This window comes from Epinephelus lanceolatus, chromosome 5 (assembly GCF_041903045.1).
Source record: "Epinephelus lanceolatus isolate andai-2023 chromosome 5, ASM4190304v1, whole genome shotgun sequence".
NCBI lineage: Eukaryota > Metazoa > Chordata > Actinopteri > Perciformes > Serranidae > Epinephelus > Epinephelus lanceolatus.
In genome coordinates this window covers 44409378-44553556 of record NC_135738.1, presented here as the reverse complement: position 1 = coordinate 44553556, position 144179 = coordinate 44409378, and the positions used below count along the sequence as shown (strand labels likewise).

At 40.7% G+C, this 144179-nt stretch overlaps 1 protein-coding gene and 1 non-coding gene across 2 annotated transcripts; one reads left to right on the top strand and one right to left on the bottom strand.

Moving 5' to 3' along the window:
* Positions 1 to 29754: 29754 nt before the first annotated feature.
* Positions 29755 to 135415, top strand: lrp5 (low density lipoprotein receptor-related protein 5). The gene is made up of 29 exons (XM_033635281.2): positions 29755 to 29988; positions 51648 to 51848; positions 52020 to 52236; positions 55705 to 55773; positions 55920 to 56048; positions 63609 to 63805; positions 64208 to 64339; positions 73690 to 73778; positions 73888 to 74106; positions 75307 to 75395; positions 76731 to 76902; positions 107868 to 108084; positions 108217 to 108370; positions 112088 to 112223; positions 112481 to 112725; positions 114785 to 114969; positions 117556 to 117704; positions 118022 to 118199; positions 122349 to 122545; positions 122901 to 123106; positions 123238 to 123428; positions 125681 to 125890; positions 126043 to 126168; positions 126695 to 126931; positions 130659 to 130769; positions 130863 to 131102; positions 131199 to 131341; positions 131450 to 131547; positions 134952 to 135415. The coding sequence occupies exons 1-29, from the start codon at positions 29901 to 29903 to the stop codon at positions 135274 to 135276; spliced, it is 4950 nt and encodes a 1649-aa protein (XP_033491172.1). The 5' UTR covers positions 29755 to 29900; the 3' UTR covers positions 135277 to 135415.
* A 5788-nt stretch (positions 135416 to 141203) lies between these two features.
* Positions 141204 to 141275, bottom strand: trnap-ugg (transfer RNA proline (anticodon UGG)). The gene has a single exon. It is a non-coding gene; the product is annotated as a tRNA-Pro (tRNA).
* Positions 141276 to 144179: the final 2904 nt, after the last annotated feature.

Sequence of the window (144179 nt, the reverse complement as noted above, 5' to 3'; positions counted from 1 at the left end):
CAGCCAACTGTGTCACGGCACACAGGGAAGCGTGCATCTACTTATGGACAAGATGCTTGTGCTCATGACAGAACAAGATGTAAACATTAACAGCATCCTCTTTGACTGAGGTCTAATATGGTTGATGGGTGTAGTTCAGTGGAAAGAAAATAGTTCCTACATGAAACTGCTCACAAAAAGGTCTGTGGGTTATCTTGAGTTACTGGGTCACAATTTCTGGAAAAAGACATTTCTATTGAGTGTTTCAAATGTATCTGTTTGGCACTTTGAGCACCACAAGCCAAGTGCAACGTAGTTACATAAAATTGGAGAGAAGGCAGACAACTCTACAGCTGAAATCTCAGACACTGGACAACTCACACCAAAACTGTCTGGACTGAAAAATAGAACTACAGCTAAGGGAGGAATATGTATTTTTGAATTTGGGGTGAACTGTCCCTTTAACATTGTCTCCACCTTCAACCATATCCACCTCCATAAAGAAAACATAAGCAGCCAAATGAACATTTGAATATACATCAGTGTCAAGTCAAGTCAAGTACAACTTTATTGTCATTTCCACATACACACATACAGAGTACATGGGAATGGAATTGTGCTTTCTCCCTGCCCCAAGGTGCCATCATACACTTACAAAATGTAAAAATCTAAACATAAAAAATAAATACATATCACACATTGTAAGTATACAAATCTAAAGATAAAAAGTTACAAAAAAATATATACACATACACATCACATCAAGTTATAAAAGAAATATACACATCACACATATATGCATATACACATACATGTGTATGGGGTGCCGTCTGTAAAGTGTCTCACGCTGAAAGTAACATCAACATTTTGCCACATTTAGCTTCAAACAATGTTTAAAAAAGTGTTGTGAATTTTTTAACGTCACCTTTTACCACATTTACAGCAATATTTGTTAACTTAGAAATATATTAAATAGTTAAATCTAAATATTAAATGTGGCACCTAAATGTTAAATGTTAAATCTAAATATTAAATCTAAATCTAAATCTAAATGTTAAATTGAAATGCTAAATCTAAATCTAAATATTAAATCTAAATCTAAATGCTAAATGTTAAATCTAAATGCTAAATCTAAATGTTAAATCTAAATGCTAAATATAAATATAAATATAAATGTTAAATCTAAATATTAAATCTAAATCTAAATGTTAAATCTAAATGCTAAATCTAAATCTAAATGTTAAATGTTAAATCTAAATGTTCTGGGTGAAACTAAATATTTAGCTAATATGCAAATTCACACTGCCGGTCACCGGAAGTACCAAATTAAAAGTTTGAGATGGTCAGACTGTGTTTATAGAATCAAATAACGAATTAAAACCAACTTATCGGGGGAAATGGAAACTTGAACATACATTAGCGTGATAATAACTACCTAAAATAACAAGAAACGTGTTTGGAGAAATTTTATTTGATGTGTACTTTGAGTTGTTGGTGTCCCTTCGGAGGGAATCACCTTGTTGTTTACAAATACTTCCGGGTAGAAAACCAGCGGAGTTTAGCTACATATATATATATGCATATCTCACATTTTTCACGTCACTATATCACCATTTAGACTAATCTGGTGTTTGTAAAGTCTATAAACACAATGATTGAACAAACATTACTATCACGTTCTGAAATTAATAACATGGTTATCGTAGATTAGCGGGGCCTAACGTTAGCTGTTAGCCCCGTTAGCAGTGTCTGTAATGACTCATTAACTCTAAACAGTCCGCGGAAAAAAAAAAAAAAATTCGAGCAGATGTCTTAGTTACAACATGATTGAGCTAACTGGAGTAGTTTCATATCGTATCCGACAATGGGAGGCTTTTAACAGATGACGTCCTGATGTTAGCTTTGCTGCTGCTGCAGCCACTGATGCTTTCTAGACATTGTGATTTCCCAAAACTGAATAAATACCTCACATCGCAACACAAAGCTGCTTTGCTAGCTCAATCATGTTGTAACTAAGAAAAAAAAAAAAAAAGAAAAAAATATTTTTTTCACTGACCGTTTAAGAGTTAATGAGTCCTTACAGACACCGCTAATGGGACTAAGAGCTAACGGTTGTTAGCTTAGCTTAGGTTGTTAGTCCCTCCGAAAGGACACTAACAAGTCAAAGTACACGTCAAATAAAATTTCTCCAAACATGTTTCTTGTTATTTTAGGTAGTTATTATCACACTAATGTATGTTCAAGTGTTCATTTCCCCCAATAAGTTGGTTTTAATTCGTTATTTGATTCTATAAACACAGTCTGACCATCTCGAGCTTTTATTTTGGTACTTCCGGTGAGCGACAGTGTGAATTTGCATATTAGCTAAATATTTAGTTTCACCCAGAACATTTAGATTTAACATTTAACATTTAGATTTAGATTTAGCATTTAGATTTAACATTTAGATTTAGATTTAATATTTAGATTTAACATTTATATTTATATTTATATTTAGCATTTAGATTTAACATTTAGATTTATATTTAGCATTTAGATTTAACATTTATATTTAGATTTAGCATTTAGATTTAACATTTAGATTTAGATTTAATATTTAGATTTAACATTTAACATTTAGGTGCCACATTTAATATTTAGACTTAACTATTTAATATATTTCTAAGTTAACAAATATTGCTGTAAATGTGGTAAAAGGTGACGTTAAAAAATTCACAACACTTTTTTAAACATTGTTTGAAGCTAAATGTGGCAAAATGTTGATGTTACTTTCAGCGTGAGACACTTTACAAACGGCACCCCATACATGTGTACATATATACATATACAGATAAATAACAGCACACGCAGAATAATTAACTAGAGTCTGGTGGGTGTGACGCTAGCAATTTCAGAGCTGTTTCCGGCTAAACGAAAAGGATCTTTCCCTTTAAATTAAAGGGTCTGTCTCTGTGGGGATCTTTTCCATAATATTGTCACACACTTCTAATAACCATCTGATCCTGTCAGTGACAAAAATAAGCACTGTTAGTGGACGTACATTGACAGTGCTCAATTGACTGCAGGGATTACATTGCAGCTTGCTTTACTGCTTCCGGCTACAGCACTCTCTCTCAGTACTGGATCAGTTTCAAAAATTGTTGTTCTCATTGTCACTTTGACCCAAAAAAATTAGGAAAACAGGGTTCAGGCTGAAAAAAATACCAAAGTTAGATATTAACTTTGACTGACTGTAGGCCTACTTCTATGCATTCAGGTGCCCGTTAAACTGTTCTCATTTGACCATGCTTCTTGACCTGTCTTATCTTTTTGCTGCTGTGCCTATGTGTTCCTAGATTGCAGAAGTAGGGTTTTACCCTAACTGCTAAAAATGATGTGACAAACTGTTCATATTCTCTTTAAAAGCACTAGGACCATCTCTCACATACCAGCCTAACATGCCCATGTGTCGCTCCTTCTGTGGGCTGAGAAAACTCTAACTCCCTTGCTGTTTGTTTTTTTTTAGAATAAATGCAATTGATAATTCTAATCTCTAATGGTTTGGGGACAAGACTTCTTGTCTGTGTTCCTGAAAATTTTTCCATTTGGATGAATACTCTCTGCATGCACACATACATGCACCCAAAAACATGACCAGCACACCCACAATGACAGCTTAACTTCACAAACCTTCACACAGCAGGTGGGCTTTTCAAGTTCAGGGAAAACAAAAGTTTTAAGAGGAAAACATGGGAGCCATTAAGTGTGAAAACTGTGAGAACACAACATTTTTGGCTTCAAAGGCCTGTTTCAGGTTGCCTCGTCTCCGGGCCAGGTTGTGAAACAGATGACACCTCAGTAATGTGATTACTGCACTGTCAGCCTGATGCTTTTCCACAGCACCACAGGGCATTTTTTTCCCCACTTGTTTTCAATGGTTTGGTCGCAGCAGGTGCGTATCTCCAATCAACCATTCTGGCACCTCAGTGGGTGCCAAGTTGAACTTGTCTCAACTTTTCAATGTGAAAATATCTCTTCAAACAGGTGCCGCTCTTCACCATTACAACTCTGCTGTATGACATACCTGCAGGCCGTGGTGAAGAAAGTAGTTAGATTCTTTCCTTAGGTAAAAGTAACAATACCACAGTTTTAAAAAAATCCTGTTACAGGTAGAAGTCCTGCTTTCAAAGTTTTACTGATGTCAAAGTACTCATTGTGCAAAGCAGCCCGTTTTGGAATTTTAAATAAATGAGGCCCCAAGGTCCTAGAATATGATAATCCTTTCATCTTTTTGCACACAAGTAGTTAGTTTTGTTGTGGGACAAGTTGCAACTTTATCCCTAGTACAGGGTGATTTCATGTACATCCCAGCATACCTAAATTGATACAGTAGGCTGCTTTGACAAATGCTCATAGTTCCACTGCCTATGGGGAGTTGGGGTACTAAGGGAGGTTCCTCACCTCTGGATGGCTGAGGATGGATATATTTGTGTTATTTCTAGATTGAGCTGCGCCCTATCATCTGTCATATCTTTTTTTAATTACTGTGAGCATCACCAGTGTGATTGTGTCCGCTTCAGTAGCATCAAAGGGAATTTCAAAGGTTCTGATCTTTTTGTAGACATAACTTGTCAAGTGTGAACAACAGAGTTCACCGCTATAAATGTCTTCCAGGAGAGAGTGAGTACTTCTGCAACTATATCTATGGCTAGATCTGTAGCTGCCCTATACAAGTATCAATCAATCAATCAATCAATCAATTTTTTTTATAAAGCCCAATATCACAAATCACAATTTGCCTCACAGGGGCTTTACAGCATACGACATCCCTCTGTCCTTATGACCCTCACAGCGGATAAGGAAAAACTCCCTCAAAAAAACCCTTTAACGGGGAAAAATATGGTAGAAACCTCAGGAAGAGCAACTGAGGAGGGATCCCTCTTCCAGGACAGACAGATGTGCAATAGATGTCATACAGAACAACAAGTATGTATAGTGATAGTGAATATGTATAGTTTTGCATTGTTTTAGTGGAATGACTTAAGTTTAATTTTGTGGAATTTCTTCCAGCAAAACAGGCAAACAGATACATTTCATTAAAGCATATCACAGCATCTCTGATTCATTTCTGTCAAGCAGCACAATCCATGCAATAAAGAGCTGGCCTTCTTTAAGCGTCTTTATGCTAAATAAAAAGAAAAGTTACTTAAAAATGGGATGCCTGTCAACTTGAGTCTTAATTTTCTAGTTTGTCACATCATTTATATATCTTCATATCTTCTATTTATATATATTCATATATATCAGTTAGGGTAAAACCTTACTTCTGTAATCTAGGAACACATGGGCACTGCAGCAAAACGGTGTTATGAGAATAGTCAAACCGGAAAACTGTGCACACAAGTATAGTCAGTCAAAGTTAATAGGTAACTTTGGTATTTTTCAGCCTACACCCTGTTTTCCTATTTTTTAGTGACTAATGAGAACAACATTTTTGGAAACTGATCCAGTATTGAGAAAGAGCGCTGCAGCTAGAAGCAGTAAAGCAGGCTGCAAAGTAATCCCTGCAGTTAATTGAGTACTGTAAATGTACGTCAACTAAAAGTGCTTGTTTCTGCCACTAACAGGACCAGATGGTTATTAGAAGTGTCTGACAACATTATGGAAAGGATCCCTACAGAGGTGGACCTTTTTGTTAAAGAGAAAGATCCTTTATGTTCATCCGGAAACAGCTCCAAAATTGCTATCGTCAAACCCACCAGACTCTACTTCTTATCACACTGATGTATGTTCAAATGTTCATTTGGCTGCTTATGTTTTTAATGGTTGATGGTGGAGTCAATGTTATGAGCGATTATAATCCTGATAGAGTCATATCGGCTCGGACATCGCCCGGGTCAACAAGGTCCTTGTCGGTTGCTAGGGAATCAGGGCAATCTAATGGCAAATAGGTTACTAGAACAAGACATACATGGACAAGCACGGAGAATACGGAATTGATGAAATGCTACTATACAAGCAATACCAGAGAGAGGGGATATATGCAGAGAATGTGGGACTTATGGATACTTCAAAACTCACAATCAAGACTAAAAAAGAAACATCTGCAACCACCAATTACTATCACAACTAGAGATTGATGAAATACTTCAACAATGCTACGGCAAGGGGAGCCAGGATGACAGGTCAGTGGGGGGATGTCATTATCACCCCCACAGTCCAAGACTGGGTACCAAGCCCCAGTAAGGGGCAGTAAGGCATTTTAAGTAAACTTCAAAAATGCCTTAAAGACATAAGAACCTGGATAAGCTCCAATTTCCTTATGTTTTAGCTTCTCTGCACTGGCTCCCTGTAAAATCCAGAATTGAATTTAAAATCCTACTGTTAACTTATAAAGCTCTAAATGTTCAGGCTCCATCATATCTTACAGAGCTCATAGTGCCCTATTATCCCACCAGAACACTGCGCTCTGAGAACGCAGGGTTACTCGTGGTCCCTAAAGTCTCCAAAAGTAGATCAGGAGCTAGAGCCTTCAGCTATCAGGCTCCTCTCCTGTGGAATCATCTTCCTGTTGCGGTCCGGGAGGCAGACACCGTCTCCACATTTAAGAGTAGACTTAAGACTTTCCTTTTTGATAAAGCTCACAGTTAGGGCTGGCTCAGGCTTGCCTCAGACCAGCCCCTAGTTAGGCTGACATAGGCCTAGTCTGCCGAAGGACCCCCTATAATACACCGGGCCCCTTCTCTCCTTCTTTTATTCTCCTCAGTTTCTGAAAAGTTGGCTCTTCTTCACTTGCTAACATTCACATCCTGCATACAGTATCGCTGAACTCGGCTTCACTGCATGTCACTAACTCGGCTTCTTCTCCGCAGCCTTTGTGCTCCACTGTCTCGCAGGTTCCCTCTTATCACAGCGGTGCCTGTATGGTGTGCTGTGGTTGGGCTGTTGCTGTGGTCCTGCCTAATACCTCCTACTACTGCTGCTATTACTAGTCATACTTTTACTGTTATTATACACATATGATTATCATTGTCACATACACATACTATCATATATTAATATATACTTACAACGTATTGTACCACAATTACCACTATTATTATTACAATATTCTGACTAAAATTAATGTGACTGTAGCTGTTGTCATTACTGTCTGCCCTACATCTCTCTATGTCTCAATTTCTCTCTCTCTTTCTCTTTATGTATCATTTTGTCATATGGATTACTGTAAATTTATTATGTTGATCTGTTCTGTACGACATCTATTGCATGTCTGACCTGGAAGAGGGATCCCTCCTCAGTTGCTCTTCTTGAGGTTTCTACCATTTTTTTCCCGTTACAGGGTTTTTTTGGGGAGTTTTTCCTTATCTACTGTGAGGGTCCAAAGGACAGAGGGATGTCGTATGCTGTAAAGCCCTGTGAGGCAAATTGTGATTTGTGATATTGGGCCTTATAAATAAAATTGAATTGATATTGAATAGATACAAACAGCCTCAATGTAAGAGCAGCTGACCTGAGAAGGAAGATCGTGAGCAAACTGGAAACCTGGAGCCCCAAAGCTGAGTTGCCAAGTACCTTCAGATGATCTGCTAGAAGATGTGAATGCTGCCCTTAATACCATCCCTACAAGGACCACCATTGAGACCAACAAGCTGATTCACAGGATAGCAACAGTAATCCTGGAGATGTTTCGATACAAGATGGACATGGTACATAAGAACCAGTACCCTCCATGGAAGAGACAGCTGCAGGCCAAGATAAGGGCAACACGGAGATAAGTTAGCCAACTAGCGGAGCTACAAAGAGGGAACATGGTGAATAAAGTGGTACCAGGGAAATACTCTCCAATCTCCAATCCTGAGGCACTCAAAACTGCCAAACAAAGACTAACAGCTCTGGCCACCCAGCTGAAGAGATACACCAAAGAAGTAGATAAGGTGTTCTCTCAGTGGCAGGGAAATAACAGCAGGTCAGACCTACCAAGAGCTGAGATGGAAACATACTGGACGGGCATATGGGAAAGAGAAGCATCCCACAACTCCCAATGCAACCAAAGCAACCTCCTTTAACAAGAACCAGTAACCATCTCAATGGCAGACATCCAGGAAAGAGTGTCAAAGATGAAGAGCCAGACAGCACCGGACCCTGATATGATCCATATATACTGGCTGAAGAAGCTAACTGCACTCCATGAACGCCTAGCAGCACAGATGACCCAGCTGCTAAGGGAAAGAACCCACCCAGAATGGCTGACACAGGCAGGACAGTCCTGATCATGAAAGACCCCCAGAAGGGAACCATCCCATCCAACTACGGACCGATATCCTGTCTCTCCACAACATGAAAGCTCCTGTCAGGCATGATAGCGGCTAAGATAACTAGGCATATGGGCCAATACATGAGCGAGGCACAGAAACGAATTGGCAGTAACACCAGAGGAGCATAGCACCAGCTACTGGTCGACAGAGCAATTGCCCAGGACTGCAAAAGAAGGAAGACCAACCTGCGCACTGCCTGGATTGACTACAAGAAAGCCTATGACTCAGTGCCACACACATAAAACTGAAATGTCTTTAACTATACAAGATCAACAGGACACTGACAGCCTTCCTAAAGAACTCCATGGGAATGTGGCAGACAACCCTAGAGGCCAACTCAAAGCCGACTGCCCAAGTTAACATCAAATGCAGCATATACCAAGGGGATGCACTGTCACCACTGCTGTTCTGCACAGGCCTGAATTCCCTCAGTCAGATCATCAAAAAGACTGGCTACAGATACAAATTCCAAAGTGAGGTAACAATCAGCCACCTGCTCTACATGGATGACAACAAACTGTACACCAAGAATAAGCGAGAGATTGACTCACTGATCCACACCACCAGGATCTACAGCAAGGACATAGGGATGTCATTCGGATTAGACAAGTGTGGCCAGATGGTATCAAAGAGAGGCAAAATGATCAGAACTGAGGGAGTCGAACAACCAGAGGGCGACATAGGAGATATTCAGGACAGCTACAAGTACCTTGGGATCCCACAGGCTAATGGAAATCATGAAGAGGCTGCAAGGAAGTCGACCACAACCAAATACCTCCAGAGTAAGGCAAGTCCTGAGAAGTCAGCTGAATGGTCAGACCAAGGACCGAGCCATAAATATGCACGCACATCAGGCGGATTTCACTGGGAGCTGATTTATCAGCAGAGGTCTCTTCTTCTCCAAAACAAACAGACCCGGTGATTTAAAACCGGTAAAAACATTGAATAAAGCATTTTCATTTTACACAGCAGTATTTCTCTTCAGCTCATCACAGGCAGTCCACTAGGCCAGCACCTGCAAGTCTGTGCTGATCCAGAGGTTCAGGAGGTTTTTAGCAGAAGCTGAATTATCCACAGTGGTCTCCTCCTCTCCAAAACAAACTGACCAGATTTAAATCAGTAAAAACACTGAACAGCCCATTCTAAGGTAACGAAAACACAATAATTCTTATTTTCAGTTGATTATACACTTAAGAAAACAAGAAACAAATGATTAGATTATATTCATATGCATATATCTCAGTGTATCCTCCTAATCCTTCACACTGGACCTTTATGTAAATTCATTAAAGCAGCACTTTTTCTTGCGACACATTTTGTTGCAAAGTAATTGATTACAATAATTTTATGCAACCTCTTCCCAACATACAACACAATACATAAATGTTGGAGATACAGGAGGGCAAAAGTGAATAAACTTTGGATGGTGGTGTGACAGCTGCAGGGACAGCTCAGCAAAATAACAACAAAGGGAGAATAAACACACAATAATTAGGTGTGTGAATCACCAGAGATTCCATGATAAGATATTATCAAGATACTTAAGTTACAATACAATATTAGTGCAATTTTAAACAATATGTTTAACTATGTATGTTGTGTATTATGATAACTCATATTGCAATATAGTTTGATTTATTACCTTTTTTAATCAGCATTTATTTTATCTAATCAGATGAAGTTTTAAAGATTAAATACCTCACTTCAATCATTTTTATGGCAGCAAAATGTATCTAGTGGAATGACAAGCAGTTTTTTTTACTATTATAGTAGGCTATCAAAAGTTTAATTTGTATTTGCAGTATTAGTAATTTATATAATAAAAATATTGATCCTTTTTTCCAAATATAGATTCAATATTGCCATACAAAACACTGTGAAACAATGCTGTATTGATTTCCATCCCCAATCCTAACAGTAATAAACCTATAAATGAAATAAGAATATGTTTTAGCCCTTTTTGAAATTTTGATTTGAAACTTAGCAGTGGTTCCATCAAGTCCATCAGCATACACTATAATAATTTACTAAAACTATAAAGTACATTCATTTTTTGTACACACCAAACTGCCAAAATTGCTGCACACTGTCACAACAACATTTAACCATGCACACACAGGAGCCTGTCTTACCTCTGTTCAGAGAACAGGGGTGATTTAAGACCAGCTGACAGATGACAGATTGACCCAGTGCTCACAGAGACCATCCTATAACTAGAAAGCCACACACTTCATCCAAGTTTTCATTAGTAGGTTTGCTCCAAAGTAGCCCAGATGGTTCAGGCTGACTGATTATTGTTCCTAAATTTAGATTTAGATTTGAAAACAACACGTAACCCTGCCAGCACCCTGTGAAAATGGCCCAGTACCAGATATGCTTGTTTGTTCCCTTTATTCTCATTCCTATCATAGCCATAATCCAACCAAGCTGTTGACAAAAACACAAGGGGAAACAATACAGTTAGAGAGTAGCTGGTGAACATAGTGGAGCATTTAGCAACTAAAGAGACAGATATTCTTCTCAAAACAAAGCTAAAAGAGAGTGAATATTGGACTTACTTTGCACTGGGAGGTTCAAACCACTGTGCCACCCTCATTTTCATCAGGTGGACACAAACACAACTCCAAATGCATGCTAATGCTGCTGCTGCTGTGTAAGTCAGTGGTTTCCTAACATGTTTTTCATATCGAGAGGTGAGAACAAGAGGAGTGTCGTTGCCATTTTGGGCAAAAAAACAACAAAAAAAAAACAATTCATGCTCCCAGTCACACCTATGGCCAACTTGGAGGCACCGATTGGCCTAACCTACATGCACCCAGAGAAAACCCATGCTGACACTGGGAGAACATGCTCTTTATCAAAAAACAAAAGACTGAACACTGAACACACTTAACTATTTGGGGCCCAAAAGACCAAAGTGCACTTACTCATGTATTTAAGGTAAGGTTACTAATATATAATAATGAAGTCCTTCCCTGCCTGCTGGGTTTCAAACATGTTTACCTGCCTGCTGAAAGAGATCCTGACACGGCTGGATATATAAGACCATATCCTCTCCACTTTTACCTTGTTGAATACTGCTCTGTGTCCACTCAAGTCAGCACTGTAATCTAGGAAGATGAGGACCAGCTTTCACTGGAACTCTGCAACCGTCCCTTCTGCCTGACCAGACATTGGATCCTGCTCTTTCTCCTGGTAGTAGTGGTAGTGAACTCGAATGACTGCAGCAGATGGTCCCCCTCCTGAGGCATCTGTGCAGTAGCACAATGTGCCCTGTCCAGGATCTGGGCCCCTCCAAGCCATTAGGACCCCCAGAAGTGTCTTATAGAGGGCCAGTGACGAACTGAGAAGGATTTCCCTTTTTCAAACCTTCAGGTACACCTATAATACGTCAGTTGTACTGTCTTCCCGTGTTTACCAGATCATCAGTTTTCACCTGTAGTTTTTGTGAACATCAAACTTATTCACTCCGTCATGGTCGCGCAGTTTGTCACTACATTCATCAGGGGTGATTTTAATCTGAGACATGGCTCAATTGATCTCTTCTCCTAGGCACTTGCTCTCTTCTTGAATAACTTCTCTGACTAGCTATCTTTCGAGCATCTGTAGCATGTTTTTGTCCAAATGGTCTTACTAATAGCATTAGCCTTAGCTACTAACCTAGCTTGTACAGTTTTAAAAGGTTTGAGAGATATTTTGTCCAAAAATGTTTCCCAAAAACTGAAATACATTGTTTACTTTCAAAATATCAAAATGAAAAGTCACTTATTCAGATAATTTACACAGATTATAACTTATTTATGCATAAAAAGTTGGGAACTTGCAGTTCATACGTCTACTTCATGACATGACCCCTCAAACCATTCCTTTGAAACTACCTGGCTTGTGGCGTCGGTACGTAGTGGATAGTACCGGTGCCCCATGTACATAGGCATTGCCTTGCTGCAGCGGCCGCGGGTTGGAATCCAGCTTGCAGCCCTTTGCTGCATGTCAGTCCCCACTCGCTCTGTCTCCCCATTTCACTCTCTGTCCTGTCATTCAAGGCAAAAAGCCCACAAAAATAATCTTAAAAAAAAAAAAAAAAAAAATACCTGGCTTCATATGGTAGGTATGGTTTATGCAAAAATGTGCTCATTTGAATCAACTTTAACTTGAATATTTGTAAAAGTGTGTTGTCAGCAGCAGCTTTGTCACCCTTGTTATTTTAAGCTGCAAAAACTGATTAAAGTGTTAAGAAGTGGACAAGCTTCAGTCAGCAGGTTACAAATTACACACACCAGCTTGTATGTTTTTACAGTATGGCAGGCTCTGACTTTGTGGATGTATGGATCAGTTGAAAGCGCCACTGATGAGACAAACACTCATATACACATAAAAGACATATCAGGACCAAAACAGTTGAAAGCCCTTATTGCACTCTGCTGACAAAGAGAGAGAATCTCTAATGTTGTAGTCATATATTCAGCAGTTCATAAAGAGATGTAGATGCTGGTAATCTGATCCATATCTATATCTTGAAATATTTTATTCAATGTCATATTGTCATACATGTAATGCAGGGGTTTGTGAAAGCAGTCTGATTATGTGACTGTCTGCCACATGTAAAACAGTTGTGTTTCATAAAGAGCTCTCCTTAGTGCGGCCTCAGACAGCTGGGAGCCTCACCTGTTCCTTGTTACCCACGGAGAAAGAGAAAGGTATTTGTTACACTCAGCTATATTACTCCTAAGCCTCCGTCTTTATAGAGCGAAGAACGCAGACCAATGCAGAGATCGTTTTGATATTTGTACAGAGCAGTGAGTGGATCAAAGTGGGGCCGGCGGCTGTGGGTTGCAGGTGACTGGGGAAAAAAATATGTTTTATTACAGAATTCCAGCACCAGGCTGAGAGCATAGAAACAGAATGAGTAGAAGGTATATTGTTTGGCTTGTTACGGTTAACAGTAGATAAAATAAGTAACTTACTGGAACATAACTTTATTGATAAAATGAGACATCCTCAGTGGAAAAATAGCAGCAAACAGCTGTCCAACGTGTTGGAACTTATCACATCCCTATTACTCATTACAATAATTACTTTTCAAAAAAGCCTCACAACCCCATGTCCCTAAAAAGCCCACAATTAATACCTTATACATCAGCGATTCTTATCCAGTGGGACTGTGGCCCACTGGTGGGCCAATGCGAGCCATGTAGTGGGCTGTAGAGGTTCTGCCAGTTAAAGTAACGATTACTTTTTGTTAGATATACAAAGCTTATTTCTGATAACTAAAACCCGTTTTAAACAGAGATCACGTTATAGGGCCGCTACAAAGTCCCCTCTTTATTCCACCTTTGCATTTTTACGTCAGACCAAACAATGGCAGCATCATGCTGCTCCTGTATGTGATTTTAGATAGCAGGCTGACATCGCGGAAGCAAAAGCTTTATAAACAATACTGATGGTATTAACATGGAAATAACTATAATGTATTCTCTCTGTTATATGGCAGCTGATCTTGTCCTCTGCTGGGAGGGTAAAGAGCTCCTGGACCTCATTGTTTTCCAAATTTGTGGACATTTTTAGCCACTGTTCTTCTCCTTTGAATTAGCTGCTAACTGCTACAAGTTACTTTTTAAAGTTCCTGCAGTGGATCGCATGCATAATACTTTGTCAAAATCAATCAATCAATCAATTTTATTTATAAAGCCCAATATCACAAATCACAATTTGCCTCACAGGGCTTTACAGCATACGAATGTCACACCCATGCCGCCCATGAGCCCGTCCTGCCAGCTATCTTACCAGCTTTTTTATCAGCTGTCTTGCAGGCTGTCCCAACTCTGTCCCCCATTCCACAATTGTACCTTTTACAAAGTATGGCAATGTGAAATAACAGCATGAAATTTCCACTTTGAAGAGGCAGTGTAAAAGGAATGTAAATGCGCTCAAGAATTCACATAAATATAAAACATCAAATAAAAATGTTAAATTCCAGTGGCCAGTTATGTTTGAATATCCCCACTGCAATCACGACACAAAGTGTTTTGCCACTGTTAGCTTGCCAAGGTTACCCTGGATGACACAAAACTGATCTGTTTTTGAAACAAAAAAGTGATGTAGGAGATGACCCTGTGCCAGAAAAAGCTCCAAAGCATGTGGTGAGGAAACATGACCCTGAATACATTAAATCTGGATTGAATTGGCAGGCAGTGATGCTGAGCAAATAAACACAGTGTGTTGATTGTAAAGGATCCTGTCAGATGAGACGCTAAAACCATCAAAGCTCCAGAGACACTTAAACACAGAGCAGCAGGGATGTGTTGGGAAGCCAAAAGAATATTTACTGAGGAAAAGGGACAGGCTTCAGGTACAACAGAAAGTTATCACATTAACAGCTGACAGTGGCATAGCACATATTTATAGCAACGTTTGTTTTTTTCTCCTTTTGTTGTCATGTTTTTTTTGTTTCTTTTAAAATTTGTTTGTTTCTCTGTCTATAATTTTTGATCTGCATGTTTTGCAATTAATTTTTTGTTGACCACCCATAGTTTTTTGTACGCAAAAAAAAAAAAAAAAAAAATTATGTGGTATCACTTTTTCCAACTGGCGCTCAGAAATGTAGCGTTAGTTCCTCATGATTCTCACTTGTAACTTGACTGGATGCTGTCGGATTGGCTCAAACAAAGTAGATCTGGAGAACGAAGTGTTGATTCACTGGGAATGAATAATGCAACACATTCTCACCCCGTCACATATCGACGTTTGGTCATGGACTTTCCACATCGACATTTGACGTGGTACCCTGGGTGCATTGGTTGTGGAGTTTACTCAATTCGCCATGGCAGAAGAGAGCAGCAGCGTCAGACGGCCAAACTTCTCCCAGGAGGAAACTGATGTTTTGGTCCAGGAGGTCCAAGCTCGCAGTGTCTGAATATACGGAACTGTGAGCAGACCTCCACGGGCTGATGATGCAAAGGTAGACTGGGAGGAGGTCACCACAATTGTAAATCAATGTCGTGTTTCTCTCATGCGCGCGCGCTCTCTCTTTCTCTCTCGCAGTCTCACTCTGTTTCTTTTCTTCTGACTTTTCTAAGATGACAGATGCTGAATATATACTCCCTATCTGATGCTGTGGCTGTTTGTGGTTGGCTGAGAGGGATGTGAACTCATTAGTTTGTAGCTGTGTTAATCAAATCAGGTTGGGTTTCCATTACGCGTGCCAAATGTGCCAAACAGTGCCAATACCCTTTGATCTGACACCAGATGTGACGGGACAGTCGATATAGAGATACATTTATGTGCTGATTGCAGACAGTTGCATTGAATAGTGGTTTTGTGGCTATTTATTGCATCGTTAATGTGCCTGATATTCTGGAAACCTGCCTGTGAGGTTTTGGTGACGTGTGCGCACTGTCCGCCGGTCAGCCAAACTTCGGCTTACACCGGCTGCGCTCCGCCTGCGCTGACAGTAGACCTGGTTTCAGCTGGCGAGCTTTTAGCGCACCTTCAACGAAGCCTTTTGGCACGAAACTGTCACTGCGCCAAGCTGGATCTGTCGACACCTCCCCCTGCTGCGCCGCCACACCCATCTCAGTGCACCTGGGTCTGCCAAACTACCAAACTGAGCACGCCTCGGGTTGTGCTGCTCGAAACTAGCTCTGTGCGGGGTTCCCCACCCTGCGCCACCCAGAGCTGTGCCGGGAAACTAGAGCCCATTGTATTTTTTGCCTTCTTCTTTCCTGTTTACATGAATATAACTGTGGAATCTTCATATAAGTTTGTCAATGCAGGAGAACAAAATTCAAGAAGATCAAGGACTGTGGATTTTGTTCGCTGTCCGATTTGGAGCAGCAGGAGGTAGAGTGGGTCACTCACTGATCGGAAGCTCAATGGTTCAATCCCTAGCCCACCCCACAAACAGAGTTTGTGTAAATGTTTACCTGAGTAGCAGGTAGCAGACACCTTGTATAGTAGCCTTGGCCACCAGTGCATAAATGTGTGTGTAAGCAGGTGAATGAGTGTGATTACATGGACAGTTTAATTCCCTTTTTCATTCGGAATGAAAGTTCATTCCTATTAAAAGTGATCTTGTAAACACCTAATTCGGAATGAAAATGGCCAATGCGATTGAACATTCAATTCAATTTCTAATTCCGAATGAAAGAATTTCTCGCACTTGTATACACTCATTCCTCTTTAAATTCATTCCAGTCTTTATGTGCATGCTCATTTCCTTGCCCTTATGGCGCGATGACGTATATAGCGCGTAGCAGTGGTCTGAGATAGAGCAGTTGGACTCATTGCACTAACCGGTTTCCATTCACCAAAGCACAGTCTTCTAACTCCCTTCTTCGACCTTCTACCTTCTACCTCCCTTCTCCTCCTCAACAGATGAAGCATTAGCAGTACAAGGTTGTTGTCGTACTGCTGCTTCAAGAATATAAGCAAAACAAGCCAGAAAAAGGCACTAAGAACGGTGTTGTCAACCATCTTGTTATCTGGAATGAGGATTGTGTTTTCTTCTGGTAAAGGTAAATGCGCAACATCCGCCCCACCCCCTATCCAATCAGAAACCTTCCCTGCCCCAAACCTTGCACGGACCTGAATACAGGCGATTAAACTGATCTCCCGTGTAAACCCTTATTCGGAATGAATCTGCATAAACTACCTGGAAAGACAAATGATTTCATTCAGATTTATTTCATTCTGAATGAGAAGCCATCATGTAACCGCACCCAATGTGACATGAGGTAGTCAGAAGAATAGAAAGACACTAAACAAATGCAAGTCCATTTAACAACAAGTGTGAATGATATTAGGTCTTCTCTTTTGCCGTCTCTATCAGATCCTGCTGTCTCTCCCATCTGTCCTGCTGTTTTTGAGAGTTTTGAGCAAGTGTCTCTCTCGACAATGGTATTGTTCAGCACCTCAGACCTTCCTACTGTTCCCTTGACAGCATCCCACCTCATCTTTTCAAGGATGTTTTCCATATCATTGGGCCCTGTGTTATGGATCTGATAAATTCACCTTTGTTGACTGGCTGTGTTCCAGCTGCATTTAAGCATGCTGTGGTCCAGCCCCTCATAAAAAAACACAATCTTGACCCCACAGTCTTCTCCAACTTTAGGCCCATCTCCAAGTTTCCTTTTCTTTCTAAGGTCTTGGAGAAGGTGGTATATGAAAAGCTGCAGTCTTTTATTGATCTAAATGGCATTTCTGAGAAGTTCCAGTCTGGTTTTAAGCTACACCATAGCACAGCGCTTTTAAGAATTTTAAATGACCCTCTTTTAACAGCTGACTCTGGTAACTCTGCTATCCTGGTCCTTCTGGATCTGACAGCTGCTTTTGATACAGTCGATTACAATATTCTCCTGTCACACTTAAATACTTGTGTGGGCATTAGGGGTACTGTTCTGAAGTGGTTTCGATCCTACCTCTCAGATAGAAGCTTTTCTGTCCAGCTAGGCCAGTATTCTTCGGCCACTTCCCCCATGAGCTGTGGGGTACCTCAGGGTTCCATTTTGGGCCCTCTCCTTTTTTTAATATACATCCTACCTTTGGGATCTAAGTTTAGAAAGCACAATGTCTCGTTTCATTGCTTTGCAGATGATGTTCAAATCTATCTGCCGTTAAAAACAAATGATCGAGCCTCTGTCCAGGTTTTATTAGACTACCTCAATGACATCCGATCCTGGATGGAAGTAAACTTTCTCTCCTTGAACAGAAATAAAACTGAGATAATTTTATTTGGCCAACAAAACCTCTTGGATGGCTATGACAATGCCATTGGGACCCTTAAGTCTCACTGTCATCCTTTTGCAAGGAACCTTGGATTTATTTTAGACAGTGATTTTAGATTTGACAAACAAATAAGCTCTATAGTCAAAACAAGTTTTTTTCAGAACTTGTCTCCCAAGAAATGATTTTGAGAGAGTTATCCATACCTTTGTTACATCATGCTTAGACTATTGTAATTCTTGTTTGTTGGTCTTGACCAGTCAGCACTGCGCCGTTTACAGATAGTCCAAAATGCAGCCGCCCACCTGCTGACTGGAAAGAAAAAGCTTGATCACATTAGTCCTGTCCTTGCATCGTTGCACTGGCTGCCCGTTAGTTTTAGGATCTAGTTCAAAGTTTCATTAATTGTTTTTAAATGTTTAAATGATTTGGTACCATCTTATTTATCAGAGCTTGTTCAGCCTCACACTACTACAAGTACCTCGGGGACCTAGTCTTTTCAGTGGCGGCCCCAAAGCTGTGGAACAGCCTGCCTTTCCAGGTTAGATCTGCACAGTTTGTTGAGCACTTTAAAACTCTGTTGAAAACCCATCTTTTCTCCTTGGCGTTCAATCCATGCTAGGCGAGTATTCTCGGCTCTTTCTTTCTTACTTTCTCTTTTATTCTAACTTTGTTCTAAATTGATTTCTTATTACTGTTTTATTTATTACTATATTTGTGCTTGATTATTTATATTGTATCTAACTGTACAGCATAACTGTACAGCACTTCGGTCAACTGTTTTTTAAATGTGCTTTATAAATAAACTTTGACTTGACTTGACTTGAACAGGAGAAATAATCACAGTAAGTAATTTGAATATACATAATTTGTAGACGAAGTATGGGAACCTTACTATGGTTAAAGACAGACTTGAAAAATTATGAACCTATCCTTGAATTTATCACTCTGATCAATCAATCAATCAATTTTATTTATAAAGCCCAATATCACAAATCACAATTTGCCTCACAGGGCTTTACAGCATACGACATCCCTCTGTCCTTATGACCCTCGCAGCGGATAAGGAAAAACTCCCCAAAAAAACCCCTTTAACGGGGAAAAAAAACGGTAGAAACCTCAGGAAGAGCAACTGAGGAGGGATCCCTCTTCCAGGACGGACAGACGTGCAATAGATGTCATACAGAACAGATCAGCATAATAAATTAACAGTAATCCGTATGACACAATGAGACAGAGAGAGAGACAGAGAGAGAGATGCAGGTAATAACAGTAGCTTACAACAACATTATTGAAAGTAATAATATTATAGTTATAGTTCTGGCTACTGTGGTACAGTATGTTGAAAGTATGTATTAATATCTGGCAGTGACAATAGTCATATGTGTATAATAACAGTAGAAGTATGACTAATGACTAATGATGGCAGCAGCAGCAGGAGGCATCTGGCAGGACCACGGCAGCAGCACAACCACACACGTCACGCTGTCCAGGCACCGCTGCGATATGAGTTAATCTGAGAGACAGTGGAGCACAAAGACTCCGGAGAAGAAGCCGAGTTAGTGACATCCAGAATGGCAGAGTTAGCAAGATGCAGTAATAGAATACGAGAGAGAGAGAGAGAAGGAGAGAAGGAGAGAAGGTGCCCGGTGTATTATAGGGGGGTCCTCCGGCAGACTAGGCCTAAGTCAGCCTAACTAGGGGCTGGTACAGGGCAAGCCTGAGCCAGCCCTAACTATAAGCTCTATCAAAGAGGAAAGTCTTAAGTCTAGTCTTAAATGTGGAGACGGTGTCTGCCTCCTGGACCGTAACAGGAAGATGATTCCACGGTAGAGGAGCCTGATAGCTGAAGGCTCTAGCTCCTGATCTACTTTTGGAGACTTTAGGGACCACGAGTAACCCTGCGTTCTCAGAGCGCAGTGTTCTGGTGGGATAATATGGCACTATGAGCTCTCAAAGATATGATGGAGCTTGACCATTTAGAGCTTTATAAGTTAACAGTAGGATTTTAAATTCAATTCTGGATTTTACAGGGAGCCAGTGCAGAGAAGCTAAAACAGGAGAAATATGATCTTGTTTCTTAGTTCCTGTTAGTACACGTTCTACTGCATTCTGAATTAGCTGGAGAGTTTTTAAGGACTTACTAGAGCTACCTGATAATAGAGAGTTACAGTAATGCAGCCTAGAGGTAACAAAAGCGTGGACCAATTTTTCTGCATCTTTTCGGGTCAGGATAGGCCTAATTTTCGCAATATTACGCAGATGAAAAAATGCAGTCCGTGAGGTTTGTTTTAAATGAGAATTAAAAGACAAATCTTGATCAAATATTACTCCAAGGTTTCTTACGGTAGTGCTAGAGGCCAGAGCAATGCCATCTAGAGAAACTATGTCATCAGATAAAGAGTCTCTGAGTTGTTTGGGGCCAAGAACAATAACTTCAGTTTTGTCTGAATTTAACATCAGGAAATTGGTGCTCATCCAAGTTTTTATGTCTTTAAGACAGTTATAGTTGAGTTTGAGTTTAGTTAATTGATTACTTTCTTCTGGCTTCATTGATAAATACAACTGAGTATCATCCGCATAACAATGGAAATTTATAGAGTGATTTCTAATGATGTTACCTAAAAGAAGCATATATAGAGTAAATAGGATTGGTCCGAGCACAGAACCTTGCGGAACTCCAAAATAAACTTTGGTACGTAAGGATGATTCATTATGAACGTCAACAAACTGAAAACGATCAGATAAATAAGATTTAAACCAGCTTAGTGCAGAACCTTTTAGGCCAATTAAGTGATCCAGTCTCTGCAGTAGAATTTGATGGTCAATTGTGTCAAACGCCACACTAAGATCTAATAAAACAAGTACAGAGACAAGTCCTTTGTCTGAAGCAATCAGAAGGTCATTTGTAATTTTAACTAGTGCTGTCTCAGCGCTATGATGCACTCTAAATCCTGACTGAAATTCCTCAAATAAATTATTATCATGGAGAAAATCACACAGCTGGTCTGCGACTACTTTCTCAAGGATCTTTGACATAAAGGGAAGATTAGATATTGGTCTATAGTTGGCTAACACCTCTGGATCCAGGGTGGGCTTATTTAGTAGAGGTTTAATTACAGCTACCTTAAAAGACTGTGGTACATAGCCTGTTAATAAGGATATATTGATCATATCTAATATATGAGTGTTAACTAAAGGAAAGACCTCCTTAAGTAGCCTAGTTGGGATGGGGTCTAAGAGACATGTTGATGATTTAGATGAAGAAATCACTGCGGTCAATTCTTGAAGAGAAATTGGGGAGAAGCAATCTAAATATATATTAGGTCTTACAGCTGTGTTTGAGGTTAGATAGGTACTATCTGAGGACAGGAGGTCATGAATTTTGCCTCTAATAGTTAGAATTTTGTCATTAAAAAAGCTCATAAAATCATTACTGCTGAGGGCTAAAGGAATACAAGGCTCAATAGAGCTTTGACTCTCAGTCAGCCTGGCTACAGTGCTGAAAAGAAACCTGGGGTTGTTCTTGTTTTCTTCTATTAATGCTGAGTAATAGTTTGCTCTGGCATTGCGGAGGCCCCTCTTATAAGTTTTGAGACTGTCTGTCCAGATTAAACGAGATTCTTCCAGTTTGGTCAATCGCCAATTCCTTTCAAATTTTCACGATATTTGTTTTAACTTACGGGTTTGAGAGTTATACCAAGGAGCGAACTTTCTTTGCTTTTTTAACTTCTTTTTAAGAGGAGCTACAGAGTCAAGTGTTGTTCGCAGCGAGCCTACGGCGCTATCGACAAAATTATCAAAGTCGGTACAGGAAACCTCTGTTACTGAGGGACTTGGTATTGAATTTAACGACGGAGTAATCTTTTCCTTAAATTTTGCGACAGCACTATCTGATAAACATCTAGTATAGTAACTGGGAGGCATCACTTCATAATGTGTACTTACCTTTATAGCTGTATGCTGCTGATAATACCTCTGTACTTGTGCTTCATTAAAATATAAAAGGTAGGACTTTATACTAGTGGTGGGAATCACCAGAGGTCCCATGATACCATATAATCACGATACTAAAATCACGATACGATATAATTGCCATTTTAAATGTGTTGTGTTATGCTGAGTATTGTGATAATATATATTGAGTTATATTGCAATTCATTGTGCTATTTAACTGCAAATTATGCCGAAAAAGAAAACTTCTGTATTATCTAATAAGAATACATTTTCAGTCTTTTCATCTCACTTTAATCATTTTTATTGCAGCAAAATGTATCTAGTTCACTGAAAAGGCAATTGATTTTTTTCAGTCTAACAGATTACCAAAAGTCTCATTTCTATTTGCAATATTAATATTCTAAATATATTAAAAAACTGACCCTTGGCATCTATGTATTGATATGATTTTGCCAATAAAAAAATCATGTTAAATATCAATGCTATGTCGATCTTTTCCCACTCTTACTTTATAATATTTTTATGCTGTGGTTTTGCTACTTTGAAAGAATCAGAATGCTCCTAACAATGAAAAGGGCTGCTATTAGCTGTGCCACTACAGCCACAGCTTCTACTTCCACAGTTGCCAAAACAATGATACCTGGTCTGTAGTGCATATTCTATGGTGTGGAATAACTGCCTGCCTGTCTCACATGTAAATGGAGAGCCAGAGGAGGAGAACATGTGCTTTGAGTTTACAGAGCCTTTAGAGTGGAGGCCAGTTGGAGCAGAGAAACAAGGCATTCAGAAAGGAGAGGAGAAATGCCAGCGCTGGCTTGGCTTTAGGTGTATGTGAAGACAAAGATCTGGGACGTTTCACCTCACTTTCCATCAGTGCGCAAGGGGTGGTGTTTGTCTCTATGCCACAAAGCCCCTTCACTTGTCTTACTGCTGTGGAGTGCAGTGTTAAACACTGACCAAGTAATTCATCCTCATTATTCGGGATGTTCTGCTGTTGTACTGTGTATTCTTGGAAAATGTTATAGAAGATCTATTGTTACATAGCGCAGTGAAGAGCATTGCTGCCCAGATGTGTAGTCAAGCAATCAAAATGTTTTTCTGTTGAGACATGGAAAGCTCAGTCCCTATTATCTAAGCTACAAAGAGTCATTAAAAATGCTTACCTCACACACACACACACACACACACACACACACGCACGCACACGCGCGCGCACACACACACACGCGCGCACACACACACACACACACACACACACACGGTTTGTACAAGTTTTTAGTGTACATTATGTGGACACCTCAACAATTCCCCCATTACTAATGAGCCTTAATATGCCACTGAAACAGCCTCCACTCTGCTGGTTTTGGTCTTTCCACCACATGTTCAACCTGCTGCAGAGATTTTCTCTCATTCAGACACAAAAGCATCAGTGAGGTCCAACACTGATGTTGGTGATTAGGTCTGGTGCACAGTTGGCATTCCAGTTCATCCCAGAGGTGTCATATGGGGTTGAGTTCAGGGCACTGTGCAGGCCAGTTATAAGTTCTTTCACACCCTACTGGGAAATAAAGTAACGATAGTAAACTTAAACTCAGCGAAAAACTAATTCTAGGTGTGGAGAAACATTTTAGTTAACTGAAAGAAAAACTACTTTTAAAAAAAAAGCTCTGAAAATTAACTGAAATTATATTATATACTTAAAATACTGATTAAGGTACGATAAAAATATACAGGATATGTCTTTAATTTTAGTCTGTGTCAATTTGGTGAAATCTGTTGACACATCAAGCAGGAGGAGGAGTCAATGCTTATGTTTATTGAGACTGGGATGTATACGTAACTGAGTTACTTGCCTTCACATCTCGCCCTTGACAAATATCCTCCATATTTCAATAAAAAAATAAATGAAACTAATACTGAAACTAATAAAACTTAACTAAAACAACACTTCAACAATAAAAACTAAACTGAAAAGAGGAAACCCACTTAAAACAAAATTACAGTAAAAGTAAAAACCAATAAAAATTACAAAACTTTAATAACTCTGCTGGGAAAAACATTTCTTTATGGAGCTGGTCTTGTGCATGGGGTCATGTTGAAACAGGAAAGGGACAAACACAAACTGTTGGCACATAGCGGGGAGAACACTGTCAGTAAGATTTGCTTTAAAGGAACGGGCCAACATTTGGGGAAATCCACCTATTTGCTTTCTTTGTGAGAATGAAATCAGAGGGTCATAAATCAATACATGTCTGTATATGAAGTACAGATCAGAGTTATATTTATCTAAGAGATGGAATGATATGCAACAGAGATCATGATCAGCATCTAAACTCCTCAGCCACAAGACATGAAACTGATATTTGTCTTCTCATATAAGTCAAAGGGAGAAAAAGAAGACTAGTTTCCAATCCTTTAAATGGAACTAAAGGGCCAAGATAACCTTGTTTATGTATTACTACTTTGCACAATTACACAATTTATGTTCATTTTTCAACATACACAACTGCCAAGTTTCAAAATATTCATGCAGAACATATTTCCACTGACAGTGTATTTCATTAGTTCAAACAATTCAGTCTTAGAGTCGGCTTGTAGCAACTAAAGCATGATATTGTTTTCAATGGTTCTGTTTTAGCTCTGACAGCACTTGGTTAAAATTTGGAAATGATCATGGTGTTATGATCCTGGTTAAATATTGAGTTTGTATTTAATATTTTATTTGCATTTTATTATTAAAAATCACCAAAATCACAGTCTTTTCCTAACCTTTAACCAAAGCTCTGTGTGCACAACAGAAGTTCCAGGCTTGCCACATAACAAGGCCACAGATTTGCAAGGCACACCACACAACATGTTATGGTTGGTTTATCTTATCTTATATAAGTTAACAAAAGTGAATTAGGATTTTCAGCAACCTTACACCATAACAGTTTGAACTGGTTGCTGTGTGATGCCAGTTAATACTCAACACACACAAAACAAGACGACCTTCCAAAATCTACAGGTGGTTCGAATAAACACAAGCTGCATAATCAAAGCTCTGATCTTTTCTCTGGCTTTATCTAACAGATTAATATTACGCTGTTTGGCAGTGTGTGTTCTAACATCTGAATTTACTGGAATAAATGTGTCCAAAAAAGAGAAATGCCACGCATCATGAGTAGGGAGGGCGTCTGTTTCCATTGAGTAGCAACAATTGTTCTGTCAGCTGAGGCTGCAACATGATGGTTAGCTATAGGAAGGTATAGATCTGTGTCACTTAGAGACCCTCTGTCCCAAACTGAACCTTCCCAGTGAACACCAACCAGGATTTCATGTTGATTTCTAGTTGAAACCAGAGAGACATTTGGTCCTAGGACTGATTTTCACCCTATTTTCAACCAGCTAAAATGCGGTTACAGCATCTATGTGCCAAACTCATTGCATTGGTGTTGGAAATGTGGTTTACACGAAGACGTCATTTCAACATATTCAATGTTTAATATAACATGTCACAAATATGTAACTGTATAGTCTGTGTATTGCCAGCAAGAAGCTTTCAGGACATTTTCAGTTTCAGATCTGTACATTCTACATCATTCATGTAAAATAAAAGAACTTGAGTTTACAGCATTAATGCACATGCGCAAATACTTGGCCGTTAAAGCTTCGGGCCGAGGTGAAGAAGCTGACGAATAAACGTGATTCCTCATGCTACCTACATACTTTGAAAGTACCTGTGCTACTGTATTAATAAAGCAAACCAGAAATCAGCATGATTAGTTTTAGTTTCTTACGTTCACAGTGCAGCCTAGGCTGCCGCTGTGGCAAGCTAGCTTGGTGTTAGCATGCTAGCCTGTAGCGTGCTGTGGTGTGGACCAACAGTAAACATAAACATGCTGCCAGTCTATCATCACCCCATGTGTGTGTAATGTTGGCTTGCTCATGTGATTGGTGTTATGGACTGTCGCTGTAGCATGTAAATTGAATTTTTAGGCAGTTTAACTAAAAAATACTCAAAAATACATAAAGTGAGAGGGTACATACAGATTGGATGGGGAAGGGAGTTGATTGATTGATTGATACTTTATTGTCAGAACAGGTCTGAAATTTGTCTTGCATCTCAGTAGCTCCATTTGCAACATCATAAAAACAAACACACATCAGGACAAAAGACAAAAAACAAAAACAAAGCAAAAAACAAACATACATCCTACATGACATAACAACTATGAAAGTTAGGACAGGAGACGACAACATTACATTTAACAATATAAACACAGAAGATGCCATTCAAAGCTATTTAACATACACACATAATATACACAACAACATCCAAACATTGTGTAATATAATTTGTTTTATCCTTGACATGTATTACATACTGCAATTACAGAAATTACAGTTATGCTCAAAAATATATATCAAACCCTTGATGGACAATGACCCTTATCTCAGTGAAAATAGATTTCTTTGTAATACTATTGTTTTATTTACAGGTTTTCACCACATCAAACTTCTTTCTACAACTAGAAGGATCCTGCAACAATTATGCATTTTCTATTTCATTGTAATTATATTTAAAGAGCATTTTCATGCTGTATTTAAATTGTTGCATAATAAATACAAATGTATTGTAGCATGTGTCACATGGTCTTCTTTGTCCTTTAAGTGGAGGCTTTAAATGTGTTAGTATGGCTAAGTTTGTAACTTGTTTGCTGCTATAGTTGTCATCCTAAAGCCAGAACCACTTTTACAGTAAAATATTACAGTGAGCATATTGATATTTAAAAGGCGTTTAAACAGTGATGGTGAAAAGACATTAAGAATGGGTTCAAAAGTTAAAGTTTTTTCACGACTATTTGAAAAAGTTTGAACAGTTACAGTTAGACCATATTTCACTGGGATTTGCAATATTGACTTTCAACATAGAAATTTGGATGTGAATTCTTAGTTAGGCTCCAAAATGATGATAGGGTATAATTTGCACACTGTAGAGGACAAAAAAACCTCACTATTGCAAATCCCGGTGACATATAGTCTAGATGTGAACGCTCAATCACCGTCTGGTCTGGTTTTCTGGATATGTTTTCACAATTACCTTTTTTTCCCACCAGGAACCACAGACGTTTTTAAAACATTTTTTCAATAGAAAAATGTTCACTGGGTTTGTGAAAGCTTAACAACTTTATCCTGCCTGCTGTTTAGGCAGTAGAAATTAAAAAAAAAAAAAGTATACAACACTTACACCACAAAAAGTGATGTGGGCAGTCTAGACTTCACAAAAGCACACATGAGCTACTGCACAATCCTCTAGTGGTTCACACACTATGTTGTTCTGACCTTGGTCACAACAATTCCTGGTGTTATGTGTTTGCACATACTGGGTTCAACTTTAAACAGGTGTGCAGAATTATTCATTTAGGTTCATTGTGTGTGAACAGCCTGAGGAAGGCAAACATGCAAATACATGTTGGGTTATTTTTGTCATGTATTTGAAGAAAATTTCTGATATGCTTTTTACTGTTAACCATGCACTTGGAACTGGACTTGGGTATGTAACACTCCAGTATGCATTTAGTTGAACTGTACCTGTTGAAAATGACACATTTACTGTATGCTGTTCTATTTATCTTTTAAAGATACCTGTTTTAGTAACTGGGACTAAAATACAGACTGCATTCACTCAGTGCAATTAATGAAAACTTATGGAGGAAGTATATTAAATAATGACTTTGGAACAAATGATATGAACCTGATCAGCCTGCTTCTATAAGTCTGTTGCTTTGATACTAAACAAGCTATTTTTGACTGAATGTAGGCCTATTTGTTTGTGCTTTTATTCTGACTTTTGTTTAATATTGTTACTCACAGATGGATTCCCCTTGACATGGTTGGGTTAACCCTTAGTAATATGCCCCAAATAAGAAAGATATTTAACGAAAGTAATAAAACTTTTAAACTCAGGATCCCCCTGCAAGCCAAAGCTTTATGATTAGGTAATAATGCAGATGTTGCCTTAAGGCAGGAGTGTCCAAACTTTTTGAATGAGGGCCAGTTTGTGAAAATACCTAGGGGCCAACTGCTTCTCACATCATATGGGTTATTAAAAAAAGTTACAAACAAATGAGACTAACACAACTGTTTTTAGTGAAAAAGTATTCAACTTCACATTGCTCCTAAAAGTGGCAAACCTCACTGCTGACTCTACGCTTCTTTGCCGTGGGCTTGTCTTCTCCCTATATGAATTGTCTGCTGCTAGGTCTGTTAGTTTGCTTGTTTATTGTCTGTTTATAAAAACACATTAGTTTCACCTGTGCAGTTCCTACTTGGTGCACCTCTACAAACTGTATGGTAGTCTAGACATCTTGAGATAAACGGAAAAAATGTAAGTGGATCTTGCTTGATTAACCAATATTGTGTGCAGGCTAAAAGACAAGCCGGGCCCATTTAGAATTGGTCCACGGACCACAAGCCTGCCTTAAGGCCTTTATTGTTTCAGTTTATAGAGTGCTTGTGGTGCATATTGCATTAACAAACAAATTTGAATTATCAAAAACTAAATAAATTACCACAAACTAATTGCCACACAGTGCTCACTTTGCCCTGTTGGTAAGCCCGTCAAGTCAGGGATTTTCACTTCCCTTTATACTGCATATTCTCCATTTCAGTGTTAATTAATAAAGCTATTTTAGATTTAGTCTAAGTCTTGGGAAGAAAATGCTTATTAGTCACATTTTAGTAATTTTTATTCTTCAAAACATAAAATTAAAAAAATATATTTTGTCAAAAAATATTCATGATATTTTGGTCAACTTTTAGTCATTATGTTTTCTATATGTTTTTTATTTATTTTTACAAACTAATTCAGTGAGGCTTATTCATGTATCAGAAATTAGAATCAAGGTGACAGGTTGTATGAAAATTTCACTGAGACAATATTTTTCAACAACTACAAATAAGTTTTGCACGCTGAGAAACCTGCATTTCTCCAGCAGTGTTTGACAGGTTTAAGGGGTGATTTACAAGCACACACTTACTGCTCAACATTTGGAAAGCTCAACATTTCTCTATTTATGCTCTGAAAAACTTGACTCTGACACCACAAATAACTAATCTGAGATAACTAGGATTTGTACCCAGGTTCATTGTAAAGTCTAAAAAGAGCTGAATAAGTGTCACTGTGGTAGCATATGTGTATGTATATATATATATATATATAAAACTGGAATACAAAGAGAGAGAGGAGAGGCTGATTTGTTGAGTTGGGAGCAAGGTTGTTTTGCATTGTCAATAACAGTATTAGAATATGTTAAAATAGGTGAATACACTAGTTTAACAGCCTTTAAAATATATTTCTATATTGTCACATAATACATCATTTTATTCATTGGTTCATGTTTCTTCAATTGAAAACTTAAACACATGCTGTGTGTGGACATGTGAAAAATCTTTTGAAAAATGCACATTTAAAAAAACGAACTTCATTTTTTTAATGCTAAAGAAGATTTAAAACACTTAAAACTGACTGAAATAGCCATAACTCGTCAATGACAGGGTTAAAGCAACATCTCAACTATTACTCAAAAGACTATGCTACATTTGTGTATATCAATACACAGACATGTCTTTGTATTTGTGGTTTTTTTATTTCACTAATTAGTAGTGAAATAAAAAAATCTTGATGCCTCGTGTCGGATGACGTCACACCACGTCCGCCTGCCCTTTCTATCCGTGCGCGAGCTCGACAGTCCAAAGTATAAAGTAGCACGAGCGCCTTAACAGGGGGAAAAAAAAAGTATAGTCGACAGAGGGGGACACACAGAGAAACGCACATAGACGCATGCAGACGCACATCTAGCTGTCCAACGGAACATTGGCCCATGTGTGTTTATGCACACACAGAAAAGTGGACAATTTTACAACTTAATCAAGGAGTAGCTATCTGAAAATGGAGCGGGAGTTATGGATTTAACGCGGAGAGGACTTGAAATGGGCGGTCTGCTGGTGGTGGTGTTGCTGCTGTGGAGTTGCTTGCTGTCGGCGGTTGACGGTACGTTGACTTTTTGTTCACAACATGGATCCTTAGGGAACAAGGGCTGAGGAGCCACCGGGAGGAGAAATGATAAGAACACAGTAGTTAACACGCTGCACTCCTGTTGTATCTGTTGCTTCATTTTCCTCTAATGGTCCTCGCAGTGGGACCAACTACAACGCTAGCTGTGATTCCTTCTCTGAAAGTTGAGGTTTTTATGTCCCAAGGGGAGCATATAATAACACAGTAGTTGCAATGAAACTCTCGGAACTTTGCATTGTTGTGTGCAACTCACTGGAGGATAAAGCCGGTGTGACTGAACAGTCCCTCATGCTTTGTACAGCCGGTGTAGTTGATGAGTTTATGTGTCGGAGTAGAAATGAAGTTTGAAGCCAGCCTGGGCTATTTTTCTCGGCCTCGGCAGCTCCAGCCATTCCTGCTCGGTGTCGGGTGTCACGCAGACTTTCTGCTTTGATAGTGATAAAGAAGCCGGAATGTCTAACTTAATAGAAAGATAAATACTGTTGTACACGTTTAACACTTTTTCCTTTTGGGTCAGTCTCTTTATACAGCTTTACTTGCTCCATTGGCTGATTTGCGGTCTTACTATTTAATGTGAAAGTGGCCAGTCAGAGGCGGAGCTTAGCTTTCTCTCATATGGATGCAAAGCATTACATCAGGTCTTAAAGGCTAGCTGCATCTTAAAACTAAAATTACATATTTTATGCTCTATAATAACTCATGTCCAACCCAACCAGACTACCTCTCTAACTCCCTGTTCGATCACTCAGTGGTTCAGTAAAAGATGCAGGTACTAACCTCAAATCCAGAGCTGATGGTGATGATCGTAACATTTCCATTAAAACATAATCTTTGCTTTGCCTGTCAGCACCCAAAAACTATAAAGGTACACATCACCCTTGAGTTTACCCATCATAGGCTGAAATACCGTTTAGTGAAGGTTATACAATGTTTCTCTGAAGAAGTGAAACATCACTGCAAAGAGTTCCAAAGGTCAGAACTCAAATAGGACTGAAGTTTCACTGTGTATGGGTTAAATTCTGAAGTAACCTCAGATTGATTTAAGGGTAGAAATAATGTTACATAAAATTTCCAACATGCAGCAAACCCCCCTGTAAATTATGTCCCTACGGGAAAACTTTGTCAACATCTGTCTTATCCAATAAGTTTAAGTTTTCAGTCTCTTTATCTCACTTTAGCCATTTTTTTGTAGCAATTTAATTTGTATTTGTGATTTTAATCATTTACATAATCAAAAAATTGATACTTGGCACTGTGAGATGACAAGATGTTGCCACACAAAAATATCACAGTACGATGCTGCATCAATTTTCCCCCCCCCATCCCTAAAATCTACCAGCCACTCAGTAGACTACCATTGTTTTTTTGGCTGGTGAGTGAAGCAAATCTAGCAGCTACATGCATATTTTACTAGCATTTGGGTGGTGGCTGGTGCTGATTTCTAACTCTGATCATATAGCAGTGAACAAACAAACATGATGTATCACATAAAAAATGTAAGCTTCACATCAACCAATCTTGGTCATACTCTGTTCACAGAAGCAACACAGACACAAGCACCCAAGTATGTTTAACAAGACACTTGGGAAACTCTGGAGGGTAGAGACAGGAACATGCACTTATACACAATCACAATCACATCTGTATATATGGCTGTAATTATATGTGGACAGAATTGGTCAAACTCAGCAGCTGCAGTATTACTGGTGTCCACCTAATGTTGAAAACATCAGTCCTTAGTTGGAGTTTGGCCTTTATACTTTACATCAAATATACACTCTTCAATCTTTCCCTCCATTGTTGGACAGTTGGTGGCTTTACATTTCTCCACAATACTGTGATCATCTTCTTTGCGATCATCAGCAACACCCCAAACAAATATATGTTTTTTGGTGTCCTCTGGAGTCTCTCCCAGTATAAAGAATGCTGGCTCTAGAGGTAAGTCTGCCCCATGATTTGCTTAATCTTCGCCTGAATGTCTCTGCAATATTTATCTAATGTGGGGCAATCCCAAAAAATGTGGGTATGGTTGCCAGGTTTTTTATATTGTCTCCAGCATAATTCAGATGTGCTGCTGTATCTCGCTAACGTAAGAGGAGTCTTAAATACTCTCATTTAGGTTTTCCATTCAAACTCCCTTCAGGTAGGGCTACTTGTTAGCTTGTGATCCTCCTGGCACGCCTTTTCCCACATTTAATCTGTAATAGTAATATTAGGCTAATTTCCCATTTCATTTTTATAGTGTTTCCTGTTATATTCTCTTGAAGTCCTCTGGATAAGTAGGCTTTGAGAGTGTTTTTTTATCGCTCTCTCCATGGTCAGCAGGAAGATCCTTTCAAAATTAAAATGTAGTTTACATATTTGCCCCCAATCTCTGTATGTCGATTAGTAGTGTCATATTTGATGAAATCTAAAGGAATCCATCCCAGACAAGCCAAATTCTTTCTGTAGATGTTCATATGATTCTAAATGCTCCCTGCAGAAAAGCTGATTCACGATAATTAGCCCTTTATCTGCCCATTTTCTGAAGCCATTATCTATTTTACAAGGTATGATTTCAGGAATAGTTGCTATCTTTAACACTCTGTATGTGGAATCTGAAAGCCATACTTGAATAAAAGTACAGATATCTTACCAGAAAAAAAGACTTAGGTAGAAGACACCTATTAGAATATTACTCGAATAAAAGTCTTAAAGTATCTGATATTTACCGTACTTAAGTATCAAAATTAATTTATAATATTAAATATAATTAAGTATTTTTAAGTAAAAGTGCAAGTAAATGCTGCTAATAAAAAAAACAATTATGAAGTTTATTTCTTCTTTACATGTACACCACTGTAAAAATTACACTTGAAGAAAAACAAGGTCTTTTCACAACTTAAAGCATTTAAAGAACAAAATCCAGTTTTTCCTTTCCTCCCACTTTTTTATTCATCTGTCCATCCCTTCCTCCCTCCTTCCTTCCCATATCTTATAGTAAGTAAAATTTTTAGGGGAATTCTTTGAAGTAAAAGTATATATTTTGTTTTGGAAATTTTGTGGATTAAAAGTGAAGGTTGGCAGAAATGTAAAAAACTCAAGGAAAGTACAGATACTCCAAAAACTACGCAAGCACTCTAACAAAGTATAATTACTTTGAAACATTACACCACTGAAATCATGTGGGTAAAAGGACAAAGGGAACATAGTCCCTGTTTCTATGAAGTGAGATGCTGTAAGTGCTCAAACACATATCAAGACCTTTTCATGACTTTCACACGTTATCAATACACACATCACTTCCTGGTGTGTAAAAACGTAGGAACACTCATGCCTGGATGATTGGTTCACATTTTAAAATAAAATATTAGACAAGTCAGTTGTCTTTGTGCTAACATTTACTAACAGGTGGGGAATCTCAACATTTTATGTTTTTGTCTTTTATTGATTCTCTGACAGAAAGAACAGTGCAATTCAACAAGTAAACAAAAAACTTACAAGATGTCTGTAGTGAAACACCCCAGTTCCTTCCACCATCACATCCCCATCCATACATCAACAGTCAATTCTTTCCAGCCTCTTCCTGTCTTCAGAATGCTACATCACTGAAGAACTCTAAGTCAAGTCAGTTTTATTTATATAGCCCAATATCACAGATCACAAGTTTGCCTCAGGCAACTTTACAGTTTGTGTAGCATACAACACCCACTGTCCTCAGACCCTCACTTCAGATAAGGGGAAAAAAACCTTCAACAGGAAAAAAAATGGAGTAAGCCTCAGGGAGAGCAAGAGATGGCCAGTCATGTAATGGATGTCGTGTGTACAGAATAGACCAACTAGTGAAATTACAATATAGACAGTCTGGTTAACAAAATTATAGATAGACTGTAAACACATATGAAGAGTGATTCTGGGAGGATGTCAAGCAACTACTATGTGTCTCTGAACACACATGCAAACATTACTCATATCGCCACAGCAACAGGCAGCTAAGCATTACAGCTCATTTTGCTCACAAGGATCATGACTATTTCTATGTTTATTGACAGTAAAATACACCAGTGAACGCATTAGTCTGACTAAACTGTGCAAAGGAAACTGGCCTTCCGCTGGGAGCCATAGGACTGAATACCGATGTGGTTGAAGTGATTGGCTCTTGCTGGTCCCGAAAGAAGAAGAAGAATGATGTTTGGCACTGAGGTGAACACTTGCAGCCACACTTCACACCCACTGGCCAAAAACACCAAAGTACTGTCAGTACACTGCAAGGCAAACATCACAGCTGTGTGTGTGTGTATGCATGCGTGTGTGAGACTACCAGATCACTCAGTAAAATGATGTTTTTTTTCACAAATGACACTCACTCTACACAACAGTGTCTAATCTTTCAAACACTGTTTTTGTGTGACACTAGTGTTTAGAGGTTGTTTCAGTTGAGACTTCTGTCCATAGTCAAAACCTAAGCAACAGGAAAACAGCTGAGTCTCTTCTACATCGTCTATTCAGTTGGCAAACAACAAAACTGCAGCACAGCCAACATGCGAGGATTGGGACAGAAAGAAAGCCACCCAACAATTATGTTATAATTGTACAGATTAATGACTACAGCTGTGTATTGGGCTACATTGCCATTTAACATTGTTGATCACAGAGAAAGTTAGAGATGACAGATAGTTACCTTAGCTTCATTGCCATACACTTACCAAATGACAGCTTTACTCTGATAATCTTTCAGTCTCTGGTGATAAAAAATAAGACTTAAGTATCAAACTTGACTTTAAGGCTTGGTATCAGACCTTAATACTTACAAAAAAGACTACAAAATTTGGCTGCTTTATGGCATACGTCATATCCCCCACCTCTCTTTAGAGTAGCGTAGCCGAACGAAGGTGAACGGAGTTAGACGTGGTTGTCATGGCTGAAGCGACAAATAAAAGGAAGAAGGTGAAGGTGTTGTCTGAGGAGACAAAGAAAAGAAAACGGGAGAGCGATAAAACGAGCTCGAACAAGGATTATTATTGGCCCGGGTTTCACATGCTGACGAGAGCTGAAAGAGGAGTAGGGATGCCCGACTGATGGTGACCTGGCGCTGTTACTGCTGTTACCCTCTACTTAGGAGACTCATTGTCTGCAGGTCGGCTGCCTCAGGTACATTTTAAGATGAAGGGCTCTAGTTTCCCGGTGCAGCGCAGGGTGGCGAACCCCGCGCAGAGCTAGTTTCGAGCAGCGCAACCCGAGGCGCGCTCAGTTTGGTAGTTTGGCAGACCGAGGTGCGCTGAGATGGGTGTGGCGGCGCAGCAGGGGGAGGTGCCGACAGATCCAGCTTGGCGTAGTGACAGTTTCGTGCCAAAAGACTTCGCCGAAGGTGCGCTAAAAGCTCGCCAGCTGAAACCAGGTCTACTGTCAGCGCAGGGGGAGTGCAGCCAGTGTTAGCCGAAGTTTTGCTGACTGGCGGATAGTGCGCACACGTCACCAAAACCTCACTGGCAGGTTTCCAGAATATCAGGCACATTAACGATGCAATAAATACCCAAAAAACCACTATTCAATGCAACTGTCTGCAATCAGCACATAAATGTATCTCTATATTGACTGTCCCGTCACATCTGATGTCAGATCAAAGGGGATTGGCACTGTTTGGCATGTTTGGCACGTTTGGCACGCGTAATGGAAACCCAACCTGATTTGATTAACACAGCTGCTCTCAGCCAACCACAAACAGCCACAGCATCAGATAGGGAGTATATATTCAGCATCTGTCATCTTAGAAAAGTCAAAAGAAAAGAAACAGAGTGAGACTGCGAGAGAGAAAGAGAGAGCGCGCGTGCACGAGAGAAACGCAACATTGATTTACAATTGTGGTGACCTCCTCCCAGGCTACCTTTGCATCATCAGCCCGTGGAGGTCTGCTCGCAGTTCCGTATATTCGGACACTGCGAGCTTGGACCTCCCGGACCAAAACATCAGTTTCCTCCTGGGAGAAGTTTGGCCGTCTGACGCTGCTGCTCTCTTCTGCCATGGCGAATTGAGTAAACTCTCATTACGCCTTCGCGTGGCGCATGTAAGGGCGAGGAGAGGGGCTCATTTGATTGGTGTGATGTGTGTAAAACCCACTCCACGCCTTCTCTCCTCCCTCTTTCCGACTTGAGCAGGTAGGAGGGATGGAGATGGGAAAGACGAGTAGCTGCGCGAGGCGCATGGTGTGCCAAACTTGCAGAATCCGCCTGGCCACACCCAGTTGGCGAAGCGCAGGTGCGCTGCGCCTCTGCCTCACCCGGTCTGCGAAACTAGAGCCCTAAGTGTTTAGTCTACATACAGATAGCTTTCATTTTAGTTTGTCTTTAACAGTTTGCTTTTAGTACTGCGAGCGCGATGTGCTTGTGTCAACTGCGATTGTAAATCATAATAGCGGTGAATGAGAGACTGCGGACAGAGCGGGTTGAAATATGGCTGTCTACATGCTGATCACATGTATTGATAAAGTATTGGCTTAGCTGGTAGAAGTTTTATCGCACTTACAGTAACAAGCATAGCTGTTGTCAACTAGAATAATCTTGAAGTTATATTCCCTTCATCTGCACTGCGGCCTCTCTGCTGTTGTCTGACTTCACTCTGTTGAGTTTGTGTATATGTGTGTGCGCACGTGCTGTGAGGAGGAGGTCAGCCCTGACATACAGAGAGCAACTCATTTCTGAGTTTCGAAAATGAATAAACAAATAAAGCAATCGGCCTAATCATGTATGTACAAAATGCTATAAGGCTACTTTACCTGTTCTGAAGACATGATGATCGTGCATTACACGGCCAGCTTCAGGAAGTTCACCGGTATTGTTGGCTTGTCAACAAATGCACCAGCAGAAAGATTTTTGCGGCATTTGTAACAGACAATACCATTTTTCGTCTGTAGGGGGACCCCGTGAGGTTAAAAGCACAGTCCTCCATTGTGTTGCTTTAAATGTGTAACAGAAGAAGTAGCCAGTAAAATGTGGTGAAATCTACATCCAGGGTGGTGCATTTTTGGACAAACGAAATGTACAGTGCTGTTAAGTTGCCCACCATGGTTCCAGTTTGCTGTTAGCGAACCGTAGCTAACTTGTTTGTTTGATTGTTTGGTCTATGACGTAATAAGTCAACTCAAAAAAGGTCCAATACTAACAAGCTGAAAAGGGCCATTATTACCACCTTTTGTTGCGGAGCCGGACATACTTCTGTCAATAAATCACAAAAAAAGCTGTTTGGCATTGGCAGAGAAGATTTGGCAAATGTTTCATGGGCGCAAACCCACATACTCAGCTTTGCTGCTTATCCCACAGATGCATGTTCCTTACAAATGTGGCACCATTTAAAAGGGAAATAAACAGGCTTTCCAACGGTATAAGATTTATTGCCAAGAAGCATTGTTACAACAAAGAAAGACCTAAAGACAAATTTCCTTACTTTTTTGCGCCTAGTTTATGTTGAATGAAGATATCAGGGGTGGAGTCCTGCACGGGTCCATTTTTGAAAACTCACACCCGCCACCCATTGCTTGTCGTAGGAAAACATAGGAAAACTTTGTGAGACTAGCCTGAAAACAATGCAGGTTCTTAAACTTAACTGCCTCATTGCAGTGGACAGCAGAAATACACAAGGCACGGGCGCAGAGCGTACACAGAGTCCGTCTTTGTAATGTGTGATGTTGCCAGCTTCACTGTGTGTGTATTGACTTTTGCCAAGTGATAATGCAGTTGGTTATGCAGGGTTTGGATGCGTATGTAATGACTGGTACTAAATTAATTAACTGGGTCGTTTTAACAACAGGATGCATTGTTTTCATAGGTTTTTTTTTTTTTTGTGAAATTTAAAAACACATAAGGTTTCTCTGCTGCATTGTATTGCCTCTGTTGCAGTGAAGTGATCATTTTAATCATTAAACAGATTGTACTAATTTTTACACAGTTCTGTTTAGTTTTTACCTGTTTTACACACCTCGAGAAGAGTGTTCTGCCACTAGGAGAACCCGATGGATATGCATTTGATCATACACTTGACTGAAATAATTTTCGTTGCAATTAATTCCTGCAGTTTTCTGTTTTCAGGGATTCAATTTTTATTTGTAGATTGTGTTTTCTATGATTGTATTCTTCCAGAAGTGTAGTCTTTTCCTCCTCTGACCAATATGGTTAGCTTATCTTCTTTTCGTCTGACATTTTTTCACTATCTAACTGTAAGCCCACTTTGTGAGACAAAAGCAGGCATCGCAAGCGTGAGTCCAAGTAAACAAACGGTCTCCATGGAAACTTGTACCACTGTAAAATCTCTTTCAAGGCAGTAAATTAGTTAATATTTTTCCTTAACTAAGGAAACCTTTTAAGGAATTCTGTGTAATTGGGATAAGTCCCTCAGCTAAGGAGAAATTATGCCTTAAGTGTCATGCTTAAGGAGAAAACCGAAGGTATTTTGTGCAACCAGTCCCAGTTTCTGTCCAGAATTCTCATTCAGTTAAATGTCTAAACACAAGCAGCCATACGGACCTGTTTTGGTCAGTACTAAAAAAGGTGTTGGGGTTTGATTGCCAGATCTACTGACTTGTGAATAGAAAAATTAATCTTTTTGTTTGGAGACTAGTCTATTTGGGTGGGCCACCCAAAGAAAAACTCTTAGCCCAGCGAACCTGGATATTTTCTCTTTCCACTGCTGAGGCCAACCAATCGGTGATTTCCACACTGCTCTCCATTAGCCTGCACTGTATGGGCCATTGCATTCACTGCATTCAGGCCTCATACACTGAGTCTGTTCTTTTGTTTGGATGGAGGCACACTCGACACACAACACAACGGGGCAAGACCTGACGGAGGTCGACTGAGAACAGAGCAGTTCCTAATACTTTTCTTTACCTCAATGTTTTTTTGAATTTTATACATTCTTTAGGAAATGTAATACTTTTTTTATGAAATGGAACAATCAGAATGACTTACACACACACACACACACACACACACAAAAAAATACTTTTTATTTTTTTGAAACAGCCCTGTTTTCTCAGCTGTTACAATTTTCAACCACTTATAGAATGTTGCATATATTATATACAGTCTAAAACTGGCACACTTGTGATTGAGTGAGAAAATATCTGTTTGGTCACCATCAAGTATTGAGGTTTGATGCAGAGGCCTGCAGATAGCCAGTGAAGGAGATGCACAAGAATATGAGTTTGTAAGCTCCTGGCAGCAGGAAAAGGAATAAGAGTTAGGGGCTGTAGGGGGGAAATCGGAGGGGCTGAAGGTCAGGAGAAGAGATTTGGTAACCGTACTTAGGAGAAACGTAAGGAAGAGATTGATGTCTTTTCCTGTTTGTGTTTCTCTGGTGTGAAACTCAAAGACATTCTTTGCTGTTTGGATTTCATACAAACCTGATGGAGGGAGAAAAGAGAGAAATGAAAAAGACAGGAATGAGAGAAAATTTGCTTTAAGAAGAGAGGGGAGGAGAAAAGAGGAGAGGTGGGGAGGAGACAGGCGGGACAAAGGGAGGAGGGAAGGAGCAGAGAAGGAGAAATGGGACAGAGGGAGCAGAGGTGGAGAGAGAGGGGAAGTCTGTGGCAGTCTACCTTGATTTCTCTAGGGTCCCCTCACACACAGACACACACACACACACACACACACACACACACACACACACACAGGCTGCATAAATATGCTCCCTGCGCTCGTCACACACATATTTCTTGTCCCAACTGGGGAGGTGTGAAGAAAATCTCTTCCTTCCTTGCAACCCCTTTACACACACACACACACACACACACAGGGTTCTGATAAGATGGGCTCTGATAAGATGTAAAGCGAGGGAGCCTGTTAGCTTTCTCTAAGCAGAACAAAGCAGGAGAACTGAGAAGTTGTGTGTGTACGTGTGTGTGTGTGTGTGTGTGCACGTGTATGCGTGTGCACAAAAAGGGGTGCAGCAGTGCATTGCCTACGCTTTAGAAACTTCTTTTTGGACCCTTCTTTCTTTTCAAGCTGCCACCTCAGAATGACCTCCTCCCCCCAAACACACACACACACACACACACACACACACCAAGGGTGCGTCTCCCCCCTCCGACTTTGATTGTTAATTCCATTGACAAACTCAAATGTAGTTTTTTGGTCTGTTCTTTTGTGTTGTGTTGCACGCATGCACACACACACACACACACACACACACACACACACACACACACACACATGCATCTATTCATCCATACAATGCCAGGTGCAGTGATGTCATTTGCTTTCACACATTTAAATTTTATCTCAAAATCAGTATCTGTAGCATTTCATAGTATGAAATGTTGGTTAGTTCAATTATAATATTGAATTTAGGGTTTTTGTTGCATAGACAATTAAGATGCGGCGGTGTCTGTCAAACTCTGTCATAATAGCAAACACTATTTTCTTCAAACATGCACGGTTCCATTTTTGAAAAGCCACACCCACCCATACCCATAAAGCTCAGTACCAGAACCGAACTATAATCGTCATTATGTCTAAGTCAAAGCTGCACCTGCTCCCACCCAATAATAAAAGTCCCGTGACCGGACCCACACCTTTGATTTAACACACACAGGCACACACATTCTGCACTGCCAGGTTAGAAAACATTTTAGCATTCCCCTCCACCACCATAAAACCCCAAATGGATCCATCACAACAAATGTGTGAGGGGATTACCTGGCCTCTGCGCCAGTGATAGCTGTGGCCGGAGGCATTATGTTTTTGGGTTACGTTTATATGTCCATCTGTTCATCCTTTTTTCAAGAATGCCTTGAGGGAATTTCTTCAAATTTGGCAGAAATAGACTCAAGGATGAACTTATTAGATTTTGGTGGTCAAAAGTCACCATGACTTTGCATTGATCTCATTCTTGGGAACGTGATATCTAACAGAACATTGCGAGGGGACTTCTGGCAAAAACATTTACTTGGACTCGCTAAAAACTGATTAGATTTTGGTGGTAATAGGCTAAAGGTCTTGGTCACTGTAACCTTCTCTCTTATTCTCATGAATGTGGTATTTCAGGAACGCTTCAAGGGAATTTCTTCAAATTTGGCACAAACGTCCACTTAAACTGAAGAAAAAACTGATTAGAATTTGATGGTCAAAGGTAGACTTGCACCGATTTATTGGCAGTGCTTGGAATCGGGACGGTTTTCATGTGATTGGCCGATTTAAAACGCCGGTCAAATTTCCGCTGTGTCGCATGATTGACATCGTATAACATCAGCAGCACACACACACGCACATGTGCAACTCACGGCTTGGGCGATGTGAGGAAGTGAAACATGGGCGGCCTCTCACCTTAATCATTCACGCACACACATTAAAAGAGAGAAGGAGAAAGTTGTTAATTGTCCGTGTTAAACTGAACTGCGGAGCTCTCACTGCTGCACTGTGCCGCTTGAAACTGATGAGGTGAATTTTCCACAGGAGATATTTTAACTTTTTTGTCTATTAAAGAAATTACCCACAAATGCTATACACCAAGAATTATTATTTTATTTATCTATGTTTTTATTTATGTATGCCTTTTTTTACTTATTTATTTTAATACTGTACCTGAAGTTATATTTGAGCAAAAAGGATTTTTTTTTTCTTAACCTGTGTCACTGTTTTTGTTTGTTTGTTTGTTTGAGATGATTATTCAAAAGCTGGTTGTATCTTGGTTAAAATGGTCTATTAAAGCAAAGATAGAAAATATTGCAATATCTTGTGTCTTGTAAAGTGGTTTGGCTGGAATCGGCCAAAATTGGAATCAGCTGTCCAAACACTCTGCAAATCGAAATTGGTATTGGCCCAAAAAATTGTAATCGGTGCAAGTCTAGTCAAAGGTCAAGGTCAGTGTGATCTCACAAAACATGTTTTTGGCCATAACTGAAGAATTTGTTTGGTAATTATGACAAAACATATGACACAAATCTCAAATAGGATGAAATACCAAAGTGCTGACATTGTATATGCAAAAAGTCAAAGGTAACTTCTTCGTGACAACATAATGTTCTGCATAAAACACTATTCTGGCCATTACTCAACTTCATATCTCAAGAACAGAAGAGGAAACATTTGATCAAATAGTGAAATGGTGACACCAATCATGGGTGTGCACCATCAAACTAATTGCTAATTGCTTAGATCTTTTGTGCTGTCGGGGGGAAAATATATGTGAAGCATCCATGTTTTCACAGACGTGGATGTAAACTGTAAGAGAAACTTGACTGGTGTGCAGAGGCAAACCACTGTGGGGCAGTAATTCTACTTCTAAATTATTCTGTACATGGTTCACAAATGTGAGATCCACCTCCATGTAAATAATACTTTGATTCTGCCCACTCAAACTGTTTTATAAGATATTCAGTGTATCAGCATCTGTGGTCATGTTCTCAGTCTCACACAAAGCTTAAAGGGATAGTTCGACATTTTGGCAAATTCGCCTATTGCCGTAATCCCTATAGTCATATGAGTAGGTACATTACCTTTAATTGTCAGTGCGTGCTGTTCTGAGATCGGTGGGGCAGAGCTGCCTGCTGAAATGGAGGTGAACGGTACAGGTCCCTCTCTCCCTCAAAACTAATCAAATACACCATCAAATGACTCCAAAACGCTCTTGTGGACAACTTGTAGCTTACACATTCACCACGCTATGAAATAATAATGTAATATTACGAGACAGAGTTGTTTTGAAGCCAAATGCAGAGCTGGAACTACATTCCAGTAGGGCTGTCAAAATTGCTCAAAAATGACGTTCGAATATTCCTTATAAAAATAACTCATAGGTTCGAACCATTCGAATATTTTTTTTTCCACATTATGTCCACAAGAGGGCCAACTAATACAAGGAAACATACTTGTATATGAAACATAACTACTTGTAGGTATTTTTATTTCAACATAAACGTCTTTGAAAACATTTACATACCTACACATTAAAACACATAAAACAGTTATCTATAACATTACGTTATAAACGACTGCGGACCTCTCGCTCGCCCCCGTCTGATGCCAACGCCCACTTGCAAAGAGGACAGCTGCGGTGGTGTTTTTTTTCTCTCTCCACAATCGAATATCAATTTTCACATTCGAAGGTCCATTTTTTTTCAAATTCGAATTTAAATTCGAATTTAAATTCGAATTTAGAATATTCGTTGACAGCCCTACATTCCAGACATACAGTACTTGCTGGGCGGAGTGATTTCAAACAGCGTATGTTTAGTGCAGTTACTCCCATCATCAAAACAATAAGTTTGTTGAGAAGAAGCCAGAATATACAGAGGAAGAGTTACAGGTTTTGGAAGAAGAGAGAGCAAGAAGAGAGGCTGAGGCTGCCGAACAACCAGGGGCTGAGGGGAGACCCAGAGCCGGTGGTGTAAATGTGGGCCTTACTGGCCACTTTATTAGGTACACCTGTGCAATATAAATATAGTGCACGCCTCAAAATAATCACCGGAACACGGGGAGAACATGCTAACTCCACACTCATAAATCACCACAACTCCTGAAGGAACAACAACATAAAATGTTCCCTAGTAGTCTGTTTATTCCCAACAATGAGAAGTAATGCCAGTCACTTCACTATATGCTCTGGGCAAGCACTTATCCATAACATAACCACAACAACATTTGCATTTCAGCCTTATTTACCATGCTTGGGTTGTAGGCTAATGTTACTCAACATGGAGGTAACGTTACAGCAGAGAGATTGCTGAGCAAAATACATAACGATCACTTACCACGTCTGCTCCTTTTGTGATGCTGACAGATGGTATGATAGTATCTTTCAAGAAAAGTGTTTGAACCATTCCTGAGCTTCTGCGCTCCATCCTTTCACTGTAGTCTTCCAGTAAAAATGTCAGGAGCACACAAACATTTTCCGGACCGTTTCCACAGGTGTGTTGGGGTCGATGTCCAGCACAAATAACGTTAGCCATTGTTTCATCCTGTCCATATTACTGGTTGGAACTACGTGAAACTTCACTCTGCTCCATGTCTTCGGCTTGTTACTGCAGCCTTTTACAATACATGTGTAAACCATGATTTACAAAAACACTTGTAAACTTTCCTCAAACCTTCTGGTGTGTCCAGCTGATGATACCGCGAATGGCTACAAGCAATAACAACGGCACTGTCTCAGCTGTGCACTGTGTCACTCTGCCCAGTGGTTTACTCAAGAATGTAGTTCTGAGTATTTGCTTCATGTGTCGTAATGATACTTAATTATACATTATTATTTCATAGCGTGGGGAATGCGCAAGTCATGTGTTTTCCACTAGAGCGTTTTGGAGTCATTTGATGGTGTATTTGATTAGTTTTGAGGGACAGAGGGACCTATACCATTCACCTCCATTTCAGTGGGCAGCTCTGCCACACCGATCTCAGAACAGCACGTACTGACAATTAAAGGTAATGTATCTACTCATATGACTATAGGGATTACGGCAATAGGCGAATTTGCCAAAATGTCGAACTATCCCTTTAACCAGGTCATGTGTCATATGTGTCAGCAGTATACAAACAAATGTTATTGTGACTACTACAGAAAATTGCAGATGTACATTTAGTATCAGGAAACACACTACTATCCATTTGGCCACAATTTATTAATTACTGTATCTTTTTTTTTTTTTTCAAAATATATGTAGTTATTAGAACTCCTAACATACACTTGTAGAAGTGTTTCCTTGAGCCAGGTGAAGTCATGGTACGCATGCATGTGTGTGCACATGATCAGGATGGTACCACCTCCACCTCATTTTAAGCAGGCAAATCCCTGTAAATGAGCATCATCTGTGTTCGGATGTTGAATGATATAAAAATAATTTCCTGGAATTATTACTGTAATAATGAGTACTAAGGAGGAGTGGATGACAGTGTCAGCTAGTTGTCTAAATGAAAAGTCTTTTTTCAGACAGAATACACACAATAACTGGCTTCATCTGTCTGCTAAACTCATGCCTTTTTGTCACTCAGACTTACCGTAGGTATGTGTTACTAAAGTGTTTCATAATGTTTTTTTTTTCTTCTAGTGGTGAGTTGAAAAGTAATTATATGAAGGAAGAAGATGAAGTTTGAGTTTTAAACTCTGATGGAGTTTAAAACCACTGCCATGACGCATTTGTTAAGTGTTTTGCCTGTGTTTTGTAGTGTTTTTATCCATGCACTTGGCATGGCATGTGTGTTTCATCTCTCTCTATGTATTTAATTTAGTGCTGCTGTCTTTATATAGTAGTGACAGCATTTTGACCAGACTTATGCTGGTTTGGAGGTGTCATGGAAATGCTACCATTGTGACTCATACAGAAATGCGGGTGTAAATTTGCCTGCACAAGGTGAATCTACGTTATAAGGTGCATGTCTGAAAGGGTATGAGATACATCCCTCTCTGTTTGTGTTAACAAGCCAGACCTTAAACACGCAAGTATTCCATGTGTGAGTGTTTGGATACAGCAGTCTGGGCTTGTCCTCTCAGCTGGCCCAAGGAGGTTAGCCAGCACTAATCCTCACTGGAGCATCTCTGTTAGGGCCCTCAGTGTGTGGTCTGACCTTCTCTCTCATTTTCTGTCAATTAGTTTTTTATAGCTGCAGGCTTGTGCAGTCATATTGCTGCTGTTGTGTTAGCTTAGTAGATGGAAGCTTACCCCTATAGTCCCTGTAAAAGTAAAAGAATTGTACTTCTTGTTTAATGGTAACATTTTTAATGGTGATTTATCTGATTAATATGGTGTTTTTTTGTTTGGTTTATAAAACATCAGAAAACTGAAAAATGCCCATCACAGTATCTTGGAGCACAAGGATAAATGACGTCACAAGACGTCATTAAATGTCTTGTTTTGTCTGACCCAAATGCAAAGATATTCAATTTACACCACTGTAAGACCAAGAGAAGCACCATATTTTCACATTTGAGTGCCTGGAACCATCAAATTTCCTATATTTTTGCTTGGAACTTACATTTTAAACAATTAATGGCTTACTAAAACAGACTTAAGATTAAATATGTGTTGATTGACTAACTGATCAATTGATTAGATAAACTCAGTTTCAGTTAGTGTCAGTGCTTCATGTCATAGAGTCTCTGAGCGTGAGGATTTGGAACTCCAAAACATATTCCCTCATATGTTTAAACCCTCAGTTGGTGTTTAGATGATGGTGGTGGAGAGAGCATCAGTTCAAAATCTAACAGAGGTGTTAAACTGGATTGAGTTCTGGTGACCGTGAAGGCCATAGCACGATTTACACCATTTGTATTAAACCACTCAGGAAGCCCTGTGACCTGTATATCCAGGCGTTTTCTTGAATATGTCACCTGCAGTATGCCAATAAGACATGTGCTTGATGAAGTGGAGTGAGTGCTCTGCATGAAAATATCACAGCACAGTTGATTCTGGTAACATTTATTTTCAGGACTGATGGTAGGATTAGGCAATTGGATAAACATGTTGCTTATCAGCAACAGGTCAGTGGACCTTTTTTTAACGGATTTCAAAATGCCTGAGAAAGATCTCTGTTTGATTGAAATGTTGCACAATTAAAACTCCTGAGAGCTTTTATTAGAGTGTGCGGTCTAGTTCTTCCTAGTTCTACCTTTTTTAAGTGCCATATTATTTCTGCATCAGCAGCATTTGAAAAAAAGAACAAATGAACAATGAACTGTAGAACAGCAGGCCCAGCTGAATATTAATATCTAGGACTGGGTATCAATTAAAAAATTAAGATACAAGTACCAATACCAGTACCTTTATAGTGATAACATTACCTATAGAGTAGGGATGTCAATGGTTAACTATTAATCGAATCTGCTAGCTAGCATGAGCAGTGAGTAAGTGGCTCAGTTTTAAAAGCCGTAGTTGTATTGTTGACAAGCAGTGTCAGCATGGCTCCCTCCCGACCTGTGTGGTGCAGAGTGCAGAGCGGCTAAGATATCAGTGGACACCAGAGGTTGTGGGCATGTTTCCATATGTTAACACGGCTGGCCGGCTATGCCAGCAAAGCTGACAGAAAATAGAATAAAAGGCAAATAAAAGGTGAAACATTTTCTAGGGATAATGTCATCAGTATTGGCTGATATTGGCTTTAAAATGAACTTTTAAAATCTATCAGAAGCAAATTGAACTGAAACTGACATCCCTACAATAGATTACTTCATTCCATACCCATAGTGCGAATGGAGTGGCGTGTAGTATAGCCATACTTTCAAACATTTTGATGGCAAATCCGCACGCTGAATTGCCAGCTCTGTCATATACAATGCGTTCCACCTAGTGCTGCACGATTTGATAAAAATGGTGGACAATATTGCGATTTGCGATTGCGATTACAATATAATTACAATAAACTATAATAAATAAATGGTATCATGAGTCTTTTTGCTTGATTCAGTGTTTCCCCTACATTATATTAGGGGGGCACTGACCTGACATAGTTATTGTTATGGACAGACAGTGTGTCAATGACCATCAACAGACTGAGCACAGTCAAACACGCTACTCACACAGCAGCGCAGCACGGAACTGTACACACAGTGGAGTGAGCCTGTGTTGCGTTCAGGCGTGTCACGTAAATGACAAATTCCAGCACGCCATGGCACAACACAGCAGCATGTCATGTGGGCCGAACCCGAGCAAAATTGCCCAATTTTTCATTTGTTATGGAGTCCATGATTTCCCTGTGACACTCGCTTAACTGTGCTTGGATGTTGTTTTTTGAGGCTCTGGCGGCTTTCAGTTGTCTCTTTGTCTTTCACGTTACACAGCTCGGCTTTCTCTCGCATGCACTCTTCTTACTTTTCCCTGTGCTGTACTGTCTCAAGTGTTGATATAGATTGGTTGTGTTGCCGCGGGACGTGGCGACTTTAACTTTTAAACTTTAACACAGCACGTCTTTCTTAAAGACGTGCTGTGTTAAAGTTTAAAAGTTAAAGTCGCCACGTCCCGTCTCAAGTGCTGATATAGATTGGTCGTGTTGCTGCGGGACGTGGCGACTTTAACTTTTACACTTAAACAGCACGTCTTTCTGTTCAACGTTGCTGTACCTGAATCCAAAGTATCGCCATGTAACAAATGTTTTTTTCGCCACCAACTCCGCCTGTTCATCGTCGTGCTCATGCTCTTCTTCAGCGTCTGTGTTGGTCACTGCTGCACGCCGGCTGCACGCACCAGGATAGCTTGTGGGTGTGATGTCGACAAACTCCACACACTACAGGAGAGGCAGTCACGTTCACAGGCACACATGTTAACATTTATTTAGCCTACATTAAATCGCAAATCGCAGCCTTTTATGCGGTTATGTAATCGCACAGCCTGACATCGATTGCGATTAGATTAATCGTGCAGCACTAGTTCCACCTCACCACCCCACAGACTGAACGGGTTGCTACTGCTGGGGGAATGTGAGCTCTGTCCAGGGGACACTGTATGAGTTCACTCACCTACACACACACATTGAAAGGGCTAACTGTTTGCATCACATGGCTTACATTACTTTATGGTTATTAACTGCTGCCATGTTAGTTTGTGCTAACTGGGCAGACATTGAACTGACCGGAAAGCTGCTCCGGAGACTTAAGTAACAGAAAGTTTGCTGATTTGGTGGCGAGTCTGGACTGTCTGGATCACACTCCTGGCGCAGAAAGGATTGAGTGCAGGTATCATTTGACTGGAAACATTTTGATACTAGTCCGTACTGGGTTATTTCGGTTGATACCTTAAAGATATCAAGCTTCACCCCCTTACCTCACTGATACCTCACTGATAACTTAAAGTTATCAAGCACTGATACCCAGCCCTGTTAATATATGAAAAATAAATACAAACCATACTGATCTCCAGTAAGTTACAGTATTGTAACAAATCAGTCTTCAGTGTTCACTGATTACTTCCCCTCTGCTGCAGTCGCCAACAGCTGTCTGCTCTGAGCGCATCCACCATCACTCTGTCCCTCTTGCTTGACCAACACTCTGCACGCACACACACACACACACACACACACACACACACACACACTACACTATACTCTTACAATAATGTATTATGTAAATCTGTGAATTGTTGTTAAACCTGGCCATTTTTTCGGGTTTGACACTGTGAGCATCAAAGCTTGGCATTTTACAAGTTATTTTCTCCATCTACTCTCATTTGCATATGTCACATGGAAGGCAGGACCGCCAAAATATTATAGAAACTAACTGTAAAACAATAGAATACACTTGTCATGATAGGTCTGAGGGGAAAGCACGAAACTTAGTTGCGGTCATATAAACATGCTTGTTTAGACCATAAAGATGAGTTCAAAGTTCAAATCCGCATTGATGTCAGTCACAAAGTCCTTTTGATTATTCAGTTAATGAATGAAATTCACCGGAATGTTGTGTCTCTTTTAAGGACTGGGTATTGTTTTGGGACAGTGTCCACACGGACAGAGACAGTGTGTCTTAATGCTGTGGGATTACAGTGAGCATGTTGTGCCAAACCACAGCGTAGCTGCTCTGCCACCCTGCCAGGCCAAAACCACAAGCTTCCCCAGAGGCACTGTGGCAGCTGCTGTGACAGCTACCGCCTCCAACAGTGGGAGGTCAACATCCCTGAGTCACTAAGCTGCACACACACACACACACACACACACACAGGCAGAGTTATGGAATCTGGACCCTGACATGCACATACTTTAAAGGCAGACTCTCAGGGTTTAAAACCTTTATTTTCCTGGCATATTGATTAGGAAATGTAAATATCTTCGTTCTATAAATCATCCAATTAGTTTCTTTTTCTTTTTCATCTGATATTGTTTGATGCATTTAAGAACACAAATATTAACAGAAAACTTGTTTGTCCATACAGTAGATCTTCTTGGCCTTGTTCCTTGTCTTTTTTCTTTTCAACGGCCTCTGCAGATTGTTGCCACATGGCAATAATGCTTGAGATTTTATGTTTTTGACAATGCATACTTGAGCTTTGTACCAATCAGCAGCAGTCCCGTGTGGTGCCAAAGCTTGTTTGGTATTTTGGTGTATTGTTGAGAATTTGACTGTGGCATGTGGCATTGTGGGGTTGTTGAAGTAATAATCTGGGTACACCAGGTCTTCAAACATTCAGCATAAAGTCCCTTTGATGCTTTTCAGACTTAATGATGGTATTTCAAAAGTTCACAATCATCTTGATGTGTCAGCAAATGTGTATTTCAATCTGATATAAGAACAAATTATGGTTGCCGGGTGTCTAAGAGTGAACCTTTTTTTTTAACGTTTTTTTTTCGTCAACACTGCGTATAAGTGATATGAAAATGACAAAATCACTCTGTATACTTACACAGTAAATGTGTGGCACTTTGTACAGAGCATTACACACACACGCACACACACACACACACACACACGCGCACGGTACTGTGATGCATGAGTGTGCACACACATATGTCAAGACACACATATAAGGAAGAGAGAGAGGGAGAGCTGTTGATCAGAGCCACTGATCTTGTTTGCCAGTCTTAACTCCTCCCATTTTTTCAGGGTCGCCTTATAAGTTTGACCCTTAAGTATATCTGGTGCCGACTAGCAAGGATAGCAGTGTTTAATCAACTATTCCAGTAATTGTGCACATCCTTTGCAGAGGCTGAGATGTTCTGACTTCTACTTTAGTAAGGGTCAAGCTCCAAATAGGGCTGGGCAGTATATTGATGATATAATGATATTATATCTAGATCATGATAAATATTGTCTTAGATTCTGGATATTGAAATATTGTAAGTGTTGTCTTTGTCTGGTTTTAAAGGCTGTATTACTGTAAAGTAAAATCATTTTCTGAACTTTTCAGACTATTACTTGCCTTTACCCACTTATTATAGCCATATAGTCATTATAGCCACTGTGTAAATTTTTTTTGAAAGCACCAATAGTCAACCCTATAAGATAATGTCAATATTGATATCAATCGAGGATTAGGTAAAAAATATCATGATATTCAATTTTTTCCATATTGCCTTGCCCTAGATCTTAAACACTTGATCCTACATATCCCATAATGCAACTCAATGGTTAGGCTAAATATCTTTCTAAAAATCTTTTAGACTCCACACCCCCAGTATGTAAAGCAGGGTTTCAGTTATACATTTGTAGTCTCCTAGAGCCAGTCCACATAAATACACACAAAAATAAGCATTAATCAACCACCAGAACCCTACCCAGAAAGCACCACCTTTTTGCATTACTGTGGCACAGTTATCAGGACTGAGACAAATTATAATGTTGGGCTGAGAAGAACTTGTTTAAGTTTAAGTTTAAGTTTGAGACAATTTATTAGCTCCTATGAGAGCTGCAATTAGATGAGTTTAAATGAGCAGTTTGATTCAGCTGTTTGTCGTAGCAGATGCAGCGCAACTGGTATGATTTATTGAATATCATTGCAACCCTAAATCAAATAACTAGTATAAGAACTGCAGCACCTTAGCTATAAGCCAGTGTCAGGTCATTGCTGTGCTTATCATATGGACAGGCTGGGCAAGTAGTCAGCTTACTTAAGATGGGTTTAACGTTTTATGCCGTCAGCGAATAACAGCATTCAAAACATGTGATACAATGATTTTTTTAAGCTTACAAAACAGAGTAGACTTGATTCTTGAATAAAAAAGGTTTAAATGTAATTTTCTCTTTTCCAGGCTCACCTCTCCTCCTGTTTGCCAACCGGCGCGATGTTCGATTGGTAGATGCAGAGGGTGTGCGGGGTGAGTCGGCTATCGTTGTTAGTGACCTAGAGGATGCAGCAGCTGTGGACTTCCTGTATTCTGAGGGCCTGATATTTTGGACAGATGTCAGCGAGGAGGCCATCAAACAGACGCACTGGAATCAGTCCTCCAACTGTAAGACTGCACACTGTTTCCTGTGTTTATTCTATTGCTTAGTGAAGGTTTCCTCATGAAGATCAACTTTAACTGTGGCTTTAGAAGCTACATATGCTAAGTGTTTGGATGAAGAGTGCACCCTCTCTCTTTTCATCATCATTTCACACTGTGTATGTTTTCTGGTTGCAGCCCTTAAAGAGGCGTTGGGAACTGGCCAGACTGTGGTAGTATCAGGGCTGGACAGTCCTGACGGGTTGGCCTGTGACTGGTTGGGTAGAAAGCTCTACTGGACTGACTCAGAGACCAATCGGATTGAAGTGGCCAATCTGGACGGCACCTCCAGGAAGGTCCTGTTTTGGATGGACTTGGACCAGCCCAGGGCAATCGCTCTCAACCCTGCTCAACGGTAACAAAGACACACTCCTCAGAGTACTTAAATACCATGGTGTTTTTGTCAGTCTGTTACCAATATTAATGGGAGTTATCAGTGACATCATTTGTAAAGATATATTCAGATAGGAAACAAAGTTTCAGCAGCAGCATGTGAATTATTCAGAGTTCATATCAGAGGGCAGATGTTTAGTTTCAGACGGTTCAGTTTGCTATACGTTTTTTTCCGTTTCCACTGTGAAAAGTTGTGGATGGTACCAATTGAACCGTTCTGTGCTGTCCCCATTTTTGGTACTCCCTCTGTTGGGGTACTTAGCGCACAGATCTGGTACTAAAAGGTGAAGGTGACAACACTGTAGTCTGTTGATTCGTCAATTCCAGATGGTCACTCTGCTCAGGGCTGAGTTGTGGCTGGTTTTGAGGCAGAAACCACTGTTCATATTGTGTAGAGTTTTATACATGAGTAAACTGAAATGATAAAATGAAAGGATGTTTTGCTGCCTCTTGCAGGAGCTGTAGACTGAGAAATACATAATTTAATTCACTGGGCCGACTGCCAGCAACTTTTAAGGTGGAACGCTAACTTGTAATACTCAATGCAAGAGTTGACGACGATCAACACACATTAAATTTCACTGTGACAACTTTGACCATTCCATTAGTTTTTATGTGACATACACTTTTAGTAATGAGTGGATCTTCAAGCGTTTATATATTTTAATTTCGACCGGATTATGTGAACTGCATATATCCTAAGCGCTGCGGAGCGCCGTTCCTGTGGGCTCCGGCAACATTAAACTCTTGAGTTTGCTTGAGAAGGACTAGCTGCACAAACCTGCTATTTTTAAATATCTCATCAAGAGACTCTCATTGCAGCCTGTTTTGTTTTGTTCTGTTCATAAAATGTTGGCGTGCAGCCTTGTTCTGTGGACAGTAAACAAAGTGCAGACTTCCATCTGTGTCACCAGTAATGAGTAAATACAGTGAGTGCTGAACAAAGCATTAAGTGACAAAACTCTTGCCTCATTTAAGGGTACTGTTTGCAGTGGAAACGCTAGGGCCTAGGTACCATGTCTGAAGGGTTACTTTTGGTTCCAAAGGTACCATACCGAAGGTGTTTGGTGGAAACGGGGCTTAACTGTACTAATGGATTGTAGGTGTTCTTTATTCTTCGCTCTTTATTTGGATCCCCATTAGCTTCCACAAAGTGGTTGCTAGTCTTCCTGGGGTCTACAGGTAGGGGTCTGTTAACAGGATTTGCCGACAGTAAGACACATATCTAAAACACCAAGTCAAATAAAGTCAAGTCAACTTTATTATCCCACCAGAGGACATTTGGTTGCAGCCAGGTATATAAACACATTCATCATAAGAACAAACACAGTCAGCAACATGCAACAATGTAGATGGATAACAAGGATAAAACAGTGCAAATGCATTTAAATCTAGATCACTTTAAATGAAGAAACAGCCAAATGCTGGATATGTAAGGGGCTCAGGTGCTGAGATCACATCACATCCGGCTTATCCTTTGAACTAATTCACCACTTGTCCATATGTGCTCATGTCAAGTCAGTTTCATTCAGGCTATTTGGTTTTGAGTTTTGTCTTGCCTAAATCTAAATAAATTGGCCTCAGAGCACATCTACGTTCATTTTTTAAGCCAGGCCAATTTACTTTGCATCTTCTGATTTAAGTCAAGGTAGTCAAATTCATATTAGTTCAAGACAAGTTAAGTGTTCAAACCCAATGCAGACACAACAGCTGAAGATGATTTTTTACAGTTTACTTTTGTGCATTATAGTTCACTCTTGCATTGTAAACATTGCAGAAATGTATACATGCACAGGAATAAATCACACAAATGAAATTACACCACTTGATCTCCCTTCTTTTTTCCTCTTTTCTCTCTCTCTGGTTTCTGCTCTGTAATTGTCGTGTCTACATTGTCAGCCAAAGGAATGCAGATCACATTCATTCATTCTGAAACTGTAGGTGTACACGCACGCACACACAGACACACACACACACACACACACACACACACACACACACACACACAGTGCTACAGCATTTAATAAGTAGCATTCAAGCCAATAACTATTGGTTGTGTGACAAGCTGATTTATTGGGCTTCACTTTATTTTACTGTGAACTCAACCAGAGCAGAGCCAGTCATATCACTGTAGATTTAATTTATAATATAGAAAAAACATATTCCTAGTACTGCACCAATGTACCAGTATATCCACTTTCTTTACATTTTTACTTCGTTTTTTTCCCATTAAATGCACAATACCTTGTTTGTTGAAAAGCATTATTATAGTGATCACAGATATACAAAAACATACTCTAGAAAAAAAGTCCTAGAAATGGATGGATAGTAAAATAGAGACAATTAATGACAAATGACAAGAAAATTAAATGATATATGCAACAGAAACAGAGAGAGAAACATGGGGATGGGGTGATAACTAACAATAAAATAACTAAAATAAGTAAGGCAAAATAGAGTTTTGGTTCGGCCCAACCTGACTCGACAGAATATTCTCTCAGGCCTCAGGTCGGGCTTGCATCAATTTTGCGGTGTTTTTTGTGTTGTTTTGCTCTTAATGCAGATCTTACTGTCTTATATATGTCTTATATGTCTGTGTAGTTTCATGAATAGTGTATGATTTACATTATTATCATATTACCATTTACTGTACACACAGTAACAGGAGACACATGACAGTGGCAGTACTCATGCATAAATGCAAAAAAAAATTGCATTGGACTGGAGAGAAAACAATAGAAAGAGAGAGGGGGGCAGCCAGGGGACTTAGCTGGCAGTGTTTGCCTCTGCTTCCCCAGCAGTGGGAGAGATGTGCGCAATGTGCTGTGAAGAGTGGTAATCATCATCTGCGCGCTGCATCCATGTGGACAGTCCTCTCGAAGATCGAAAAGCAACAAGGGGCCCGTTCTGCCAAACCTGTTGTACCTGAGACACTGAGCAGACAAGACTTTTAAAACAGATGAAAGAGAAGGAAAATAAGTGGTGCAAGTAATGATGACAGCCCTTAGCTTGTATAAATGTTTTAATATCTATTTATTTATCGTGGAAATTTAGGTTTTTTTTTATCAGGCCCAAAACTGCTGCTGTTTCAGGCTCAGGTCAGACTTCATGTAGGGTTGAGTCTGTTTTTTTTGGACCCAATCAAAGCTCTCAGGGAAAACAAAAAAAAATATTGAAAGTTAAAAAACAGTTGTAAAATGTTGGTATTGCCCATGCTCAGTGGGCTGAAATTAGCAGAAGCATTAGCACAGAAAGGCATCAGATAGCAAAGAGGAGCAGAGGGAAGCAATGTATTTGTTTATAAAGGCAGCAGAGTGAGGAGCTGTCCAAGTAACTGACTCAAAAGTAGTGACCAGCAATCTGGTAAACTCATTCTTACCTTTAAATGATTGGTTTCACTGACACATGTCTTTTGTATTTTTCCCTCCAGCTACATGTACTGGACAGACTGGGGAGAGGAGCCCAGGATAGAGCGTGCTGGTATGGATGGTAGCAACAGGTAACGCAAACCAAACTTATATATTTACAGTCCTTTTATAGTACAGTATTCTCAGTGCAGCCTGATGTACAGATGCAGTAACAGTTCTACAAGAATAACAAAAGCAGTAGCTGTAGGATCATTTTGTGTGTCTCTGTCTCTAACAGGAAAGTTATAGTGGTCGTGGACATATACTGGCCCAATGGTCTTACCATAGACCTGGTGGAACAGAAGCTGTACTGGGCAGACGCCAAACTCAGCTTCATTCACAGAGCTAACCTGGATGGATCAGCACGGTATGGCCGTTTGTGTGTGTGTGTGTGTGTGTGTGTGTTGGAGTGAATATAGTTTATTGACAAAAAGTTCTTTGCACTTATTTTAAGAAGTTCAATTTAATCCTAAATAGCTGTAATATTAAATGAATTTACATTGGGAGAGTGGAGAGGATTTTTACAGATAGAGTTGAGTCAGCCAACACACGTAACAAAAGTTTATTGATATGAGAATACAGCCTGGCAGTACAGTCCATCTCTGCTATCTTGGCTCAGGCCTCATCCCTCCCTGCAGCATACACTGAAGTCAGTAACAGACTGAGATAGTGGTGTGATGATAGAAAATATCCTCCCCCAGATGACTAGAATCAGAGTGCAGGTGGATGCGTAGCAATAATGATGGTAGCAGACATATTTACAGAGAGCAAGGATAAGCTGAACATAGTGGTTTTCAGTTAAAACTTTTACAGTGGCCTCAGTGCAGTAGCAGCATTGTTTTCTACTTTCTTTCTTTTCTCTCTCTTTATAAACAAGTTTGTTTTGGAATGAGGCTTTAGTAATCTGAGTAGTTTGGTCTGGGGTCCCACAGACCAGCAGTGCAGTCATTAGCAAGGAGCTTTGCACAGTAGGTGCAGCCATGACCCTTATGGTTCAAATTTTAGAGGCATGCAAGCTGAGGTTTGTAGGTGTGCGCTTGTTTGTGGAGCCCGGTGCACGTAGCATGTAAGTTACCTAATGCTATACTTGCATTTCCCTAGTTTTACCCCAACCAGTCGTTCAAATGTTGGGCTAAGCCAGAGTTGCAATCACTGGGATTCGAAACCTGGATGTCTTTGATAATGGTCTGTTTTTATCTCAGTCAGGTGTAAGCCTGGAGGGGATCATGCATTTGAGTGTGTGTGTGTGTGTGTGTGTGTGTGTGTGTGTGTGTGTGTGTGTGTCTGTCTGTCTGTCTGTTTGTTTGTCTGCAGCTAATCTAGCAAACTACTGGACCAATCAGCCTCATATGTTTTGTGCATATATGTGACGGTATGCTCAAGGACCTGTTGTGGTGATTCACAATTGTTAAAAGAGTTGTTTTATATCCATATTTAACATACAGTGCCTGTCCGCAGGACAACATGGCCTGCTCTGGGCATTGTTGGGCAGTAATGCGTTTAGTAATATTATTATTACTTTTTCCAGTAACGTAGTGTAACTAGTTACTAATGAAATTTCAGTAATAATATTACAGTTACTCCAAAACCGAACAAGTTGTTACAATGTTACTTTTATCACATCATGACTGAGTTAAAATACAACAGTCAAATCAACAAACTCATTTTCATAATTGTCAAGCTGCGCATGCACGACATAAAGCTGCAAGCTGGTTGGAAACGCTTACATTAGCGGCTGGAAATATTCCCATTACTTTGATTCTGTTGGGAAGAAAGATGACAAGAACACTGTTGCTGGAGGTGATTGGACTAAAACTCTTTCCGCTGCAAAAAACACGCCCCCAAACCTCTGGTCTGAAACACCTCGGCTAGTACAACCAACCCCACCAAAGGTGAGCCCTCTGCCTAGGCCTGGCGCGATATGCGATAAGTCAATTAATTGCACAGTAAATTTAAAGGGAGAATGTAACTTTTCCGGCCGCAAAAAACCTCTTGTCATTGAGTGTCTTTGTCTCTGTGGGGGAGGCGGGGCTATGGGCTACACACACACGCACGCACACACACACACACACACACACACACACACACACACACACACAGTGTGTTCTTCATGAGGGGGAGATGAGGCGGAGAAAAAAAGAGAGTTGAACGAAAGAGAAAGACATGGAACTAAATGCCATGGCATTTATTGATTTATATTTATTATTTATATTTATTTATATGTTGTTTTTGGTTGTTTTTTTCAAGTGCAAGTGCTCTGTCAAATACAGACGAGGCCTGTATTTTTATTAACTTCTGGGATGCTTCTTAAACCCGCTGTGCTGTGTCAACATCTACTGGAATTACAAGAATTGTCGAGAGTGGCCGCCATTAGCCCTGGCAGCTGATTGTCCATCTGGCAGAGATCTACACTCCATTAAGTGTACTTTTCTAGTTGGCATATTTCATGTTGCTAGTCCTGTAACCCTCCCCCTGAATTTGAATTCCCCAAGCATATAATTGATCATGTAATCCAATTAGGTTGCAAATTCTTCCATTTATGAACAATTTGTTTGTGTGACTGGTTAATGTGTGTTGCACTCTGTGGGTATCTTTGCCTTGTACATACCTGCTCCTCTACTGGATCCAGCCAAATACTCACATGCTGCTTTCCATCATCAGGTCCAGCCTGGGCATTTAAGAAAAGTCGTAAACCAGTAGCTTACTTGATATGGTTGTGTCAATAAACAGCTGCTATTAGGACAAACTTACATTTCCTGTTTTATTAGATGGAAATAGAATTCTAGCACATATACAGGTTACAGTACAACATACTATTTCAGGATCCCCTATTGAAACTTTAAATCTCAGCAGAAAATTCTTTGAGTTCCACCCTGTTCAACTTCTTTCCAGCAGAGAAAAGGAGGAGGGGAAGAGAAAAATAGCTGTACAGACAGAATGAAAGAAAAATAGAGAGAGAGAGAAAGAGAGAGAGAGAGAGTATGAGCGAGTTGTCCAACACAAACAGAGCTGTGGTATGGAGGCCCCAGTCAAAACACACACAGCATTACACACACTCCCAGTGCATCACTCATAGCTCAATCTTTCCTTCTCTCATTCAGTCCATCTATCAGCCTTCTTTCTCCACATCTTATTGTTCTCTTTGTTTCAGAGGGTTTGAGGTCCGATCTGCTAAGATTTGCGTTGTGACTTTTAGGTAAAAGTGACCAGGTTTTGTAGAGGGGTGCATGTCTGAAAGGGGCTTAAAGGGTAAATTTGCAAGCTGTGGATGTCCAGTCAGTGTTGCTGGTAGTCAGTTGAGCACTAAAATCCTCAGTGCTTGCTATACTGGCCGAGAAACCTGAGCTCAGTAGCTACAAAATCTGTTCTTCTTCCTGCATCCAGTGACGTACCAGTGATGTACCAGTGACGTACCAGTGACGTAGTTGAAGGCAGGAAGAACCACAGGCTGGATTTCACTTCTGGGTAGCCAGGGTGCATGCTCTAGATGTTGCTCAAAAACAAAACTTACTGCTTCTCTGCGCTTGTTTTGCAAACAAGCTACATTTCCAACAGCAAAATGTCATCCCAAATAATGCATGCAGAGGATGCTATAGACATTTTACAGCACTTTGGCTGACTTGGATATTCAACTGTATTTATTAGAGCCAAAGTATACTGTGGAGAAATGCAGCAGAGAGAGGCTGAAGCTGTCATACAAGAGGATATGGCCGGCAGGGAGCCTCCAGAACCTGAGCTATGGAGAGCAAACATGGACTATTGGTGCCTTTGCAGTGCCAACAGAAACTGTCTTTCTTATGCGATGAATTTCAGCGAGCAGTTTCTGTTGGAAGCTGTCGATAATGCCAACCCAGAGAGAGCTTGTGTGTACGTTACTATGTATGAAGATTTTACTCCTAACTTGGACAGAGATGTGATGGAGACCTTCTTCAGGATCACCAAGAAAAACTGGAAAAGACAACGTGTGACACACCACCAACAGCCAAAGACCTTTGTTGCATCTCATTCCCCATCTCTCTTTCCTGTCATCTCTCCATTCTTGGTTGTCATAAAAGGCATAAAATGCCCCAAAATACTATTAAAAACATAAAGATAAAATTTCACACACTTTACTCACACTCTATTTTAACGTATTAGTTAACTGTCTACAAAACAGAGTCTGAAAAGACTTAAAAGGCAGCTGTTCTCTTGTTAACTACCAGAGTGATTTTACCTGCAGCTTATTTCCACAGTTGTTACAATATGGTGTAGAGGTGGGATTTAATCCAAACCAAAATTTAGTGGAAATGTTTAACGCTGTTGGAAAAATGCAGTATCCTTAGCCAGCAACTTTGTTCCCATGACAGCAGCCCGCCAGTCCTGCAATCACTATATACACTAGCTCTGCCTCTTATTGCTTAATGCTGCACAACACAGTATTTTTGTATAACCACAGCGCTCATTGTGTAGCCAAAATGTGTGTAGGTATGTTAGGAAGATATTATATTCTGTTGTGCAAATGCTCAGAGTCACAGGAGAGACTTGAACATGAACAGCTCAGTTAGAAGGGGGCAGGCTTTAAATTGAATTTACCTGACAGCTTGAGTAATGAAATCATTTGCTACACACACACACACACACACACACACACACACACACACACACGTACCCACTCAAAAGCTGAACAGAGCTTTGAAATCTGGAGTTGGTTAAATTTGCTCTTTCTTTTTTCCCCTTAACCGCTGCTGGCAGCCAGCTCTGCTTTTACAGCGCGCAGACACACACACACACACACACACACACACACACACACACACACACACAGAGGACTAAAAATGATGATTGATGAAAGCCAGTTTCTGGTGTGTTGATATTCTAAATACAAGCCCTCCTTTGATCCTGTGCCTAAGTGCGTTTGTGTGAGTGTATTTTCCTGCAAGTGATTCTAAAGTGTGTTTTAGAGAAGAACCACTTACTCTTGATCAAATCTAACACTTGCTCAAACACACACACACTCCTGTAGCCGTCATGCGTTTTGTAATTGTTTGGCCCTAAGGACTGAGAGAGGGCATACCTTCGTCTCGGCTGCACAATCTTCTAAAAGTGTAGCTTTATTAATAAAGTGTTTAAAAAAACTTGCTGTCTACATTGCAGTGGAATGTAGTCTAGATATTCATGGTCCCAGGGGTAGGATTCAAAATGGTTTTCTGACCTTTGCTCCAGAGCCTTCGTCAAGCCAAAGTTTCACTTGGACACATGAAATCTAATAACCTAATAAGCCCCTTATAATGAAATGTAACACATCTGTGCTCCCCAGAGAAAAACTTATTTCATATTTCAGTTCTGTCATTTTTAGCGCTTTTCTTGAAAACCACCATCATGCCAAAATGGTCTGCCAAGAGAAAAAGCTCTTTTGATTTTAATGACCTCATGGTGTTCCTCTAGTACCACCCTCATAACACATTTGACCCCTTTTTAAGCTTCACTGCTGATGAGGAAAAATCCTCTGTTGTTCAAATTTTCCAACATCTTTGTTTTGGTTTAATGAACTTTGCAGTTTAGGAGACAATAGTGGGGCTTCAGACTTTAAGGCTTCTGCAATAATGTAAATGCAGCAATAATGTAAATGCAGTCACAATTCTAAGATCTAGGGATGCACTGATACGTACAGAGATGGATGCAACCTTCTGTCCATACTATGTGATTATTTTGTTTGCATTTGTGCATGTTTTTTGAAGGCTTGCAGATACAGATGAAACAGAGCAGTACCAATGGAGATTCTGGGGGGCAGGTGTAGTGTAGTCCAAGTGAGTTACAACTGTAGGTGATGAAGACATTTAAACCAGTGATTCCCCACTGGTCTGGCCACAGGGTCCAGATTCTTCCTTGGTCAGATTAAGGTCCACACAATTTAATATATTCAGCGTTATACTTGCATTTGGTCATGTTGTCAAGCTAGTTTGCTGTCTCTGTCAAGTAGCTGTCCATTAGTCACACAATTCAAAATAAAAGCTCTGTGACGGAAATTCCCCACACTTCAAAATAAAGTGTGTTTTTTACAAACGTTGACACATTGGAAAGTCACTTGTGGTCCTTTCAGAATGGGCCAGCGAACCATTTTTGGACCACAATTCACCAATTGGGAACCACTGATTTAAATAATGGCCAAACGGAATGAATCAGTAATGTAAAGAAAAAAATTTCCCATCTACATGTCAGGATGTATATCATGGCCGCAGAACACTGCTGTCTACAGGGCTGTCTTTGTTTAAAGGTTTAATATTATGACCTCCTCCACCATCGCCTAGTTTGTTGTTGTGTGAAACTTTTGACTTTGCTCTCTAGTGCCATCTATTGACTGTATCTATGCCATCATAAAGGATGCATGGAGGTATAAGTGGAAGTACATTTACAATGTTTGAAACAGATGTATCTATTTTTGTACATACAGGGAATATAAATGAGCCTAAACAGCATCCTGTTGTCAAGGGACAATAATGGTAAATGGACCTGCATTTATATAGCGCCTTTCTAGTCATCCGACCACTCAAAATGCTTTTTACACTACGAGTCACATTCACCCATTCACACACACACATTCATACACTGGTGGCCGAGGCTACCATACAAAGTGTCACCTGCTACTCAGTTTTTAACACACTCACACACCGATGGAACAGCCATCTGGAGCAATTTGGGGTTCAGTATCTTCGACTTCGACATGCAGCCTGGAGGAGCCGGGGATCGAGCCATGGAAAAGGTGTTTGGGACAAACAGATCTTCCCCAGGATGTTGTCCGGATGAAAAGACGCAGTAAACTCACCGTTGAAGTATCAGAAGACGCACCCCATTGTTTCCCAGATACTGCTACATTGTGAACAATAAATAAATGTTGAAGTCTGCAGGAGGAAAGCAAGTTAAGATTAGCTGTAAGCAGCTGTTGGCCTGCAACAAACAACTCATAGAGGTTGCATTTAGTGACATTATGATGTGTTTAAGCTCTCTTTGGTAAAAAGAATGTTTGGCAAAGGTAAATTATAATGTTATAATCATGTGTACGATGTAATCTTGTAAAATGTAGTTTTTGACGAGAAACTTAAAATTACAGTTGTTTGAAAGAGAAATTTGTTGATATTTTTACAGCACTGTGAAATAGATATTAGAGAGGGAATTATCAAATATTAGGGGTGGAGGAAAAATCGATACACCATAGTATTGTGATATTTTTGTATGGCAATATAGTATCGTCACATGGACGTCAAATATCAGTTGTTTTATTGTATACATAATTTATGTTATAAATACAAGTTAAACTTCAGGTAGCCTACTAGAATAATATAATCAGTTGCCTTTTCAGTCCACTAGATACATTTTGCTGCAATAAAAATGATTGAAGTGAGATGAACAGACTGAAAACTTTATCTTATTAGATAAAACAGATGTTGAAATAGTTTTACTTCGGAGGCAAGATTTGCAGTTCAAATTGGAAAAAAAATCGCAATATATTATATCGCAATACTCAGCATACCGCAGCACATTTAAAATTGCAATAGTACTGTATCGTGACATAAGTATGGTGATAATATATCATGGGCCTCTGTTGATTCCCACCCCTATTAAATATATATGTTGTTAAGCAGTTATTTTTTAAAGATACTGAAAAAGAATTTTAAGGTAATGTAATGAAGGCTGAATGACTTTAAAACAGTGCTGTTTTTTAATAGTGTAGACTTCTTTGTTTCCCTGGCACAAAAGGGGGAATAAATAACAATAAAAACACCATTAACAGCAACAGCAAAAAACATTGGGATTGGTATTGGCTATTGGCCAAGTTGTTTTTCACAATTGGTGTAGCTGCACCTTTTTGGTTGTGAGATCCATTTCTTCACATCAACACAAAACACAAATGCTCTTCTGATCCTTATGAAGCTTTCATTTTGTCCTGCAGTGAAACCGTGGTGGAGGGCACCCTGACCCACCCTTTTGCACTCACTCTGTCTGAGGAGACCTTATACTGGACTGACTGGCAGACCCGCTCCATCCATGCCTGTAACAAGCACAGCGGAGACAAAACCAGGGAGATCCTAAGTGGGATTTACTCCCCTATGGACATCCAAGTCCTGGAGGCCTATCGACAGCCTTACAGTGAGTGAAAGGTTTTATCCATGTGTACGTCCAGTACAGTGCATGTGCATTAAAGTGAGATCAATATACCAACTAACCATTATGTTGAACTAATTCAACAGAAGTGAGTAGTGCCATTGATCTGTGATGATTGATAAATAATTATATATTTATTATAGAAGATCAGTAACAGGTCAGCTTGCAGCAATGTAGATTAGGGTATTTGAAAACTCAGTGAACATGGCTCTGCAACACTATCTAGAGCACAGTTACTGCTTTATATAGCTTTGCAATTTCTTGTAGGGAAAATCTCCATACATTCACCTTTCCAGGAACAAAGAAAATGGACTTGCTGATTTGAGAGGCTAATCATATTTTCTCCTTCACTTGTCTATTCTTCTTTCTCTGTTGGTGTCCCTGCAGTCCACACTCCCTGTAGTGACAATAATGGAGGCTGTAGTCACCTCTGCCTACTCTCACCAGTCCAGCCTTTCTACAGCTGTGCCTGCCCCACTGGAGTCCAGCTTAAACCAGATGGAAAGACATGCAAACCAGGTATGGATTCTATTCACACCAGTATGACTACAAGCTATTCAGCCACTGGTAATCCTGAAAAAATGAAAGGAAAACTTGTGCTCGACACGTTTAGGATACAATTTTTATCAGACAAGTATGACTTACCAGTGGTAAAAACTACCTGAAAATGCCACCATATATAACAGCATTAAATACGTAACAGAAGAAGAAGCCGGTAACAACATGGTAAAATCTACATCCAGAAGCGTGCATTTTTGGACAGACGAAATGTACAGAGCCGTGAAGTTGTCCACCATGGTACCAGATTGCCGCTAGCTAACCGTAGCTAACTTGTTTGTCATACATAATAGGTCAATCCGGAAAAGGTCTGATGCTAACAAACTGAAAGGGGGCATATCGCCACTTATCGTAGTGGAGTCTGAAATACTTGGATCATAAAATCGATTCCCCTCCCGTGCTTGTATACTGGAACAAGGACAGGCGTCCAATTAAGTGGCCTAGCCAAGCTATAACCGTAGCTCAACTTAACTGTGGATGTAAACATACTGAGTGTCAGTGTGGGTTTTCTCTGGGTTCTCCAGCTTCCTCCCACAGTCCAAAGACATGCAGGTTATTGGTGACTTGGTGGCCGCAGGTGTGAATGTGAGCATGAATGATTGTCTGTCTTGACCTGTCCAGGGTGTACCCCGCCTCTCACCCAGTGTCAGCTGGGATAGGCTCATAGGCAAATAGATGTGCATCAAAATGTAAGTGACGAGTGACTTGACCAGGTTTTAGACGGTGCTGCTGTTGCGCTATGTCCCTTTTTCGTGTTGCACTGTTATCAGTTATGAGCCCTTTTTAAACAGGAATTGTGCAAATTTGCAGGAAAGCCCAACAGTCTTCTTTCAGCATTGGCAATATAAAAACAAAATCGGGGAGTGCGGCTCAGATCTGAGCTCAGCGTGCGTCATCTGACGGTTAATGGCCTCTTCGTTTGCGAGGGCAAGGAGGGCGCGCAATTCAGTGTCTCCTCAGTTGCTCATCTTTACTGTAGTGTCTGTCAGTTTTGCGTTTCCCTCTTGCTACTAGCTGCTTGCTCATTCCTGCTATCAGCTGTTTCCTGTTTATCCAACGCCAGTGGCTTGCACGTGCCGCGTCATCAACAGCTCCTCCCACAAGTCTTAAACAGCCCCTCCTGTTGTGGAAGGCCTATTTAAACTGAAAGGGTTTCGCCAATATGAATACCCTACGAGGTGGAAAATTGGGCACCTCGGATGAACTCGCCAATCCGGCTCAGTGTGTCTAAACGCTTGCAGCTTGCGAGCAAAATGGCCCAACATTCGCGGAAAATCTGTAGGGCTGTATCCAAATATTCGGATATTTGAATATTCGTTTCTATGGGTAGGTATTCATTATGAAAATTTGGTATTCGATATTCGTTTTTTTATTTACTTTTTTTTTTTTTAAATTATTATTATTATTATTATTACATTATTATTATTATTATTTTTATTATTATTATTATTTTTATTATTATTTTTTTTGTAGTCTTTTTGTTGTTGGTAAATGTAGGTTATCAATAAAAATCAGAACTTTTAAATTGCATTGTTAAAAATGTGAAAATATAGTATCACCTACCAACTGAGCTTGTGCGCACGGCACGCTTTAGCGCATCCGTCTGAGGCTGTGGATCAATGCCAAGTTTTACCACTTTATCACTATTCCCTCTAACTTGTAGCAGTTTTTTCGTAATCTTTTGAATTTAATATGAATTATGGAACCGTTTTTGTCAATGTTTGTTTCCTCCGTTTTGTACAATAAATTATTGTTTAAAGTTTCAACAAGTTTCTTTTGTGCGTGACACAAGTGTGTTTTGAAAACGACCACGGACTGACACCTGCTCAACATATCAGTACCTTCGGATGCCATGACAGTAATAGATTATAGATTAATAGATTATAATATTAATGTCAAAATATCATTTACAGACCGATTTAAGAGACGATCACTGCTGCCCGACCCGCAGGTCAATTTGCGGGGTCCCGTGGGTTACGGGTCGACCCGCGCATCACTACTCAGCTCAGTCTATAAAGGCTGTACACAACAGTAAGGCTATAGACATTATATTCTATTCAGGCTGGCAGAACCAGCAGTGCATCGGCTCTACAGTGCACGGCACTGCTGATTAACCATTTTATTGCAGCACAGAGTGTCTGCCAGCAACCAGTTACTTGCAGAGGCTTTCTACAACTTGTTTCAATGGTTCCGATTTAATCAGAAGACAAATTAAACAGGATGACTAGCCAATGTGAAAATCAAAAGAAAGCATAGAATAATGTACTGAAGTAGACTGTTCTGCTGAAGGTCCGAATGTTAAAAAATGGTATTTGGGACAGCTCTAAAAATCTGGCAGTGTAAAAGGGGCTAGTTATTCACTGTGTGAGAGATTGGATGTGTGGTCTGACAGTGTGTGAAAAGTGTCACTTGCGTGAGGCTCAGGGTCAGTGTGTGAGAGTTGGTAGCCCTGTATATATTATATATATTTTTTGTTGGAAGTTACATTCAGCAGTGCACATGAAGCCAAGAATTCATGTGGCTTCATGTGCCAGTGGATACACAGAGTAATTAGTATTTGCTGTTGTTAACCTTCATCACCATTGTCTTTGGTGTGTCATGTCATGATTCAGCACAGAGTGTATCAGCTTGGAAACAAGTAGAAGTGACCTCTCTGGTAGCCGAGTGGGTCACTAACTGACCAGCCGCCATGTTGATTCCCACGATGCTGAAACAATAGAGCCTTATTCTGCAAAAACACAACACTGTGTTAGAGTGCGTCTGTGTCTGTTAGCCTGTGTTATGTGAATGTATTAAATTTGAATGAAGCATGCCAACCAATCACTTAGCCACTGTTGACAATAAAAACAACAATGCTCTATTGTGTCATCCCACAGTTTGTGTGTTTGTGTGTGTGTGTGAGTATGTCTTTGTGTCCGTGCTTCTAATTTGTTTTGCTTGGCTGGTTAAATTGAAGGCGTTTGTTATTACGCTGGCAGCAGAGCATGTGTGAGTGTGTGTGTGTGTGTGTGTGTGTGTGTGGGTGTGTGTGTGTGACTGTTTGTCAGGGGTCTTTAAGTGTCTCAGAATGAAGTCAAGCGAAGAGAAGAGTGGAATCACAGATGCTTTCCCTCCTTCCTTTTCATTCTTTCCCTTCACTTATCCCCCCTCGCCTCAGTCATTTAGGTAACGATGGAACAACCTTCAATGTCAAATCTGATTGGTGCCAGGGCTGAGAGATGCCAGATTTTGATTGGTTGTGAAAATGCAGCTGGAGAGAGAGAGAGGAAGAAAGATTTGCATGAATAGCAGAACAATGTGTTTTTGTTATCTGAGCTATCTGACATTAAATTTAGATATTTAAGATTATGAACTCGAAGTACACAATTTAATTACAGATAAGTTATTGTCCTTGTGAATTTTAGTTTTAGAGACCTATTTGAAATAGTGCTGAAAAAAACCTGCAAATATAGTGAGTTGAAACACCAAGCAGACAAAGGTTGTTCCAAGTCGATAGTGAGTCCGGGGTTGGCTTTCACTTTCACTGGTGATGCTGTTTACAAACACTAACTGACAATTCTGCATAGTACACCTTAAGATTCAGGTGAATGTGAGACAAAAACAGGAAAGAAAGACATAGCAGATAGGGGAATAGAAAGCGAGAGACACTTTGAACTGCATAAATGTGAGCTCTTCAGAGTCAGAGGTGTGAGAGACAAAGAAAAACAGTTAATTGTCTCCCATGAGGTGAGTTTGGCTCCTGTTAAATCTGAACCAACAGCCAAAACACAGCGGAGGATCCCTCAGGACAGCAGAGCCCTTTGTTTCCAGACTGGATAGAGCAAGGAGGGGGCAAGAAATGTGATAATAGTAGAGCTCGGCTCAGGCTTCAAATCTCTTTGACCACAGATAGATCAATGTTTTTGGAATCCATGTGTATGACTTTTATTTTTCTGTAGGATGTTATTATTGTTATTATTATTAGGCCATATTGCTGCTCTTTCTACTGCAGCTGCTAGGTAACGGTTACCTTTTCATGCTGGCGTTAGTGTTCTCTTATGGGGCCATTATGGTAGCAAAATAGCTGCAAATGCGTATCTCAATCTGTGTGTGCATAATCAGATTTGTACATGTGTAAAATAATTTGTAAAAGCGTAATAAAGTTTGTGAATGCATACAAAAATCTGCAAATGTGTATTTAGAAGCTGTGTGTGCGTAATCAGCTATGTAAATGTGTAAAAAAATCCACAAATCTGTATTCAGATTTGCAAGTGTATTGCGATCTGACCTCCAGGCTGTTTTGCCCTGAGCACAGGCTCACAGGCGCTACTTTGCTGTGCTGTTTTTATTGTTGTATGGACAGGCTGCTCGATTCTCGTTTGCTCTCTGTAAGTACATGTTCAGGTTTATTGCAGTGGTTGTCATGAGTAACTTAGTATTGCCAAGCACTGTTAAAATAAAGTTGGTAACTTTATTTATGAGGATGTTGTCTGCTCAGCCTCCGCTCACAGAGCAAAAGCTAGTGGGCGGCAGCTTGAGCCTGTCAGCCTGTGCTCAGGATGACGCACACTTTGCGTTACAGACACAAATCTTCTCACGCATTTGCGCATTGCACATGGCAGAAGAGTAGCAAAAATCACGTGTACAAAGAGAGCCAATTGAGAGGCCCGACTGAGTTAAAGCTGAAGACATAGGTATTTACAAATCTTTCTACATATTTACGGATCTCTGTACGCATTTGCAGATCTGTGTACAGATTTACAGATCATTGTACAGATTTACAGATCGCAATACACTTGCAAATCTGAATACAGATTTGTAGATTTTTTTACACATTTACATATCTGATTACGCACACACAGATTCTAAATACACATTTGCAGATTTTTGTACGCATTCACAAACTTTATTACGCTTGGCCTCATATTCTCTCTTCTTTGAGCAGAGGTAACCAAGTATGGTTACTCAAGTACTGCACTTCTGTACAATTTGAAGTATTTTAACTCTACTTCAGCATTTACATTTTGTGCTACTTTATACTTCTACTCCACTCTGTTTCAGCAGTTGCTACTTCTACACTCAATTGGTAGAGATTAGACCACATGTCAGATTCTTACAAGTCGTTAGCGGTTACACCAAAGAGATATTTCCCTCCTAAACCTTCTCCTTGTTTTGGTTTCAGGCCCAAACAGGTCAAATTATTCTATATCCCGCAAAAAAGCAAAGATTCAGGAAAAGTCAAAAGAGATTTGTGTATCAGAACTTTGTTTTGTTTGGAAACAGACATAAAATCTTTTTCTCCACAGATAGATTGATATTGGACTGTTGGGTTTGGCTTTAGTCCAGATACCAAATACTCAGGCTTGGGTCGGCCAGATGGTGCCTTGATATCTATACTTTAATGACACAAGCTTCAGAGAAATGCATGGTTTTTCCAATGGGAGTAAAACCTTCATATGTCAAGTTTATAATGATACTGACTGAGCAGCAGAGGAGTCTAAGATATGTCGAACATTATTCTTTCCTCTCCCATTAATCATCTCACAACCCCTCAAATTCATCTGAACAGCTATAACAGTAAAACCCTGCTCAGTGATGCATCAGTATTGACAATCTGAAAATGTTACTGTATATGTGTCAGTGTTTTAGTTACAGGGATCTTAGTGCACAACCACTGCTTTTACTGCTGATACTAATTTTAATTTAATTTATTTTTGTTAATTTTATATACTTTATTAATCCCCCTGAGGGGAAATTCAACACTTATGTTCATAACACTTCTGTTCTTTTACTAAAGTAGGATTTAGATGCATGACTTTTCTGTGTAGGGTAGCCTTGTTACTTACTATATTGATACTTTTACTTAACTAAAGGATCTTCCACCACTGCTATTAGGGTTTCGAGTTGTAAAGACCATTCGTTAGACTCTTTCAGTGAAGTTTCTAAGCACATGATACGATTGTTTAAAGCTCATTGCCATAAAAGTGTTAAACCTGGACCTCCATGATTCAGAGCTGTGAAGCAGTCATTTCTGTCAGTCCACTGTCTGTGGAGCTGTTGTATACATTGTAAACTCCAATTTGCTCACTTTTTATTTTTTTTTGGAAACAGTTTGCACTCACAACCTTTTGTTTAGATCAATACAGTAACAAGGTTTGACTACACCAGATGCAAAATAAATGTGTCATACGACCCTTGTCTGACAGGAAGTTTATGTCAGTTTAACACAACTTTTTTGTTGTTGAAGCATTTAATTCTATGTCATATCACAATAAAACATTAAGTTCACATTTTACAACTTCTTTATTCATTTTGCGTAACCGCTTATCCTGTTAGGGGTCAAGGGGTGCTGAAGCCTATCCTAGCTGACACTGGGTGAGAGGCAGGGTTCACCCTTGACAGGTGCCCAGACTACTGCAGAGCTAACATTGTACAATTTTTTTTTTTTAATTTCATTGAACTACAGAATAACCATGGTGGCAAACCTAAGACTAAGAGGTACATTCTGACCAAGGATGTGCACTTTATTTCACCTCTGCACAACTGTTAGATACTCTAATATCCACACAGGCGGGGGGTCACTAACTGTGTATACGACGTTACTCATGGTGCAAAATGTCTTTTACCACAACATTAACTGTAACACATTAGAACCATTGTGAAATACACAAACATTAATCACTGCGTAATGGGTAACGTGAGTGATTCAGAACACATTTAAATTCAGTTTTCTTTGGCTTACGGTCTTAAACACATTGTGTCACGGCACGCTGGGAAATTCCATCCATTTAGTCCCAACACACCACAATATGTTAAAGGAATACGCCGACGATTTGGGAGTTATGCCCTTTCTCTATCATTTTCATATTGAGACAACATGATCGATATCTTTTTTGTGTCTGTACGTCCAGTGGCTGGGTCTCAGCGGTTAGCATTGCGGCTTAGCTTAGCGAATACAATTGAAGTCTATAGGGGGTCAGTAGCCTGCTTGGTAAAAGTGAACAAATAAACGTTACAGAAACCCTGAAGCTGGTATTTCTACACGTGCATTTAAAATAAACATGTTTAAACATTAATTCGAAAGTCCTTTTTAGTCGTTTTAGAAGAAGTTTGATACACGGAAGTATAGTGTGTTTACGTCCTGCGCGGAGGGATACACCGGTGAGCAACAGCTGCAACTGGCCCTGGGACAGGTAATGTTACGCTAGGTCACAAAGAGACGACACGGACGATCATAAAGCGATATTACTCACTCGACTGAAAGCTGTCCATCAGCTCCTGCAGGCCTGGGGCGTTTTTTCCAGTTTATCTTAGGAGCATGAAAAAATGTTTCAATCATGCCAGGATTAGTGATTGCTGCAAAGTTTTCACTCCTTGTGATGCACTCTCTGCGGCAGTTTTCCTCCTGATGATATATCTCTAGCCTCCCCAACGATGGTAGCACCGAATCCCATTCTGTGCAGCAAAATGATTCCACCTCCGTAGGCATAGGTTGGCAAGCCCCGCAGCTACACTACCAATCCTCCCTACTACTTTTGATATTTTAATTTTTAGCAATGTAAACTGAACAAAATAGCTAAAAATGTCACATAATTTGTCATAAGATGAAAAATCTGTAAATAAAAAATCAATCTTAAGGATCTTTATCACTCATTTTCACAGAAAAGGATTAGGGCCACGGGAAAAATTTTAAGTAAGAATTCTGTCTTTAAACTCAGAATTCAAATGCAGTTCTTACACGTAGCCCCAATCCTCTTCTGTAAATTGTTTTTTTTTTTTCTGTTCTTAATTCTGTTTATAACATCTCACTTTTGATTGCATGACCTTCTACAACATTATTTATCATGTCATTTCATCATTATGTCATTAAACATCATTAAGCATTTATATGCCACTTGCACAATATTTGCATTGGACCATTTAGATAATGTGGTATTTGTGCTGGTTCTGAAAGGTTGGTTCTCTTTTAATTTTCCTACAGACAGACCCAAATGTAACAATTTTTCTCTACCGCAATATACACACAAGGGGAATTACAGCTTATCTGATCCCAAAACTAACTACTATTATGTCTTTTCAAGCTGTTGGTGTTTTAGTGTGTTGGATTCAAAGGGTTTTCCCTGGATTACCTAATGCTCCTTGTAAGGGTGGCCCAGTAACAGTACAAAATAGAGCAGTTGAACCTTAGTGAGGCTCATAATATTTGGTTGCTGTTGAGAAAGTGTCAGGGAGGTGTTGATTCAACTATGTGGTATGGGCTATTGTTTGTGGTGGTGTTTTGTTGGATTGGTTGTATTACAAGGTGCACAGCATGACCTTCAAATTCTGCAAAAGGCTGGAGGCTGAAGGACTTTAGTGTGTCATGCCTCATCTGAAGAAAATAAGATCGGACGGCCTTTGTCATTTAAGCATTGATGGGAATGTCAGCATCACACCTTAAATTCATTCTTCACACTTGTATTTGAAGACAGCTTTGTCAAGTATGAGAAAATAACTCTGATGATGGTATCGGGACTCGGACTTAAAGGGATAGTGCACCCAAAAATGAAAATTCAGCCATTATCTACTCACCCATATGCCGAGGGAGGCTCAGGTGAAGGTGTGAGTCCTCACATCACTTGCAGAGATCCAAGGGGAGAGGGGGTAGCAACACAACTCCACCTAATGGAGGCTTATGGCGCCCCAGATTCAAACATCAAAAAACACATAATTGAAACCACAAAATATCTCCATACTGCTCGTCCGTAGTGATCCAAATGTCCTGAAGCCCCGGCATGAAATGTTGTTTGAAAAAGTCATTTGAACTCTGTGTGATTACTTTGTAACATGCATTACAATGAGTGGAGTTTAAAAGATGTGGACATTTACTAGGCAGACAAAGACTGAGACATCTCAGGGTCTGCTGCTTTGATTTTGACCTTTATTTATTTATTTTAAATCAGTCTCTTGTTTGTTACCAAACTTTATGGATGCACAATACCATATCATCTATGTGTGTCATTAACTTAGAAGAAATCCTAAGACATCCAGCACCACTGACTGTTTTGCCAAGTTTTACCAGGACATTCTGTAAAGGTGAAAGTCATCTGCATAGAAGCAGATACAAATATGTTTTAGAAATTATGTTATTTTAAGGGTTAAGTTATGAATATCAACGCTATGCTTGTGGTGATATGCAGTAATTAATCAATCTTTAAGCCCATCAGCTTTCTTCTAACTACCGTAAAGCTTCGATATATATGTATAATATATATATGGGAGCACTCTTTGGCTGTTAGAAATCAACATGCATTGATCCTTAACAATTAATAAAACTTGTCTGCTTTGTATAGGAGCAGAGCAGGTTTTGCTGCTGGCTCGACGGACTGACCTGAGGAGAATCTCATTGGACCTGCCAGACTTCACTGACATAGTACTACAGGTAAACACACACAAACACGCACACACCCACACCCACACACACACACACACACACACACATGTATCAGTCCTGTCTTGCACTCTTAAACATTGTTCCTCTGCTCGTGCAGGTTGATGACATTCGCCATGCCATAGCTATCGACTATGACCCAGTTGAGGGTTACGTTTATTGGACAGATGATGAGGTTCGGGCCATCAGGCGATCCCACATCGATGGTAGCAATGCCATGATGTTGGTTACCACGGAGATCAACCACCCAGATGGCATTGCTGTGGACTGGGTGGCCAGAAACCTGTACTGGACTGACACTGGCACTGACCGCATTGAGGTACATCTTTATATTAGGGCTCTCTGTATTGTGCTTATTGGAAACCTAGTTTATGGAATGTTAAAACCCCCTGATTGAGTCATTTGAGCAGTGTTTCCCCTAGGTTTACAGCTTTGGGGGGCAGATGGACACCGACACAAACAAGGAATCATGGTGTTCATGTGTGTCTTTTAATGACAGCAATCAATATAACAACTGAACAGTTATTTGAACTGTACATTGAACTTAACATCTGAACATTTCTTCCTCACCATCTTCACCACCCTGGGAGTGTTTAAAAAATGCAGATATTTTTGTCTGCTTTTCAGGTGGTTGATGCGACATATTTACCGAGGTGCGCTCTCTGTCCGCTGGTGGGAGTGTGCTCACCTGCGTGTGTGTGTGTGTGTGTGTGTGTGTGTGTGTGTGCACGCGCATTGGGGTGGAACTCCGCCATGCGCGATGCAGAGAGCAGAGGAGAACCACCATGTAGAAACAGAAATTACATGCCGTCGTGTAAACAAAATAAATAAAACAAGGCTATTTAGTTTGATTAAAGATAATTTTTTGTGGGTTTTTGCCTTGAATGGATAGGACAGTGTGTGAAATGGGGAGACATAGAGAGAGTGGGGACTGACACACAGCAAAGGGTTACAAGCCTGACTTGAACCTGTGACCGCTGCAGTGAGGCAATGCCTCTGTACATGGGGCGCCCCTATTTAGTTTGTTTAATAAAAGGACAAGGTATAGACCTGTTCTATAGGAGAGTGGTTCTGTTTTGATTTCTTTAATTATAACAATACTTAACTTTGCACTTTGTTTAACTTTATTGTGACAGTAGCTACTTTATTAAACTTTATTGTACTTGTAGTTGATTTAATAATTTTGTATTTTAGTAGTTTACAGTGGTTTAGAGGAGATTTCAAATTATCGAGATATATATATATTGTGTATCGCGATATTGCCAAAAAATATTGCGATATTATTTTAGACCAATCACCCAGCTATACTTTGATATTGTAAAATAAATGTGAAAAGCCTCACTGGATCACCCCTGTGCAGCTTAACACAGAAAACATCCATCATTTGGTGATTCTTATTTATGGAAAAAAACAAAAGACAATCAAAGAAAATGATCAAACAGGCTGGATGAAGACAAACATTGTAATACTGTAAATATGTTGTATTGATATGTATGTGTCTCATCGTGTGCTATTCTAGGTTACCAGGCTTAATGGAACCTCTCGGAAAATTCTTATTTCGGAGAACCTGGATGAACCCAGAGCTATTGTCCTGGACCCCATTAATGGGTAGGTGTTAGCATGTTTGTATGTATTAGAGTTCACCTGCTCTGCAAGGCAGTAGCTACCATTGAGGACTCTGAGGTCATGTTGTCCAATCTTTTTGATGGGGGGGGGTTCAGCCTTCTGGGGAGAGCTGATGCTCTATAGTTAAAAACGAATGCTCGATTTCAGTATTTTTTTTTTAGACTTATTACATTTAATGTTAATCAAGTATAATAACTAGACTTGCACCGATTTATCGGCAGTGCTCAGAATCGGGCTGGGTTTCACGTGATCAGCCATGGCCTGCGACCGGCCGGTCAGTCTAAAATATGCCCATTTAAAACGCCGGTCAAATACAGCGTCTTAACCTGTGTCACTGTTTTTATTTGTTTGTTTGAGATGATTATTGAAAAGCTGGTTGTATCTTGGTTAAAATGTTCTAATAAAGCAAAGATATAAAATATTGCAATATCTTGTGTGCTGTAAAGTGGTTTGAAAAAAATGAAATTGGAGTCGACCAAAATGGGAATCAGCCATCCAAACACTCTGCAAATCGGAAATCGCTATTGGCCCAAAAAATTGTAATCGGTGCAAGTCTAATAATGAGTAGAGTAAATAGAAACAAATTTCTTTGTACTTTAAAGTCAGCCCTAGTGTGGACAAGACTTGTGCAGCCCTTAACCCTATGGGCCCGAACGACGCATAGTGTGTCCAAATTCACACCCGTCTTCTCTGTGGATTTTCATTGATATAAAAATGAATATAAAATACAGGCACATAGAAGGACATGGCGTGATGGCAAATCTGGTTAGCCCAGATTGTCCTGAAAAAAAAAACAACAACAACAAGATATAGCATGTGTATGTAGCCTTTATAATGACTGTGATATGAGCTTAAAAGTAAAGGCAGTAAAAATACCCCAAAAAGGCCTAGGGCCCATAGGGTTAAATGTTCATGTTGGAGGATAAAAGACAAACCAAGCACTAATAAGAATTCCAATGTTTCATACATTTTAGCGACTGGCTATAGCACTGCATCCCAGCACTGGGGATGACACTAGAGAGGGAAAATACCTGGCCTTATCAAGCAGCATCAACAACCACTAATTCAATCTGACTGATTAAAGTGTTTGGAAAAGTTAGGAAAAATCTCAAACTAGCATAGCATTAAATTTTACTGGTAATAGCTTGTCTGTGTGTTTTAAGGTACGATATTGATGTCCGTAAGTAGCAATGCACATTTCTACTCAAGAATTTTCGAAAACTGAAATTGATAGACTAATATACATGGTAAATGTGTATAATGTCCCTGGGACTGGAGGTAAGCCTCATCTTGTCTTATTGCCCCTGTCTCCTTCAGCTACATGTACTGGACTGACTGGGGCGAGCATCCTAAGATTGAGCGGGCCAACCTGGATGGGACAGAGCGGGTGGTTCTGCTCAACAGCTCTCTGGGCTGGCCCAATGGACTGGCTATCGATTATGCAGCAGGAAAGCTATACTGGGGAGATGCTAAAACTGACAAGATAGAGGTATGTCTAAGAGCAATCTATACAGCTTCTGTGTATGGTTTCACTCACTACTTCTCAACTTGGAGACAGCTGAAAGACAGGACAGAAAGGAAGGAGAGAAATTAGAAAAAGATGAGGTGGAATGAGGAGAAATGAGATGTGTGTGCGTGCATGTGTGTTTTAATAGCGATCCAGGGGAATGTGGAGTTATGCAACTGCTGGCCGGACTTACACACCATTGTGTAAGATTGTTGTCATCTGGTCTGGTCTCTACTGGTCTGATGTGATCTGGCCTGTCTCATTCTTGTCTGGTCTGATTTGGTATGGACTGCACAGGTCTAGTTTGACTTGTTGTACATTCTGTCATATGTGAAAATGCTGAATATTGTAGTCTCCATTCTGATGTAGCAAAAGAAAGAAGCTGAGTATGAGGCTACAACAAAAAAATATGTGTTTGATCAAATAATTATCTTTTTAAAAATAACACTCGACTCTTTTGACCGCAAAGATCCCTGAAACATCCAATAATGTAATCACTTCCTGTAATATTGAGTTAAGCATTGTTATAATTGAAATTATATACATTTTGCACTTAAAAATGTAATAAAACCCAATAATGTAATAACCTGGCTAATTATGTAATAAAATGTCCTGACTGATACTGATACCCAAAACAAATATTAAAACTGTACGGGTGTAACGACGGGTTGCTGTTAATGGATCTCTAGCTAACAGTAAATAAAAAATCATTGCATTTAAACAGAACACCAAACTCTACCTTCTTCCTGCTTGTTGTTATCCTCCTTAAACTATTGAAGGAGTTTGATTATAGTGCTTGAATGTATTTATGCCTCCGTGCCAGTGATAGCCGTGGCCGAGGGATTTCTTAAAATCTAGCACAAACGTTCACTTGGACTCAGCAATGAACTGATTGGATTTCGGTGGTCAAAGGTCAAGTCAGTGTGACCTTCCACATTTCTTTAGAATTGACACAAACATTCACTTGGACTGAAGAATAACCCGATAAAAATTTTGCGGTCAAAGGTCAAAGTCAGTATGACCTCACAAAATATGTTTTTGGCCATAACTCAATAATTCATATTCTAATTATGCCAAAACTTCACACAAATGTCTAATAGGATAAAATAATGAAGTAATGACATTTTACGTCCAAAAGGTCAAAGGTCAGCTTCACTGTGACATTATAATGTTTTGCATAAAATGCTTTTCTGGCCATAGCTCAATATCACATCTCAGGAACAGAAGTGGAGATATTTGGTCAGATGCTGAATTGATGACACTAATCTTGTGTCCACCTTGAAACTGTGCTGACTGTATAGATCTTCTGTGCTGTCGGGGGTGAGATGTGTGTGAAGCATCCATGTTTTCATAGTCATGGATGTAAACTGTAAGAGAAACTTGACTTTTGCTGGGAGGCATACAACCACAGGGTGCTAATTTTAGTTTTCTTAAGTAAGATAATTATTGGTATTTACTAGGTTATTATTTGGGTGTGTAAACTTTCCTCTACCCATGCAGAGATTTTTACAAGAACATTTCATGGAGATTGAATCAACTGTTTTTCCTTTATTGCTGTCATGTGTAACGTTAGCCACTTTTCTCATCTTCTGATGATGTCTAATCTGAGATCCACTCAGGTCTAATGGACGATCCCCGCACAACAACCAATCAGCATGGGTATGGGCAGATTAATTTGCCATTGATAGGGATTTTAGTTCAATGCATCTTTGCCGGACAACAATGTACCACTTGTCATTTTGTAAATTTCAAATGCTACATCAAGCCTTGAGTTTACATTTCCAAACATGAAATCAGTGTCAGTATGTTTTCAGTTGGCTAACATGACACTAACAGTATTATAAATGTTGTGTACTTTCCCTCTTTACACCTCTGAGAAAAAGCATACTTTTTTTTTTTTACATTATTATATCATCCATGAAAATGATTACATCATCAGTTAAAAAAACCCACCTAAAAGGTATTACAGTATTGGTCAAATTATTACATTATAGGGTTTTATTACATATTTGATCACATTAAGTGCAATTTTCAGGAAATGATTACATTTCTGGGTGCTACAACCCCCAAAGGGAAAAATACAGTACCATGTCATAAGGTGATATTATGGCTGTGTGGCTGGTTTTAAAGCAGTAACATTATTGCCATGACTCCTTCCTGGTGTGTGACTGTAAGGAGCATGTTAGGAAATGACTGCATGCTTCCAGCTATCATCTTGTCATTTAGTCAGTTTGTCATTTGGTCAGGACTATTTTAGAACAATAGGTTTGGGCTCGGCACTGCCATCTTTTTGTTGAATGTACTGTATGTTTTGAGAATTGCTCTGCACCAGATGCTTGTACAGCTTCCTCTTCTACTGTCCACTGTGACTGACTCTTCAGCTAACAGTGATATCAGCAGCCGTGCAAGAGAGATGCTAGGGTTTTATAATTGAAGTATAACCAGGACGCGCTTTTTATTTCTCTGAATGTGTGGAGGTCTAATGTTTTCACATCACAGAATGAACAAAGGCATTAAAACGTAACATGGTAGAAAAAAACACAGGTAGAATTCTGACATGTTTCACACTTTCTGTAGACATTTGTGTGCGTTTTGTTGATGTGTTAGTTGGTTGAGAAAGAAGTAACAGTCGCATTAACTTGTCAGATTTGGAGCCCAGGAGGTCTCCACACACAGTCTGAGAAGCAGAGGACATCAGAGTGAGGCAGGGCTGGGGGGTGGTTGTTGTTCTCATTGCCCTTCCCCCTCTCCCCAAGCCTATTATAGCTCCTTCAAAGCAGGTGATCGGTATTCTCCTGAACTCTGTCAATATCACACACTGTCTCTTCTTTTAGACATTACAGTACCTCTATGTCCCTCTTGTGCTGTTTTCCTGCCTGTATTATTTTACCCACTCTCAGCTTGTTACTGTTCTTTAGTCAGTACTCTTTTTCTTTACATTTTTCCTCAACATTTGTCTCTGATATTATCTGGTTATCGTCACTGTGATTTGGTGGTTGTTGTGGAGTCTGCAGAATTGGACAAGTTTACTAGTGTTAACATATTTTCATAGCAGCTGAGAGAAAAAGAGAGAAAACTAGAACAGAATAGTGAATGCCTGAGCTTTCTGGCTGAATGCTTACCAATTGAAAAGGGGTGGCTGCTCTCTCTCCTTCTCTCTTTCTGCGTCTCTCTCTCTCACTGTCAGGGTGAAAGGACCCACCTCAAAGGGCTTTTTTTTAACGTTTCAGCCTTGTTTTTATCCTGTTGAAAAGAAATTGCTGCTGGGTGTGAAGACATTTCCATTGTATGTCTGCCTGCATCTCTCTCTCTCTCTCTCTCTCTCTCATGTGTGTGTGTGTGTGTGTGTAGTCTAATTTTGTTCAGCGTTTGTTGTCACACACATGTATGAAAGCTAAGGCTAAATGCCAACCGTAAGATTTTAAGCGATGCCACATTTGCTGAAATTACATCCTGATGACAGAACTGTAGACTGACTGGGAGTTGAGTTGAATACTAATTCTTACTTTTGTCCATTATCAGTAATAATACCACCACACTTACTAAATGAATTGCTTAATCTGGGAGGTTAAGAAAAATGAGCAGTCAGGTGATCAGACAGTTAATTTGGTTTTACTGGCTGAATTACAAATGGCCGACAAAACTCAGCAACACTCAGGAGGCAGCCACATTCATACTGGGACAGATATTGCTGAAATTTCAGTGGTCAGAGAGACACAATCAACAAGGCATCATTTTTTAAACTTTAGCCTTTAACTCCCTGGTATCCAGCAATTCAAACAATTAGTTTTTAACAATGTCCTGGTGTTGTAACATCAAAAATGTTATAAAGCATTATTTTTATTATATTTTCCTCCAAAAAGTTTCTAGAATTGCTGAAGACCCATGGTAAAGTATGTTACAAGCAGGGGTGGGACCATGTCACTGCTTTACTAGGCACAAGAAAAGTATCAAGTCTTGGTACTCAAGTCCCATGTCAAGTCCAGAGTTTAGGCTGACAAACCCGAGTCGAGTCTCAAGCCCTAAACTTTGAGTTGTAAAGTCCTAAACAAGCTATGATGGTTTTGTGCACCACATCTGATGCCATTCTACCAACAGAGTAATAATATATTAAATTTACAACAACCACAAATGCTTTTTAAAATTTGTATTTATTTGTTAAACCAAGTTTGTTACAAGTTTTTGCATCTCCATTTGTAATTTTAGATCCCCATGTTTTGCATTCTGCAGTTGGCGTTTTTGTTGACCACTATATTTTTTTGTAGACTAATTAATTATAGCTTTTTTCCCAACTGGCGCTCAGTAACCTAACATTAGTTCTTAAGGGTTCTCCTGCAACGTGACTGGATGCTGCCGGGCTGTTTCAAACAAAGCGGATCATCTGGGAAATGAATAGTGTTAATGTTAGATGATTCAGAAAAGCGCAGGAAATTAATTAATTAATTAATTAATTAATTAATTACAAATTACATACTTTTTAATCTTTGGGCTTGGGAAAAGGTATCAAGCACTTATAAGTAGAAAGGGTCAAGTTCAAGTGAGGTCACAAGTCATTAGAGTTAAAGAGTCCAAGTCATATGACTTCTTCTGGTAACAAGTGTCTGTGATTACTTTGCTGATTAACTTCCAGTCTATGAGAGGTCACAGCAGCCCATGTGTAACACAATACAGCATAAGCATGAAAAGTAACCATGCTGAAAAACATATTTTTTGTGTTTATTGCTGTTTTTGAAATCTTCCGAAATATTTACAAGCAACATGATGTGAATATAGCTTATTCTGGCAATTTGACTTTTGTCACACTTGAACCTGACAGTCCCATCTGTAAATGTGTTTGTCTGTCCATAGAGTTAGTTTAGCCCCTTTTCCACTGAACAAAAAGCCCACTAAGACCCGCTAACATCTTGCTTTTGTATGTAATGGGAAAGGTTACAATCGGCATATAATCGGTAATTGGTATTTATCGACTCCAGCTTGAATCAGCAGTGATGGAAATACAACACCCAGGTGAATGCGCTGATTTTAGCCCTTTACTGGCAAAATGCAATAACGTGCCACCACATTACCGTCTGGCTCCACTCAATTTGCACTCAAACATTGTTTCAAGTCTGCACTGAGTTTAAAACAGAGACTGAATAGTAAGAGATATAAATAGAAGTAACCACTGTAAAGTTTTCAGTGGTCTCCATGCTGCTTTCTATTGATTACTAACCCGTTTTCTGGCCTGTCCATGATGTGGAATGTGACACACCAGTAAAAAGAACAGAGAGGCATACTCATCTGCTGCAGAGCCGTCTACACAACTCTGGTCCACTGGCAATGGGAGAAGAGTCTATTATTTTTAAGGGGTTTTCTCATGTTTCAAAAACCCATGTACACATGCTAATTTTGGTGGAAAGGGAGCATTTGTGAGGGAGATCAAAGATAAAGCAGGGTGGCTGTAATAACAGCTAAAAGAAAGTGTGAACTAATATTGACTACACTGATTTTTTTAGCTGCAATGAATAATTGATTAATTGAGTAGTTGATCAAAAGAAAACAAATAAGCAGTTATTTTGATAATCCTTTAAAGCAAAGCTGCTTTTAGTGTGCCCAGATTCTCAAATGTGGGAATTAGTCTTCCTTGCTCTTGTATAATAGCAAATTGGACATGGTTTGGATTTTGAGTCTCAGTTGAAAGTATGAATTCCAGTATCTTTAATATATCATATTATTTACTCAAATAGTGGCTTATTTGTGTGTGGAGCCAGCCTGCCAAACAGCTGAAAACTGAACAGCGCCCAACATTTTACCTTTGGAAAGAAGAGAGAGAATGATAAATGACTAAGGCAGACTGAAGACTGTCTCCAAGAGCACTTCTCTCTCTCTCTCTCTCTCTCTCTCTCTCTCTCTCTTCCTCCCTGTGTTTTCAGGTCTTTTTTAAAGAAATCTGATTCCCCCTCTGCAACCTCCCACCCCTCCCCCTCCTCTGTGGAAAAAAACCTCTGAAGTTACCGCTTGCCCCCCCCCTTCTAAAGAGGAGTGTGTGTGTGTGTGTGTGTGTGTGTGTGTGTGTGTGTGTGTGCGTGTGCACACGTGTGCGTGGGGTGTGTGTGAGTATATTTGAGAGAGTTCACTGCTTTGACTGATGTGTTGCTTTCTCTGCACACACACTAAACGGCTGCTTTGTTGTGATTATGCAGATTGACTGTGTGTAGCGCCATTCAATCTCACTCCTGAGCCATATGGTAACTGCTTGTGAGTGTGTGTGAGGTGGAGAGCAGGGAGGTGTATGGTGGAATTTCCCCTGCTTAAGGCCCTACACCTTGTTTCAATAGCTAGTCTCCCTGCCTGTGTCTTGTTTCTCTCACAGTCCAGCTAAACACGCTAAGTCTCCACAACACCAGCTGAGACAGACAGTATGTGTTAATGTCAGTGGTGTAATGTACATTTTATCAAGTACTGTACTTCAGTATAATGTTAGGCACTTGTACTTTCCTTGAGTTATTCGTTTTCTGACACTTGAAAGAACTCCGTCTTCCAACAAGGGCCTGCACGGTGAATACCAGAGCCTGCTCCAACAAACAGAGAAGCAGGAAAAGAAAAACAGGGCAGACAAGGAGGCCATCAGTGGAAAAAAACAGAGGCCCCTAAAGATCAGGATTCAGGAGCTCAATGCAAAGCTGCAAGATGGAAACGCACTGACGGACAAGTGTAATGTACCAATGGAAGAAAAGGAGGCTATGATCTGACAGGTTTCTATCCAGCAGGACAGCATTCATGAGCTTAAGGAAACTGTCAAAGAATTAAAAGCAAAAATATGAAGAAATGAAGGAAGAAAGAAGACCATGAAGCAACAGACTGAAGCCCTGAGACAAAACATTTAGGAGCTCAACAAAAGAAAGTACAATAAAATGATCCATGTGAAACAGCAACAGAATGCGAGTAGGGATGCACCGAAATGTGAAGTTCTGGGCCGATGCAGGTACTGATGTCGAATGACCGACAGCGGTGTCTCTTTGTTGCTGTTTATTTTGTTTATTCATTCCCCCTTTTGTAACATTTTAAAAAAAAGAAACTGTTTTAAAGCTACTCAGTCCTTCATTACACTGCCTTTAAATGAACACAAATTCAATCATACGCATTTATGAAACAACCTTTAATATAACCTTTGTTTTACTTTTTACTGTACCTTTTTATCTGTTTTATATTGCTGTGAAAACATCAACAAATTTATTCAGGTTTCTTGCCAAAAACTACATTTTACAAGATTACATTTAAACACATCGTACTGTATTTATCTTATAATCAGTGTTGGGGTTAACATGTTACAAAAGTTGGGCTTCATAGTAATATGTTTTAGCAGTAACAAACCAATATAATATATTTATAATATATGTATGTATATATATATATATATATATGTATGTATGTATGTATATATGTGTGTGTGTGTGTGTGTGTGTAGATATTATTGCATATACAGTGTCATATAATGCATTACCACCTGAAATAAACTGTTTATCATTTTCATTTTGTTATTAATTCTCACCTTCCCACTTCTGCCTGTGCACTGTGACAATGTTAGTCTTGAGCCCTGCTTTTTTAGCCAGCGCAAAATCGATGTGACACAACAAAAAAATATCGGCCCCTGCCATCAGTGAATGTCACCTTTTTTTGCTGATAGACTGATGATTTTAAAAGTTATGTTCAGTTCTTGGACAAAATGTGTTTGACAGAGAAAAAGGAAAAAGAGGGTTTGAAGCGAAAAAATGAGGCGGAAACTGATTGAGTACAAAGAAACCATGGAGCTTAAAAAGGAGCTCTGAGAAGCTGCAGTTCAAGAGTTTGCCACACAACTCAAAACCTTGACTAAAAAACTACAAAACATTAAAGGCTGAGATCGAGGCCATGAGGCAAAAATATCATACCCTGCAACAAGAACATCAGGAGCACAGTGAAAACCTCTGAGAGGAAAATTTCTACTGCAGTAGCAGCCGAAGGCCTCAGAGATGGAGCAGAAAAGACTTATCGATGAAGAGCTGGTAGAAAAACTGAGGGAAGAGTTGGACAAAATATGAAAAAATGAAACACAAGCTCCATGATGGTAGAAATGAGTTGCTAAACTGTCGACTCAATGCCAAAGAGGCAAAGTGTGAGACTGTCATGGATCAGAGAGAGGTTGTGTGCCAGGAAAATGCTGCTCTGCTGCATCAGATCCTGGAGTTGAGCAGGAAACTTCAGGTTAAAAAAAAAAAGCTAATTTATTCAGCGGCAGCTGCCCACCACTTAGGGTGAGGCTCCGTGATCAGGTGGACATGCCCCAAGTCCTGCTACAGCTGAAGACCAGGGAGAACGAGGCCCTCATATCTGAAATCCAGTCGATGAAACTCAAGATGAAATTGCTGGACAAATTCAATGCAAAGAAGCTGGACAGAAGCCAGGGGGCTGGTTGGTATGATGGTTGTCCTTGGCTGGTCAGACAGGAGCAACAGAGACAAGCTCACAAAACTCTCCCCATTTTTTACCTAGAAAATGTTCATCAGGTGAAGATTGATAGCAAGTAACAGTTAGTATTGCAGCCTCACAGGAAGCAAATCTATGTACAAACCCAGTCCTGGAGCTACTTCCTTTTTCCTGCCTGAGTGGGGTTATTGTAATGCTCCCATTTACTCCCACACTGAAACCCATATGGGTCAGATTAATTTAAGAATTCAAAAATGAAAAAAACAACAAAAAAAAATCAAATATATTGATAAGCAAAACTATTTTGTCTTGTTAAAAGAGGGATTATTACAGTGATTTTAGTGAAATCAATGATAAACACCTCAATCCACTGACAAAACATAAGCAAATACAGAAACTTCACAAGAACAGACCACAGAGATGACCATAAGCCAGCAGGTTAGGGGTTAACATAAGACCACCAAGACTATTTTGAAGCTACAATGTATTAACTATAAATATAGTGCATTCTGCATGACACTGAGCATACGACTAACTGCATCAGGACATGTCGTGCGCAGAACACCATTAGAATTAGGGCTGGGCAATATGGCTTAAAAATAGTAAAGCAAAATTTTTAGACTATATCACGATACGTGATATTTTGGAATCTCCTCTGAGCTACTGTAGACCACTAAATACAAAATTATTAAGTGAACTACAATTACAATAAAGTTAAATAAAGTAGCTACTGCTGTAATAATGTTAAATAACGTACTGTCATAATAAAGTTAGATAAAGTATTGTTATAATAAAGTCAAATAAAGTACTGTTATAATTAGTAATTCAAAGAAGAACCAATGGTTATTTTGAAGCACTTGGCTCATCTCTGGCTGCAAGAGTTGATGTTTTTTGCCGTGAACTTGAGGCTTCCGGTAAATAGCTGTTGTAAGCAGGTAGCACAAAGTTAAACATTTGCCGCTGGTCCTTTAAAACATGAGGATTTATTCACTGTGAGCTGCAAACAAACTAACAGCTCTTAAGTTTACATATTAACAATATTTGCAAGTCACACTGGTGCTCCATGGTCAAATAGTTGTGGTCTGGAGCCCTGCAGGTACAAAGACAAACTCATGCTTTCCTCATGCTATCGTTCATCTCATTAAGTTAAACTGTGAGTGTGGCACTGTTAAACATGAGGACTTATTCACTGTAAGCTGGAAACGAAGTAACAGCTGTCCAGTTCAAATTCTTAATATTTGCAGCTGTAGTGGTGCTCCATGGTTGCAAAAGCCGATTAAATAGTAACGTTAGTAGTCTGGAGCCCTGCAGATGAGTAACACGATACACCTTAATATTTGTATTTTTCTAGACATTGCGAAGTGATTTGAATCGAAGTGAGTTTTGTTTTTAAAATATGATGACGTGTATGTCGCAGCAGGAGAAGACCCACTGGCTGATGTTCGTGCCCATGCTACCACAGCTCTGTCCTCCTGCCCGCAGCTCTCCTCCGAGAAATGGCGGTATGTTCAGCAGCATCATAAACTTCCCCATGTAGCGTTTTATCTGCGTGATACACGTCAGTTAAGTTTTCAGTAACGCAATAAGTAGTGAACATTGCACACATGGAACCAGCGACACACTGTCAGCTCCGGGCCGTTAAGCACACACAGTCACCACTGTGAGAGACAATACATGCGCTGCTAGCTTTATATGCTCAGGCTCTCCTTGTATTTGTACGAGGTTTTGGTACTGTCGGTGCTTAATGAACGTTCCCACCTGCTGTCCCAACATAAGTTTACTATCTGTGAGTGTGTGTATGTGCCCTTGCTGTGTGCATCCGCACACCATGAGATAGTGACCCATTTGGCCTTCCATTCCTGCTCAGCTCGCGTTTGGGGATTTTAACAGTGTTATTATCTGACCTGCTCTCTCACAGCAGCAGGTATGTGAGGGAAGTCTTTCACCCTGACCAGAGGGCTTGGAGCAGGAGAGGACATGTTTATATCCTTTACTCTAGTAGAAGTAACTTAATACCACCCTGTAAAAATACTCATTTTGAACTTTTAACTAATGATTAATTTCATTATGGGTTAATCTGCAGAGAATATTTGTAAATCTGGACATAGTCAGAGATTGTGTCACAGCCCACAGTGACACCTTCATAATGTTTTTTTTTGTCCAAGCAACAGTTCAAACCTCAACATAAGAAGTATAAATAAAAAAAGCTGCTAAAAAATTGAAAATAAATCTCACATTTGTGAAGGGAAAAGGTATGAGGGATGAAACTTAATCTTAATCTACAAATGTAACATATGTATGTTGACACAACAAGACTTGACTTTTTTCTCTTTCAGTGCTTTTCCTGAAACAGTGATGATCAGTGGTTTGGTTTGGGTCTACTCTATAGCTGCCTGGCAAATGGAGCATAGCTGAATGGATCAATTAGATAAAAGACTGAAATGAAGTTTTGTGTGGACGTTGGCCCCTCTGAGTGGCTCTGTGCTGCCCTGATGCTTTATCCCCTGTGAAGGCCGTGAAAGACGATTTGAGACGGCTTTGTGAAATGGTGGAGCTTCTCTTTAAAACACTGGCAGAAGTAAGAATGGAGCAGCATATAAGCTCCAACTCCTTGACAGGCAGCAAGAAAACTAAGTTGTCTGTTCACTGGTTTGACCAATCACCTGGAACTGCTTGATGAATATCTGAAACTTATACCAGTCCTTCTATAACAGGTGAAATTGAGCTTAGCCCCAGTTCGCTCTATGTGCTATGTGAATTGTATATGCCATAGGGAATTTATACCATGTGTGTGCATTAGACTTGGATACAGTGGTGTAAAATAATACTCAGTTGAGCTTGTCTTTGCTATCGGTGAATGTCATCTTCTTTGCTGATAGGCTGATGACGAGGGGAATATCGGCTTATAATGATGTTGGGCTGATAAAATGGTGCAGCCCTGATTTTGTGTTTTTCTTTTTTGTAAATTCTATGACAAGAGAAATCAGTGTGGAGCTTTCTTGTGGTTGGAATATTTAGACAGATTGCCACTGAATTTCAGTGACAAGTCCAGTCAAGTTGTTGTCTGTTTATATCATCTATTATTGCAGAGGTTTACAGGGGTGTGTTTCTGGTCGGGACTGCAATAACATGCAATAGTTAGCATAATTACCACCAAAGTGAGTCAGGCCTCATAGATACTGTATATAATTAGTTGCAGGGTTTTGTATTGGAATGCATCTGCTGATCTTGACTTTATCATACATAGAACGGTATAGTATGAGACACATCACTCCATCATAATCATGTCTGTCCTTCATGAAATACCATAATCATTATAGAGTTTGATTTTTCCTCAGACTCCTGACTGAGCTTAGTGTGTGTGTAACTCTCAGGTTAGAGAAATAACAGAAACACCTGTTGTTGCTCAGAGTTTCCACAGTGTCCTGCCAGCTCTCTCTCCTCCCTGTTTCTTCCATCCTATTTCTCTCTGTCTGTCTCCCTGCTGTATGCTCTCCTCCATCCCTGTAACCACAAAGTGACAGTAGCTGCATGTCTCATTTCCTCTGGGAGCTCAGCCTCTGGCCCACATCTGTGTGTGTGTTGTGGCTGATCTTATGTCTCCTATTAGAATGGTAATATTGTGGTCTGATGTAAGCAGTGTTGTGGTGAGCAAGCAATAGCAGCTACTAGCCCACAGCTGTGTGTGTTTATTTCTGTTGTGTCCCATGTGGATGAGACACACAATAGAGGTCATCAACTTATTTGCTATAAAACTACAGCTACTTAAAATCCATAAAATGGCCTCAATGTTATTGTATTGTAATAACAAAAGAGTGTCTTGAAAATAATGAGTATATTACCTTTTAATTCTCAATAACCTTTACTAAATTTTTGTTACTGTTTTTATGCCTCCACCAGAGCATGTGAGCAGAGCGGAGCGGGAGAAAATTTCCGCTCCTCGCTCACAGACCTGTAACTTTGCGCCTCTCGTCCGCTCCGCTTGGTTCTGCGCATTCTCCACTCCACTTTGGTCCACTCCATCATAAATTTTATCCCGCTCCACTCACTCACCACTCCGCTCAAAAAAACTGCGTTGTACTACCCTAACCTGTAATCTTCTATTCACAAATAAAACATGAGCTTGGTAGATTCTCCGGGGAAGCCCTCTCCCCTCTCCCCACAGTTAGGGACCGTTCTACACGGTACCACTGTTGGCAGGGTGGAAATAAGTCAAAGTGTAGAGGAAACGGACCGGATTAAGTGGCCGACCTCCGGGGAAGCCCTCTCGCCTCTCCCTGCAGTGAGGGACCGTTCTCCAAGGTACCGCTGCTTCTCTTCTCAGTTTCTTTTCTGAAGTACACAGTAAACTCCATAGTTTTGAAAGAAAATAGTGTGGGTGTGCGCAGGTGCAAAGATGCATTCTGGCATGAGCGACCAGAGCGAAATTGGAGTGAGAGATAAGGCTCTGCTCCACCTTTTAAAAAAAATAGCCACTCCTCGCTCAACACAAAATCGTTCTGCTACCCTCTCCGCTCCGCTCCGCTCACATGCTCTGGCCTCGACACCTTTGATAGCTGTGGCTGATGGCATTATGTTTTCGGGTTGTTCGTCTGTCTAGCTGTTTGTATGTCTGTCTGTCTGTCTGAACTCATCTGTCTCAGTCTTGTTAACACAATATGTCAAGAACGCCTGGAGGAAATTTTGTCAAATTTGACACAAATGTCCACTTTAAGTCAAAGATGAATGATTAGAGTTTGATGGTCAAAGGTCATAGTCACTGTGACCTTGCATCTATCTCAGTCTTGTATCTGGGATATGGGGGAATTCTGTCAAATTTGGCTCAAATGTCCACTTTGAGTCAAGGACCTGATTAGAATACAGTAGTCAAAGGTGAAGGTTACTGTGACCTCACAAAACATGTTTTTGGCCATAACTCAAGAATTCATACACTAAATATGACAAATTCACACAAATATCTAATAGGATAAAATGATGAAGAAATAACATTTTATATCCAAAAGGTAAAAAGTCAACTTCACTGCAACATCATAATGTTTTTTGACATATGTCATTACTCAGAATCATATCTCAGGAACAGAAGGGGAGACATTTGGTCAAATACTGAATTGGTGACACTAATCTTGGGTGTCCACCTTGAAACAGTGCTGACTGTATAGATCACCTATGCTGCTGGGGGGAAGATTTGTGAAGAATCCATGCTTTCCCAGACATGTATGTAAACTAGTTCTCAAAGCGGTTATTCTAGTTTGGACAGTATGCAGTGATGTAACTGCTATCTAGCAATATCTACACAGATCCATATAGCAAAAATGATAGATCTGTGCAGCCACAGAAAAGTTCACAGTTCAGTTTTTTCAGTCAGACGTCACTCCATCTAACTTAACAGGCAGAATGACAACTAGGCATAATATAATAATAATAATCGGTTGTGTTTTGACAAAATAAATGAATATGTGCAGTGCAAGCTATGTAACTGTAAACTTGTGGAGCATAGCTAATGTCTACAGTCTGTGCAGCGCAGAAAGTTCTTACCTTACATTTTTTGTTTTATTGAGTACTCAATAATTTAATGTGAGCACTGGAATATGGAAATTACTTAAATGCCCATCCTAACTCCCAGTTCAGTACACAGTGTAATAAAATGACCGTACTTGTAATTTACTAACTCAATAAAGTGGATTAACTCTAAAATTACTCTTTAAAGATGACGTGACATACAGTCCCTAATCAGGAAACTAGGCAACATGAAGAGGTTTTGGAAGTAGTATTAGCATACACAAACAACATCAAATAGGTTAATGTATTTAATAACCAGGACAGGGAATTCTTGAAACTTTTAGAATAGAAGAATGATCAAATTCCAAGGCAAAAGACATTTATAATTTGGACACGTGTTTCATTAAGAAATACAATTCTATATTGATAAGACCCATGACTCTTATTAATCTATCAGTTAGGACCAGCAAATTCCCAAATGATTTGAAAAGGCAGTCATTACACCAGTTCTTAAATTAGGGGATCCTGATCTGATGTGTAACTACTAGGGATGGGAACGATTAACCTATACAACCGGATATCCGGTTTGACAAGCAAGAGATACGGCTGCGTCGGTAGCAGCCTCCTCAATCGATACGAATCAGCCATGAATCCTTAGATGAATCGATTGTAGAGTCATGGATTCGGGTATCGCGAGACTAGCAATCGGTTGACTGGCTTTAACAGTTTGCATCTCTAAAACAACGCGAGAGCCGGCAGCATGCTCCGTAGCAGGCATTACTGACAACGATAATGGATGTAAACATCAGCGCCAGCTTGACCGGTGGAGCTGAGGAACAGAAGCTAATGCTGGTTGGATAAAACAGGGAGCAGCCAAGCCGCAGCAGAAACTAAAGGCGAATCCTGCTGGTTGTGGGTTGAACGGGGGTCACAGACACAGACAGAAATACATATTCCTGTCAAATACGGAGGCCATAGTGCTCCGCGGCGGCGACCGAGAAGGCCAGCTCCAGGTCCAAGAAGTCTTCGTTGATGTTATGACTGCCCAAAAATACCTGAACAGCCGAGCTGTGGCAGCACCAGCACACAGGTATGTGACGTGTCAGAGGAGAAACGAGCCGTTCACATTTCCACAAACCTCACCGCACTTTAGGGACTGTTCTTTACGTGTCAGGGGAGGAGGGTGGCTGGTTGATTTTGATTTTATTTATTTATTTTATTTTGATCCCCCCTATGTTAATCACTTATTGATGCTGTTTTTGAAGTATGAATAAGTCAATAAGTAATTTATTCCATTGAAATATCATTGATGTATTATAGAAAAGTGATGCAAACACAGAGAAATAGTCTGACATGCTGTCAGTGATGAGCTGCTAGTCATCACAGTCCATGATATCAACTAATAACAGAAGATGTCAGATTCTGCCCCTATATTGCATGTTATTATTTTATTCTGCTTTATGTTTATATTGTACAGCGTAATGATAAACTTTATTCCAGACTCAAGTCCATATAAGATACATACAAAAACACAGACAATGTGTGATTTTGTTGTTGTTTGTCTTTTTATTTTATTTTTGCCAGTGCCATACAGCAACAATGCTTGGGGATGTGGTCTTTTACAAATTTGAAAATACTGTACGAATGTCACTTTTATAGAATTGGCTTCTTTATTTTATAATATGTGATTAATGTCTACATCAACAAATGTTAACCATAGAATCCTATCAAATCGTATTGAATCATAACGTTCCTACACTGTATCGAATCGTATCGGTCCTACACTGTATCGAATCGTATCGAATCGTTCTGTATTAAAAATATATCGTTTTTGAATCGTATCGTAACCCGTGTATCTAGATACGTATCGAGTCGTCTATCACAGAGAGATTCCCAACCCTAGTAACTACCGCCCTATATCTGTTCTTCTGGTCCTCTCAAAGGTACTTGAGAAGGTCATGGCAAAGCAACTAGTACACCGTCAAGACACCAGTCAACTCCTTCATCTGCAGCAGTTTGGCTGTAGACCAAAATTTACTACAGAAATTGCAGATTCATATTTTATTGAAAATGTAAAGTGCTCGGATGGGGGAATGTCGTGGAGGCCAGAGCCTCTTTCCAGATTTATTCAAAGACAAGACTGTAATAGCGTTACAAGCAGTGTCAATGGCAATTGCAAAATACCATATTGTAAAGCTAAATTTGGACAACCTGCTTTTTCCATAAAGGGCTGTCAAGTCTGGAACACAATACCAACTGAAATCAAACTGATTACAGATTGAAAATCCTTAACAGCAAAGGTCAAGTGCTGGCTAAAAGCAAACCAGAGCTGTACCCACTCTTAGCTACTTTCGCTCAAACTTCTAAGGGCTATTAGTGTAAGTGTATTGATGCATAGTGGTATGTATGGTGTGTACTGTGTATTGTAGTATGTGGATTGTGGTATATGTATTTTATTGTGCCTTCAATGTTTATATGATATTGTGGTTTTATGATGTTTAAATCTGTGCATTTTTAATAACGTAGGCCTATATTTAAAAGCCCAAATAGGGACAAGAGTTGAAAATTAGCAATAGCTATAAACTCTCTGTGCAACACATCAGTCTCATAATGCCAATGGAACTATGTTAAATTGTATCATCCCTTTCAAAAAACAGAAAGAAAAAAAGAAAAAAAGCATTTAAAGGTTATTGGTGGTGAAAAAGATTAACTTGCGGCCAACAGCAGTTGGAACTCAATGGGCTGTTATTATTATCAACCAGTTTTCTTCTTGGATGACTCGAGTGTATCATCTGTCACACATTGGTTAGTCTCAGGTTGCACATTCCTGAAAAATTCCTCCATTATGAAACACCCACACACATAAGTAAACACTCAGAGGGTGTCTTTACTTTCTCTGTTTGCTTATCTAGAAAACAGATAGCACTGTGTGTTTTTGGGTGTGTGCCATGGATGTGTGTGTTCTGACCACAGACCAGCGCAGTTTAGGATCAGTGTCATGTAACTAATATGTTACCAGCTAAGGGGCTAAATATTTTTGATTCCTATTTTATTAATTTCAGCGTTGGTGGAATAAAAACATCTGTGTGATATTTTCATTTGTCCTGTTAATAAAATACCAAATAGAAAATTCTCAGATATTGCCACATTTTGAAATTAACACATTTTGATTAGAAATAACAAAAGTTTCCTCAGTGTGAGAAGCTAGAATCGAATACACCTGTTCTTATACTATATGTGATATAAGCTACAAATTTACAGGCAGTGGCATCATAGCTGAGTGAAAAGTGTTCCTCAGTTTATAATTCTTTGTCGCAGCAGTAGCAGCCAAGTAGGTAGAATATAGAATAAAAGATTTTACTCAAGGGAAAGTAAATTTTACACAATGTAAACTCCACAGCAACTACAGCCACAAACAGAAAATGAGAGCTGCACAGTTTTGCTGGACAAGGCAGTGGTTGTTGCCATTCTCCTCTGTATACTGAGTTAGGCTTTGTTTATACTAGTGCGAGACACTGTGGCGTGGGCCCCTATAGATGGCGTGCGAGCTACCAACATGCACATGGCATGTATGATCAACGTTTTGATAATGTTTTAACGGTAACTGATAAAAATTGTTTTCAGTGTTTAAAAAAACACTGGTGTTCAGCCCTCATGAAGCCTGCAGCCAGTCTCACAGAGCCAGGCGATTTTAAGTGATTAAGTGATTTATGTTGCTGTAAATTCTTAGTTACCTGTCAGCATATGGTTTAATAACAATTCTCCAACTCAGCCAAATTTACTATGGCACCCAGCAAGTCCATGCTGACTCAAATTTGTGAACAGTTGACACCTGAGATTTGGTTGTAGTCTCTGCTCACGTCCACATTGAGAAATGCTCAGCTGATGGCATGCTCAGTTTTCTGTCTTATCTTTGTTTCGTAAACAAGGGCCACTGAATTTATGGGTAAGCAAGAAATTAACGAGTGCTAACCTAAAGAATGTTGCCGGCAAAGTAGCCTGTCTGGCAACAGTAGTAAACGCCAACGTTCTGCAAAACATTGCATACTGTATGTGTATTCTGATTTAACTGTTGCTTACCTCAAAGTCGAAATTATTCACCACACTTTACATTTTTTTTAATAGTGTTTCCAGTTTAACAATCAGAAGTGTGTAGCTAGTTTAAGACCCTGACCATAGACATAAATGATTTTTATAATGTATTTTATTAATGAACGTTATGTTTATGTTAAGAGAGCATACAGACAAGACTCAGGGACCTGTTGCACGAAACACCTTAAGATTTCTCCTTAAGTATGACACAACACAAAGTTGGCCTATAGTTAGATAGTGAAAAAATGTCAGAAGAAAAGAAGACAAGATAGCATACTGGTCAGAGGAGGAAAACATTATACTTCTGGAGGAATACAATCATAGGAAGCACATCCTCCACAGTAAATTTGATCCCCAAATACCAGAAAACAGAAAATGTAGGATGAAGCAACAAAAATTAATTCAGTGAAATCTCAAGTGTAAAATCAAAAGCATATCCATTGATCTCTCCTGCTCACAAAAAAAGTCTTGTCAGGGTGTATTAGTTTTTTGACTAACGTAAACAGTGACGCGGGAGGGAAGCCACGGCTAGTCAGGCAGCGCTAGTCAGGCAGCGCTAGTGAGGTGGAGATTCTCTTGTAAATCTGTCCGTTCTTCACTGTCCCCGTCATCTGATGGTTAATGGCCTCTTCGTTTGATAGGGCAAGGAGGGTGCGTAATTCCTTGTCTCCCCAGTTGCTCATCTTTACAGTGTCTGTCAGGTTTGTGTTTCCCTCTTGCTACTAGCTGCTCATTCCTGCTATCAGCTGTTTCCTGTTTATCCACCTCCAGTGGGTCACATGTGCGGCGTCAACAGCTCAACAGCTCCTCCCACAAGTCTTCAACAGCCCCTCCCGTTGCGGAAGGCCACCTCGGTCTTTTTAAACTAAAAGGGTTCTGCCAGTATGACCTACGAGGCGGAAAATTGGGCACTTCGGATCAACTCGCCATTCTGCCTCTGTGTATTTAAACGCTTGCAGCTTGCTGGCAGAACGGCCCAACATTTGCGAAAAATCTGGCAGCGTAAAAGGGGCTTTTGATGTCCATTACTGTTAAATGAAATCATATAAACATCAGTGCTCCTCATGCCTTACGATCTTGCCTCAGAACCATGTTCAGATGTTGTTGTCAGCATCAAAGTAATCCAGGAATAGCTGTCTGTTTCCATGGTTACAGTACAAACAGGAACTACAAGTAGCTAATGTAGCATATTTTTTCATGATGCCAATTCACATTCAAATGAAAGAAAGGAGAGCTGTGGAAAAAGCCAGTAAGTTGACCTTGAGTTAAGATTATTCTGCCAAACAAAAGAAATTAGGGCCAAAAATCAGTGCTCATTGTCTCCATAGCAACATTACATGTAGACCTCTTGTTACCATGGGAACCCTGGTGGGAAAATCTCAAAATACATCCATTCCTCTCCAAAGAAATTCATCTAAAAACTTTTGAATAACACTTGTTAGGTTATGTGTTTGGTGAAAATGAGAGAAGTAATTTTCTGATGAATAAGTATCACATTGCGCAGTATGATTGAAGCAGAATTTTGCTCAGAAAGATGCATTCGTCAGTTTGGTGCTGTTAATGATTTGGCAATTAATTTATATTGATGAATCGGTTAATCAGTTACATAAGTTATTTAGAAAATAATGATAAACATTCTCTGGTTTTTGCTCCTCTTGTATGAGGGTTTGGACTGTTTTAAACAGTTTTCTCGCATTTTGTAGATTAAACAACTAATCAGCAACTCTAAAGGGTAGTTGAAATAATCGTTTATTGCAACCCTTAATAACTTCTCTGTAAGCCTCCCAGAGTTGAAATGATGTAGTTTATTACTGCTGCCGTCAGGTAATCCTTTAGAATTGAAATAATAGTGAATGAGTTGAGGCGGACTGGAGTTTCACATATGGACGCACAGTAAGCAGTCAAAGGTTTCAGTGAATGCTTGGTCGATGTTAGGCTTTGGGGTTCTAGGTGAAACACTGTGACCCTCCTGTTTTCCCCAGGATCCCATTCATCCTGTGTTTCATTATGTTTATCAGAGAATATCCGTGTGTGTGAGCGTATGTGAACTGTCCTGCGACGGTCTGACTTCTCCCTGCGTGTCCGATGAGACCTTTGTTACTTTTCTGTTTGCTCTCATTCTGTCTTTTTGTCCTTTTTTCCCCCCATGTCCATCAAGAAATGAGACGTTCTCACACCCAAAATGAAAAAAGACGGGGGAAAAAAATCACACTCCCAGTGCATAATTCTTCCTGAAAAAGCCAGTGCAGAGAAAGAGCAAGCAAGAGAGGAGGAGAGGGCAGAGAAAGGGAGTTTCTTTGCCATCTTTTCACTGGGATGGCCATGTCTAATTGTGTCGCAGTGATAAATGAATAGGTTTTTTGTGGAGGGGTCAGGAACCTCCCTTGGATCAGAGGCCCATCAAAGTGAATGGTTTATTTTCTGTTTGCTCACCCCCACCCTCTGAATGGATATTTAAATGAGTATTCACTAAACAGATAGCTGGATACTCTGCTCCTCATCACAGCAACAACACTCACTCGAAGTCAGCATGTTTTTGTTTTAGATATTTTTGTGGGTTCTTAGCAACACAAATACAGAGTTAAAACTTGATGAAAACATTAAATCAAACCATTCCGGTTGTTATCACATTCATCCTTCTTTACAGTCAGTGCCTTTTGTTTTTTGTGGAAGTACATCAGAGTGTATTTAGAGTTGTGTTTGGCTCTGGTTTGAAGGCTAAAATGGTCTCTGTAGTCGTTTCCTCAAAGTAGAGTTTAACCCCCAATCGAGCACTTCTTGTGTGTGTGTGTGTGTGTGTGTGTGTGTGTGTGTGTGTGTGTGTGTGTACGTGTGTGCGTGCGTGCGTGTGTGTGGACAGATGAGTCAGTGTCTGTTGGTGTCCATGTTCTACTGAAACTGTTTGTTCTCATTGCTCTCCTTACTGTTCCTTTCTACTTCTCTCTTCCTTTTCATCTCCTTCAGCATTACTAAAGCCTCTTTCCCACTGTACAAAAAAGAAAACAACAAAAAACAAAAAACGGCTAGCACCCGCTAATATTCTGCTTTTGTTTGTAGTGGGAAAGGTTACAATCGGCATTCACACCCGGGTCAAACGACTCTACAGTAGTCCCGGGTATTTGTTGGCTCCAGCTTTTTTTTTTAAGTAATTGCAAGACAAAAGACAGAACATTGACAAGACAGTACAGACCAGACAAAACAGCGGATACAGGACAGGGCGATTGACCATCGAACAGGAGAGCAAAATGTCGTTCTGGTGTTGTGTTTTATGTGTGTGTGTGTGTGTGTGTGAGTGTGAGAATGCATGTGGGAAAAGGGTGAGTGTGGGCAGGCAAAGATAAATAAATGAGATAACAGTATATAACTATAATAATAGCTATTAAATAAGGTGTGAACAAAAATCACACATTCACAAAAAAACTGACAGAATAGTACTACAGCTGACATTGCTGGCTCCATCTTCAATCAGCAGCAATGGAAAAACAATGCCCAGTTGACCAGGCTAACGTAAGCCTCTTAGCCAATGAAATGCTTTGACGTGCCACAACAAAATACCATCCATCTCCGCCAAAGCAGCGCTTAAACATCATTCCAAATTAGTCTGCACTGAGTTTGAAAGTGAGACTGAATAAGTAAAAGATACAAAGAAGTAACCACCATTATCGGAGCGCAGTGCACACTCTTGGCACAGGTGGAGCAGCAGATCATCAGGCGCACTGAAAGTGAAACTTTCCAGGTCCACCTTAACGGTTCTGTCCAGCACTCATTGTATTTCCTCATCACCGGTGACACAGAGGCAAGTCTGCACCTTGATTATTGTCCACAAAACGGGGTTGCACGCCAACATTTTTAGAACAAAATAGAACAGGCTGTAGTGAGAGTCTCTGTCGATGGGATATTTAAAAACAGCGAGTTTGTGCATCTAGTCCTTCTCAGGCAAGCATAGTGGTTTAGTATTGCTGTAACCCACAGACACAATGCTCCACGACCCTTTTTTTTGTCCAAGTGAGGATTAATATATATGCAGTTCACATAATCTAGGCAAAGGTAGTATATATTTTTTAACACTTGAAGATCCACTCACTACTTAAGAGGACAAGAAAAACAATACAATAAAAACTACTGGAATGGTCTAAGTTGTCATTGAAATTTAAGGTGTCCTGATGGATTCAAATTGTCAACTCATGCAACATTACTAGTAAACGTTCCACCTTAAAAGCTGCTGGCAGTTGACCCAGTCAGTTGAAATTTTTTTTTCTCAGTCTACAGCTGCTGCGAGAGGCAGCAAAACATCCTTTCATTTCATAGTTAAAGTTAACTTATTTATGTAAAACTTGGCACGGTATGAACAGTGGTTACATGAGCCTCAAACCAACCACAACTCAGCCCTGAGCAGAGTGACTGTCCTCTATTGATCAATCAACAGACTGCAGTGTTCACAGCTCCACTTTTTAGTACCAGATCTATGTGCTAGGTACCCCAACAGAGGAGTGACCAAACATGGGGATGTTAAGGAACGGTGCCATTGGTACCATCCACAACTTTTCACAGTGGGGCTGAAAAAAATGTGCTCTGAACTGAACTGAACCGTACCATACTGTACTGCTTGGTGGAAACAGGCATTTAGACTTAAATTCTGTTGGAAACATTGCTTTGGAGCTGTTTTCTTATTTCAAAAAGAAAGCAATTAAGGCTGGGCAATTCAATATTATTGTGCATTGTCATTTAATGGAATCATATGGTGACTATGAAATCATATCATACAGCATATCTTTACAAAATTCATCGTTCCAATTAACAAAATCATTTATGGAGAATTTAGTTTACATGTGTGAAATTTTGTGAAACTGATGTAATGCCTTACAAAGGAACACATTTCCAGGGTTCCAAATGAACACCCGCCAAGATCCAAATGCGGGTAGATAATCTGTTTGGTGAGTAAATCTTGCAAAGCTATCTGCCACACAAGTGGGTACATTTTTGTACTAAAATAATCATGGAATATGCTGATTCTCTGCCACCTTTTGGTGTTAGGGGAGCACTGCTCTGCTGTCAGACACACAAACGCACAGACACATACACACTCACACTACAGATATGTTTTATGTGCTATGACACTGACAGTCTGAAGCTCTCTGAAGGTTTGCTGCACTGTTTACCGTTCAGGACATCAGCTGAGCCGCTGAACTATCACTTGCCAACTGCCTGCTGCTAGCTTCCGTTTTGAGTTGAGGATGATGAGTTGCGCCCGTAATTATGAAGGTAATGAAAAACATCACAGAGGCTCTGCAATCTGAACCGAGACAGCAGACTCTTAATTATATTGTCACAGAAGCAAATAACAACTCACTCCTTATGTTTGTAACTTTAACAGCCAAAGTCCTACATACTGAGGCTGTGGGGATGAGTTGCTCAATAATAATTTTGATTCAAATTTTGCTCCAGCCTCTTCTTTAAGTTTCAATTCAACATAATAGTTTATTATCTCAATGAAATGTACTGAAACAAATGTATATGTGATACAAAAAGAGTCAAAAAAAGTTAATTTTGGACTCTGTAAACATTATCATCATCATCATTTTGCATACAGCTATTAAGCATGATATATATATGTGTGTGTGTGTGTATATATATATATGTATACATACATATAACATCACAGAGGCTCTGCAATCTGAACCATATATATATGTATACATACATATATATATCATATGGAAATACATTCTTATTAAGCCAGCTGTTGTATCATATGCACGTCCTACAAATCCATATTATTAGCACAACATTGATGTTGGTTTTTGAATATCATGAACAGTATTAGAGGTAAAACCCCAGAGCATGTACATGTAATGTTTTGCTTAGAAACAGTCATCCACAAAAAAGAGGGATTGAAAATTAAATTCAGAAAACGTTTTCGTTTATTAAAAGATATGGTTGGCAGTTTTTTTTTTAAAACAGAAGGATAGTCTGTAAAGAAAAGCCTGGTAAACTGTGGTGGAGTAAGGTTTCCTTTGATTTCACAACAAGAGAAGTGAAGGCTGCAGGCCACACAGTGTTTTTGTCTGGAAAGTGGGACCACAATGGAAGATTAAAACGTTATGGAAACTTAAATGGAAGCAACTACAATTTGAAAAACATGTTGGGGGTGCACAGTGGTGCAGTGGTTAGCACTGTTGCCTCACAGAAAGGGAGTGCCAGGGTGAATCCTGGTTCAGGGCCCTTCTGTGTGGAGTTTGCATGTTCTCCCTGTGTCAGTGTGGGTTTTCCCCAGGTCCTCCCCCAGCCCAAAGACATGCAGGTTAGGTTAATTGTCTCTGTGTGTGAGTCCTGTGACAGTTTGGCGACCTGTTCAGGGTGTACCCTGCCCTTCGCCCATTGTCAGCTGGGATAGGCTCCAGCCCCCCTGTGATCCTGCACCAGGATAAGTGGAAAATGAATGAATGTTGAAAGACACCGCCACACTGGCACCCAAAGCCTTACAGGCCAGAGTCCTGCATGGGTCCATTTCTGAAAACCCGCACCCACCCATACCCCTAAAGTTCAGCACCAGAACCAGCCTGTTACCAGTCATTATGTCTAAGTCAAAGCTGCACCCGCCTGCACCTCTTAATAAAAGTCCCACGACCCGACCCACACCCATGATTAAACACACACAGGCTACAGTCACCTATATTAAGCTGGGTTCTCCGTTCTTGAATTACAAATCTAGTGGAGGAAAAGTTTTTTTTCGCTGGCTGCGCTCGAATACATTCTGCGCAATCACTGCCAGGTTAGGAAACTTTTTAGCATAATCCCTCCACCAACATATAAAACCTCAGAAGGATCCTCCTTGGGTGTCTTGAAATGTGACAACAGCGTCAACAGTTGTACTTGTGTCACTGACTTTCAAAGGAACATTAATTGCGGCTTAATAATAGTGATTTAGATATCAAATATTACACATAAACTTCACATCTTTTTTATTTGTTTTATTCTGAAAAATAAAAAAAAATGTTTTTGTTCTCACCCGCTGCCCGACCACGTGTAGTTCATTTTTACCCATGCCTGTACCTGTAAATTTATAAATATACATATTTTTACCTGTTACACAGCTTTTTGTGGGTTATCCATTGGGTACCTGACCCGGTGCATGACTCTGTTACAGGCTACAGCAATGTGCTAATGCAGTTTCAGAAAAACCAAAGGACTTACAAACATTAAGCAATTCCTGGGTCTCTACTCCTTCAGGTTAGACAAATTCTCTGTCATCATCCGTTTTCAGCACAGGTTTAATGTCTTGGCAAGTCACCCAGTAGAGTCACTTTCACTGTTGTAGAATTCCTCTAGAGTCTGCTTGAGTTACACAGAGGTGAACATTTCTGACATGGAAATACACTATAACTGGCTGTAGTCTAGAGGCCGTGTGTGTTTCTGTCTGCAGCTAATCTCACAAACTATCAGACCAATCAGCCTAATATTTTGTGTGCAGATGTACGACTGTATGCTAAAGGACATCTTGTGGTTGCGGTGATTCACAGTTTTAAAAAAACACAAAACTGTTTTAGTGACTGTTTCACACTGCCATTGACTGCAGACTCATCACTCCTCAAGTTTTCTGGAAATCTTGTCTAAAAACAACAATCCTTACCGTTTGTTGCTGTTGCATTTTTGTCTTTGTTGTGGCTCAAAAACTAACAGCAGTAGAAAAGTTTGGTCTCATTTGGAAGCGGAGCATCTGCAGATTACTTCCATACCCGGTATGTTATGATCCACTGAGTGTTTAAGAAGCGGAGTGTTTTGCCTGCCTGATGTGTTGATAAGGTAATTTTTCCTTGATATTTGTGCTTCTGCCATAAGTAAGTAATTAGGCTATGTATTTAAATGGTTTCTTTCTTTGTTTCGTTCTTTCTTTGCTGAAATTGTGTTTATTGTTGTTAATGTTACTTTGTCATTCTGTAGCCTACAGACAAAGTAAGTCAAAGATTTGGGGCTGTCCTTAAGTTATTAAAAATACATTCATCCTCATAATTTTATTGTATCCTCTGAAACGCACTGCACCATGTTTGCTGGAATTACAAGAATTGTCTGGAGTGGTGGTGATCAGCTCGGGCAGCTGAAATACAATTACTTGGTAGAGATCTGCACTCTACTGTGTGTTCTAGCTCTGTCTCTGTTTTTCATGAATGTAGCCAGGCAGTAAACCAGATGACGTCCCCTTTCTTAATCCTGTCAACAAAGCTCTGATTGGACGATTGTTTCTCCAACCAAAGGATCATCTGTCAATGAACAATACAGCTGACTTACTTGATTCACTGAACGCGCTGGAAATTTGGGTGAGGATTTAGAAGTCCTAAACCACGCTTGGTTTATTGATAAATAGTAGTTACTGTCTCTGGAGGAAAATGTGTTTTCACAAGCTGCACATGTTCATGTGAAGATAATCATTTTAATCCGCTGTCTCTATGATCACAAGGTAAACAGTAGAATAACACGGATCATGTTACAATGTAATCTGCTGGAAATGTGTGCTTGCATGCATTTGATTGGCACACACGCTGCTCTGCTGGATGATGTTGCCTTGCTGCCAGAGCCCTCTGTGCAGTTTTATTGTGAGTCTGAACATGGCCTTATACCCTCCAGTACTCACACTGTGTGACCCAGACCACAGCAAGAAAAATAAACACACACACGGATAGCAGTTACATTTCACAGACTGGGCCATGTTTTAACCATGTGTGGGAATCAGTTTCTCCTTCCCTGTGCTTTTTAAGGTTAGCATCTTAATCTAATCTGCACTAAACTATTGCCAAGCATTGTCACAAACTGTCCAACAGAATTCCTCCCATTTGTGAAATCTCTGGCATGGCACTCTGAAGAATTTCAGGCAGCGTGTGACACACACAGACAAACAAACGCACACCCTCACGCAGGCTGCAGATGACTGGAGTGTGTCTAAAATAAAAGCGTGTGTCTATTTCAGTCGACGCCAGTCCAGTAATAGCACAGGCGGTGAGGAGGAGGGCTGGACACAAGTTCTAATTGCAGCCTTGTCAATTGCAGCTCTCACTTTCTGCTCGTAGAAACATGCACACACACAACCACACACACACAGTGGGGGGTTTGTTGGCAGGGCTGTCTGTATCAGTTTTCATCGGTCTAGTAATAGATGCCTTGTGACACACACACACACACACACACACACACACATATACAAAACTGACAGACAGGTACTGAGAAATAGTGAGTTTTAATTTATGTGTGTATTAGTGTTGTGTGTAATCAGCACGGACATTTGCAGTGAACTAAATATTGTCTCTCCATCTGTTTCTGTTTCGTGTAAATGACGATATAACAAGAATCTCTAACTTACATGGAACTTTAACTCAGAGCAGCTTTCATCCTTTCCTTGTTTAATTCGGCCACCTTGCACCTTCAGCGATCAACTGATATTAAAGTTTCTTTTAACAAAGTATTAGCAGTAAGGTATGTGAGTGAAGCAAGTGGTTGTGGAACAGACCACAATAAAGACGTGCTTGTTGGTTTTATGCTCAATACAGAAACAGTAGTAACATACAACTAATTAGTTAGCGGCTAATATCTGAAACATAAATAAACATTGTTAGCTTATTGTGTTGTCAGCAGGGCTGCAACTACAAACTATTTTCTTTATGATTTTTCTGATTATTATTTTATCATGTTGTCTGTTAAACTTTGCTGGAAGAGGGATCCCTTCGCAGTTGCTCTTCCTGAGGTTTCTACCATTTTTTCCCTGTTAAAGTTTTTTTTTTTTAGGGGAGTTTTTCCTTATCCACTGTGAGGGTCCAGTGGCCCTCAGGGCAAATTGTGATTTGTGATATTGAGCTTTATATATGAAATTGAATTTAATCAAATTGATCTTCAGAAAATAGTAAAAAATGTCTCTTACAGTTTTCTAAAGCCTAAAGTATCTAAAGTGTCTTCAAATGTCTTGTTTTTACCGTCTAACACTTCAAAACTCAAAGATCCATTTACTGTAATGTAAGTCAAAGAAAATGAGAAATGGACCAATTGATCTGCTGGTGACTGGAATCAGCTGATTTTCAGCTTGATCGGCCATGACCGGTGACCAACGGGACAGTCTCAGATGCAGCTGATCTTGTGTCCATCACATTTATCACAGTTCATGTTGCAAACAGCAGCACAGACAGTAACTGACACTTAATGATTCAGATTCAGATCTTTTATTTAACTCTCATATAAAAAAAGATGCCGAGCCCACATAAACTTACATTACACTACAAACCATTATTAGCAAGAGCAATAATATCATGGTACAAACAAGGTTAGAAATTACCTTTTTTGTCAACCTGCCTCTGTGGCTGATGGATTCCAAAATCTACCAGCCACCCAATAGATTACCATTGATTTTGTGGCCAGTGAGTGAAGAAAAATCTAGCAGCCACCTGCATATTTTACCAGCATTTGGCTGGTGGCTGGTGTTAATTTCCAGCTCCGGGTACGAACCATATCTTTAAAATGCCTAAGCATTTGACACAAAACGAGCTAACTGAAACACTTTGTCTATAGACAGAAACTCATGTCTACATTCATCAGTCATGGAAAACAAATCAGGAAATTCTGCAGACAATTTAAGGAAAGCTTATATCTGAGATTGTGATAAAATGGATAGTAGAACAGAAAGTGTATTTCATTTTCAATCTCTCCCAGATCACAAAAGTGAAATTTTCTGAAAGTGTCCAGTCTCCACTGCCAGAGGCAGGATACCACATCTTAACTGGGCACAGACAGACGTCTGAGCTCTGGTCAGGTTAAGGGTGACATAGTGCTCCGAGCGGTACATATGCTTAATTAGACTATGCATCCTCAGTTTTGGTTTACACGAAATTTCTTATGACCATTTCTGTTTCGAATTTTCAAATAGTATTATTATTAGCTGCTGCAACCTGTGCTTAACAGTTGTAAGTGCATGCAGCACATGGTTTGAAAGCTACTGCGTTAAGCCAACTAGCAGACTGCAGTAGGCCTATACCACACAAATCTGTAACTATTGAGCTGATAAGTATCTTAAACATGTAAATGAGCAAAGTTAATGCAAACCATTTCATGTAAGTGCATGGAAGATGCATAAACACTTAGTCCAGGAGGTATAACTCTATAAAAAGACAAGTATGGGTCATCTACCCAGGTCTGCTAGTTAGCTGATTAGTTAAGAGCAGACTGCTTGGGTAGTTGATTATCAGCTCAAAAGATGCACATAGAAATGCTAATGCTAACTATTTCATGTTAATGAATGGAGAATGCTAATCTAGTTAGTTTTCTTACCAAGTAGGGTCCATGTGATAGATTCGGTATCTTACTCTGTGGCAGCAAATCATTTGATGCAAATGATTAAAAGGAAAATAAAGGTACTTGAGCCTAAAGGGAGCTGTCAATCGAGTGCTAGTTTGAGCAGCCCAGTGAGCTGTTTTTGAACTAGGTCTTCTTATAGAAATGAACATTTTTTTTCTGAGATTTTTGTGAATGCTTAATAAGACTCTCATCTTTGATAGCATATATGTATTTTTACTATTTCAAGTCAAGTTTCCATTGGCTTTGAACAAATGTTTAAAATATGTTTGGGTATGCTGCCAATTACAGTTGTTAAAAAGAAAGATAATTGGATTTTGCAAAAAGCGGAATCGGCAGTTTTCAGTTTTCAATTTTTTTCAGTCTGTTGTCATGTACACACAGGCCAGGCATACAATACACACACATGCACAAACAGGACCTATACATGCATTAAACTGGAGAGACATCAGAGTGAGGGGGCTGCCTCGGACAGGTCCCCTTGGTCAAGGGCACCTTGTTGGTCAAGGGCACCTTGGTGTGCCCAGGAGGTGAACTGGTGCCTCTCCAGCTACTAGTCCACACTCCATTTTTGGTCTGCACAGGGATTTGAACCAGCAACCCTCCAGTCCCTATGGACTGAGCTACTGCTGCCCTGAATTGATTATTTGTGTTTAGCTTATTTGCAGTGTTTTGTCATGTCTGTGTTGTCAAAGTGGTGAGGTGGTTTTCTTGTGTTTTGTCTAATTTTGTGTTGCTGTAAGTTGCAGAGGATTGAGCTCTCTCACAGCTCTGTAAATGGTGGCACCCTCTCGGTCCTCCTGACTTTCCATTCAGATGGAGACATTACAACAAACTCAATTTGTTTCCAGATAATCAAGTTCAGGTCTTCGCATCACAATCACATTTTACTGTACTGATAAAGACCAGGGCCACTTCTGTCAGTGTATGCTTTTTGTGACCTGACGCAGATGAGCCTGTCAGGTTTAACTTTCTGCTGGTCATCACAGTACTGTACTGTAAGGCTCTCCTGGCAGAGAGAGTAATATGGTAATGTTAAAATGGGTGGAATTCCCCTTCTTGCTGAAAATCACTTTTCAGCTGGTGTTTCCATTATTTTGTCCCGCACTGTAGATGTCAGCTATTTTGGTAGACATAACTTCCTGTGGACAGTCCCATTTTTTGCCTTTTGCTTCAGCAGTCAGTATCTCACTCCATCCTGTTTCCTCCAGCTCTTCTTTCCTCTTCCACCTCTTCCCCAGCTTCTTTACCCCTTCTTTGTATGTGCTCTTCTATTACTCCCTGGATGGATATGGATCCCTCCTCTGGGAGGTCAAAGGTCAGGGTCAGCTACAGAATAACAGCCATGGAGCTGGTAGATTTGGTGCTTATGACACACAAGTTTTTTGGGACATTAGTGGAAATGTTTCAACTTTCAATCTTTTTATTCTCCTACAATTGTAAAGTCTAACCCTTAAATATTTTTGTATTTCGTGGCTCGCAGTGTTTTGACCACGAAGAATGTAAGGCTGTAAGAATGAGTTGGCTTTGCCTTGGAAAAGCTCTGAAAGTTTTCCTGTCTCCTCTATCTGTTCCTGTCTCAGGTGATCAACGTGGATGGCAGTAACAGACAGACTCTGCTGGAGGACAAGCTGCCTCATATCTTTGGTTTTACTCTGCTTGGTGATTACATCTACTGGACTGACTGGCAAAGACGCAGCATTGAGAGGGTCCACAAAGCTACGGCTGTACGAGAGATCATCATCGATCAGCTGCCGGATTTAATGGGGCTGAAGGCCACTAAAGTGACAGAGACATACGGTAAGAAGGAAAGGTTTTCAGCTAATTTCAAAACAACAGTAACATGGAGCAAAAATTAAAATAAGAAAAATATTTAAAACATTTTACATCTTACGTCTTTTATCTTGTTTCCCTCTTTCGATCTGTGTCCAGGTACAAATGGCTGTGCGGTGGATAATGGCGGATGCAGCCATCTGTGTTTCTGGTGTCGACAGGCTGTCAGCTGTGCCTGTCCCATGGGGATGGAGCTTCTCTCAGACCTGCAGACTTGTGTGGTGCCTGAGGCCTTCCTGCTCTTCACCAACAGGTACGCCTACCTGTCAACCTGCAGTAGAACTGAAAAGTAGGGATGCACAATAATATCGACACGTCATCCGTATTGGCCGATAATGGGTTTAAAATGAAATATCGGAATTGGCCAACATGCTAATTTCTGCTGATATGACTGATTTTTTGTTTTTAAGTTGACAAGGTGAACATGTACAAAACATCAGGTAAATGATACAGCACAGTTAACAAAGCAACATATCTCAAAGATATACAAGTATATATGAAGAATATGAATGTTAAAAAAGTAGAATAGACAGATAACTCTCAACTCAACTCAACTTTTTTTATAGAGTACTTTAAAAACAGTGTTGTACATAAACATAAAAACATCAGACATAAAACAAACATAAACAATGAAAACACTAAAACAAGAGCAGAGTCTCATGCTGAGTTGAAAGCCAAGGAATAAAAATGGGTTTTAAGACGAGTTTTAAAAATGGACAGTGAGGGGGCTTGTCCGATGCGCAAAGGTAGGTCGTTCCAAAGTTTGGGAGCAGCAACAGAAAAAGCTCTATCCCCTCTGAGCTTCCACTTGGACCTCGGTACCTCCAGGAGCAGCTGATCAGCTGACCTGAGGCACTGAGCAGGAGTGTAGGGATGGAGCAGCTCAGAGAGGTTAGGCGGGGCGAGACCATTTTAAGATTTAAAAACAAATGAAAGAATCTTATTGAACTCTAAAGTGCACAGGCAGCCAGTGGAGGGAGGCCAGAATGGGAGTTATGTGATCCCTCTTGCATGCTTCAGCTAAGAGACGAGCAGCAGCATTTTGAACCAACTGGAGACGTGCGAGGGAGGACTGGCTGACTCCAAAATAAAATGCGTTACCATAATCCAGCGGAGATGTGATGAAGGCATGGATTACTGTTTCAAAGTGCTGTTGTGCAAGAAAGTGCTTAACCTTTGCCAGGTGCCTAAGATGAAAAAAGCTGGACTTAGCTACTGCACCAATCTGCCGATCCAATTTAAAATCACTGTCCATCTTAAAACCCAAGTTTGAAACTGTTGGCTTCACATAATTTCCAAGGGGCCCAAGTCAACAGGGGGGAGGTCCACAAGAGCCATTGAGACCAAACACCATCACTTCTGTTTTCTTTTCATTAAAATTTAAAAAGTTCAGGGCCATCCAGGCTTTAATGTCTTTGAGACGTAACAGAAGTGGTTTAAGTGAGAAAGCATCTTTCTTCTTCAACGGCACATATATCTGACTATCGTCAGCATAACAATGGAAAAAAATACCACACTTTCTAAGGATGGAACCCAGAGGCAGTAAATAGAGTGAGAAAAGCAGGGGCCCTAAAATTGAACCCTGTGGAACCCCATATGACAGAGGAACAGAGCAGGACACAGAACCACCAATGCTTACACACATAATTCTGTCTGCCAGATAAGACCTAACCCACTCCAGAGCACTACCACAAATGCCCACTAGGTGCCGTAACCACGCCATTAAGATATTGTGGTCCACAGTATCAAAGGCCGCTGTTAGGTACAGCAGAACAAGAATGACATAGTCACCAGAGTCATTAACCAGGAGGATGTAATTAGAAACTCTTAATATTGCGCACTCTGTGCTATGCAGTGTTTCAAAACCAGATTGAAAGACCTCCAGGATATCATGCTCATCCATAAACAACCTTAACTCAGCATGAACAGCTTTCTCCAGGATTTTTGAGATAAAAGGCAGCTTGGAGATGGGCCTGAAATTGGCCAGCATAGTGCATGTTTAAAACTTAGGGGGACAACACCAAAAGACAGACTGCTGTTAATAATGGCCAGAACTGACTGTCCTATACCAGGGAAAACCTTTTTTGAAAAAGTGAGGAGGGACAGCGTCACCCGGAGAACCTGATGGCATAATATGGCCAACCACGTCTTCTAAAAGCTACAGAGTCACAGCTCAAACTTATCAAACACAGCCGAACTAGGAGCAGAGACAGAGGGGTCAGAGGCAGGAGTTGAGATAAAAGCCCTTGTGGTAACAACCTTGTCACTGAAAAAGTGCAGGAAGCTATTGCACATTTCAGGGGATGCTTCCATGCAGACAGACTGTGGGGCATTAAGAACAGAGTCAATAGTTTTGAATAACACACGTGGGTTGTGATGATTAGACACAATAATGTTGGACAAGTGTTCTCTTTTGGCCTCTTAAACAGTGTATTGGTAACGGCACCAACAGTCCTTTAGGATTTGGAAAGAAACCTGCAGCTTGTCCTTCTCCCACCTGCGTTCAGCTTCACTCCTGTCTGGCTGCGCAAGTTCTGTCGTTGAACCAGGGCTCAGGTTTAGCTTTAGGCTGCACAGTTTTTAATGAAGCTACAGAGTCCAGTATGTTTCGGCAGGAGGAGTGACACCAGGAACTGAGCTCCTCCGTGTCAACAGATGTTGAGTCAGAGGGGACAAAGAGCTGGTCGAACGCAGCAAAGAACTGACCGGCAGTGAAAGGATTAAAAGTCAGACGGCACCAAGCAGAAGCACAAGATTTAACTGCAACACATGAGAAACCAACTTCGAATAATACAGGCATATGATCCGCCGGGAGGGTAGGGCCGAGGCCCGGTAAAGGTGATTAGGGATTCCCGCCAGGAGCGAGGGCAAAGTTTTCTGTCCACCATGATCAAACGCACCTAGATCTCTGACATTATGTCGAAGATCCAACAGGAATTGGCGATCATACACCAGCAGAGACTCGATCTGTATAGTGCCAAGGGATAGAAACAACAAAAACACCAACCAAAGCAGCAGCAGCAGCAGATGGCCAGCCACACCACACCACACCATCTCACTCTCATTCCAGATAAACATGATAAAACCCTGTGTAACGCTTTCACAGTCAGCTTGTTACTTGTTAATCACCACCAGAGCAACAAAGCAGAAAAGATAACTCTGACATGCTTGTAAATGACGATGAAAGGGCCATTAACCAAAAATAACATGTCTTAAGTGCTTATGATTTGGTTACTAACATTCTGGTGCAAAAGGACTTAGCATTATAATATAATATGAAATGCTGATACCCCTGTGTGAAGATAATATTCACAATCACCATTAAGAAATCAGACACCCAAATAAGTTTATCATTTCAGTGTATTAACAAAACTGTAATGAATAAAACATATTTAACAATAAAACAGCTGGGCCTACAGATGTGTTTCAGCACAGACAGTATAAGGAAAATAAAGGGTTTTTTTACCATGAAAGTAAAGATTTTCTTGTAGGAACCTTAAATACAAGTATGAACCTGAAAAAGAGAACAATAGGTCACTTCTTTTTACCTATGTTTTACACATGTAACAATAGTGATTGTGGGCTGGGCCAAATCCATGTGAGCTACACTCAGTATGGTGCCTGAACACATCCTGTGTAGACACAAACAGCTGCTGTCTGCAGCAGCAGACATGCGACTCACACTACTCCTCCTGTGTCGACATTGTGTTACATTTTTGTCATCATAGCTAAGTCAGAATTCATTTTGTTTCTTTAAATTTTTCATTGAGTCAGTCTTGACTTAGTTTCAAGCCTGTTTCAACTCAATCTCAAAACTGCTTAAGCTTGGACTTCTCAGTCTCAGTGCAAGCGGTCTTGACTATAGCCCTGCCTTTCATGACTCTGAACATCAATGATTGTGTGTGAAAACATAATGAATTGGTGAGGTCCTGACCTACATTAAATTTGCAAAATGCTATTTTTTCCTCAGGGACAACATCCGGAGTATCTCTTTGGGTACCAACAGCAATGATGTGGCCATCCCTCTGACAGGAGTTAAAGAGGCCTCTGCTCTCGACTTTGATGTCTCTGAAAGGAGAATATACTGGACAGACATACAAGCCAAGGTAGGCTGAGCAGTGGAAATTTATTGGAGTCTGAGTTGGAATTTATGTTGTTTCAGAAACACACTTTGATTTAAAAAAACATTATATAAAATAAGTAGGGTTGTATATGTGTACTTCTGTAAAAAAAAAAAAAAAAAGTATGTGAAATAATTCAGTCAGAATACATGTAGGCACTGTATTGTTTATTTTATCTGACCTGATTCCTTATTTAAGGGTTTTTTGGTCATTTCATGACTTTGAATTTCTGTGCCTCTCAGACAATCAGCAGAGCGTATATGAATGGCAGCTCTGTAGAACATGTCATTGAGTTCGGACTGGACTACCCAGAGGGCATGGCAGTTGACTGGATGGGTCGAAACATCTACTGGGCTGATACAGGCACGAACCGCATCGAGGTGGCCCGGCTGGACGGCCAGTACCGGCAGGTTCTGGTCTGTAAGGATCTTGACAACCCACGCTCACTGGACAACCCACGATCATTAGCACTGGACCCAGCCAACGGGTGAGAATGGAAACAACACAATTTAAAAATCTGATTGACATATTGGTAAAAATTGCTAATTTATGAAAAACCGCCACATTTTCAGCAACCTATCAATCTGCTTTTTTGGGGGGGGTTTATATATATGTAGACATATATATATGTGTGTATATATATATATATATATATATATATATCTCCCTCCTCAACATAATGCAGAAACACTAACTACAGTAACTAATAACATAGTCTGTCTCTCCACTGACATCTCCCTCTCTCCCTCTCCCCTCTCTCCTTCACACACACACACACACACACACACATACATGCACACACCTCACCTCTTGAAGTTTTCCTTTTAGGTCAAATACACAGGATATAGTTTTACACAGTCTGTGGCAGCAACAGTCAAGTCTGCAACAACAAAGTCACTATAGAAACTCAATAATATCTCACTGTAAACAAATCTAACATGTTAATAAAATAAATATTCTTCCTGCCATCACAATACTGGGTGAAAAAAAATAATGTTATCTTAGCATGAAGAACACAGACATCAGTATAAGTCATTCAGCCTGCTCTCTGTCCCCCCTCTACTGAGGAGACTTACTGTCTACAGGTCGGCTGCCTCGGCTACATTTTGTCTGCATTTTGGTTGCCTCAGGTACATTTCCAGATTATGTGATACTTGTACTACTCCTACTTCTACTTCTACTCTGCTTTCATTTTAGTTTGTTTTTAACAATTTGCTGTTAGCCCTGTTAGCACGATGTGCTTGTGTAGACCACAATCGTAAACCACAATAGCGGTGAATGAGACTGTGGACAGAGCAGATTGAAATATGGCTTTGCACATGCTGATCACGCGTATTGATAAAGAATTGGTGTTTTACTGGGAGAGGTTGTATTGTACTTACAGTAACAAGCATAGTTGTCGTCAATGTCTTATTCTTGAAGTTATATTTCCTTCATCTCGCTTTCTCTCTCTCTCTCTCTCTCTCTCTCTCTCTCTCTCTCTCTCTCTCTCTCTCTGTCTGTCTGTCTCTCTCTCTCTCTCTCTCTCTCTCTCTCTCTCTCTCTCTCTCTCTGTGTCTGTGTGTCTGTGTATCTGCGCGTGTGTGGAGGGGGTCAGCCCTGACATGCACAGGGCAGGAGAGAGGCTGCAGCATGATGATACATGAAACCAAACCTTTAAAAAGTAACGATAAAAGAGCCAATAATGTTGGAGCTTATTATTATTATTATTATTATTACGGTCTTGATTAATTTTGCCCCGGGCGGTTAAATACCAGGTCTCGGTACCCATCCCTGTTCAGGCCACTCAGAGGTTGCTTCTGGGCTGCATGTGGCCCGCTTTGAACAGCTGAACATTTGATAGAGCAGTTAGTGGAGCAGCCCTGTGGAGGTGATTCACTGTCAGACACCTGTATTATGCTGAAGGGCCGCTTCTTTCAAGGGTGTGAGTTGGTGCCAATGACTTCATGTAGCGTGCCTCTTCACTCTGTCTGAGGTAGTGAGAGTGTAGTGATGTCATTGTGCTGGTATGTGGGTACAACAGCCAGCATCCTGCCTCTTTTCACCCATAACCTCCAGCTGAGAGGGATGATGCTATTAAACCTGTTTGTTAATCACTGTTCATCTCAGGCCAAACCACCCCCAGACACTCTGATTTGCCCCTGTGTGTGTTTGTGTGTTTATGTGGGTGTTAAGTACCTGTGCCAGCGTGTCAAATTCCCTAACACATGTCAGTCACTTGGTGGTATCTTGATGATGTCATGGTGCAGAGCTGTCAGCACGCACGCCTGGAGGCACCTGATGTCATTTAATGATCACATAGCCATGCTCACACATTAATAAAGACAACAGCACAGTTGTCTGCTTTCACAGAACTTAACAAAACAAATGTTACAAAATGGAAACAGGTTCTCAGTGTGGAATAGATGAACCACCTACGTAAATATTTTATCCAAAAAAACCCCAGATAAACTGATTTTAGGGAACCTACCGTAACTCTCTCACATACAGAGATGGATAGTTTAGGCGTGTGTGTCCCGGGCTGAAACAGTGTTTTGTCTCCACAGCTACATGTACTGGACAGAGTGGGGTGGTCGACCTCGTATAGCCAGAGCCTACATGGATGGCAGCACCATCACAACACTGGTGGATAAAGTGGGGCGGGCCAACGGACTGACCATTGACTACGTAGACCATCGACTATACTGGACCGACTTGGACACGTGCATGATCGAAAGCACCAACATGCAAGGTTTGGACACAAAAACATACTCTAAGCTATCCTAATATTCTTTGTACATCAATAGGCTTATGGCTCATTTCATAACATAAAATTTCCACCTAAAAAAAACAAAACACTCACACTAACTAAATGGTGGGTGTTGGTTGTGTGAGTAGGGTAATCCTCATTGCACACTGAAGGCACACATTAAAATGAACCTAATCAAATAATTGGTAGCAAAATATATTTATTACAGTCATGGTTCCTACAGATCCTTAAAAATCCTTTAAAAAAATTTGATATTCAAAATTTATGATCAGTAAGTCTTGAAACATATAGTTGTGTGATGGGTATTAAATTTTGAGATGAAGTTAAGCTATGAGAAACCCAATCAAGCAAACATGCTCCAAATATACTCCAAACTAAATAAAATATAATTGTTTGTTTAACATGCAAGCATTCATTTAGACAAAGATGAGTTTGTGACCAAAAATCAATCAATCAATCAATCAATCAATCAAACTTTATTTATATAGCGCCTTTCATACATCAATGCAACCCCAAAGCGCTTTAATGAAAAAAAAAAATGAGCCTCAGATTTGGCTTCAATTACAGCAGTGTACGCAGGCTGGCAACATCTTTCTGACGTTTTTTTCATTGCCTCATCACCACCACAAAATACAACATGACCTGCAGTCATCATGTGATTGGCTGTATTTTTATGCCACTGCACCGGCGATAGCTGTGGCCGGAGGCATTTTGTTTTCGAGTTGTCTGTCTGTCTGTCTGTACCATTACTGTGAACACAATATCACAAGAACGGCTCAAAGGTATTTCTTCAAATTTGGCACAAAGGTCCGCTTGGACTCAAGGATGAAGTGATTACATTTTGGTGGTCAGAGGTCAAGGTCACTGTGACCTTCTTCATCTTGATCTCATGAATGGGATATCTCAAATACACCTTGAGGGAATTTCTTCAAGTTTGGCACAAACGTCCACTTGGACACAAGAATGAACTGATAAAGATTTTGGTGTCAAAGGTCACTGTGACCTCACAAAATATGTTTTTGGCCATAGCTCAAGAATTTATATGTCAATTATGACAAAATTTTCATGTCTAATAGGATAAAATTGTAGTAATGACTTTTAATATGCAACTTTACTGTGACATCATATTGCATCATATTACTGCAAAAACAGTTTTCTGGCCATTAGGAACAGAAGAGGAGACATTTGGTCAGATACTGAATTGGTGACACTAATCCACCTGTGCTGCTTGTATAGAACTTCTGTGCTGCTGGGTGTTTGAATCATCCATGTTTTATAATTTGTAGCTTCTTTGCAGCATATTCCTCCCATATTTGAGGAATTGTCTACTGTCATGGCTACATATGAGTCTGGACACACATGGATGTAAACTAACCCAACTAGTTTGTGGAGGCATACAAACATGAGGCGGTAATTCTAGTTTTTCATGTTTCTGTGGCCACAAGTTTGCATTTGCTGACCTCATCTCCTCCTGACCATGTGGTTTAAAACTCATCAACCATTTTGATAGGAAACCCTCAAAAGTGGGCGAGGCTTAGCAAATACAGAGGTGAAGTATGAAGCTGTGCAGAGGACTGTTGACCTCAACCCACTCCTCCGTCACCTGCTTTGTTGGATAGGGTCCTTCCTATGATGAGGATGAGGATGAAATTCATAAATTAGACCATGCTCTGTCAACAGCGGTTTTGCTTGTTCATATTCAAAGACACACCTCTGACCCATGATATCTCTCTGCTAGCTACTACAACCTTGGCAAACTATCAACTGCAGTTTTATATGATAGGCAGTGTGAGCTAGTTGCTAAAACAAGAGATGGTTAAACAACTGACACAAACTTGTATTTGTTATTTGACTGTGTCTTTAACATACTGCATGAACCTGGTTATTGATTACATTGCTGAATTGAGGGTGGAAGTATATTTGTGACCTTGGACATAGTAGTTTAAAAAAGATTTAAGGTCCAGTCACTAGCCTTAGTGAACCTTGAGATAAGATTATTTGGTCAAAACAAGATTGCTAAATTGTTAAATTGCAATATGTGATGCACAGTGGAAATCCGTTCATCAAGTACATTATGTAGTTGGCAATATAGGCATCACTGAGATCCATTTAATGGTATATTTTTGTTGCACAACCACTGGGTATTTGCTGCTGATGTTGTGGAAGTAATTTCCAGAAAATGATTATCAACCAGAGATATCTCCATTTATCTTCAGAGACAGAGGGAAATAAAACTAATACATTCTCAAGACTTTTTAGTTACAATTCTCAGCTCCACTGATGAGTGCAGGTTATTTACTGTTTATGTGTCGGTTGATCTTTGTCACACTAATTTCTAACTAATAGCTGGATTTGCATGAGATTTGCTGTTCACATTCTCACACCAAACAAAATTAGAAACTTATTGATTTTGGAGACTTCATGACCTTTCCTCTAGTGCCACCATCAGGCCATCTCTCAGCAGAGTGAATCTGACTCTGCACAACACATGATGCCACATGTATCCTAAACCTTTATCAGTACCAGTTATTCTTTTGATGTTTTTGACCTCTGTCATATCTTGTGTAGGCCTTCAGAGGGAGATCATCGTAGACGACCTCCCTCACCCCTTCGGTCTGACTCAGTACCGAGATTTTATCTACTGGACAGATTTTAACCTGCGCAGTATTGAACGAGCAGACAAACGCAGCGGACTCAACCGCACTGTGGTGCTGCAGGTATGGGAACAGGCGAGTGTAAGCAACTTCAGTAACCAGTATGTTTGATTTCTACTTTTATTGTGCTCCTAATTTGTTCTTTTAGAGACTTTCATTAAAATCTGGGGGAGACACTTGATACTTTGTATTTTTGGCATTAAAATGATCATTAAACATTTGCTTGAAATATCAATCCAGTCCAGAGATACTGGACAGAGGGATGTTGTATGCTGTAAAGCCCTCTGAGGAAAATTGTGATTTGTGATATTGGGCTTTATAAATAAAATTGATTGATTGATAGATTGATCTTTTTTGCCGTGACATCACTGTGTCCCCAGGGCCAGCTTGAGCTGATGCTGGACATTCTGGTGTTCCACTCCTCCCGTCAGGAGGGTACCAACGAGTGCTCCCATAACAACGGCAACTGTGCTCATCTTTGCCTTGCCACACCTGCTGGTGCCCAGTGCCGCTGTGCCTCCCACTACACTTTAAACCCCGATGGACGAAACTGTAGCTGTAAGTACAGAGAGAAACACTAGTATGTCTGACAATCAAAGGATGAATTCCAGGACTGGTTTTTGAAACAAATGAGAAAGACCCCATCCTTTTAATGAGTATAGTTGAGATGTTCTTCAACATGGCATTTAAATATAATACTGCTTTTCTAAAATCAAAGCTGATTTTCAAGCAATGGACAAGCGACTGCTGCCATTCTCTGATAAATTAACACTTATTACATCAGGACAACAGCAGTCATGTCAGACTCACCACTCTGCTGCTGTTGAATGACTGATTGTAGAACATCCTTGAAATTAGCTGTTGTATTTAAAACATTAAATTATTTCACCTCTTTTGAGTTGCTGTAAAGATTCAGTTCACAGTTGAATTGCAAAAAACATCAACAGTGAGATGGCTGGAATTTTTTGTGTGTGAGTGATTGTGTGTTAGCCCAGTGATGGACCTTGTCCCTGCCTTTCTGCTGCCATGCAGCTGTAGTCGGGAGCATCTACTGTGTAGAAATAACGGCCACCTATTGGTTTGTGGATTCATGTTTTTTGGCATTTTGGCTGTCGGCATCTAGATTTTTTGGCATGAGAAGTGACCATATGTGATCGAGAGGGTGGAGTTGGGTGGATCTGACCCATAGACTGTGGCACCTCACAGACAAACTGTCACTCAAAGCGTCTTTAATCAGAATCAGAATCAGCTTCATTCGCCAAGTACGTGTGTACATACAAGGAATTTGACTCCGGTAGACTTGCTCTATACTATAATATACAATATACAAAAAATATACAACTATACATTAAATATAAAAAATAATTTAATTATTTTTGAATATGTACAATATACAAGGAAGCAGTGTTGTTTCACCTGCCACTCTGTGACTGTTTATGAGCTCATCAGAGTGACAGCCTGGGGGAAGAAACTGTCTTTGTGAGGGGTGGTTTTGGCGAACAGTGCTCTGTAGCGCCTACCGGAAGGGAGGAGTTTAAACAGATTGTGTCCGGGGTGTCTACGGTGATGTTTCCTGCCCATTTCCTGACCCTTGACCTGTACAGGTCCTCGATGGAGGGAAGATCAGTCCTAGTACTCCTCTCTACATACCTGATTGTCCTTTTCCTGTCCAGTTTGGTGGCAGATCCAAACCAGACGGTGATGGATGTGCAGGGAACAGCCTGGATTATGGCTGTGTAGAACATGATCAGCAGTTCCTGAGACAGGTTGAGCTTCCTGAGCTGTCGTGGGAAGTACAGCCTCTGCTGGGCCTTTTCCGGACAGTGTCTAGATCCTTGCATAAGTCCCTGGGGAGTCGAGGTGGTGCAGGATGTAGTGCAGTCCCATGTTGACTGCATCATCCACCGACCTGTTTGCCCGGTAGGCAAACTGCAGGGGGTCCAGCAGTGGGCCTGTGATGTCCTTCAGGTGGCTCAGCAGCAGTCTTTCAAAGGATTTCATGACCACAGATGTCAGGGCGATGGGCCTGTAGTCATTTAATCCTGTGATGGAAGGCTTCTTGGGGACCGGGATGATGGTGGAGCATTTGAAGCAGGAGGGTACTTCACACAACTCCAACTATTGGTTGAAGACCCGAGTGAAGATAGGGGCCAGCTGGTCAGAGCAGACTCTCAGGCAGGAGGGAGACAGACCGTCAGGTCCCGGAGCCTTCCTGGTCTTCTGTCTCTGGAAGAGCTGACACACATCCTCTTCACAGACCTTTAGTGCAGGTGGGGAGTTAGAGGAGAGGGGGGAGGGGGAGCTGGGGGTGCAGGTAATTCCTTTCTGTGGTTGGAATGTGTGAAAAGGGCCTTTTCAAACCTGCAGTAGAAGCTGTTCAGGTCGTCTGCTCGTCAGAGGTTTTCCACAGGGTAGGGGGATGGTCTCCTGTAGTTGGTAATGTCTTGCAGGCCTCTCCAAACTGATGCAAGGTTGTTGACTGAGAAGCAGTGGGTTTTAGCTTCTCACTGTAGCCCCTCTTGGCTACCCTGATCTCTTTTGTCAGCTTGTTTCTGGCCTGCTTGTACAGGGCCCGATCCTTGCTCCTGTAGGCCTCCTCCTTGGCCTGGCACAGCCGCCTGAGTTTGGGTGTGAATGAGGGTTTGTTGTTGTTGTCTTGGTCTGCACACACATATCCTCACAAAAGTTGATGTCACATGTAAGATGTCACAGTGTCAGTCAGTTCATTTAGGTCTATGGCTGCAGCTTCAAAAACACTCCAATCTGTGCAGTCAAAGCAGACCTGTAGCTCCAGCTTTGACTCCTCAGTCCACTTCCTTACAGTCCTTACTACAGGCTTAGAAGTTTTTAATTTCTGCCTGTAGGTCAGGATAAGATGGAGCAGACAGTGATCAGAGAGCCCCAGAGCTGCACAGGGGACAGAGCGATAAGCGTCCTTTAACTGTGTAGCAGTGGTCCAGTGTGTTAGAGTCCCTGGTGGGGCATTTTATGTGCTGTTTGTATCTGGGACGTTCGAGAGAGGTTTGCGCTGTTAAAAACCCCTAGGATGATGAGCAGGGAGTCTGGATGTTTTTTCGCCACGTCTGTCACCTGGTCAGCGAGGTGTTGTAACGCCTCCATTTCCTAAGCCATAATAAAATTTAAATGGATGAGTTTTATAAAAAAATCACCCCTGTACAGTTGTCATGAATGGTTAAATTAGCTATAGTGACCAGAACTGATGATTGTGATTGGTTTAAAGAAATACAAACAATCAGTACCTTTCCACCCTCAGTGGGTTATTATGATGATTTCAGCCAGACCTTTCTCCAGTGATGGCAAAGTGTTAGATAGGTCTGGCTATGCAAGACTAACACCGGATTTCCACTGGATGCGTGTCCGTTGCGGAACGGCAGCGCTGGTTATCCGCTGCGTGCTCCGCTGTCCATCAATACCCACCGGCTGCGTTTGCTGTGCAGAGCAGTGCAGCTCCGCCGTAAGACATCTTGGTGCACTGCCATGATTAATATCTCCTCGTCCATGGTGTCAATGGGGTGAAATGACGTCTGAAAACCTCTGACCTGTTGACTTCAGGCCTGCCTCTGCCCATTATGTAGTTTTCAAGGTGTAGTGCAGGGAAATATGATCCGCCGTGAACACTGTGTATTTTATTTTGAAAATTAACTGGATGTTTTATTGTGTTTTTGTGCACAACATCCTACCCCGCACGATCTGCTCTGTGCTGAATTGCTGCGTTGTGCTCCGGTGTCCGGCAAAAATAGAAGTCCTGCGTATCTGTTGCGAAGGGCTCCGGAGTGCCGGAGCTGTGACGGAGCTGGAACGCAGCACAGCCACAGCCGGTGGAAACACACACATTGACTAGAATTGAATCTTATCGGCTCCGCTGCCGTGCCAGAGCGGAGACGCAACCAACACGCATCTGGTGGAAATAGGCCGTAATGAGGATTGACCGGCTTCTGGAGATAGCCTCAAGTGGCCATTTGAGTAACTGCAGATTGTGGCATGTTGGCTTCATTTTTCAGCAGCTTGGTTGGGAGTCAAGAACAAATAGAACAGAAATGACTGAAGTAAAAGGTTAAAGGATTAACCTCAGTTGCCTCTTGCTCAACTGCCAGCACACAAACTATGTGAAAATCTGCATGCGAGCCCACACACACACACACACATTTGAATTCTTTATTTGATTCCACCAAATACATTAAATATGGCAGGGAATCAAATACAAAAGGGGTCAAGAAGACAATACTGGTCACTCATGGAAATACATAGCATCTTCTCCTCCATACAGCCAAGCTGCCTATAACAGCAGAAACAGAGCAAAATTTAGCGAGCTTTTTTGCTCTGCACTTAGATATGCCAGCAATGTTCAGGCCACTAGTGGTATATTTATACACATGGCCCAGGCTTCCACACACACACACACACACACACACACACACACAGGCTGGGGAAGCCAGCATACTTGTGTTGTTTCCAAAAAGTGGAGGCAGTCAACACTTCCTCAGCTCTTGGGACCATCATTCAGAGTGGTTTCAGCTGTTCTGATGGGATGATGTGTGTTTGTGTGTGTTTTGACCCTGGGTTTTTGTGTTTCACAATATGTGTTGAGCAAACTTGGGCCTTCCTGTGAACATTGTTCATTCCGTATACTCACTCCTCTTCATTCCTTCATCCATCCCTGCATCCCTTCTGACTCTCTGTCTACAGCTCCCTCTAGTTTCCTGCTCTTCAGTCAGAAGGCCAGTATCAGCAGGATGGTCTTGGGAGAGCAGAGTCCTGACATCATCCTGCCCATCCACGTCCTGAGGAACGTCCGAGCTGTAAGCTACGACCCGCTGGACCGGCTGGTCTACTGGCTGGATGGACGACAGAACATCCGCAGGGCCAGAGATGATGGAGCCATGGTAAAATTCACCCTGATGCATGCACTGACTGCATTTGATACACAAGTGTCAGATCTTCAACATATATCTCCTTGAACTCAGCTGCTTGCTATCATGTAAAAATACAATCAACTTAACAGTAAATGTGTCCTTTAAATGTGTCCTCGCCTTCACTAAAGATAATGTTCTGCTGTAGGCCAACTTGAAGTTGAGGTAGACTTCATACAGCTTCCTAGAAAAATAAACACTGTAGTTATATGCAGATTAATAGATCTGCTGCAGTAGTGAGACAGGGAGCAGTTTGTAAAGCTTCCCATGACTAAATATCAGTATGAGTCAAATGTTGAACTTATGACCTTGCTGTGTTTGCCTCCAGTCTTCCATGATAGTGAGCAGCAGCGTTCAGCCAGTAGATAACCAGCTTCATGACCTGAGCCTGGACCCCTACAGTCGCCACATTTACTGGACCTGTGAGACAACCAACACCATCAATGTCCAGAGGATGGATGGACACACCGTGGGTGTGGTCCTGAAGGACGACACTGACAAGCCACGGGCCATTGTGGTTAATGCTGAGAAAGGGTGAGCTCACTGTTCCACAAAATAAGTTTCATGAACATATGTTGTACTCTGTGTGTGGAAGAAAATGATGATTAGAACTGTTTATCTGTGAATTTAATGGCATACCTCTGTGTCTGTGTCTCTCTCTGCAGGTACATGTATTTCACCACAGTGCAAGAGCGCTCAGCTAAGATTGAAGGAGCCAGTCTAGATGGGACAGAGAGAGAGTCTCTGTTCACCACTGGGCTGATCAGACCAGTCGCTCTGGCTCTGGACAACAAACTAGGAAAACTATTCTGGGTAGACGCCGACCTTAAACGCATCGAGAGTAGTGACCTGACAGGTGAGTTACTGAAAACAGAAATAACTCAAATGTCCGCTCACATAACGCCCAGAAACATTCCATGAAATTCAGTGAGGAGTAAATCTGCCTGTTCATGAGTTTGTACAGTAAGATGGGGAACAACTAAAAGGCTACTGAAACCATATGATGATGATTTAAATTTAAAGAGGCAACAGAAAAATCAGACTATCACCGTTTACATAGGTTAATTAGTGGCTTTGCAATCTTTGTAATAAGCTTCTGCCATCGGTGCCGAAATTTCACGGAAAAAAATCTGCTTTGCTCAGGGACTGGAGCTGGTCCTTATGAGGAGTTGGGCATGAGATAGTTGAGTCCTGAGCACAATGGCAGACGGACAAAGTTTGGAGACAAGTGGAAAATTGTCTGTCTGGGGAGGCAAAGAAGAGCAAAAAGGAGAGTGATAAAAGAAGAGGAAAAACAAGAGTAAACCTCAGCCAGGCGTTCAAGAGATGGAGGGAGCTCCGTGACCAAAGAGGCTTCAACACCGGTGTCCAGCTAGCTTTCTTTATAATGGATCAGTAAGTAACACGGCTAAATGTTAGCTAGCCGAGAGAGGACTGTACTGTACTGGCTGCTAGTTAATTCCTAGCTTGCCAGCATCGCAAATCGCCATAACCAGGGACCGGGTAGCGAGTGTTGGTCAGCTGACATCTTCGTTGGTCTCTTTACTCATTTATTTGGGTGTCCACACACCTTCTCATTCTACATATACATAAAGGTATACCGGTAGCTTTCAAGCCTACATTTTATTGATTATCTCTGATCCCCACGGTCGTTGCGACAGTGCGACGCAACACCACTGACGCTAGGTGGCGCCAAACTAAAAAAAAAAACCCGAATCCTATCTGTTGCCTCTTTAAATAAATGCTTCATATCAATTGGGATTAATAATTAATTTCAATAATTGAGAAGAAAGCTTCTAGAAAGGTGGGGCTTCCTCTCTTCCACCAACATGATTAGTGCCTCTGACTCCTCATTGCTAAAACTTAACGTCTATCATTTTGTCCATAATAGAAAGCTAGCTAGCCAGTGACAAGTGGGAGTTGTTGATATTATGTCTTGTCCATCTTGCCTAGCCTACCAGTACATTCTAATCAAAGATAGAGGTAGTCTGTGCACATTCTGAACATAGATACAGGCATGACAGGAGCAGGAGGTGCAGCTGGAAGAATCAAAATTATATTTAGGATTAGGATTTAAGTTAAGTTAAGACAAGATAAGAGGTTTGAAATAGGAGAGGACACAGCCATAAGATTAAAATTGCTTATGAAATAGGAAGATAGGATTTTTCGTATCTTGGAAACTTAAGTTAGGACAAGCACTTGGAATATTGTTCTGTAATGAGGCCCCAGACTCCCATGACTTATTCATAGCCTCATGCAGCCACATGGAAAACATGACCAAAAGCAGACATTTACTGAAGCCATTCCACACACAGATTGATATTATTTGTTGAACTGAGACCAAATAACACAGACAGACACAGACTGCAGAGCTGTTTTGTCTATCTGTGCAAGGGCTAAAAAGATTCTGTCAGTGACTCTGGTCATATACAAACAAACCCTCTGTTCCATTGTGCTCTGTTTTATTTACATTGGCTCATCCAACCACAGCCATCGAAATTCAAACAGTATCTGTAATTAACAAGAAATGTCAAAGATATGTATGAGTTTTTCTCATGTTAAGTTCTGAGTTGGATTCACCAAACTCTCTAAACTCAACAACCTAAACAGCTTGTTTCAAACTGATGAGTTCCACCTGTTTATTAGGAGGTGCACTCTGTGAGATTTCATCATGAGCATTATTGCTTAGCATAAAATTGCCATATAAGGCTACATTTGTGGGCAAGTTTACAGTAATGTTACCAAAGAGTGAAAAGAAGAACTTCACTCTGTAGAGCTGCTACAGGAGATCTGTAAACAAGTCCAGCAGTGTCTGCAGTGGCATTGGAGTAAATATTACAGGTCAGCTGCTAACAAACGTCTTGTCATCAGAGCAGTGCTGTACTGTAATGGCAGTAAAGACTGAATGATTGTACATGAAGTTAAATGGTAAAAAGACCAATCATGGACTAAAGCAGTCCATTTTACGAAAGACTGACAAGAGGATGTGACTGTCACAGAGATATTAGACAAAAAGAATACATTAGGTGAAGTTAAACTGTCGGCTACAACAGAGAATGATCTTGCAGACCTGCAGAGAGACATATAACATTGTTCCATCTCCCCCAGGAGCCAATCGCATCGTCCTCCAGGATTCCAACATTCTCCAGCCAATGGGGCTGACAGTCCTAGGAGATCATGTGTACTGGATCGATCGGCAACAGCAGATGATAGAGAGGGTGGACAAACTGACTGGAGATGGACGCACACGCATACAGGGACGGATATCATATCTGACTTCCATCCATGCTGTGGAAGAGATGGATCCGCAAGAGTTCGGTATGGATGGACTTCTTGCTTTGGCTTTTAACATTACTTACTGCCACATGTACTGAGTAGTTTATAGCAGCAGGCTGTATTCGTGGAGCTTTGTTGAGTTGTGGTTTGGCAGAAAAGTGTGTAATGATGTAATGAATGTTTCTCCTCTCCAGCATCCCACCCTTGTTCCCGTGACAACGGGGGCTGTTCTCACATCTGCATTGCTAAGGGTGACGGAACACCTCGCTGCTCCTGTCCCATGCACCTGGTGTTACTGCAGGACCTGCTGCACTGTGGGGGTAAGCAACAAAAACACTAAAAGGGTTATGGCAGTCTCTCCATTCATTTCAATGTGGAGATGGGTGAAACACAATCGCTGTTAGTCATAAATTGACCTGCCCCCTTGGCCTGGCGCAGAGTCCAGTCTGATGAAACTTTGACACACAAAATTGCAAGGCTCTCCATTGTCCAATTAACAACTTTGTGGACTGCTATTGTTAGCATGCTAGCCATGCTAGCTCCCACAGTTTTTGTTTACAGCCCAGACCACTCTATTTCCTGTCTGCTCTGCTTTTGGCTACACCACATGAGTACATTTCACCAGGTGGACAGTCTGACTGTGCCAGGATACTCACACACTGAAGGCTTCGGTCTCTATGAAATTCAGTGTTCTAACCTTTCATCTCACAGCTTCTCCCTCTTTGTCCTTTTGTCCTCTTCTCTTCTCCTCCACACTATGAACATATGTTGCCTCCTCTCTCTCTCTCTCTCTCTCTCTCTCTCTCTCTCTCTCTCTCTCTCTCTCTCTCTTTTTCTCACTGTCAGAGCCTCCCACCTGCTCCACAGAGCAGTTCACATGCTCCACAGGAGAGATCGACTGTATTCCTATGGCTTGGCGTTGTGATGGTTTCCCTGAATGTGATGACAGCAGTGATGAAGAGAACTGCCCCGTCTGCTCAGCCTTTCAGTTCCAGTGTGATAAAGGAGGTTGCATCGACGCTCAAAGGCGCTGCAATGGTGAACCGGACTGCGCAGATCACTCTGATGAACAGGATTGTGAAAGTAGGCTCACACTTGAACACACTGACATGTACCTTTTAGCAGTTACACCATCCCTTTTGTGGTTCTATGACTAATACAGAGAAATAGTTCTGAATCAGCAGAATTCAAGTATTCCTAAAACACAGTACTTTTATAGATTTTATTTTATCCAGTACAGAATTGAAACAGTCTGTGGAGCTCTCAGCCTCCCTTTCTAACGGTCTTTCAATTTTCTCTTCATAAGGACAGACTTAAAGTTCAGACTCCGTATGGGTAAAGGATTACTGTCCTTCAAGTTAATCAAAAAATGTCTACCATCACATCCCAGAAAGTGCAGAGAACTGATGAAATCTAACACCAGAAAAAAGTATTAAGATATTTATGATAACCATACAATTGATAAACAAATGCATGAACCAAAATCGAAAACCCATTCCACCCCTAAACATGACTCTCACATGTAGGGGAAAACTACAGTGCTGTCACAGTCCAATGATGGTCAGATTCGTTAAGTAAAATTAACTTACGGTCACACTGTGTACCATATGATGGGCCTAAGACTGAAAATGTCCTCTTATGTTCAGCTTGTTTTCCTTATTTTTAGAAATGCGGGTCAGGGTTCCCATGGTCCTGAAATTCCTGGAAAAGTTATGAAGTTAGGAAAACTGTTTATTTCTTTCTGTCTTTTCCAGGTCTGGAAACAGTTTAGAATTGACATGATGGGCTCGAGTTTCACAGACCGGGCGAGGCAGGGGCGCAGCACACCTGCGCTTCGCCAACTGGGTGTGGCCAGGCGGATTTTGCAAGTTTGGCACACCGTACGCGCTGGCGCAGCTACTCGTCTTTCCGACCTCCGTCCCTCCTACCTGCGCAAGTCGGAAGGAGGGAGGAGAGAAGGCGTGGAGTGGGTTTTACACACATCACACCAATCAAATGAGCCCCTCTCCTCGCCCTTAAATGCACCGCGCAAAGGCGTAATGAGAGTTCACTCAATTCGCCATGGCAGAAGAGAGCAGCAGCGTCAGATGGCCAATATTCTCCCAGGAGGAAACTGATGTTTTGGTCCGGGAGGTCCAAGCTCGCAGTGTCCGAATATACGGAACTGCGAGCAGACCTCCACGGGCTGATGATGCAAAGGTAGCCTGGGAGGAGGTCACCACAATTGTAAATCAATGTTGAGTTTCTCTCGTGCACACGCTCTCTCTCTCTTTCTGTCTCGCAGTCTCACTCTGTTTCTTTTCTTTTGACTTTTCTAAGATGACAGATGCTGAATATATACTCCCTATCTGATGCTGTGGCTGTTTGTGGTTGGCTGAGAGGGATGTGAACTCATTAGTTTGCAGCTGTGTTAATCAAATCAGGTTGGGTTTCCATTACGCGTGCCAAACGTGCCAAACGGTGCCAATCCCCTTTGATCTGACATCAGCTGTGACGGGACAGTCGATATAGAGATACATTTATGTGCTGATTGCAGATAGTTGCATTGAATAGTGGTTTTGTGGCTATTTATTGCATCAATAATGTGCCTGACATTCTAGAAATCTGCCTGTGAGGTTTTGGTGACGTGTGCGCACTGTCCGCTGGTCAACCAAACTTCGGCTTACACCGGCTGCGCTCCGCCTGCACTGACAGTAGACCTGGTTTCAGCTGGCGAGCTTTTAGCACACCTTCGGCGAAGCCTTTTGGCACGAAACTGTCACTGCCCCAAGCTGGATCTGTCGACACCTCCCCCTGCTGCGCCGCCACACCCATCTCAGTGCACCTGGGTCTGCCAAATTACCAAACTGAGTGCGCCTCGGGTTGCACTGCTCGAAACTAGCTCTGTGTGGTGTTCGCCACCCTGCGCCACCTGCGCTGCGCCGGGAAACTAGAGCCCATTGTATCAAGTGATACAGACCTACATTGTGTCATTGACAAGGCCACACTACCTCTTGTGGAAAAGACACATCAGGAGAGAAACAGGAAAATTCTAAAAAATAAAAAAGATTTAAGGCCATATCAATTTTATGATACAGATAAGCAGTAACTGCCCACTGTGTTGGGTCACTGATACACTTGGATGGGGGAAGACTGGACGGACGTGACAGCGATCGTCCTTAATTTATTAAGGTATTTTGAATGCTCAGGTTCAGGCAAGGTTGCAAAGTAATTATTTGTAATTAGTGTTGGGCAGGTTACTCTCAAAATGTAATATATTGCATATTACTAGTTACTGTCATTTGAAAGTTATAAGTGACTTTACACTATTACACCCTGTATGGAGTAATAAGTTACCTTTGACACTACTTTTGCGTTACTTTGACCAAAATGGCCGCAGAGGAACTACTGTTGATTTTAAATGGATGAGGGTCATGTTGTTTCACAGCAGGTAATCAAAGCACAGAAGATCCAGTTTATTACAGTTCATTTCAAATCCAGTGCTGCGCAGGTCTGACCCATTCATGCATTCACATACAGTTGTTACCACTTTGTAGTAAAGTGAAAAAAAAAAGAAAAGAATATAAAGACCGATTAAATAGCCTCTACCTTTTTAAATACGTGAAAAGCCTTGAATAGATCAATGTCTGAGACATAGATAAATATTTGTGGGCCTATGATATGAAACACAATAAACTAATAATGAGGTTAGCACAACAAACAGAATGGCGTGTGAGTCAGTCACTATGACGAGTGCAAACTAATAGTATGGAGCTGGAAAACCCATCTGCCAGCTCCCGGTGTGCTGGTCAGGTACAGCAGCACTTTAGAGAGAGTTATACATAAGAATGGAATGGTGTGCTAGCATGATCCGCAGTTTTAGAGGATGTGAATGGAAACACATCCAACATATACTAACATCACCCAGATGTGCTGATTACCGGGATGAGGAAAAAACGTACCAGAGGTCAGCTCCTTATCCTTACTGTCTTCAGGCAGCTTTAAGACACAAAAGCAAAATGGGATATGCTGTACGTCATTATATTAATGGAAACACACTGAACATGATAACTTACAGTACAGCATGACCCAGATGTGCTGATCACCGGCACCCTTCTATGATGTAGTCTATAGTGACCATAGGCTGAATTAATAAGGTAGTGACATGACAACACACAACAACCTTTGGGGGATGTTTTTTTCTGTCGGCACACTGTCGGCAGAAGTGGAGCAGTGTAAATGCAATAATATTACCCAAAATTCTGTTGGTAATGTGCTATATTACTTTGTTACTGCTAAAATGTAATATATTACTGTAACGCGTTACCCCCAGCACTGTTAGTAATATTCATAAAACAAGAATTAAATGCATACAAACGTGTCAAAATTATAATCTAAACACATCAGATTGCACTGACATCTATCTTTCAGATAATCAGTTTTCTACCACCCAAAAAGGGGCGTGGCCTTGACGTTTGTGAAGTACTCATATGTGGTTGACAGTTGCACAGTATATGTATTGTTTCCCTGCTGTTAAATGAAGCCCTAGTTTTTATTCATTTTTGGGAGATCACTTTTTGTGCCAGATATTTTTTTAAAAGTGACAAAGCATGTTTTTAATATAATAGGTAGACAGTAGGAAAACACAGGTGTAAATAATCAAATGAATTTGGTTCTGTTTAGCTGCAGGGTGTAAAAAATAACTGTTTAATCAAATGAAACTGAAGGCTTTCCCTCAAACATGATACCATCCAACCAGAACTAATTATTAATAAGAAACTGACAAGCATCTCCATCTCTGTGTGTCCTCCTCTTTCTTGCTCTCCTCCAGCCATCTGCCCTCCCAACCAGTTCCGTTGTGGTGACAACCAGTGCATCACAAAGAAACAACAGTGTGATAACTACTCAGACTGCCCTGACGGATCAGATGAGCTTGCCTGTGGTAAAACCATTTAAAAATACAGCATACTGTATTTCTGGTTAAGTACTTGAAAACTTTTCCCTGACTTTGTATCTTTGTGTTTTCCATGTGCAGAGTATGTGTCTCCCCCCTCCAGTGGCATCCCTAACACTGGGCCTAACACCATCGTTCCAGTCATTTGCATCATCCTGCTCGTCTTTGTGATCGGGGGAGCTTATTTCGTGTGTCAGCGTGTGGTGTGTCGACGCTACAAAGGCCCCAGTGGAACTTTTCCCCACGAGTACATCAGTGGTACACCCCATGTGCCCCTCAATTTCATCGCCCCCAGCAGCTCTCAGCATGGCACCTTCCAAGGTCAGATCAGCCACATGGCAGCAGTGGTGTTATTGCTATACTTATAACATGACTCATTTGCAATGGTGTTAGTAAAATGTGTAACACTGTGTGCAGGTATTTCCTGTGGGAAGTCTATGATGAGTTCAGTGAGTCTGATGGGCAGCAGCAGCAGTGGAGCCCCTCTCTATGACAGGAACCACGTGACTGGAGCCTCATCCAGCAGCTCATCATCCACCAAGGGAGCCTTCTATCCTCAGGTCCACACACACACACACACACACACACACACACACACAGACACTGTGTGCATGCTGTCAGCTGTTTCCTGATCACAGTCAGATAACACATATATTTTCTGTTTGTAGATCCTGAACCCTCCTCCGTCCCCAGCTACTGACCGCTCTCTCTACAACACAGAGATCTTCTACTCCTCCAACAGTCCGTCCACCACCAGATCATACAGGTAACGCACATTCACTGTCTCACATAGACCAGTTCCATCTCACCAGCAAACAGCTGACAAAGCTGCATCAAGGGTTGGCCCATTGTTAGTTTAATGTTGGGCTTTGCTGCTTTTATATTTCCGGCTATATATCTCTTCTAGTATCTTACAGCCCACTGCAAGGACATTGCAAACCTATGCTGTTCAGTCAAAGTTTGCTCATTACTACACAACTTTATTTTAAATTTTAGTGACGATCCTAAATTTTTAAAAGACACGAAAAATGTGAGGCATAATTTTGTAGGAATGTGTCTAAAATGATGCACAGTTGAGACTATGTAGTGTAGAAAAGTATGGTAATTGATTTTAGTAATTTCCTGGTCTGGATACATAAAAATTAAAAGAGAGTATAGAAAAATATTCTTTTTCCAGACTATTGCCCCTGTTCTATTTTCTAAAATATGAAATTAAGAATTTCTAGAAATAAATTGATCATATAAGCAGAGTGTTATTTATGGTGTTTGGAGCAAGCAGCCAGCGCAGCCAAAATGTCATCACTGCGTGAGAGAGTTTGGACCAGAGCAAGCTGAATGTCGTCAAAAGCAATGGAAGAAATATACTGTGTGACCCAAGTGCCTTATAACTAAATCAAATCTGAACATCCATGACCAAATCATGGACATTATTGAGTTAAAGTCAGATATTGAGCTTGAATATTTAGAAGTTGTGCAGTGACGTAGTTTTCTGCGTGAGAAAGCCGCACATTCATCATTGTTTCCATGGACACAGTAAATAAACACTGATGCCTTGAAAGTTAATTTATTTAAATTTTTTATGACTGTTCGATGCTGTGGCCAGAGGCATTATGTTTTCAGGGTGTCCGTCTGTCTGTACGTACGTGTGTACATACGTCCCATTCTCGTAAATTCAATTCAGTTCCATTCAATATAACTTTATTTATTCCGAAGGAAATTCTTGTGCCAGAGAATGCTTCAGATTACAGAAACAGTTAATGTTCACAAAACCAGTAACAACCAGAACAACCAGTGGGTTCAGGGTCACACTCTGGGCCCAGTTTTTAAAACAATAGTCTTAAGTGTCAGTCAAAATTTTCAAAATATACAATATACAATATAAAAGTGTTTAAGGAGCAAAAAGCAATGTCTAGCAGAGTAACAACACAAGTAAGATAAGTACAAGAGTAACTAAAATGAACTCAAATGGTGGAAAAATGCAGATTGCACCTGATAGTCAATGTTCTATTGTATATGATATAAGACTGAGAAGTAGTGCTGCACATGATTTTGAGAAAACAATATTACTTCACTGACAAGTGATAGGGTTGGGTCGGTATGAGAAAAAAAAAACGGTCCGTTTTTTGTGAAAAACCGCATCAAGTCGGTAATACCGGATTTTCACCACTTGGGGGCGCAGTTGAGTCATTTAAAATAAAAAGCGACCTTAGGACGACAGAGTGACAGTAACACGTTGTTTCTTTTATTCCTTACAAATAAATTTTGCAGCTTACTCAATCAGTGCAAACAAGGGTTGCCTCCTTCGTCTGGCTCAAAGCCAAAGTGCTGCCATAGTGGCGCATTCCTTGATTTCTTCAAGACTAAATTGTCCGCCATTATCAACTCCCCATCACTGTTAAACAAACTCCAGGCTACAGTAGAGGCCTCGGCGCATGCGCACTCGCATTCCCTAGCTCAGTCCCCGCCCCACTCCCACCCCCCTCTTTCTCCTGCTCACTGTGCGCTTGGCGAAGAGGCAGACACAGGTGCTCACAGACTTGGGCGCACTATAAGCGGAGTTGAGCGCACTTCCGCATTGTAGTTTCCTGTAAAAACGTCCGTGAAAAATCCCTGTGATGTGAAAAATACATGCCGAGCAGTCTTGTGTTACACTGGTGCGCGGGTATGCGGTCTGGTCAGTCTCAAAAAAAAAAAAAACCCGGTCCAAGACAGAGTACCGAACCGAATTGGTATTAACGAGAACTGACCCAACCCTAACAAGTGATCATGATATTGAAAAGTAATATTGTACATTATGTTTAAGTTCTAGTGCACCTAATGTAGGCTTATATCGTTGTCACTGTCTTCTGTTTCAGCTCTTCTCCCTACAGAAGGGGGAGGAGTTATACAGTTTGATGGCCACAAGTAGAAAAGATCTCCTGTGGCGTTCTGTGGTGCTCCTTGGTAGTCTCAGTTTACAATTAAGAACATGATATCTTAAGAACGCCTTGAGGGAATTTCTTAAAATTTGGCACAAACATCCACTTGGACTCAACAATGAACTGATTAGATTTAGGTGGTCATAGGTCAAAGGTAACTGTGACCTAGGGTACGTCGCATTTCATGAACACTGTGAGATGGACATCATAATGCTCTGCAAAAACACTTTTATGGCCATTACTCCAAGTCATATCTCAGAAACAGAAGGGGAGACATTTGGTCAGATACTGGTGACACTAATCTTGGGTCCCCAGTAGACAACAATATAAAGGATAATGCCTGACAAGGTGTCCATTATCACTAACAATGGGAGATACTCTAGTCTGCCCAGCTCATGGAACCCTTTGGCTCAGCTATTAGCCAGAAAGCTAACGTTATGCTAGCAAGATTCAGACTCAATAACATTGCATACAGTTGACAAACAGTAAATCTAATTTTACAGTATGTTTAACAACAAGGCTAGCCAGCAATCCAGCCGTGTCATTGTCCCCAATAAATATCAAGATTTTCACGAACAAACGTCACGCTGTGTGTAACGTTACTGTGTAATATTACTGTGGGCCGCAGGCTGAAGTAGCCAGTTAAATAGCAGATGAGATGTGAAATGATTGCTTAAGTTCAAAGGGGCAGTGTAGTACCCGCAGGGTGTGTTGCAGTCTCCCCACTGTGGTGTTCAGAGGATGAAGCACTGACGGACGACACTCGTGGTGGAAATTATTTGTAAACAGATTACAGATACTGATATGTATTAGGTGTCCCCTATCCGTTTTTAATGGACATCCTGTAGCCAATCAGAATCAGTATTCACCCAGACCATGGTATAATATCTTTTACTTAATATGTTTAGGGGAAATAATATCAGTATAGGTAGCACCAGTTACTTTACTTCCTCTTTGGGCAGAGATGAACTTGTCAGGGTTTGGTGTTAATGGATTTGTATGAGCTACAGTAGCTACAGTCTTCTGGCAATTGTTTGGCAATATAATAGTAAACATTATAATAGTATAATGTTAGCAGTTGGATTTTAAAACCAGTTATTTACATGATAAACATTAGCTTTTTGTACTGAGATGTCAAATATGGTCTGAAAAGTCTAGAAAATAATGGAATGTGAGATACCCTGAAGATGAATGGTAATGGGATTGAACATGAACCCTTATCTAGACAAACTCTGTATTTCCTCCCCATCAGACCCTATCACCCAGTCCGTGGTGCAGCTCCACCTACTACTCCATGCAGCACTGACGTCTGCGACAGCGACTACACCCCTCATCACCCACCGGCTGGGCTGGCGTCATCAGCAGGCCGCTGGAAGGCCTCGGGCCACGGCAGCCACGGCAAACACAACAAGTACTACATGGACCTTAACTCAGACTCGGACCCCTACCCTCCACCTCCGACCCCCCGCTCCCAGTACCTGTCAGCTGAGGAGAGCTGCCCGCCCTCCCCTTCCACCGAGCGCTCTTACTTCCACTTGTGCCCGCCTCCTCCCTCGCCCTGCACCGACTCCTCGTGACCCTCCAGCAGCCCCGGAGCCCTGTAAGGAAGGATGCAGTCCACTTGCTATAAGAACTGGCCTCGTCTGGGCCACTTTACCAGGGAAAGAACTCATGTGCCAACTTCCAGCCCTGACCGGCTCACACGTGCTGCTTTATATCAGCTGGTTAGGCTCAAGTGCCTTGTTCAAGGTTCCTCTGTCCCACATTGGTCATTTCATCATTCCAGTCATCTTGGAGCTCTCAGGGTGACCATCATCTGATCAGTTGTATGTCTGTCTTCCATGTTTCCTGCTCTAACATTCACTCAGTCATGGCAGGTTGAAGGTTTGAGGCCCTCGCTGCCTCGCTGCAGGGCACAAACAGAGATGAGTGAATACAGCCAGCAGCTCCCTCTTACATTCTCATTCCATCTAAAGGAAAAAAAACTTCCTTTGTCGGGCCACTTCTTGACTACAAATTTTTGAGACTTCCATCTGTCCGAATATACAGTAACTCCTCGCCCCATGCTGCTCTTGCCCTCCCTGAAACTCTTCAACATTGAATGAGAGAGAGTTAGCAGTAGGCACGGCTGTTGTGTGAAAGCCTCACACCATTTGTCTTCTCCTGCCTCATGGCGCCCTTGTTGGCAGACCAACGGCAGGACTGTATATAGTGTTAAAATAATATGAACAAAAATAAATCAGAGAGGAATTATTTTACTATTTTATTCACGCTGGCTGATCCACCACTCCAAGAGAAACACACGACAGATAGGTGAGTGGATATATGCATGAGTGAATGATGAATGGGTGTGTACATGAGTACATGTGAATGTTCGGCTTGATGTAGGAAATCAGATCAATTTGTAGATGCTGACTGAATTAATGTGTATGAATGAATGAGGGATGGATGGAACAGGGCCAAGATCAAAGTGTGAAATCTTTTGTACATTGTGTTGAAATTGTGTCCCTCACGTTTCAAATTGTGAATAGTGTGTAGTTGAATCTGGGGCTTTTTTGAAGTCAACCCAGAGACAAAGACTGATCTGCCAACAGTCTCCCCTTTATCCCATGAAATCACCGTGTGACAACAACATACCAAATGAATATCAACGTGTAAAGCTATTGTACATAGTATGTGTAATGAAGTCAGTGATTGAGTTGTGAGAAGTGAATGCTTTTCATTGTGAATCTGAACCTCTTCCATCACATCTTCTTCACCCTCATCATCCCGTTTACCAAAAGTATGTTTGCTGCTATTGTGTACATACTCTATCAATTACTATGACTTATAATTACACAGAAAGCCCAAAAGTACCACTCTCATACTGACAGTAGATCATGAAGCTATTATACAGTTAATAACAAATTATTCTTATAGCGACTTTTGTTATTTGTATTTCTGTTTGTGTGTAGATCATTATGTATGTTTCTGTGTCAGTTGCCATGTTTGGTTTGAAGGAGTCTTTTTGGAAATAGAAAAGTGAAAGAGTTCCAGCTGAGGCATTTTATTCAGAGCTGTTCCAAGAGTCAGCTGAAGGTCTCAGTATGCTTCAAATACATCTTCCCTCATCTCTCTTCAAGAGCTCTTTTTTTTTATGTTTCTGTGGTCTCGACGCAGTGACCTGGCCTACCTCCATGCCTCTACACACCTGGCCAATCACACAAGTGGCGTGTCTGTGGGGGGTCAAGTAGGTGGAGTCTGCACACCATTTAAAGGTGTCTCAGCTGGCATATACCCAGGATGCCCCACTCTGTTCATGTGGCAAAAGCAAGCAGCGACACCAAGGTACCAAAAACTGCAGTTCTTTGAACGGCCTCTTGAGGCTGGCTCCAGAAGCTACTCAGTCCCCATAGACCCCCATGTTGAAATGCCCAACTTAACAGCAGAAATAAACATGTTTACAGCCTGGTACAAAAACAGTTTTGCTCTCTATAGCTAATTTCCCCCTTCATCACAACTGTATGGGGGTGAATTTTTATGTAACTCAACTGTTTACATTTTATTAAGGCTTAAAGTTACGCACAACTAAGGGCATGTGACAAGCTGATAGTGTCCTCACCTTCTCAGTCAGATCCACCCCTTGCTCCACACAGCGCCAGCCTGTCAACCAAACATGGTGTCTTCTGCTTCCAAAAAACCAAGATGGTGATGGCTGAAATGGCGAACTTAAGGCTGCAAAACTGGAGTCCACAAACCAATGGTTGACATCACAGTAGCTATGTCCATTGGGCAAAAGTGTGGCATGTACACCTACCTCGACCACATGGCTGATACAAACACAACAATAACTCAATATTGCCGTTACAGCCTTACACTGTCTTCACAACACCGTGCAGTAACCACTCTATCAACCACTGATCTGCAAGAGAGTTCCTCCAAAAAGCAAAGCATTTTTAACACGGCTGCCGCTGCCATGCCAAGGTCCGTAGCTGCAATGACAGACAGGAATCACTGAAATTACCAAAGATGTCTACATATTTGGAAAATTTACCAGTCATCTGAAATTTGGTAGAAATGTTATCCCAGGCCCTGTTTTTTTCTGGTTGACCTGATAAGACCCCAACATTATCAGCTCCTCCATCTTGTCTTCTTTCTGCCTCCATGATGCTCACTACTTGATCGGTCAAAGCCAGGCAGCAACTGCCAAGTTGGAAACTGCTTCCCCTCTGCTGCCTTCCCCTCATTGAAATGACTGGAGGTGGCGAGTTACCACATGACGGTGTGAAAGTCCCTTAAGCCCTAATTAGTGGAGTACAATACATCATGTTACTACTAACATTTCTCTCTGTGGCATTGTTGTCTTGCCAACAAAATAAACTCTGACCCATCTATTATTTGTTTACGGTGATGCCTCTTCTTTAAAATGTTGTCCCTTCCATTTAAGAGGTATGTTCCTCCCTCGCTATACGTCATCACTGCTTGCGGAATTGTGCCACAGCTGTAGGAAAACAAGCGCACACACTATTAGACAGTCCAACAAGCATGTGGTTTGAAGCATACTGAGGCCTTGAGTTGTGCAGTTGCTCACCTCCTCCAATACAGTGAATCTGACCAGTGAACCCTGCTGATGATAAGAAATGTCACCACGACAAACCCCAAGTCACACTGATGGAACAGCCATCAGAAGCAATATGGGGTTCAGTATCTTGCTCAAGCATACTTCGACATGCAGACTGGCAGAGTTGGGGATCAAACTGCTGATCTTCCGATGAGTGGACGACCCGCTCTACCTCTGAGCCACAGCCACATCCTGAGAAGATGAACACCGTTGATTTTAAAAAGCAACTAAACACCATGTTTAAGTTTGAACATGATCCCCTTCTGATTAAAGAAAAGATGAATTCAAATCCAGACTGTCCCACGCAATTAAGTCTTTTTAAATGACAAGTCCAGATGTGAGCACAATTTACTAACTCAAAGTGTTTTAAGTGTAAAGTCAGTCTTTACGATATCATCTCTTGGGACAGACTGTACATTTGGTCCCACTACCTTTACTGGCTTAAGGGCAGCAGCATCATGTAAGTGTTGGTTCTGTCCAAAACGTCTGGATCATGGGTCTACTGAACACTGTAGCCCCTAGGGGGCACTATCGGGGCATTACAGCTTTTTCCAAGTCATGCAGTGTGTCAGTGTGTTTTCGTTGTTATTCTCCCACCTCTGAGGCCCACTCAGATAGAAGCTCAGTGATTCTCATTATATGCTGTTGTGGTCTAGTGTTTGTCCAGCACTTATTGTTATACTAATATCAACACAAGACCTTGCCATAAAAAGTGGAAAGACATATTGTTCACTTACAGAAGAAAATAGATGTTATTATTTCCCTGGGAATAAATAAATAAATAAAAAGAAGAGGGGGAAAGTTTTGGCTTTTGGTGTTACAGCAGTATAAATCAACTTTAGCTCAGGCTCACAAGAGTTGGGAAATGGTTTTATTGTCAGTGAGTTCTAGCATAGTGTGCCATGTCATCAGAAGAGAATACACTGAGCTTCCTCTGAGCCGGCCTTGCTGCCCTCTTTGTATTACAGCAACGTGTGTGCCCACGGGATATTCTCATGTCATTCAATAGTGTAATGCTTACAAAGCTTCAGGCAGGGACATTTCTCTTTAGTCCTCCAAGCACCTAGCAGAGGTGACTGTACACATGAACAGTCCGTGTGTACCTAGCAGAGGTTTATCTGTGTTTGCTGAGTTAGACAGTATAGTTTTTGGATAGAGAAGTTGTAGGATCGTTCTGGGAGGTGGGGAACTTTAAGAACTAGCAGTAAGCTGTTGTTGTTTCCTGATGAATCCATCTCCTGCCAGGTGACATCACAGCTGCAGTGCGGTGACTGGCTGGAGATGGATTTCCAGATAACATAGCTGAAGTCGTGTCTGTATGTGTCAGTGGGAACTCTCTGAGCAGCACAACTCATTTATATAAAGGGCTGTAGGCCCCGCCTCAAACCACTGTGTCAGTAAAACTCCTTTAAAAACCTGTATTTGTTGTCTCAGTTAAAAATGCTTTGTGTAATTTACACTTGTGACATTTTTTGTATCAAAAGCATTTTTATATAATAAAGGTTCTATTTTAAGGAATTTTGTTGTGTCTGTGTCAGCTTTACTTTATACAGCTTATGTATATGTTCATTTGGAGACCAGGTTGACACCTTGAGCTGTGTGACACATTCCTTGGGCCATTCCTGAGCTGTTTTTTTTGGCATGGTACATAGTGTATCCTGCTAGTTGGGGGGGGGGGGGGATGACTACTGCCATGCCATACTGCCAGTAACTGCCATGTCGTTGCCATGAGGGGGGTACTTGGTCTGCAACAGTGTTTTGGTGGGTGGAGCACGTCAAGTGGCATCTACATGAGTGCCAGGACCAAAGGTTTCCCAGCAGAACATTGCATTGTTACAAAATGATTAATGTTATTCACTTCACCTGTCAGTGATTTTAATAGCTAATCAGCCAATCATGAGGCAGCAACTCAATGCATTTAGTCATGTAGACATGGTCAGGACAACCTGCTCAAGTTTAAACCGAGCATGAGAACGGGGAAGAAAGGTGATTTAAGTGACTTTGAGCGTGGCGTGGTTGTTGTTGCCAGACAGGCTGGTCTGGCTATTTCAGGAACTGTTGATCTACTGGGATTTTCAAGCACAACCATCTTTAGGGTTTACAGAGGATGGTCTCAAAAAGAGAAAATATCCAGTGAGCGGCAGTTCTCTGGGCGACAATGCCTTGTTGACACCAGAGGTCAGAGGAGAATGGCCAGACTGGATCAAGATGATTGAAAGGCAACAGTAACCCCAATAACAACTCTTTACAACCATGGTCTGCAGAAGACCATCTCGTCAACGATCACGTCAAACCTTGAAGCAGATGGGCTACAGCAGCAGAAGACCATGCTGGGTGCCACTCCTGTCAGCTAACAACAGGCTACAATTTGCACGAGCTCACCAAAATTGGACAACAGAAGATAGGGAAAACATTGCCTGGTCTGATGAGTCTGGATTTGGTGTAAACAACATGAAAGCATGGATCCATGTAAACTAACAGATAAGTTGTATTTGACTACCAATTTTGGTACATAATAGCATTAGTATCAGTAGCTGCTGCAAAATTGGTTGTAGAGAGCAGTTGTATTAGTGATACCAGATGGGGTACTAGTATGCAGATACAAAGTGTTCAATAGTAGATACAAAAATAGGACAATATGGTGTTATTTCTATAAAAGAAATAATCATAGAAATTAATACAGGCAAAATGTACAATGATAATAACTAATTGGAAATGTATAATAACTATAAAATTGTACACAAAAAAAAAAAATTTGCTGCTGTAAACACAAGTGCTAGATTGTGTTACAGTTTGTGTCAGTAGAGCTGGACAGATATGAGCTCGACCTACAGCTGAGGTCCAAAAGATGTTTTGTTGTATCACTGAATTTTGCATGCAAAGAGTACATACCTTCCAAAAGATGGGCTCGTCCGGGATTTGAACCCGGGACCTCTCGCACCCAAAGCGAGAATCATACCCCTAGACCAACGAGCCACCATGGACGCTATAGAAACCGGTTGGCTATTGAAAGAACAACACAAGTTCTTGTTGGTTATGTGGTGTTAGGATGACATCTGCTGGCAGCACTAAATATGGCACGATATTGGATTTTAACATCATAAACAGGAGCTGTTTCTGTCCCATTCCGTTCTAATCTCTAGATTATACACTGTTCTGTACATCGCGCTGCATCTCTGAATAATATTATGTTGGTCTTCCTATGCGCATTGCCTTTACTTTTGCACTACCCTCATTCCCACTACTACCTACAGTCTTCTTTGCACTATAACTTGCATATTACCTACATTACATATCCATGTTTTTTTCTCTGTCTTATTGCCTATTTCATTATTTTACATTATTCAAATTTAAATACATTTGTTAATTCATTTTTCTGTGTGTAGTGTGGAGGGGATTACAACTGCATTTCAGTGTATAATCCTGTATTGCATAATGACAATAAAACTGAGTCACCAACTTTTGAAATCACATTTACTTCTGATTATATCTGTCTGTATGTCTGTCTGCTTTCACTGTTGTTTCGGGTGAATGTCAATACTAACTGTTTCTACAGGATGTGATGGGCCCTCACATTCAGGAAGAAGTGGCCACAAGCTGCTTCTTAAGTCTCCAAGCCATGCACTTTGCAGTGTGTAAGCTGTGTGCTCCCTCTGGGGGGTTGGCTATATAGCAGCATATGTCATGGGAGCAGTATCTGTGAATTCTCTTGGCTCATGAAGCAACACTCACAGAAATCCACTGGAGTTTTATAATCTGTAGATGATACAAAATTGGTTGGACAGAGAGGTTACAACTAAATAACTGCATTGCTTACTTGTTTCAGTCTGGGTGCAACAGATACACTAATAATATTACTGAAGAATATCACTTACTTTGGTTCTTTTTTTTTTTCAATGGTAGATTTCTCCATCACTGCAATTTCACCATACAGTACATGTTTCGAACCTATTTGATTTGAAAGACATTTTATGAAATCATACAGTGCAGCTCAGTTGTCTGTTGTTATAGATTATTTCAGTTTGCAGAGGCCTGTTGGAGCTGTGTGAGGCATGCTCCAGCTGCAGAGCCACAGAGGGAGACACACACCAGCCAGTGTTTGCAAGGCCTTTGAACAGAGCTGCTGTTGTTGTGGGTCAGGGTGCCCACTCTCTGCTGTAGCATGGATGATCACCGATGCTGGTTCAATCACGCAGGAGGAACAGAAGGAAGGAATCACACATAAAAGTGTCTGCTTGTCCAGAGTATGTCAGCTTGGTTCACCTCTCCCCGTGCTCATTAGAGTCATCTTTACACACACAGCTAAAGAGGTGTGCTATTTTTCAGTGAAGTCCATCCTCATAGCTCACCACAGCTGGAATGTAGAGTAGATCAACTGGTAGAAAAGCCTCATGTTCAGGTTAAGCTCCCTTTTACCATCTGGTATAAGATCTGCGTGAAAATGACCTCATTATCTCAGACTGACGGGTACTGTATAAAAGCTGTACATGGGTATATAGCCCCTTTTACACTGCCCCTTCAAGACGTGAATTTCACGCCTCTTTCCTGCCTCACGGTTCTGTATTAAAGGTACAAATGCAGAATGGGGGGACAGAGTTGTCTCGCACTGTTGTCGAGGCAATATCAGTGCTGAAACAAAAGGGACAGCCGGCAGGACAGGATCATGGATGATGAGTTATGTGTGCAACTTACCACCAGGAGAATTAAAGAAACATGTATAGCTGCAGACACATTCCATTTGTAGTGCAGTAAAGCCTCCAACAGACTGAGATTTTAGCAATTTTATTAGTTTAGTAAAGCTACACTGTGCAACATGGAATTAATAAACTTGGGTACGACAAGTTTGATGTACTGCACTGTACAATTAGTGCTGGAGGACGCATCATACAGGCAAGGCTTCTGCTGCCACAACTCCACAAGGTTTTCCCTCTTTGCTGGAATCCCACACATTTCTTTTAGCACATTTTGCCTGGTGAGCTGCTAGCCATCTGTTTGCTCGGGTATAGAACCAGTGCTTCATTTCATGCTGCATTTCTACTGGCTGGTTAGTAGACATAGGTCATAACAGCAGTCCCACAGTGAGATGGCCATCCCAAATTTCTGACACTGTCAGACACTGTTATCCCAGGCTGTCTTTGATTGCATGACCAGGACAATTGCCATTCTCGAACCTCTCTCACTGTGCGATGTAGGACCACCATTTTAGAGCCATGACCAAAGATATCGCCACGTTGGCCGTCTTATGTCTGGGACAGCCCAAAATCACAGTGTATACTGTGCTTTAGAAAAAGAACAACCAAAACAAAATTTTACAGTAAATTGACTTCGTTCTTAAGGAGGCATCTTCCCACATCTTACCCTGCATGACACGCCCCTACAAACCGCGATGAATATCTAAAATCTGCTAAAATGCAGCATTGTAGTGAATGAATATAAGGCCAAACGTAGCAATAATACACTTATAATTCATTATACATGAAAACGTAATTCACTTTCAGTACTGAGATGTTACCTTTACCATTATCCTTATCTTAACCATAATCTTCTCTCTTTAACTTAAGAAGTCATAGTTAGCTAATTGCTGACTAAGCATTTTCTTAAAAGCTTTCTCCTTCTAGGTCAAGGGGTAAAGGGGGCTGATCATGGACAGACATGTGAATATGGTGGAAGAACAATGTAGCCTTTGGGTGGGTCATGTGGCTGCTCCAGCTGCAGTAATACCTACTCAGATTTTAAAAGTACTTTATAGCAGTTAGCAGCTAACTTAAAGAAGAAGAACGGCTGAAAATGTCCACAAATTGGGAAAACAATAAGAATCGGGAGCTCCTTACCCTCTGAGATGACTGTTATTGCCATGTTAATGTCATTGTTGTTGTTTAT

Coding starts and splice junctions, on each gene's coding strand:
- lrp5 (XM_033635281.2), top strand. CDS start 29,901: ATGGATTTAACGCGGAGAGGACTTGAAATGGGCGGTCTGCTGGTGGTG. Junction 63,806..64,207: donor GGCCTATCGACAGCCTTACA/GTGAGTGAAAGG, acceptor GTGTCCCTGCAG/TCCACACTCCCTGTAGTGAC. Junction 122,546..122,900: donor CCAGAGATGATGGAGCCATG/GTAAAATTCACC, acceptor GTTTGCCTCCAG/TCTTCCATGATAGTGAGCAG.